We start from the raw sequence: 144,179 nt of genomic DNA, 5'->3' as shown, positions 1-144,179 counted from the left end.
TTAAGACTGCTATTTTTTTCATAACCACTCCCTCAGTTTCATACCGACATCAAACAGCCGCTGCTAACAACAGAGAGCTTGAAAGAAAGATCCATATGAGAGAGGAGGTGGGTTTCAGAGAGCAGCACGATATGCATCTGGATGGATGGATGGATGGATGTGTGTCAGTAGCAACACACACTGGAACAGCTGTGCAATAAATGTGGTGCAGAGGTGATCGAATAGATACACTGTAAAAAAAATTTAAAATAATGTAATGGGTGTGTGTTGTGTGGATGCTGTAAAAAAATCTGCTAAAAATGTAACAAGTGCCAGAAAAAAAACATGTTCAAAAATGTTGAAACAATAGCATTCAAAAACTGTATAAACTATGAAAAAATATCTGTTGAAAAGTTACATTTTACCTCATTTAAATAAAGTAAAAAGTGTTATTTTACCGTCACAAATTTTGAAAGAATTAATTACTGCTTGCATAGATCTGATTTTTTTTTTTTTTTTTTTTTTGGGGAGGGGTACATGTGAATTAATACCTTTTATGTAATTTTACTGGATATCTTCTGTAATTTAACAAAAAGGAAAATTTGTCAAGTAATAGTGTAAAAGAACAAAACTGTTAACTAATATTATCGAATAAATAATATAAAATTAAATTAAAAATTAATTAATTAAATTAGTTTTTAAAATGTATTTATTTTTTTGTCCCAGCATTTTTTTAAATAATTTTTTTTAAATAAAAATGCAGATTTTTTTTTTAAATGTAAACACTATTAGCTTTGGTCAGTTTAAGAAAATTTAAATATTTTTTTTCTCAGATATTACTATAACTGGTCCATAATTTAACAAATTAGAGAAAATCTGTAAAGTCACAGCTTTAAAAAGCACTTACAATACTTTTCAGTCCCTGGTATACATTATTTTTTTCTGTCAAATAACAGCAAATACCTATAAAATAAAGAAAATTTTACTCATTTTAACTACTGAAAAATAAATTACTGCCCAATGTTGTTATAGCACAAATTACCGTAACCAAAAATATCGTTTTTGCTTTGGATATTTACAGTTTCGACCTGTTTTTTTTTGTTTATTTTGCTTTTGCTGTTTAAATTATTACATTTTTAAATTAGATGTTCCAAAAATATTTTCTGTAAAATAACAGCAATTGTTCAAAATATTAAGATTAAGAAAAAACACTTCTTGTACGTATGAGTGAGTCATGACAAAGGGAAGGCTGTAAATGAAAATGAAACCAGCTCTACACTGCTGCTGGTTTCGTTGAGGTTTGCTGCACCTTTTAACTCCTCTGCCGGTTGATCACACCAACACATCACTGAATCTGCCGCCTTCATCCAACGAGATATTCCTCCTCTCTGTCGGCTGCATGTGGCTGTTTTAATGACTGTGTGGGAGGCCGGAGAGGCACATCTGGGTTTCTCTCTTTTCTCCAGGCAGAATGGCCGGCTACGTCCACTGGATTGCAGGATTGCATCAGCGTGGGAGGCGAGGTGGAGGTGGAGGAGAGGCTGACTGTGCCGGTTGGACCTGTTGGTAGAGCTCAGTCAGAGGCAGCACACCGAGATCCTCGATGACTGACTGCAGACAGACCTGATTTACGATCCGCCAGTCAAACGAGATGCTATCTCATCTGCTGCAAAGCGACACCAGGCCTTGTTACTTCATCACAGGTGTGCAGGAGCTGCTTCGTTTCACAGATTCTTAGATTGCTGTTAAAACACATGAGGAATGGTGGCAGAATGTGAGCTGCAGTGACCGTTTCATCATTATTATTGAGCTGGAGATCACAAATATCCCAGAATGAGCTGAAAACACAACAGAAAACGAACCAAAATCTTTAAAAAATTGCAATCAAATGCTGAAGAAATAAGTGAATATAAAGCAGAAAATCCATTGGAAGCATGTTATGCCTTGTCCCTACCAGAAAAACAACAGCATAGTTATTGGTTCTAAGCCTTAAAAGTGCTTATATAAGTGGAACCAATATGTTGGGACATGAGGCATCAAATGATATACTGCATAATATTACACTAATAAACAAATGACTAAATCTAAATCCAAAATCAAACAAATGATTTAACTGCAGCTTATAAATTGGGACTCTGTGACAGCTCACCTGCCTGAGGTGAAGAAACATTCTGACTGATCCTGTTTCATCGTCAAACCAAAAAATATAATTATAAGTAAAAAATAAATGTACAGCTGTTGTTGCATGGATACAACTTTCTACCGTTTGAGATACTGCTGTTTAATTCTGCAGATATTTAATAAACTCAGAGGAAAGACTTCTAAACAGCTGGAAGCAACAAACTAAACCCCATGCCTCACATCATGATGTTGCCACCACCATGTTCCACAGTGGGGATGGTATGTCTGTAATAATAATGTGCAGTTTTTGGTGTTTGCCCAACATGATGTCTGATCTAATCACCCAAAAACTCAGTTTTGGTCTCCTCAGATCAAAGAACCATCGTGGAGTTGACTTCTGCACGTCTTCTGGTGGACCCATGCCCAGATTTAACATGAGCTTTTTTTTGACTGTGTCTTTCTCTTTGTCACTGTCCTTTAAAACTCAGAGGAGTCATGTTATCTTGGTGGCCTCCCTCACTAGTCTCTATTTTCTCGGTCTCTCAGTTTTTGAGGACGTCCTGCTCTAGTCAGATTTACTCATGTTCCATCTCCCTTCCATTTCTTAAGAATGGATTTAACTTGACTCCAAGAGACATTCAGGAACTTAAAAATGTTCTTGTATCATTCCCTCAACAACCTTTTCCACAGAATTTCTTGGCATGTTCTCTAGTCTTCGTGGTCTATCCAGGATTCTGATCCACCAGTGATTGGACCTTCCACTTACAGGAGTCTTTATACCACAATCACTTGTGCGATCCCTTATTTAATATTTTTTATTTGCTTCGCTTTTCATACAAAATCACAAAACATTTTCAGCCACAAAACATCACATCATCATTGGAAATGTGTGTCCTCTTTCATAAACAGGAACTAGAGTGTTTGAAATTGCACTGTTAAAATGACAGACTGGTCTGGTGAGATTTTTGGTTGTAAAACTTTATATAAACTTGCACAATAATCAGGTTTGTGGAGGTAAAAGGTTAAACTATCGGAATCTGCAAGTTTGCGTGAGACTGTGCCATGCCACGGATGCAGGATGTTACAGCTGTTATTCTGTAATTGGTGTGTAAACAAGGCCTATGAATGCATGAAGCCCTGCATTGGGAGTGCAGGTAGGTGGTTTCACCTGCAGCACTGCTCAGGCCTGCAAGGGAGTGTTGCTGGCAGACAGCAGGTATGTCGCAGCATTTATCAATCGTCACCTCTCTTCAGCTGGCCCCGATCCATCACATAAAGACAGAAAACACCTGACAGGAGCTGCTGTGTTGTAGGTGAAGGCGTAGCTTCGCTGTAAGACAAGCTGTCCTGAAGAGATTGTGAACTCTGTCGTCAGTTGGGTATTTGCGGTGTTTGGAAAGTGTGTTTTTTAAAAAGTTTTTACAGTCATTCAAGCTTCTTTTCAGTAGTTTGTTGCACATTTATGGTGTAACTCATTGAACTCCATTTCCTTTTGTACTGTTTACATAAAACTGATGAAGCAGTTGTAATTTAGCTCATTAAATATTCAGCTTGGTAACACAGAGGTTGTCGTTTGAAATCCAGTTGAGTTAGTATATTTACCTGTCTGTTAACAGCATAACTCAAAAAGTCATGGACGGATTTTCACCAAATTTTTACAGGATGTCCGGAAGAGTAAGAATCGATTAGATTTTGGAGGTGATCTGGATCACCGTATGGATCCAGGATTTTTTTGAAGGTCGAAGGACAACTGAGAGATGGTCGCCAGGCCATCTCTCAATTGGACAGAGAAAAAAATCCTGGAAAAAATCCTGGAAAAAAATCCTGGATCAGACAGTGATCCGGATCACCTCCAAAATCTAATCGATTCTTACTCTTGCTCTTCCGGACATCCTGTAAAAATTTGGTGAAAATCCGTCCATGACTTTTTGAGTTATGCTGTTAATAGACAAACAGACAGACACACACACACACACACAGACAGACAGACAAACAAACAGACAAACGGCATGGCGGAGGTATGCGCTCTCCGAGTGCTTTTCTAGTTTAGGTTGTTTAAGTCGTATCATTCAATATAATCCCTTGATTTATGACCATTTGATGAGCAAAAATGTCTACGACGCTTCATTAAATGAATCCCAAATTTACAAAACTAGTTGAAATACACATGCATGCATGCAAAACTGTACCAGGAGTTCTCTACACTGTGCTGCATTCATTTTACCTTCCACCTTTACAAGCCTTCCAGGATCTGCTCCTGAGGACGTGATGATGCCACCACCATGCACCAACAAATGGGCTTTATTCTGGATTTATGTATTCATTTTCATTCATTTTATTGCCATTTTTGGTAGTTATTTGTAGGGCTGGCCCGAATACTGTTTCCTGGTCTCCGGATATTCGGGCCCTATTAAAGACAAATATCCGAAAATTCATTCCGGCCCCTAATGTCCAACGAGGGGGGGCCCTGAATATTCAGATCCATTCATCTGGTCTCCCGGACCGGAAGAGACCCACCTGAGTATTCAGATCCATTCGTCTGGTCTCCTGGACGCAAATTTTGCACACTGCTTTCGTTTTGTCTTCAGTTAAACTGAAGAATTCCCAAACAGCGGAGGTCTTCAGCATCTTGTCTTGTGTTTATGCAACGAAGTGAAGCGTGACGTCAGAGCCGGTAAAGTCCGACTGAGGGGGGGGCGAATATTTGGATACCAAAACTAATATCCGGATACCGCCGTAGCGAACGAATATTCGGATATTTGGGATATTCGGGTCCAGCCCTAGTTATTTGTAGTTGTAGTTATTTGTTATTGATGTAGCTCCAATAACTTTCTGGTTAAGATGCTGAGTTTGACGTTGTGGGTTCAGATCTTTAATCTTCTGAACACCAGAACTTGTCCATGGGTTTGAAAGACATGTTGCCTTTGAAAAAAATGCCATAAAAGACACTATTTATCAGAACCAGAAAGATTTGCCTTTCTGACTAACGTGTTCATCTGTAACACAATGTTCTGCTGGAAAACTTGGCCAAATAAAATCACTTTATTCTATATGACTCTTCAAAAATCCTCCAAAAACAAAGCATTTAATATAACTAGATTCTGTAAAAAAAGCAAAAACTTCTGAGCTTTTCGGTGCAACTGCAAAGCCATTCGGTTGTTCATCGATCGGTCCGTGTGGAGCTGTTTTTCTCCTCGATGCTGCACGTCTGCTACTGATAAACTCGACTGTTATCGCGCCCACTGCTGGATATATTACAGCGCCAAAATCATATTTTGCACATCTGTTTGCTTGCACATGTGCACAGCTGCACCTGCGCAGCAAACGCTGAGTTCCACATGCAGATTGTGATCTCTGCTTCCTGACGGCGGGAATTTGCCAAGAGCTTCTCAGCACACCCCCCCCCAAAAAAAAGCTGCATGTCAGTTGCTTCCCTGAGGCCACTGGATCGAACACACAGGGCCCCGTCAGTGAATTCTTACAAAAATAAAGAAGAGATAACGAAGAGATGAAGAAGAAAAAAGACAAAACAAACCCCTGTGATACCTACGCTTTTCCCCGTGACAGCTGATGCATTTGCCTAATTCTGATTAGCCTCCCGCCGGGTTTGTCTTTTTCCGTTTGTCGCTGGAAGGCAAGTCTGATTCCGTGGGTTTCTTTCAAGCTCCCAAGCTATTAGCTCGCTCTCTTTCCACCTGTCACACGTTGGTGACTTTATTTGGCCGGAGCCCCCTCGCGGATATCAGAGAGATCATCTCCGTCTTAAGCTAAACGGCTCCAACAAGCGTCGCGGCCGGCCTCCTCGTCCGACCCCCGCGACCTCCGAGAAGGAGGCGGAGGAGCTGCCCTGGGAATGGAAGGAGTGAAATGAGCTCCTTCAAGCAGAAAACTGCGGGACGGGGGAGGCGACAACCTACCACCCCCCACAGATATGCACACACAGCTGGGACAAAGACACACACTCGCATACGGACTCTTTCCCTGGAGCTTTCCCTCCTCGCTCACATTTTTTTCCTCCTTTAACCCCCTCCCAGCCTCACTCTCTCTCACTTACACACCACACAAACACACAATAGCAGCTGCGACAAAGCCCACTGCAGGATTAGCCGGCCTTTGTTGGCAAAACACAAATTACAAGTCTTTTAGCGCCGACTCCTCCCTCTCTGCATGCGAGTGTGTGCTCGGTATAATGCGATACAGTGAGCATGTGTGTGCTTTAAAGACTCAGGAGGGTTTTTTGTTATCAGCTCCAGGCTAAAGACATAACGCAGAACGGCGAGGAGGAGCGACTTGTCAATTAGAAGACGTCTCTTTTTAAAAAAAAAAAACTGCAGTCGAGTTTGTGTTTCCCTCAAACTCCTCCACATTTGCCCCCCCGGTGGCTCTTTACGATCTTTGTTTAGTCACATCTGCAGCTGATGAGGAGCTTGGAGAGAATCTGCGAAGAAGGTGGCGACGCTGCAGCTGTTTTAGGCTCTGTTTGTCTTCATTCAAGTGATGACAAATTCCCTCTTAAACTCTGCCAAAGTGCAAAAGCTGAGCCCAGTCCTCTGCTCACACTGTTAAAGTCTTAGAAATAAGGTGCGACTGCAGTACAAACTGATCTTTTTTGCTCAATACATCTTGTAAACTCAAGATTTTTGTCATTTCTATCCAAAGAAAGACTCTTGAAGCAGCTTAAAGGTAACAAACAAAAGACATTCCATGTGTTCACTGACTTATGAGGGCAATTGTACCTTTTTTTTAGTGGACATTTTCCAAAAACTTTCTTGAATAAAAGAGCCTTATATTCTCAAAAACGTGCTTGGAATCATCACTGGTCCTTGCATCTTCGTACCAGCTGTTTCACTGGAGTAAAAAGTCCTTTGTGGAATCGTTTCTGCAACTCGCACATGAGGAGTTTTGAAGAGGAAACGCAAAGAACTTGGCAATCGTCGTCATTCAGATGACGACAAATTCGCACTAAAAGTCTGCCAAGATGCAAAGCCGAGCCCAATCCTCTGTTCACTCTGCTATAGTTTCAGAAATTAGGTGTAACTGAAGTAAAAACTGATAACATTTTACTCAGGACATCATGTAAACTCAAGATTTTTGTCATTTCTACCCAAAGAAAGACTCAAAAGACTGTCGAAATCCAATAAATGGAAGACATCCCATTACTTTATTGATTTGTAAGGCAAATTCCAACTTTTCTAGTGGACATTTTCCAAAAGTTTCTTGAATTAAAGAGCCTTATATTCTTTAAAACTTCCTTGAAATCATCACTGGTTGTCAGATTTTCCCTTCACACATTAGCAATAAGGTGCATTTAGTTGCCTTGTGGACAGAAAACTTCATATGAACCCTCAAATGAACTAACAAAGACTTGAACGTTGCTAATTTTCATTTAAAGCATCAAGTAAATGCAAAATTTCTGTCGTCTACCCAAAGAAAAACTGAAGAAGGTCGAAATGTCACAAATGGAAGAAATCCCATTATTGGCCTTTAGTGTGAATCTATAGACTTGTAGTGACCTTAATTATCAAAAAAAGATATGGCAGTTATTGTAGTGTATTACATGACCATTTTTCAAAAGAATTCTTCAGTGAAATGAGCCTTATTCTCTAAAACTGCCTCGGAATTGTTGCTGGTCTTTCCATCTTCACACCAGCTGTACTTTAGGAAATGAGGTGCAGTTAGCTGGAAAGTGTACAAAAAGACAACATTCAAGCCCATAAAGGAGCTAGCAAACAGGCGCCTGAAGGGAAAAATGGACCATTTTTCAGTCAACGCATCATGTAAATGCAAAATATCTGTCATTTCTACCCAAAGAAAAACTCGAAAGCTGGTGTAAATGCAACAAACGGAAGATATCTCATAAGCTCACTGACTGGTAAGTTTTCGTGAATGAAGGAGCTTTATTCTCAGAAACTGCCACTGGTCTTAGTATTTTTCCCATCACACATCAGAAATAAGGTGCATTTAGTTTCATGGTGTGCAAAAAAACAACATAATAACCCGCAAATGAACTAAGAAAGAGGTGGAAATTTGATAATTTTCTGTTCAAGACATCATGCAAACTCAAGATTTCTGTCACGTCTACCCAAAATAAAACTATAAAGGCAGCCTAAACTCAACAACCAAAAGATATTCAATCCCTTTATTGTACTGTGGTGAAGATTTATAGAATTCTAATGACAGGAAAAGGGAAATTATAGCTGTTCTCTTGCACCAGTGTGAATATTTTTCAAAAGGTAATAAAATAAAAGAACCAAATTCTGAAAAACTGTCTTGGAATCTTTGCATTTTCACATGAGCCGTTTTATTGTGATAAAAAATGCAATGACTTTCGGAAATAAGGTGCAGTCAGTTTTCTTGTGGACAAAAGTGACTTATAAATTAATAAATTCATTAAAAGGGAGGTGAAAACTTTAAACTTTTCATTCAAGCCTTCATGTAAATGCAGATTTTTTTGTCATTTCTACCTAAAGAAAAAAGAAAAAGTAGTCGAAATGCAACAAACAAAAGATTTCTAGTGGACATTTTTCCAAAGTTTTTTTTAATTAAAGCGTCTTAATGTCATAAAATCTTACTCATCTTGTTATATTTTCAGAAATAAGGTGTATTTAGATGCTTTGTGAACAGAATAACTACATATAAACCCATAAATGAACAAACAGAGACTTGAGAAATGATAGTTTTTCATTTAAAATGTCACAAAAATGAAAGATTTCTATCATGTCTGCCCAAAACAACTCTATAAAGTGAGTCTAAATGCAACAGCCAGAATATATCCCATTCCTTTATTCACTTATAATGTAAATTTATTAAATTACAGTAAGTTTAAAGTTTTTCTAGTGGATCAACAGGGACGTTTCTCAAAAACATTTCTTAATTGAAAGAAGCTTTCTCTCAAGAACTGTCTTAGAATCAACTCTGGTTTTAGTATCTGCAATGAAGAACGTCTTCAATCCGTATTCAATTTATCGTCTTTGCAGTTTTTCTCCTTCCCACTACATCACTGGAGCCAAAACAAGCCGAGGTCTTATTGACTATTGATCTCTATTGATTGGAGCAGGAACTCTGTAATCGAGTGGGCCGTGAGGTCAAGAGGGAAACGCGTGTGATGCATCTGAGGAGGCTGTTTTTAGTAGATGTTGAGTGTTTGAAATCCTTTTGTCTGTTGGTTTGGGCTAAAAGTGAAATAGTAAATCAAATCGATCCTCCTGCAAGAGGAAGTTCGATTTCGTTGGTTGATTAGACAGACTTGGCAGGTGAAGAATGTTCCTGATGCTTCATCAAGAGCGTCGATTAGACCAGTTTTCTCTAAAAACTCCTGAACTACAAGCAGTGTCTGTGTGTTTTCAGCCCGTCTTGTATTTGCTTTGCGTATACACTGGCTGCAGTTCATCCTAGATCACATGAAAAGTCCTTGAATTTTTGCCATGTGGCTGTTGGTTGCAGCCGAGTCACTAATGGCTTCATAAATGCAACAAGGAGCTCAGAATTTTTTAGTGTTTTTACATTCTCTTAAGAGAAAATGCCTAATTTCTGGCATTTTTTTAAAAAGTGAAACATGCACAATAAAGTGATTTTGATTAAAATCACGATTTCAGGCTAAGATTTGGTAAATTGACCAACAGATTGCTGTTTTTGCAGTTTCTGGTTCTGATAAATGGTGTAATTTTGACGTTTTTTTAGAAGACAACGTGTTTTCAAACCCACAGACAAGTTTTGGTGTTCATATGGTTACAAATCTGAGCCTACAGCATTAAACTCAACACCTTAGCCAGCAAAGCTACATCATTTCTCAGACAGAAAACAACAAAAAGTGGCACCAAAACTCTTAAACCAACAACTTGAAAGTATGTATCTCAAGAAAATGCTCTAAAAAGGTAAATAATGAATAAATAAAACAAAATTATTGGTGCATGGTGGCAGAATGACAGTTAAAATGCCATAAATGATACAAAAGATCAATCTCAAGTTGAATTTCTTTGCTCACTTCCTGCAGTTCAGCTGAAGAATCCCTGAATTTTTGTTATGTGAAAGTTGGTCGCAAATGACTCATTCTTGATGTTACAGTTGCACAATAGGTTGCAGAATTTTTGTCTTTTTACAGAATTTAAATCAAGCTAATATTTAATTTATGGTACATTTTCAAATAGATTTTAAACCTAGATTTGTTTATTTTTCCTGACAGACCTGCACCTCACGTATGTTTACTTCAAGAATAACCAGAAAGCTAAAAATCGGACATTTCTGTCTCTTTTTACAATTTCTTGCTGTAATAAAAAATGTAATTGTGGTGAATTTTTTTAAAATAGATGACATGCCTTTTAAACCTGTCGGCAGGTTTTCTGAAATCATACTGTTTTGATTCATTACTTAATAGCAGCCTGTGGAGTTTTTCTTGCAGTATTTTATCAAAAACATGCACAGATCTTTAATAATTTGAACTTTTTAAATCAAAAAGGCGTGCTAAGTTGTCTCATAAAAACTAAAATCTTTTAAAACACTTTAACACCAGCGTTGTTGACGCTGGCTTGCCGTCTGGTTCTATTTTATTGGTGCACTGCTGCAAAATACAGTGCATTACTACGACTAATGTCCGTCAGAAATCTGCTTTAGAGCAAATTATATGATCAGAAAATGATTCTATTGTGCTAGTGAGGATGAAAACCTCCACTTTAGACGTTTATTTTGGCAGAAAAGTGACCATGTTTAAGAAAAAATGTTAGTATTTCTACAAACTGGTGACAAAAACAAACCCAAATGGCAACAATAACGTTAAGAAAAATGTATGGAAATTTCAAAATAAAAGCACTACCCTTTACTGGATGATTGCCAAATTTCAAAATACGTGAAGCAGAGCCCCCCCTTTGTTAAAAAAATCACCGGTAAACAGCTGCGAGATGTTACCGGCCTTAATCAGCAGAAGCAGAGGTCAAGCATGTCAGTGTTTTCCCATATCTGCTCAGCGTTGTCTCCTCCATTTACCTTCCTGCTCCCCTTTGGGGAAAAAACATTCCACTTACATCTGAAGATGGCTGCAGATCACTTAAGCCACCGACCATATGTCATAACTCTGCACCGGATTAAGCGCATTCTCCACTCCACGGGTCAAATTGTGGGAAAGTCTTCACAGTCCAGGATTATTAGGAGAAGATCCACCTCAAGACGGGATTCAAAACGGTTTTCACAACAAAAATAAAAACCTAAAAATTAACCAAAAGAAAGGTGAAAAGTTCTAATTTTCCATCTCAAACATCATGTAAATGCAAAATGTTTTAGCTAGCCAAAATGCAAAAAAACAAAAGACATCCTATGTCCTCTAGATGGACTTGTAAGTAAATATAGAGGAGAACAAAATTATAATTTTTCATTCAACATTTCGTGTACATGCTAATTTTTGTGATTTCTACCCAAAGAAAAACTGTAAAAGTTGCCTAAATGCAACAAACAAAAAAAAATGTCATGTCTTTATTGGCTTGTAAGGGAAATTACAGCTTTTCTAGTGGACATTTTTCCAAAGTTTTCTTGAATTTAAGAGTCTTAATCTCATAAAATCTTGGAAAATATACAGTTACTCACCTCACCACATTATACTTTCAGAAATAAGGTGCATTTAGTTGCTTTGTGAACAAAAATAACAACACAAACCAATAAATTAACTGAAAGAGAGGTGAAAAATGATAATTTTCCCTTGAAAGTATCATGTAAATCCATATTTTTTCCATTTCTTTGTGACTCACAGTTAAAATTTTGAGATTTTTATTAAGTTTAAAGTGTTTCTACTGTATCAACATTGATATTTTTCAGCGTTTCTTGAATGAAGAAGTGAAAAAAACGACTTAAAAAAACCTCACAGTGGGAATCCATGCATATGTAAAGTTATTTATGTAATAAAAACGTCACCACCCAGCACACTTTTCCTGCTAATTCCTGCAGCGTGTGTGTTATTCCTGTTTTGTTTCGTCTCCATCTTTGTTGCTAAGAGCTAATCCCTGAGCTTTATCGACCTGTCAATCACCCAGAGTGGGCGGGACGGTCTGAGAGGCGGCTTCACTTTCTGCTGCTTCTGCAAAGCCGGTTACATCAGTTTTCTTTGTTGCACTGAGCTTTTCTCAGGTGGGTACAGCTTTAAATTTAAATGCTTCTGTAAGCTGCAGAATACCTGCTTTGTGTGATGTGGGTCGGTGGTGGAGAGCAGAAAATGCATGAATTTAAATGAAAGGCATGGATTTTGGGGGCTATCTAAAACAAGAATAGCTCAAAAATAATTACTTTTGCCTCTTGCAATATTGTTCATGCTGACTAGAGAATAGAAATTGAGCAATTGTTGTATTTATTGTGATTTTTCAAATGAGTCAAGAATAGATTTCCAGCCTAGGTTTGGTTATTTTTCCCCGCAGACATGAACATCACACATGATCACTTCAATAATGATTTGAAAGTTGAAAATCTGACATTTTGTGTGTGAGAGTTAAAATTACACCATTTTTACACTTGTCTCCAGACTGTCTTGCCCCTATAGTGAAACATGGGGGTAGATCAGTGACGATCTGGGGTTATTCTAGTATGGGAGGGACAGGGCAAATGCAGCTGTGTGAAACGACAAAAAGAGACACAAAATGACAAAAAAAAGAGACAAAACAACAAAAATGAAGCACAAAATGACAAACACAAGGTAAAATGACAAAAAATGAGACAAAAAATGACAAAAACCAGACAGAAAATGACAAAAATGAGATACAAAATGACAAAAATGAGTTACAAAATGACAAAAACCAGACACAAAATGACAAAAATGAGAAAAAATGACAAATATAGAACTGAGAATGGCAAAAAGGAGAAACAAAATGACAAAAAGAGACAAAATGACAAAAAGAGACAAAACAAAAATGAAACACAAAATGACAAAAACAAGGTAAAATGACAAAAATGAGACAAAAAAGGACAAAAACCAGACACAAAATGACAAAAAGACACAAAAATGAGATACAAAATGAAAAAAATGAGATACAAAATGACAAAAACCATACACAAAATGACAAAAAGCAGACACAAAATGACAAAAAGCAGACACAAAATGACAAAATTGAGAGAAAATGACAAATACTGAACTGAGAATGGCAAAAAGGAGAAACAAAATGACAAAAACAAGACAAAATGACAAGTCAGTGTCAGTCTCTGAAGGACTTAACTCCTGTTTCAATGCAGTTTAAGAAGAAATCCGTCATGAGTGGGTTGATCTGGACAGCTTCTGTTGAAGGTTTTGCTGAAAGATGCCGATTTATTTACATCCTGAACAGTGCTGACACCAGCGATAAAACGAGCCGGATGTTCAAGGATTACTTCTTAAATATGTATACTTATAACCTGATGCAGAAAAATCTATGTCGTCATCAGTCAAGCATCATTTGAAAGATGAAGAGTTGGTGATTAGTCCAATTTCCTGGGCTCAACACCAACCGAGCTGGACTGGGAGCATTAACGTGTGCATTGACCCTTTAAGAAGCTCAGTTTAGGCCAACAAGTGGATGCTCAGATGGTAAATGAGGCCTTCAGGGACCACATGAGGAGATAAACTCTGCAGCGGTGTGACGATCGCAGCATCAGGGAGCAACGAGAGGAGAAATTCCACGATGAAGAAGTTTAATTCTGCATTTATGTAACCTCTGAAGCCTTCAAAGTGGGATGGAGAACGATGCGTTACATTATGCATGCTGCAGATGAGGATGAAACGCTGCTGCAGTGTGGTGGTCACTTTATTTTTAGGTTGATTATTGATCTAAATTAGATGTTTGCAAATGGAATGGTCATTTTAACCAGCTTTTTAAATATTGGGTTAACTCACTGAAAACTCAAATTTAAGCATTTTGGACCTCATTTTAAAGGTACAAAATGCTGTTTTAGTCGTAAATTAACTTTAGGATCCTCAAACAAATCTTCCGAACCCATTTTGATCATTATTTACTGCGAGTGCGTCAATGAGCTGAAGCTTGTGATTAGCAGACTCATTAGCAAACACTGTGTAGATAATCAATATATCGTTATCTCCGATAATTAATCCGGCTTTACCCATGGCTCGTTTGGTTCTAACCGTCTTCTGGGAGGGAAAATAGACAATAAAACAGACGCATGAAGCTAAAATAGGAATTTTCTCCTCTGATATTTATCCGCATTAGGCCAAAACTGAACTTCCTCACAACTTAAATTCCTTTTTTCAACATCAGATTTTCACATTTCAGTCAGTCCAGAATCACAGAAAGATTAAGTATCTCCTTGATCTGCATGATATTTTGCATTAACTTGGATCCTCTTGAGAAATCTGGAAGTCCCAGTAAGTCCAGGAACATAAAAATGCAGAATAATGGCTCCAACATGACGTTTGGCACGTTTCTCTTGATCGCATGTTGCATATGAATTGTAATCAGAAGCACCTGTGAGAAGATTGCTCCCTTACATGCACGCATTTTGCATTCATTTTGCAAAAGAGCTGCATTTTACCAACTGGGAAACCAAACTTAGACACGAATCCTCTTGAGAAATCTCCAAAGTGTCAAAAATGCGGCTGCAAATAAACGAAATTTTCTTGAAGCGGAAAGATCGTGTGAATCCAAACAAACATACGCTATATATACATATAGATGAGCTTCCTACACGAGTTTCTGACCTCAGAGGCAGCAGAGCAAAGAATCTGAGAAATGTATTGTTAAGCGGAGGTGGATAACAGCTCGGCGCTCGGACCGGATATGTGACAGTCTTTAGATTCTTTGTGGGTTGAGTACCTGTGATTCTGCCCCCCCGGGGACGAGCTGCTGCCTTCAAAACACCCACTCAGCCTGCACTCCAATCGCAACAAGCACAAAGAAAGTCTGCGTGTGGCGTCACGGCAGAAATAACTTCCCGACTTACACATCAAAACACCTGATTTATGCTCTTCTGCAAACACGAGGAGCTCCGAGCGACGCTGCTGCACGAGGCCGCTCAGAAACGCTAAAGAGAGTCTAATCAATGGCGCTCCCCGAACAAAACAATACAGTTATTAAGGCGCTAATTCCATCGCAACCAACATTCTTCATTAGTTGATTGTAAAAACCGCCTCGTTAAAGCAATCATGATTATAAACACCCAGAATCAATCCCTCAGACGCTCAGCGGTCCCCGGGGTAATGGTGTGATTAGCGCCGCCAGTGGCCTTAATTGGAAATCCATAGAAAAAAAAAAAACATGGAGGGATGTTTATGATGCGTCGTGGGCGAGGCTGGCGAGGATTGGTGGTTGCCGTGGAAACAGAGGGCCTTTAAAAAGGGAGGATGTTTGGGGCTTTAATGCGCCCGGAAAACAGATAAACACTTAAAAGGTATAAGTGCAGCAGAGACTGGAGGAATGTTTGAAGGTCTGTTTCTGTGCATTAAAGGGAGATTATCTGTTCTTCATGAAAAACATCGAGTTTACAGTACCGTTCAAAAGTTTGGTTTCATCCAGACACTTTTACTCATGTGCTAACATAACTGCACAAGGGCTTTCTAACCATCAATGAGCCTTTCAACACCATTAGCTAACACAATGTAGCATGAGAACACAGGAGTGGTGGTGCCTGGAAATGTTCCTCTGTAAATTAATCCCCAAGAACAAAACCAGTTAAAATACATGCAGACTACATCAGTTGTTCTCCAGGAATTCTCTAGACCCTCTACCTTTACAATCCTTCCAGGACCTGCTGCTGAGAACATGATGATGCCACCACCATGCGCCAACAAATGTGTTATATTCCGGATTTACGCATTCATTTTCATTCATTTTAGGTAGTTTTTTGTGTGAGAAATGATTTAGCTCCAATAACTTTCTGGTTGAGACATTGAGTTTGACGCTGTGGGTTCAGATCTTTAATCCTCTGAACACCAAGTTTATTAAAAGTCCATTAATTCTCATGTGATTTACCATCAGGCTGTCACTTAGAAGCTACATAAATAAGTGAGAAAACAGTGAAAATTCTTCAATTTGGTAGAAAGAAATACAAAATAACAGTTTTTGTTATTGATCCATCAGATATTCAGACTATCAGGGCTGAAACATCTGCACTGATGTGATTTTACACAGTCACTCATGTTCATAACTACATATTTTATTCCATTTCTGATGTGAAATCTGAATGTTTCTGGCCTCTCTGACTGATGAACCATCAACCACACACGTAGAATAAATCTCCAGAATCAGACAAACCTCTAACTGCCAACTAAAATGAAAACTCTCCATCAAATGTCCGATTGGTGAGTCAACTTTTAAACCAGTCGGCTGTTAGATCAGGTGTTTCCCATGATGCCCAGAGGCTTTTGGAAACCTACTGTGTTTTCTTGCTTCAAAAACTAAAGCCATGTTGATCTGAGGACCTTATTGTTGCCTTATGTTTGCATAATGTTAGAGGAAGTTTTGATCAAGTTAGACAGAAATGCAACCATTCTAATGTAATCCTATAAATCCTTAAGCGATTTGATGAATTTTGAACTATAACTCCAAAATCACAAAGGAAAAGATGCAAAAAACCTCTAGATTGTCTATCTATTATCAATGACCATCTAATTAAAACTTTAATCATGTAACAGTTGCGTTGGTTTAAGTTTCTTATTCAACCTTGAGTTAAATTATCGTAATGCAGCACACGATTGTTTCTGCTACTCCTGAAAAGGCAAATTATGTAATGAATAAATGATCAAATAATGCAAATAAATCCATGGCAGGGCTCCAGACTGCGACTAAATGGTCGCATTTTGCGACCAAAATTTGAATATTACACAGGTTAAAATCGTACTACTCTGACTGCTTCGTTTGCCTATCAACAGAAACCGTCATTTTGGGCGAGAGTAAACAAGCTAAAAACAGCGAACGTTAGCTTGTTAGGTGGGTAGTTAGTGTTACCAATCTTTAAAGAATGGGTCTTAAAACCAACACAGAAAGGCTCTAAGCATGTATATCATAATAATTCACTAACCTTTAACGAAGTGATCGCCACAGACTCTGGCATTCTTTGACTCCGCTCCCTTTGAACTTAAGGAAATGTTAGCGAGCCATTTTTCTCTGTCTTTTCGTAAAATCCTTCGTGCGAGGCCCTTTTTTAATCTCTTCACAAGGAACTCTGAAGTATCCTTTATCAATTTCGCGATTTGATCGATTAGAACAACCTAAAACAACACACACAAAAGGCATTTTTGACCGATGAGTGAACGTTAGCCACGCTTGCTGCAGTCAACAATCAGCTCCGCTGACCACCACTTCATGATATGCATAGGTGATGAGGCGGATGTGACATCATTTGCAAGCCACCTATACATCAACTGAGCAGTCTTGGTGGAGTACTGCGCTCTGAGTGATATTCTTGTTATGTTGTGTCAACTGCTGCACAATAAAATGTGAATTGAAAACATAGTTTCTGCATTTATTGTACAAGTATTTATCAGTAATACAGTGAAAATGAGAGGAAATGTGAATATTTACTTTGCAAGTCGATTTTGGTGTGCGCCCCTAAATTTTCTGCTTGCGCTCCTGAAATTTTAGGTTAGGGGCCACTGTGCTCCTAGGAAAGAAGTTAGTCTGGAGCCCTGCATGGTGATATGAAGGATGAATGCAGTAATTTCATATTCTTATAGTGTGTCAGACAGTTTCAGTCTTTCAGCCTCTTAATTGGGTTAAATGGTTTTTGGTGCAGGTAAACATAAAAACATCACTCAGCCTGATGACTAGACTTTATTCAGATCTTATAAAGTCAAGAAGTTCAAGGCTCCGGTGCTTTATCCATCTTTGTGTTGGGATTATATTGATATAAAAGCCTTTAGGGAAATGAAGTGACTTTGAATTTGCAGCTATAATAACTGTTGAACACCTCAGAGACCCTCAGGAACATCTGCACACCGAGCTCTGCAGCATCGTCCATGAATCTTGATGCCATTTTCAATGATCTGTCAGTAGACAGTGTTTTTATACATGTTGATCTGATATCTTGAACAGAACCTGCTCCTGGAAGCAGATAGGATCAGTTCCTTTGGTGTGGTACATATTAAACCAGTCATTGGAGGTTGTTCCACCTCAATTCACCAAATTTTAAAAAAAAAGTTCTGCCTGTCCAGCTCATATTTGTGTGATTTTAATTTTTGTTCTGAGCATATGTGTGATTTTAATTTTTGTTCTGAGCATATGTATGTTATTAAGTAAAATGTGTGTACAGAAATCGGTCAAACTGAAGATGTTCAGGCATGGAGGAGTCGGTGAATTGAGGTTGAATGACCCCTTGATTAAAGTTGAGGTGTCTCTGTCATCTTAAAGGTGGAAATGCTAGGCCAGGGCACATATAAAAAAAAAAAACACCATGTGAACAAGTTAGCAAGGTAAAAAGCTTGGTTTTCACTGGAGAATGCCTTTAAAAAGTTCCTTGCACCAACCAGAAAAAGATCAAATTCTCTAAGCTTTAGTTTTTCTCCAATCAAACCAATGGGTGACGCCATCTCTTCCATGTTTAAGTGCATCCTATGGTTTACTTATGAGCTACACATGAAAAATGCAGTTGAGTTGCGAAAGAAGAAAGAGATCTGTTTCTTCGCAGTGACTTCTTGGAGTCTCTGCCGGTTGCCTGGCAACCATCCAGACGAGACAAGACTCCGAGACATCTTAAGTTGTTGTTAGCTTTGGTTTCTCATCTTCTTGTTTGTGAGATTGCAGCAAACCTGACATAAAAAACCCCCACTAATATTCTTCCAGAAGCTAAAAACTGGTATAAATCCTAGAAATCTAAATGGAAACTAAACTTGATTTAACCTCTCATTGACATTGTAGAGGTCTTTTATCCTCCTACCAAATATTAGATCATGTTATTTTTATATTAACAGGGTTAGAATCTCTGTGGAGTTCAGTGTTTTCTTCCACAATAAAACACTGGACAGTTTTCTGATCTTGGCGGGCCCACATTGTTGCTCCGTAGGTTCTCTGATCTGCACCTCTGTGGTTAAAGTTCAGCCGGCCCTGAGCAAATATTTTGCTAAGGTGAGAGAAAGATCACAGGCTTCACTGTTTTTCCTGCTGAGAGGAATTTTCAGCCCCTCCCAAAAAAGGTTTAAGTCTTTAGTGAAGGAAAGTGACCAGCAGCATAGTTTATTTAATTCAGATTTCACTTTTATATAACCAGGAAAAGGCCGACTGAGATTAAGAACCTTGTTTATAAGAACTTCTAGGTCAGGAATTCATTTACTGAAGCATTATTGACATGTTTGTTTATCAAATGGGCAGAAATGACAAGAAAATACACAGACTGCTGTCAATAAGGTTTCACAGATATCGTCTTTACTGGTTGCAGACTATAGTCGCTCCCCAAAGGCCTGGTACCGAGCTGTTTAATTAAAATAAAGCATCGTGAAGGCCCACGGGGGTGTTTATGTGATTTCTGTCCAGTGCTCTGAATGTCAAAGTGAAGAAATTCAATGAAGCGTGGGTAAACGGCGGGAGTAACCATGATTCTGTTAAGGAGGTTTATGGGTGTTGAGATTGGAGCAGATCATCCCCTCGATACAAATTAGACGATCATAGCAGAAGTCCGGGTCGGATGATGACTGGACAAGACAAGCAATGGTGAGTGTGGTGATGCTTGAGGTCTTGTGCAGAATGTGGAGACAGGTTGGTGTTGGACTCGCGGAAACGCCGGCATACGAACCGGAATGATAAATGTTCTGTATTTATATGCCTGTAAGGTACCCAAAGAGCTTTACAAGATACGTCACATTCACACACTGATGGCGGAAGCTGCCATGCAAGGTGCTAACCACGACCCATCATTAGCAATTAGGGGTTAGGTGTCTTGCTGGATGGCCACTCTACCCACTGAGCCATGCCGCCCCCAGAAAACAGGGCCAACATGCCCGGTAGGCCTCCAGCAATACCCAACTGGAGGCAGATGGAAAACAGAGCGTGGCTGGCACTGCAGGGTCCAGGGTGTGGGTGCGGATTAGTTCCAAGGCGACACGATCAGCACTTTGTAGTTGGCGGACCCCAAGGAAATGGGGTTCCGGCAGCTGCACTGTTTGGTGGGTCTGTAGGAGATCTGGCACCATGTTGGAAACCTGTTTGCATATCTTGTGGCAGTGTCCTAGTGGTGCTGGGAAGCCAGGCAGGTCAGTCCCACAATATATGTGATCTACTGGCCAGGCTGGATGAAAGGCTACCAGGGAGTTCCAAGTGGAGATCCACGAGGGGGGACTTAGAATCCCTAACCTGGTCTGCATGCAAGACAGCAAAATCCTAGTCCTGGATGTGACCATCAGGTATGAGGTAGAGAGGTAGACACTACAAAAAGCAGCTGACGAGAAAGAGTCAAACTGTGAGAATGCTGTGTGGAGGAGCAGTCCAGGTCATGGGTACTCCAGTGGGCACCTGTGGGAAATGGCCACCCTGCAAAGAAGCTGTACTTGCCGAACTGGGTGTTTCTGTAGGGTGGTGGGTGAAGTTTGCCGGACTGGTGAGCCGAAGAGCCCTGTTGCACTTCCTGGGTGCTGCGGGACTTTCTGCACGAGCCGATCTGGTAGGCTAGCTTAGCAGCTAACTTCCAACTGCAGATGTTGGTAAGATAAGAAAAGATAATCCTTTATTACTCCCCATGCCAGGAGACAGCAGCAACATCTTTCAAAGCAGCACTAACCATATGTACAGTAATGATGATAATTCTAACAACAACATTTACAATATATATAGGAAACAATCTGATCCTGAAAAACTCTGTTCATACAATATAACAATATAAAATATGCACTATTATTATAAAAAATTGTGAAGATCTGTAAAATAAATAATTTAGTATAATTGAACCCTTAATATAATTAAATTTTCTGTCAGATAGCAGCAAATTTCAGTAAAATAATCATATTTTTACTCAGTTGAATGTGTAATTTTAAGGCCAAACACAGCAAAGAATAATTTACAGTTAGTAAAAATAGAGATATTTGATGTAGACGTTATTCACATGTTTGGCCAGTTTTATTTCCAAGTTTAGCAGAAAACTAAAACATTATTTCTGGTATTTTACCAGTTATTATATAAATGTAATTTTGTGGACACAAACCCTATAAATAAACAGCTTTTGCAGTTTTACATAGAAATAAATGACGTGTATGAATTTTTCCAGCTGGTTCGTCCAAAATGACATTTGCCTCTCAAATTCTGACTGTTTCACCAAAGCAGAGGCTGATTTTGATCTTCTCAAACATGCAAACTCCTCCTGTGCTGCAGCGTTTTGATCCAGAGCCGGGTCAGAACCAGCATCATCCATCATCTGCTATCAGCATCGACAGCTCGGAGGACCCGGCCTGGAGTCCTGGATCCATCTGGACCCTGCTTTTACTGCCTTTTTCTGCCTTTGTCAGCCTCTCTGAGTCGAAAAAGGCGATAAACAACGTTCAAAAGCATTCTTTGAGTTCAAAGGCAGTCAGTCAGAGCCTCCTCCTTCTCCTGGTTCTCCCTCCACTCTTCCATTGTATATTTATCCCTTCCTCTGCTGTTATTGTCTGGCCTGAGTGGACCGTCCAGACTTTCATCTCCCTCCTGCTGTCAGCGACGCTCTATTCCCGCAGCTAAACACGGGTTACTATGTCTGCTCGGCGGTTTTGTCCGCCGTGTCGCCCGTCCTCTCCCCAAACATTTAGTGTTATGACAGCTAAAAGCAGGAGGCGTAATTACGGCGGCATAGTAACCCGAGTGTTTCTGCGGGGGCGACGGGACTCCATAAACACAGAACGCTCTTAAATGGGTCGCATCCAAAATAGAAGGCCGCAAATAACACGGTAATAGAAAGAGAGGCTGTACACACTCAGAAAAGCTTCTTCTATTAGTCTGCTTTATTTTATTCTACATTTAGGACTATTTTACATCACAGCATGAAGCTAAAAGTCTCCCTCTGAAGACAACAACACACCGGCTAACCTGGTTATTTAGTATAAAAAGGCTGTTTTATTATGCATCAAAGCACACCAGGAGAAGAATCAAATGTTTGTCATTTAAAGGAGAGCATCAGCTCACATCAAAACTTCCACATGATGAATATATTGGCTTTTTTTTTTTTTTTTTTTAGATATCCAGGAAAGTTTCACATACATTTGAAATATGCATGTTTCATGCTGTTCAAAATGCCCTTTTTAGTTTTAATCTTTAGAGAAGCTGTTATTGGATCTGAACCGTGTGTTGGTCTGCTGGTTCCTCTAATAGTCGGGTCTTTAAATTCTCACGATAGCTTGTTTTCACAGCAGTTCTTCAGTCCAGACTCTTCAGATTCATTCCCCCCTCTGAAGGCTCTGAGGCCGGCCTCAGAAACCCGATTAAAGCCCTAATCTTCCACACTCTCAGAACCGACCAGAGCTGCCGGGTTCTGGTCAGAAAGCTGTGGCGCCGAGGTCGAGTGTTTTCACAACTGCTGGCTGAGGCGCTCCGTTAGCCGCGGAGACAAAAAGGATCTGAGAGGAAGGAGAGCTGGTGTCAGTCCGTCCATCCCCCACTAAAGCCTCCAGTATTAGGTTTCAATCCCACTGGATTTACTGGACCCAGCGACTACTGCTGTCCTTTGCTCTACCTTTATTCAGCCACGATTCATCCAGACTGAACATGTTACTGAAACTTTAGATTTAGCTACAGAGGATCAAACTACAGGTTATTCTGACATACCATAAAAAAAATCATTTTCAAAACTTCACTGTTATTTTCCTTGTTATTTTTAAAATTACGGATAGTAACCAGTAAAATCATAGATAAAAAAGTATTAATTTTACACTTCAGCCCTTTATAAACAAACAAAAGCTGTTCCTGATATTTTCAAAAATCTAATTAGATAAAAAAGGGAATTCGTTCTTTTGCATTTGACCAAGAAGTTATAAGGTTTTGTCATGCAAAAAGACAATGTCTTTCAATCATCTTCGGTTATTTGAAAGACATAAATATAATATAAATTCCTTATCTCCTTCATTTTCTTTTCCGGATTTTTTTAAATGTCCCTTTATTTATTAATTTTTATTTATTTACTCATTTCACAAATAATACCTTTAATTGAATATATGAAATTGTAAAATTCAAGTTTTATACCATGCAATTAGTGACAGTTAACAGAAAATGACACACTGGTGCAGCAATTTCAAATGGAAATGTTTGTCAAATGATCAATATCTTGTATAAATATGAATGTTTTCACAACAAAAATCTCAATCTTCTGTAATTTTATTGTTTTTATGCATTTAAATAGCCATAATCCAACAACAACAATTAAAAAACTACAGCAAACATATGACCTAATGGAAAATTAGGGTTAGAAAATGCATTTTAATTGTGGAAAATGGGTGTATTTTATGTGACGAGACGGGTATCTTTCATTAATTTACAGTTGGTGTGAAAATATTACAATTTTGTTATAGTGCAGTATCATGGGTATGATTACAGATTAAAATCCATCTTAACTTCATTTACAGGAACCATAAAATATTGTTTCCTTGTCTGAAAAAAATCCAAAAATTCAGCAAAAAATTTTCACAAATTTCAGAAAATTTGCAAAACCTTCAGGAAGAAAATTCCAATAATTCCTTAAACGTTTCCCTGAAAAGTTTTATTTTTAAAAAAAAAAAAATCCCTGAAATTTGGCAAGAAAATTGTTGCAAATATTTTCAAAAAAAATTGTAAAAACTTTCCAAAAAAATCCTAAAAATATCTAAAGTGATCACACATAGATCAGTAGAACTCCTAATATTTTCTTGAAGAACATTCACATAAAAATCAATTGATTTTTTGGTGAATGTTCTTATGAAACATTTTCAACATTTCATTTTTTTCCCCACCAATTGTTCAAAGATGTCCCAGAAATGTTGAAAATGTGGACATCAGAAGTTTCACTGTGAAACTTTATTCCCCACATTTTCAAATTTTAAACCGGATTATTCTTGACCCGCAGGACGACACGAGGGTTAATGCAAACTGAACTGACTGAAAATTAATTTACTCAACATTGTGGATCATTAGCGAATGAAATTTAATCCCATACAGGTATATAATCTGTGATTTTTTAATGAAAAATGACACCGATGAAGAATATAGCAGGTAAAGTAATCACACAAAACAATGAACTCTTTCCAATCTTAATGATGTCTAACATTTTTTTTTTTGGTCTATGTTTTTGCTTGTTGTGCTTCATTCCAGTTGATTTTCTTTCTTCCCGTTCCACATGCAGAAGGAACACCGTCTATATTTGGTTCTCGGCTCTGTGCTCGTTTCTGCATCGCTTTATATTCAGAGTTGTCAAACCTGTCGCAGCTTCTGACTGACTGCAGGCTTCAGTAATGATGCTGGCATGTGAGTCACCTGTAGCTCCACCTGTCCTCATTTTACTGCTAATCAGCCGCTTAATGATCGTCTTGCAGCCAAACGCAGACGCCTGCTTCACATTCTATGTAAAATACCACAGGGTTTAAAGAACACGCCCTCTAATGCCACCTCCTGCACAGAAAAACACACTAACTTTCCGCCAAACCGATGGAAGTCGTTGCTCAGACGAAACGACAATTAATATTTCTGCACAAAGTGGGGAAACAAGAGCTTCAGTGTTGCAGAGCAGCCGAGGTGTGAGAGCCAAGATTTGGAGAAGCCGTCACATAAAAACAGCTTTAACACAGCAGATGGAAAGAGCAGCCGTCTGAATAACGTGTTTATATATCTGGGAACATGAGTGACACCTGCAGTAAAATCTTCATTAAACTGAACACAGTCTGTGGAAATAGTTTTGTACTCTGTCAGTTTGATTTAAAACATCACTCATTAGTGGTTTATTTTCATTTTTATTTAATAGTTTGAGGTATTTTTGTACTGATGCAAGTGTGTACGGAGACTAAACTCTGTGTGGCAGAATAAAACAAACAATGCTGCAAAAATTGGGATTTATTGTGACTGAGTCGGTTTATGGTCCATAGAGAATGATGGATAAAAGCTTAGTGTTGAACTGAGCAGTGTTTTGGATGCACAGATTGACTTAACTAAATCTATCCTGTAAAAATTAAAAACAAAACAGTTTTTAAACATTGTGAAAATTATTGTTACTGTTAAAATTATTTCCTGAGACAGCTGTGGAACTGTTTAGACTATATGGGGCTTTATTTGTGCTTTAAATGATTTTTTTTAATGTTGAGGAAAGCCTCTGCGGTGAAGGCGTCACTGAAACATCAACAGGTGCTTCACCTGCTGATTACTGATCGGAAACCACCTGCAGCAGCTAACTGCTCTATAAAGAGAAGTGGGTCAGTTCAGCTCTGAAGGAAGGAGCTCAGACATTTCTGCCTGATCTTTATTTTTAACCACCAACACCTCAGAGGAACTGCAGCACAAACCTTCACACGCAATCAAAAGCACCTTAATGGAGGTGAATAAGTCACGTTCCTGTGAGAAATCCTCCTCATGGTCACAGTAGAGCTCATCCAACCTGCTCAGGACCTCAAACATAGATCAGTGTGGTGACTAAAGGATCACTGAGGCTGGGAGGGGCTGCAGAAAAGCAGAATTTATACTGCCAGGGCTGCAAAACACAATGGAGGTTAAGTGGTGACATCAGGTTTTTACGTGATGTAATCCACCTTAAACCTGCTGTAGCTGTTAGACTGGGAGGAAAACAAACTGTTCAGGAGGTGAAGAGGTTCTGATAAAGTAGGTCTGGAGACCAGGGGTTGGGTTTACTAATGGAAAATATATCCATGTGGCTGGACTTTACTTGTACTTCAGCATGATTTGGACTACAGCTTCTCACCTGTGTGAGTTCTCATGTGGCGATTTAGATTATAACTTTGACTGAAACTTTTCCCACATGTTTCACTAGAAAATATGAGCACATTACACTCGTTTTAGCCTCCCTCCATTGGCTCCCCGTGCGTTTTAGGGTTGATTTTAAGGTTCTTTTATTTGTTTTTAAAGCTTTAAATGGTCTGGCCCTTCCCTATCTCTCTGAGCTGCTCCATCCTCATACCCCCTCACGAACCACAGACTGTATATAAAGACGGACGTAGCATCTGGTTCCAAAATTGAAGCCCACTCGGAAGTGTCAAAAACTTGCAATATCACGCCGTCCGCTAGGGTTGGCTCCAAAAAGCTTTTGCTCCATAGACCCCAATTCATTTTTGGAAAAAATAAAATTTGATAGACTGATGTTCTACAGCTCAGGATTTTTTTCCCGTTAGTTTTCATGGTCAAAATGAGAGATCAGGTGGCCGATCTTAAAATAAATCAATACTGAATTTTAAATAAATCGTTAAAGTTGGCGGAGCCAGGGGGCGTGGCTATACTTGATTGACATTCCCATTAACTGGTCCTGCCCCTAGTTGCTCTCCGGTCCAGTCTGTTTGACGCTTTTTACGTCACTGGCTCCAAAAAATCCAAAATGTCGACCAGGAAGTAGCAAAATCCGGGCTTCATTTTCTCGGTGTTGAAACCAACGGGTGACGTCACGGTTAGTTCACGCCTGTCATGAACCCTCAGATCAGCTGCTTCTGGAGGTTCCAAGGTCCAAGCCGAAGCTCAGAGGAGATGGAGCCTTCTCTGTTGCTGCTCCCAGATTATGGAATCATCTCCCTTTGCACATCAGAGAGGCTCCCTTACTTTTGGTTTTTAAAACTAAACTTAAGACCTATTTTTATTCACTGGCTTTTAACACAGCTTTAGACTCTGCTCCTGTTTTATTGTGCTACTGTTTTAATATGTGCATGTTTTATTTATTGTTTTTTAATGTTTTAATTTATTATTTATTGCTTATTGTACAGCACTTTGTTTCAGTGGCTGCTGTTTTAAAAGCGCTTTATAAATAAAGTTGAGTTGAGATTTCTACCTTATTTTCCTTCATTTTCTTACATATATGTGACATTCCTTGAATAAACTATCCACTAGGAGTAACTGAAAGTACTAGTACCATTTAAAATGCTTATTTCAAAGCAAATCACAAAGATGCTTCTAATATGTACTAAAAGGGCTGTGCTGGTCAAACAGGACATTTTTCCTGACCCCAAACTAACAACTTTTTTTTTTTTTTTAAACTTAACCAAGCTTCAAACTTGTGAAAGCTTCCAACAAAGCATGATATTTTCTTAAACTTAATTTTTGTGCCAGAACACCAGAGAAAACCAAAAGAAAACAAGAGAAACCAAAACTTCACTCAGAGATGGGTCATTTCATCCATTATGAGCCACAAATCTTATTTTTTCTGGATGAAAGTCACATCTCTGCTTTGTATTTCCCACCTACAGACTTGGATTTTGTGGCTCTTTCAAACCTTCCTCCCTTTTTCCAACGGCATCATAGGTGACAAATCAAACTTACATAAAAATAAAACTACCTAATCTTAACCATAATATAAGTGACAATGCGGTTGGGTGTAAAGGAGCATAATTTTGTGGAGAAAGACTTGTTTCAGGGGGCCTGTTCCATAAAACGTGCCACAAATATTGTGAATTAAAGTAGAATTCCTTATTTGAATAAACCTAACAAATCTAAACCAGGTCTGTAAAGGTCATTTGAAGTCCACACTAGTTTGATTCAGGTTCAAGCATTCACACACACTACTTTTAAGTTGGGTTTTCTGTGAAATTCGCTCGTTGCACTGAAACTGGGCAATAAAGTCCGACGATATGGCGAACAGTAAAGAGCTGGTGGTAAAATCTTGGTTGTTTTGGTCCAAATTGCAGGAACTCTAGTCTGTTAATCTGCAGTGAACCTGGTTAGTTTTCTTCCATAAGCTGCCAGAGAAACGGAGCTTCAATTATACTAAATTTGATCCAAAATAACTTGAAGTGAATCGGACTTGCTGAATGTGGCGTATTTGGTAAAGTTGCCTTATAGAGCTGGCATAAATTCAAGACTAATATATTCAGGAGAGAAACTTTAAATAATCCAACAATTCCCTTTTTAAAACAAGCACATAGAGAAACCTCCAGCAGGAGTCGGTTCAGGGAAGGTGGACATCTGCCTCAACTGGTGAGGGTGAAAGGGAGACAGAACAGGATTATGGATAGAAACGGGCTAAAAACTGAGAACAGCGAGGCCAGTAACCTTAGATCATGAGAAATGCACGCAGAGAGTAAAACACAAGTTACAGGAGAGAAGGCGATGACTTAATGATATCCAATGGTGCCATATGGAGAGCAGAAGAGATGTTCCTGTAGTCTACAACAACCCAACAAAAGGATGATTCAAGTTTGTCTGAGCTGCTCTAACTACCAGGTTTACCAAAAAGGAGAGTTTGAAGCCTAATTTTAAAAGTAAAGACTGTTTCTGCCTCCTTTCTACTTTTGGAAACTCTTGGAACCACAACTAAGCCAGCATGGTGAGAGCAAAGCACTCTGCTGGGATAATATGGTTCAACGAGGCCTTTAGGATAAGATGGAGCTCCGTTATTAAGGGCTTTGTATGTGAAGAGAAGCTTTTTAAATCCCACTCTGGATTTTAAACGGAGCCAATGAAAAGAATATGAGAAAGAAGTATGATCTTTGTTGCTGGTTCCTGTCAGCACTCTTTTATAATGATTCACTCATGATAATTGGTTAGTTTAGGAAAATGGCTTTTTTTTTTTTTTTTTTTTTAACCTTTTGACAGGGTTTTAAAGATATCTGAAGTTCCTCTCACTCAGTTTGTGGGAATGAATGTGTCACATACAATTGATGCATGAAATGTTGAATTTGCTGGCTGAGATTTTGCTTTAGCCACCTGCTAAGGATTGAGATGATACTTGGTTAGTTTAGGACAATGTCTTTCACCTTTTGACAGTACCTTAAAGAGAATATCTGAAGTTCTTCTGACTCAGTTTGTGGGAATTAATCTTTTTGTCACATAGAATTGATCTACGAAATGTAGAATCAGCTTTTCCTCCAGTTTGCTTCAGCCACTTGCAAAGGATTGAAACGATTCTTTGTTAGTTTAGGAAAACATCTTTTTTTTTTTTTAACCTTTTGACAGTATTTTTAAAGATAATATTTGAAGTTCTTCTGACTGAGTTTGTGGGATTGAATCTTTTTGCCACAAAGAATTGATCTATGAAATGTAGAATTCGCTTTTTGCTAAGGCCATTTACTTAACACTTACTGTAGACGATACTTGGTTAGTTTAGGAAAATGTCATTTTTTACCTTTTGACAGTATTTTAAAGATAATATCTGAAGTTTTTCTGACTCAGTTTGTGGGAATTATTCTTTTTGTCACATAGAACTGATCTATGAAATGTAGAATTTGCTGACCTCCAGTTTGCTTAGGAGTGACATGCCGTCTACGTTAAAGAAGAGATTGCACTTAAACTCTCATGTCATATCTCAATTCGCACACATTTTAAACTTCCATCAACACATTCCAGCCTGTTATTTTTGGCTTTATTCCCCCCCTTTTTTTACATTCTTCTCTCAGGTTTTTGTTAATCCTATCCACTCTGATAAAACCTTTCATGACAGCACTTGCCATAAAGGCGTTACTCCCACTGAGAAACAGCTGACGACAAGATCAGCAGTTCACGAATCCTTCGTGGTCAACTCGTCTGTCATCACATCTCAGAGGTTTTATCTGAGTTTTGTGTTTCCCATGCATTCAAGCCAATTCATAGTTAAATACACCTTTTTTTCTGAAATGGCAGCTGCCATTTAGCTTATACAAACCCAAAGATTATAGATGTGATGCTAATGTTTGCTTGCAGCCGGTGTGCCAGGATGGATTGTGCCCTTTTTAGATTAATGATTTAACCAGTCTTTCTCCACCTGCACCTTTTCTTTTCATAACTGAAGTGGATTTAAGAGGGAAAATCAATACCGCTGAGAGTGTCGGGTCACCTGCAGCACACGCCTGTGTAAGCGGTGTGCTTCTGAATCATGCAGAAGCCCCATTAAAAAGCCCAATAATCTGCCTACACACCTGCCTGTGCACACTCACTCATACATCACTCTGCCTTCCCAGCATTCAAGGAGTGCCAGAACAATCAGCAGGGAAGGATTACAGCAACACGCGTGGGAGACGACGACAGAGGTAGAAGTAGTAGAAGAAGAAGCAGCTCTTTGTACAGCCACGCCTTCGGGTGAAGGGACAAAGCGAAATAACCAGATATCAATCACGGCCGACTCTGCTGCCAGCCGCTGGGGCCGAGCCGACATTCCCCAGCAGGTGTGAAATACCAGAGGTGAGAAATAATTAACGGAGCAGCAGAGCGTGGTAACCTCTGATGGGATTTCTGCACAACACAAGACGTGTTTGAGACTCCCCGTCCGCTGGCTCCTCAGATTAGTTTAGTTGACTGGAGTTTAGTTTGTAATTACTGGAAGAAGTGCTGAGTAATCTCCAGCGGCCTGCTTTAGACTCTACTTTAAGGACTGGAATCAGGGCACCCCATTATTCACTAACAGCTTAACCCTCACATGTACAACCACAGTATTCATTGTATGTATAGCATCATCTTTTCTGAAATGATCTGATGACAAATAAAGCTCTTTTCAGACAACATTTCTGGCTTCAGTAATCTGTTCTTCAGACACGGGTCACTTTCACATTAATGCTCTTCTTTCAAACATCTGCACCACAGTGACGGAGAGAGACACGGTACAATATTTGAGGGGGTGATGCAGCCACAAAATGCTGTAGGTTGAGGACATTGTAAACCAAGGATCTGCTGTAGATGTAGTCAAGCAAAGTGAAAGAGGAAAGTGTTTTTGCTACACAAATTGTCTTTCGCTCTCTTTGAAATTTTTCCACCAATATTGATGCTAAAATGTGGAAAAAGGACTTCCCTAACACTCTTCACTCTACTCCAGCCTCTTTTAATGCAAAGACATGCAGCCTGACTTTGGATTGTTTGGTTTTCTGCTTAAAACAGGCCATAACCTCACTACGTAAAGTGCCATGTTGTGAATTGGCGCTATATGAATGCAGTTGAATTGGGCCGAGTCAAAGCTTGAACAGAAATATTACTAGGTCTGATTTAGTAGGATTGCCTTCATTAATGGAAAAGCAATCAAAATGCTTATTCAGACATGAGACATTCAGAAGCAGTCAGATTAACGGAAACCAATAAATGATCATCTCCATACTAGCTAAATTTCTTTCACTAAGACAGACCATGAGGCTGGTTGGAGGTTGAAAGCTCATTTTTTTCACTGAGATCTAACAAATGATCTTTTAAATGAATCAGCATGGCAGATTCTGTTTTATTTGTATATTTTAAGATGTTGTTTACACCTACACTTGCTTGCTTGCGTAATTTCAGTATCAACTTTTTTTTTAAACAAAATATTATTTCCACTGACGAATGATCTGAAAAGGCTTAAATTGAATCCTAATGGTGAATATCTTTGAATGAAAGGATTGTCTGAAACGTATATATTGATTTCTGTGCACACTTACAAATAATTTGCCAGCTCTGAAGCACGGTGGCGGCAGCATCATGATGCAGCTTATACTAAGCATGTGCACTGTGTATTTGTATGTGCTTATATTATGTATTTACATGCACACATGGTGCTTGGGCTTAATATACTACACGCTTTTCTTATCAGTCGAGCATTTAGACCTCTGTTTAAAGTGCTGCACAGTGCAAATAAACCAGAAGCGACGCTAAAACAAACTGGCTGCTTCGTGGGCAGATGTCTGGTTGGGTGACGGAGCGGTTTGTAATCCCCTGGATCACATTTAACTGTGCTTTGTGTTAGTTAACAGCTTGGAATGTAAAAACCGAGTGAGTGAGGAGGGTGTTGGCTGACAGTATTTAGGGCCTTTTCAGGTGAGCAAATCTCATGACACATGCCGTTTTGTTTAATTGCGTCTGTAAATCCTGCTATCCCCGAAACCCCTTTACACCCACTTTGAGCGCTAATCAAACCCGCAACAGACAGAAAACACTTAGAATAGAAACGCTTGCTGTTAAGAGACCTGACATCGGTAATTACATACTTTGCAAGTCCGTGCCTGTTGCACTTAGAAGCGACGGGGGTGCCAAGTCCTACGGCGGTGGCTGTTTCTTTTTTTAAAACAACAATACAACGCAGCAGCAGCAGAAGAGAGAAACTGCATGTCGCCACCGCTAATACGCAGCAGAAACTGACAACACCCTCCACTTACCCACGTCTCCTGGCTACGACTAATTTCTCCCCTAAAAGCTACATTTGCTGCTTGAGCATGCAGGTATCTGGTTCCACCGGTGAGCCTTTACCAGCTGCACACATCTGAGGTTCCTCCAGAGCCTTCAGGTCGTCATAAATCCGTTGTTCCTATTTGTTTTCGGAGGGAAAACAGCGTTCATAACTCTGACCTGCTTTGATTCCAGCGCCGCAATTATTCTCCACGAGTAATTACAGCTCATTTTCTCGACACCAACAGATTTAAACGGCAAAACAATGAAAGCGTGCGTTTTCTGTGGGCGTTTATTGGCTTTAAAGGGAGACAAATGACGGAGGGAATATTGCTCCGGAGGATCTTACTGCAGCTTTAGATCCTCCCGTCGTCGTCGGCCTGGAGGTGCAGCAGCAACAGCGGCTAATTACTCTGCACTTTAGTTGCCATCCTTAATTAGACGAACTAATGTTTGTGTACGACTCCAGCAGCTGAGCTTCTCCCAGCCAGCCGCCTCTGCTCCCGGCGAGCAGCAATATTGCCTCCAACCCCAAAAGTTAATAATGCAGGACGGAGCCAGCAGCCAATTTCAGAGGCATGCGCTGAACTGATGACCTGATGTGCAGAAGGGATGATGAGGTCACAGAGAGTGTGCAATGGAAAAGCGAGTTGTTTCTGGATTCTGTATTGGACGTCCATAACTGCTTCTGGATTCTTTCATTTCGTCGTGTTTGGCAACTGTCACCCACCTAAGATCCTGACGGGAAATTTTAATGGTTTCTTCAGTGTAAATACAAATACTCAGAGCTACAAAGAGGACGCCTGCTGCTGCAGTCACTTTAGGTGATGTGTAGTTTGTAGGGAATAATGTGGAAAACATGAATCTGAACGGGCCAAAATGAAATGTGCTCGGAATATATAATACCTTTCTCCTAAAACTGTTGGATTTATAGTCAAATTCTTCACTGTCTACATCGTGCATGACTAAATGTAAGTGCTATAAAAACACAGATGTGCATGAAGTATTAAAGAACCTTCACAGGTCACATAAAGGCTAATTCTGCACTGTAAAATTTAGTTTAAAAAATGGCATAAAAATCCATTTAATGATGTAAAACTGTAAGTTTCTGAAACTAAAAATAAGCCAAACATTTGTTTAAAAAAAAAACCCCAACACATTTTTAATTGATTTAAATTCAGTAAAACTAATTTTACAGTCACACTGTAAAGAAAAAGTTACGATTTGCAAAAATTAACAGATTTTGAGGTGGACATTATGTGCACTTTTGGCATTTTTACAAATGTTATTAGATATTATCTGTAGTTTAACAAAACAGGAAATATACAAAATATCTATTTTTTTCATTTCTTATGAATCTTTCTTTTAGACAATGGAAAAATATTGGTAAAATAAGAACACTTTTGCTGATTTCAAAACGTAAAAGTGTATTTTGGAAATACAGTCAATATCTAAATACTTAGTTCAAAGCTGTTCAAAAGTTAGTGTTTTGTTTTTCTTTTTTCTTGTTTTTTACAACGTAGGTAAGTGTTAGATGCTTCACTTTTATTATTAATGCCAAACTGACCAAATTAGAAAGGCGTCTTTAACCAAGGCTAATATCTGATTTCTTATTGTGTGGCCCAATCTGAGACAATTATTTGATCACAATCATTATTTTGATCCAGATCTGCACCAAAACAACCCGTTGTATCCTGTGCACCTGTTATTTTTTTCCTTTTTTTTTTTTTGGAGCATGGTGGTGGCAGCATCATGATGTGGACATGTGACTGTACTGTTTCTTTATCTGTACTTTGGGAACAGCAGATAAACGCTAAAAAAAAGGATACTAGCAGAATTTGTATTTACAGGTTTATTCCAAGGTTTTGGTTTCTCTGTCAAACTGTACATCGAAAGAGAAATGTCATATGGAAAAAAATCAACTTTGCATTAATTTTAAAAATGAGATGGCAGGGAGGACCGTAAAGCTGGTTGTGTCCAGAAAGAGGACCGCAAACAGGGTTTTTTTTTCTTTCCTTTTTAAACCAGAGCCGTTATATTAGCTGTCCCTTCATGTGATATTTTGATTGAGTCCTTTGACAGCATCTAGATTTAATATCTGCGGTCTGTGGACTTTTTGCAATGGAAAGGCCAAAGATTCCAACAGTTTCTCATGATTGTCTACTTCCGTCAGCCACAAAGTTCCCATTGGCTTTCATTCAACCTCTCAGCAGCCGAGGTTTTCTTGGTTTCACTTCCAGCTAATTTATATATTTTTTAAAAAATGATCATGTTGCAGCCATTTTCTCCAGGAGCACATCCTCACTGGAAACCTCCTGAGGTGTGAAAACTTCTCCACATTGGGCGTATTGATACCTGCTTGTCGTTTCACCCTGAGCTGAACCCTCATATGCATTTTATCAGTTGCAACTGTTTGTGTAAGACCACGTCCGGAAAAAACAGGATCTCTTAAACACTTGGGGTCTCCAAAGAGCTCGCAGCTTTCAAGAACATCCAAACTGATAATGGAGCGGTTGAAAGACGACGTGAATCAATCTGCGGGGAAGCCTGCGCCACATGAAAAGCATGTCATCCTTGAAGTAATTGCATCTGTATGTGCACGGAGGGGAGGCTCAGAGGAAGCCACATGAAGAGGGGTCATTACGCCGGAGCAGTTCGCTGTCACTGCGGTGATTCATATGGGCTAATATATGGAAAGTAGGAGCTCTTTAAAAGCATGGATGTCGAGTTACCATATGCACCGTGGAGTGAAATAGGAGAGGAGGATGTGGAAGTACGTTTGACTCACACAGTGAGACTCACAAGTGCTGGAGAGAACTTTAAACTGTTTTCAAATACTGACATGCAACGCTAACATCAATTGTGTAAAGAAATGAATAAACGGCAGCTCCCACATAACACTTTCATCTGCGTTTCTGTGCAGGATGCCATTGTTTGGAGACAGAAGACTGAGGAATCATTAGAAAAATCAGCAGCTCATACTGGGACAGTGAGGAACTACTTCAAATAAGCCCAGTTCTTGTTTCATTGACCTCCATTAAACGAAGCCTTCGGAAGGCCGGCGTGCGATTTTCAACCCCAACTTTGGCCAATTTTTAAAATGGATGACTTGACACTTTCAGTAAGCAACCAATTTGTCTGCGGCGGCTGTTGTCAGTGTGCGGCTTACAGTATGGATCAGTAATGAATCCAGCTCTTCAGGTAATATACAGCACCAACGTTGCAGAACAATGCGGGGGCGCCGAGTGCGGCTCTTTTGTTTCTCCTGAGAAGCTTTAGATTGTGAACAAAGTCCCGGCAACTGAAGGCTGCCTGAAGGTTTAAACTCACTTCTGCAGCAGAGAAGACAGACTGAAGCCTTTATGCAAACACGGCTTTTATACGAAGCAGAGTTTCAGTGCAGCTCTGTAGACATTCCTATTATATAACTCAATAGACTGGGCTGCTTTCTAAGACTGGAGGTGTTCTTGTGCGTTGAAAACCGAAAAGATTGTCAGTGTGTTTCTAACTCACGTTATGGCATTTGAGCTTTTATTTTGGAGCTCGTCAGTGTTTCTTTTGCTGCCAGTCTAGTGGACATTGTGTGTTCACATACTGTTTCTTTGTTACAATATAAAATAAGTGATTGCAAACCTTAAAGTGGCCCATCTAATTCAACACAGGAGCAGCCAGCTGGTGCTAGAAGTCACATAATTGGTAAAATGAAGATAATCTGGATGCTGTGATTGTATTATATATGAGATGTGTATCTGGAAGGTCCGGTCACTGGTGAATCTGTACTCCTGGTTAGAACTACACCATGAAGACATAAGAACACTCAAAGTCCATAAAAGGTTATTGAAAAGCAGAAGTCAGAAGATTATCGTCAAACATGCCATGAAGCACGGCGGTGGCAGCATCATGATGGGAAGCACATAGAAAATGGATGGATGGTCCTCCATGGGACACAAATCAGACTCTCTTGGTATCTGCCAATACAGAGTCCTGATCAGATGCCATTTTACAAGATAATACACACTTCAAGACTTCATTGGTGTCATTAGAATCGATCCAATGTGGATGCTTAACAACTAAATAGTTCTGCAACGCCTTTCTTTATTCAAACTGCTCCTCAATGTTGCGTAGGTGGTCTAGAATCTTGTTGTAAAGCTCAGGTAGGGCACTGTCTGAAATGTAGTGTGGAGGACGGACACCATGACAAAGACTTCTCTGATGCTTATTGACCTCCGACTGGAGCTTATATCTTTAAGATGAGCTGAAATCGACTAACACGGTGTTCCTTTATCCCAATCTGTGTCTGTTGATGTCCACTGTGCTTAGTTTAAGTTGTCAATAATTAACTGCCAACTGCAGACTGTTGATTCTAAAATTAAATTAAAAATTGCATCCTGAATGTCCTGACATAAACTGAGATCTACCTTTACATCCATTGTGTGACAGGGGAATGTCACAGCAGATACTTACCACGTAAAAAAAATTTTTTTGATTGGCCCCGATTCAGATGTTTGAGTTCAGATTGGGACATCCTTGATCTCAACTGTAGACAGACGAGATTGAAACCTGACTGAACCTTGCCGTCATCAACAAAACCTGATCTTAAGCCCAAACTTATACCCAAGTGTGAGTTTAAAACTCAAGTATTACCTTCCATTCAGTAATTTGAATAAATGACATTGCAATCTCGATTCCATTATTTTCTTGTAACTGAAGCACCCCAGTGTTTATAGTAGCTCTGATACTTCACACAGTGCCTTTCTATTTATATCAGTGGGAATAAACTGTAAAGATCCCATTTCCTCCCTGTAGGGTTTTGCCACTTGGACTCTTGTTTAAATACAGTCGAGTTCCTGTAAACAGAAGCCGTCACTCATGTTGTTGTTCTGCGTAATCAGAAATGATGGGAAACCAAATCCTTAACAAGGCCTGTTCAATAACCGCACCGGCCGACAGACAGGTAGGTTGAATTTCCTCGCCGGCGGAGAGACGGGAAGGCAGTTATTACTCTTACAGCGCCTGTGATCAACAGTAATTATCTTCTCTGGCCAGGGGAAGGCTGTCTTTTAATGCCTCCATCGCCGCTGACAGCTCATTAATCACCAGCAGCTGAGTCGAAAGAGCCGAAGCTGCCAAACGTCGGAGCGCAAAACCTGTTCCAGCAACCTGGATGCATACCCGAGAGATGACAAAAATAAAAGCCCCCCCACCTCCCTCATGTTACCCAAAGAAGCTGCACAGGATCTTGTTTATGATTTTTATGTAACAGACAAGAAGGTTGAATCCTGTAGTCGGCTTCCATCAGCTCCTGACAGGTGAAAGTATACTCGGAGATGTTGTGGGAGTACGAACACGAGGTAATTTAAGTTTTACTCCGAAGACAAATTTATGGTGAAAGATGATCCTCGTGTCTTTAAAATAAATCTCAAGAAGCCTGAAGTGCTTTTTGTTTCAAACACAAGTTCAAGAAGGCAGGTGGATGTGAGGAGCTTTATTACAAAAGACGGTGAAGACAATTTAACTGTCAACTTACAGACGAAGAGTATCGTTTGAGGTCTTGGAAATAATGTTGCATTTCCGTCCCTGTCAATGCATGATGTATAACTATTAAATTAAAAATAACCGCAGTAGGAAAAAACCTGTTCTTCTGCAAACATGATTTAACTCTCTGAACTCCAAGCAGCCTAGTTATGAATCACGGTGGCCGCATCATGATATCAAGCATGGTGGCGGCGGCATCATGAAGCATGGTGGCGGCGGCATCATGAAGCATGGTGGCGGCATCATCATGTTGTGAAGCAACTGTAGATTAGCTGAAACTCTCAGCACATTTAAATCCATTCTGAAGACATACCTGTTCTCAGCTGTTTTTGATTAAAGTATTTTAAATCTTATTTTATGACAGTTATTTTAAAAAGCCCTTGTTTTCTGACTTCTGTTTTTGATCTTTTTACTGTTGACCTTTTTTTTTGATTTCATAAATGTTTTCTTTTGTTTTTCTTTTAATAATTGTCATCTTCTGTCTTAATGTCTTTGTAAAGCACTTTGAATCGCCTTGTTTTTGAAATGTGCTATATAAAATTTGCCTTGCCATGGTGGCAGCAGCATCATGTTGAAAAGCATTATGATATCAAGCATGGTGGTGGCAGCATCATGCCATGTGGAAATTTCCCAGCAGGCACTGGGAGGCATGTAAAGGTAGATGAATGCCTTCAACCCTCCAAACTCCAAGAAGTTTCTTTGACTGCTACTGTTCTAAAATTGTCAAAAAATAAAAACAATAAAAAGTTGAGAATCCAGCAATTTGTGTCATCTCTGGATTTGATGAATGATTGAATTTTGCAGAATTTAAAAAACATACATTTCTTTCCTCCCTCACTGATGGGTTTTGGCTTTCAGAGGGTTAAACTGACATTCTGTTGAAACTGGACACATTTGGGCCAAACAGAAGCAATTCCCAGATGCTGTTGATTCGACGTGAGTTCATTTTCAGGCTTAACTACTTGCATTGTGTAAAGCAACAATAAAACAATGCCTCTTTGGCCGGGTGGCATCCCATAAACTGGCAGCACACGAGTCTGCTCGCTGCAGGGCGGAGGAAACAGCTGGACGCCTTCCAGTCATTGTTAACCATCCACACTCATGTCTGACTGCAACGCTCACCTGCAGAAGTTTAGAATTATTTGTGCCTTTTCCCTATTTTTGGCATTGATGTAATGGCAGCATTGTCTCTGGTTTTGTTGATGTATTGTTTGAGCTTACTTTAGTCGTGCAATTTGTCAAGAATCCTACTTAAATGGTGTTCAGGCAATGAAGAAAGCCAGTGTCCTCTGTGCATTTGATTAGTTTTGCTTGTCATTGTATTGTAAATGGATGCAGGCAAACTTTGCATGTTATCATGAGCTGCCGCATGGCAACGTGCTATAGAAACTGATGATATACAATACATCATGTAGGAGGAAAAAACATTTAATTTGGGGTATTTTCATCTGAAACATGAAGCAGCTCTGGTAATGATGGTTTAACAGGATTTAAGTGCAGAGTTGTGGTAATTTAAGTGAGGTCTAGTTTCATTTTTGTCAGTTTCTCCCTCCCTTAAGAGTATGTGTTCTTTGTTTGCAAGTTAAGAAACCTCAAAGCGACTATTTTCTGAAGAAAGTGGAGTTTGAACTTTACTTTTGGAAATGAGAAAGTTGTGATGATCAACCTGAAGCATTTCAAAGGGTAGTGTGACATTTTAAAAAACATGCTCATCTTCCTGAGAGTTAAAGATTATTTGATTCCCTGGAGAAAACATTTCCATTATGGAGGAAAACTTAAATGTTAATTTTATTTCCCCAGCAGTGCTCAGTTCTGACTTTTACTGTAACACGTACCTGTGCCTGGTTGATCATTTTAACTTGAAAAGAGAGACGAAGCATGGTGGTGGCAGCATCATGATGTGAAAGTACGGTGGTATATAGCGCTTTTCTACTCAGAGTACTCAAAGTGCTTTTACAACAATTGCTCCCATTCACCCAGACACACACACATTCACACACTAATGTGCAGGTTGCAAATCAACCTGCAACATCAGTCAGTATACATTCATACACCAGTGGAACAGGCACTGGTAGGCAATTTGGGGTTCAGAATCTTGCCAAGGAAACTTCGGCATGCAACACATGACTAGGCAAGAGCGGGAATTGAACCGCCGACCCTTCGATCATTGGACGACCCGCTCTACCACCTGAGCCACAGCCGCCCCAATGGTGGCGGCATCATGACGTGAAAAAACGGTGGTGGCAGCGGCATCATGACGTGGATATTTCTCAGCAGCAGGCCTTGGGAGGCTTTAACTAAAAGAGGAACTCTACTTCAACCACAACCCGGAAACCCATTTTACAATAGAGTGAAGTTTTGTTTTTAAATAAAGGAAGTTCGTTTTTATGGATTCTAAAAGCTTGAAATTATATTTTGTACCTTTTTAAACTTGTATTGTAATGTCAGTAAAAGTGTGATAATTAAGTTTCCTTTGGAATTGGTGCATGTGACATCATTAATTTTTTTTTTTCTTCATCTCAACTAGCACTTCATTTGACTAGAAGATAAAAGAATACTAACATTGTTTTTTAGATTTTATACTCGGGTAAAGCCAATACTTTAGTTGGAAAAAAGGGAATTTTGAGTTGACTTTCCTTAAAAGGACGTTGCAGGAACGCTCATTTGAGAGGAATCAAATTACGAAAGTCGATCAAACTGAAAACGGTTGAATTGATGTTATAGAAATCATCAAGGCATTTTAAGGTAGAGGAAGGAACTTTAAACGAAGTCAATTTCATTAAGTCACATTAACTTGAGTTTACTTTCAACTAACACTGAAATGTAAGTTTAAGTCACGTACGATAGTAAGACGACTTCTTGTCACTTCATCATTTAAACACGACGAGCATATTTGAAGCATGAATAACACTATATACCCTACTATAAAACAAGGTGCTAAGATTAAAACATATAATATAACAATAATATAATGTAAAACTGTATTTTATATGCAGATCTTTCCAATGTACACTAAACAAAAGTTGTAACATGATTTTTTTTTTTTTGGAAAAACTAATGGATTATCCTTACTGAACCATGATCTGTGAGATAAAGGACATGATTACACTAAATATTGATTGGAATGATTATTAATGGAGTTAATTATGAGATATAAACAACATTTATTAGTATTTTTTTTGGATAAGTAAACATGACTGCTCCTGAGAAATGAGCCTAACAGGTTAAGTTGGTTCAACAGTTCCATTTATTCCAGTGTACCTTTGACTACCTGCCTGCTAAATATACAGAACAGTGAAGACCAAGTTATGGCTACTTGATTTTTCACTTTTTATTCCTGACAGCTGCTCGTCTTCATTTTCTGCTTCCTTCACTTATCACTTTGCTGCAGAGGAGAGAAGAAGAAGCTGCAGCTGCCCAGACAGGCTCTGGATTGGCAGGCCTCTCCGTATAATGACGCTAATTCATTTCTATTAAACAGCTCCGTTATTATTGTTAAACCGTCGGAGTGGCGTCGAGGCGATTAACACTCTCAGCCAGACAGCAGGCCGAGGGAGACAAATTAAAAAACCCCGTCACCTCGGCGGTCGGAGAACATTCATGCTCCGTATTAAAGATGGAACATTACAGAAAATGGGAGCTGCCGTGTAGCTTCAGTTTGACACGAAGCGATAAAATACACCGAGCAGAGAATAAAGAGATATTCAATCAGTACGGCTGACAAACACTCCCCCCAGGAGATGATGAAATATGCCATCTCTAAACTAAATCACAGAACAACAACAAACGCCTGCCAAGCTCAGACAGTCAGAAAATCAAATCTGAGTCACAACAGAAACAACATTTTTCATTTGGAACAACTTGGATAAGATATGCAAACTATTGTACATGAGCAATCTACATGTGTCTGATTTAACCTTGTGGGTCCTTTGTAGCTTGTTGGGCTCAATTAAAAGTAATGCATGAATTTTCCAGAGTTATGACAACTTCTAGCGGACTTATATTCAACCAACAAACGACAGTGATTTACTAGAATTAGTTTTTTCTTCTGCAAAAGTCAAAACAATCTTTAATTATCGGTCTTAACTGTCTGAAACGGTCCTATTAGGTTTGAGGAGAGGGCTAGAATTCTTCAACTCTGAGAAAAATTAAGCCGTTTTCATTAAGTTAGCTTAATCTGAATTTAGTTTGAAATCAATTAGTGCAGAACTTTGAGTTTAAATTGTGTGCAGTTTCAGGTTAATGCAATGTTCTAACAAGAAAAGCACTCAGAGTGCTGTCTGTCTGTGTTCAACATTAGTCAAAAACGGACTCACGGATCTGAATGGAATTTTCAGGGAAGGTCAGAAATGACACAAAGACCAAGTGATTAGATTTTGGCAGTGATGCGGCTTATAGTCTGGATCCATGGATTTGTGAAAGATTTCTGTATCATTGAGAGATAGCAGCACGGCGTCCCTGTAACATGACAAGTAAACACTACATCAGCTGCCTGCTGATGATCACATGATTGTGATCCGACTACAAATCCACCGCTGTGGACTTATCCACTGGAAATGATACAAGGAATAATTGATTAAATTGTAGGGGTGTTTCTGAATCCCATCATTTCCCGCTACATATTTAGGTCACGTGATTCAGTATCCGTACATCACGTACACATCCATACCACACACCTGTGCTCAGTGCAAGGTCATAGTGTTTGTGCATTCATCTGTATTAAATGGATACATTCTATGCTGCTGTGATTTCTGATCATCAGTAACTAATAAACAAATGCTACATTTCTGGCAATACCAAATGGGGGAATAAACATCCTTGGTGGAGTACTGCTCTCTGAGTGGTGCTGGTTGTTGTTGGTGGTAGATGGTGGTTGTTGTTGGGGTTGGTTGCTGTTGGTGGTAGATGGTGGTGGTTGTTGGGGTTGGTTGCTGTTGTTGGGGTTGGTTGCTGTTGGTGGTAGATGGTGGTGGTTGTTGGGGTTGGTTGCTGTTGTTGGGGTTGGTTGCTGTTGGTGGTAGATGGTGGTGGTTGTTGGGGTTGGTTGCTGTTGTTGGGGTTGGTTGCTGTTGGTGGTAGATGGTGGTGGTTGTTGGGGTTGGTTGCTGTTGGTAGTAGATGGTTGCTGTTGGTGGTAGATGGTTGCTGTTATTGGGGTTGGTTGCTGTTGGTAGTAGATGGTTGCGGTTGGTGGTAGATGGTTGCTGTTATTGGGGTTGGTTGCTGTTGGTGGTAGCTGGTGGTTGTTGGTATTGTTGGTGGTTCTTAGTGGAGTAACAATGATCCTAGCAGCTAAGGCGGCCACCTGTAGAAACTAATAACATAGCGACCAGTAACATAATTTTGGCCATTTTGAACTGAATAAAGACAATAACTTGCCGATCATGTAATTGTCACAACGGGGGTGTGTGGTGAACCCAGGTGCAGACTTGTAGACAGACAGCCGGGCATGATAGTAAAAAGGCTTATTAAATCAAAACTGCTACAAACAGAAAACCAGACTGAAGTGACTACGAGCTAAACGGTGGCAAACAACAGGGCTGAGGAAAAATACTCGCACACAAGGGAACTAGAGCTGATGGCGAAAAACAAACTGAAGTCCAAGAAAATAACAGAGTCCAAAAAGTGTTAATCCACAAGGAGGAGCAAAGGGAGAAATCCAAAAACTGAAGTAGTCCAGAGAAGGGAAAGCGGGCAGTGGAGTCTGAAGCGAGGTGAGTGTCCAACACGATGAGCCAGCGAAGACTGAGGGAAAGGCAGGGCTTAAATAGTAGAGGAGGGGACCAGGTGAAATGAGTTTGCTTGATTGCATCAGCTGACAGTAATCAGAGACCAGGTGCAGCAGACAGGGGGAGACAAAAGAACAAAACAACAAAGGAGAGACGGGGACAGAATCCTGACAGTAATAAAGTTTCTGGGCTAATAACATAACATTTTGCCAGTGATCTAATAAATGATCTTCTTTTCCTTTCTGGATTTGTCTGCTGCATCCTCTTCTCTCACACCAACTACCTTCATGTCCTCTTTAACCACATCCATAAACCTCCTCTTTGGTCTTCCTCTAGGCCTCCTGTCTGGCAGTGGGAAACTCAGCATCCTTCTACCAATATATTCATTCTCTCTCTCCTCTGGACATGCCCGAACCATCTCCGTCTGGCCTCTCTGACTTTATCTCCAAAGCCTCCAACATGTGCTGCTCCATGAACCTGCTCCTAGACTTCTAGCTTTACTACCTTTCCACCTGGTCTCCTGGACACACAGTATGTCCACCTTCCTCCTCTGCATCATGTCAACCAGCTCTCGATCTTTTGCTGTCATAGTTCCAACATTCTGATCTAATAAATGATGTTACTGACTTATTACATTATTGGCCCAGCATTAAAAAAGTCTTTGAAAATGTAATAACGGCAGGTGATAATGTAATAAAAACAAATAGAACTGCATTTTCTTGGAAATGTTATTGGCTTTATCACATTTACCATGGCCAAAATCATTACGTTATCCAGAATCAGAATGTCTTCATTGTAAGAGAACTACAAAAATGAAAGTGCATATAAAAGTAAATAAAAACACACAACATATAAGGCCATCCATATAAAAACATTCACAAAAATCCAACCTGTTAAACACTACAGCTGTTAGCCGCTGTTACGTCATTGGATTCTACACCACTTGTTTTTGCAATTTAAATCTAATTTGCTTCAGACTATTATGTTGATGTGTTGCATTAATTAAGTGTATCTGACTTATTTCTATTTTACAACCACTTTCTTAATGCCTCTGCAGGCTTTAGGGCCTCCTCCGTAACAAACCTGTGATTTTAATTGGCAGGTGCTCCTCTCCCGCTTAGCGAAAGAACAAATGACAGCAGACACGGAATGAGTTTAGTTAACAGGTGTTCTGTGCTGCCACGAGCTATTCAGGGATGCATAAATCATCTGTTTGTGCGCCTTATTTCACACAACACACTCACTCTTGTGTCCTGTCTGTTAAACTTTCTGTCTTTAGCTGATGTTTTGGTTTTTTTTGTTTCTTGGATAATAACACCATTATTCAGCGATCCGAAGAAGCAATATTTGCCAAATTAGATTTAAATAAGTCCCTTTTAATAGATTTTTCCTACCCACCCCTTCGGTTTTTAGTTTTTTTATTACGTCTGCTTGGCACAGAGTCCGTCTGTCTGATGGGTTAGAAGAAGGACGGAGGAGGGAGATTTTGAAGAAGGAAAAATGAAAAAGAAATGAGAGGAAAAACCCAAAGATTGAAGATAAAGAAGGAGAAGGAGGGTAAAAAAAAAAAGTTACGAAAGAGATGACGAAACAAAGACATGAGAAAGTCGACATATTTCACGCGTCTGTCTTAGATAATCCCTGGAAACATGATTCACCCTGACTCATGTCCTCACTAATGGAGCCAAATGAACAGTTGAGTGGTAACACTGCAGCAGAAAAGAAGCTCATTACCGCAGCAGAAACAATCCAGTGTTTATTAGCTGCTGTCGTGTTGACATCTGACCTCCACAGATTCTACGGCAAGAACAGAAGTTTAGATTTACTTTAGCCTTCGATGTGAAAAAATACAAAAAGAAAGCAGCAGCAGTGGCTAAATGCCTGAATGTGTCTAATGGAAAAAGGAATAACACCCACTGTGGTGAATGTATAATCGCCTGTGGTCCACCTCTGCAGTTTTATCTGCTCATCTTTTGGTCATCTCAAGCTCATGATAGCGCTTTATAGTAACTGTCTGAACTCCAAAACCTGCTAGAGGGTTAAAAAGGCTTGTCATCTTAAAAAAAACAAACTATCAAATATACATCATTTATGAGTTAAAAACTGCAAAAAGAGAAAGATCTGACAGATTTTTAGCTTCCCAGGCCCAAAGGTCAAATTTAACTCATTGAATTTATTTAAAAATGTGTTTTATATGAACCACATTCTGTTCATGAACTGTTTTTGAGGGCAATCGTGTTTTTTTTTTTGAGTAACGCCATTTATTTTATTTATTATGCACTTTAAATTCTATTGTTCTCGTACAATGACAATAAAGACATCCTGACTGAATCTTTTCGTGACGGCAACAAACAATTCATGGATTTTTCGGTTGCACTGCAGGCTGTGTGTGGGTTTAGAGGCATGTTGGTTTTAGGGGGAAAAAAATGCAGAAATTACCAAATATTATCAGAGCCACGAAGAAAGAATTGTTAAATTTACAAATTTCTGCCTTTTCACAGCCTTTTAAAAATGAACCTGAATAAAAAAAATGTTTTTTAACCAAATTCTGTTATTTAGAAGAAAATTCTGCACTTCTTTATGCAACCATGAAGCTATTTAAGGCTCCAAAATTGATGGAGGTTTTGGTTGAACTGCAGGCTGTGTACGCCGAGCGAAGACGAGTATGAAACCAAACCAAAAATATTTAAAGTATACAGTCAGGATTTTTTCCTCTTTATTCCACGCATGCCAAAAATAAACCATTTGAACTATGAAGATTTTATAAAAACTAAATTCTATTTCCAGTCCAACAGATGAAGGTTAAGAACGCCCACCTTTTTAAAACTGCAAAAAAGAGATCTGTCAGATTTTCAACTTTCTAGGCCTTATGTGGTCTTTAATTTTTTTTTTTAATCAAAGTTTTTTTTTTTAGTGCAGCCATAAAGCTTTTTGTGACTCAGCTGTAACAACCAACCACTTCAAACATTCACTGAGTATTCAGCTGAACTGCAGGCTGTGTGGGTTTAAAGGCATGTTGTCTTCAAAAAATTTTTTTATCAGAGCTACAAAGAAAGAATTATTCAACCCTAACCCTTCAACTTTCTGCATCCGAATGTCCTCTTACAGAAATGTGGTTTTTACTCATCAGATTCTGTAAAAAAATGAATATTTTGCTCTCCTCGGTGCAATTGTAAACCATGAGCCCACAGCGAGTAAAAATGAGAGCAAAAAAAACGCCTAGAAACTGACTGGGGTTCAGAGGTTTCAGTAGCTGTTTGATGCATTTTATCAAATGCGTGAAAAGCTGGATCTGTTCATGTTTGGTGCCGATGTTTCTGTTTTGGAGCTTTATATTTTTGCAGACTGAATGGCTGTTTCCTACTATTGAGCGATGTAACTTTTTATTTGCCGTGAAGCCTTTTGGAAACCCTTCCAGTGGAGCTGCAGGGACTGAAGTTGCTTCCACATCTGTATCTCACTTAATTTGGTCCAGACTCAGGAAAATGTGGCGCGCTAATGAGTTTTAGATCTGCTCCTTATTCACACCAGCGTTCGCAAACAAACACAAAAGACTAAACATGAAGTCACGATCGGCTCATTCACCGAGCGGTTCTGGGTGGTGATGGAGGATTACAGTAGATGAAAATCTCTAATCGGTGAGTTACCCGGCAATTAGCAGAGATGAATTCAGGTTTACACGGCAGGACAGGAACTAAAAATGTAAACACAAAGTAGATGGGCAATGCAATCAAAACTGGGGCAGAAATATCTTAAATTTTCTTGTATGGATCAAACAAACAACATTAAGTCCTAAACATCCATAAACAACCTTAAAAGCATCTTTTTTAAATTATATATCACTCTTTTCTGTCCAGTTTTGAGGACAAATAGTTGTTTCTTTTGCTTCTAAAGTTCCTGACTGAATGGACTGACCCAGAAGTGTTGAAGTCATGATAAGAGCTGCTGAATTCTCTAAATGCTGAGGAAAAGTGCTTCTTATCTCAGACAGGCTAGGCCTTATGAAAGCAGAGGAGATATTTCTGTCCCACGGGTCTTTGTTGCAGCAACCTTCAAAATGCATCAACATCCCACGTCATCAACATCTGTCCTTGGCTGGTTATGTAGCAGAGTGTTAAGTGTAGTAGGATTCTCAGCAAGCCTGGCTGTCTTTTCATCGGCAGCAACAACAAAAGCAGAAACGGCAATCATAGCAGTAATACCAGGAACTACAATAATGGTTGAGAAAGTTAAAATAATGACAGCATCAGCACTAGTAATTAAAGCATTAACCGGAACAACAACAATTGGAGTGATAGCAGGAACACGACAGCTGTAGCAACAATATAGGCATGATGAAACGCAATTCTGGCAACATTAATTTAAAAACAAAAAAAACAGTAACACCACCAAATACCAGCAACAATGGAAGCAGCAGCTACATCACCAGCAATAATACCAACACCACTAAACCAAAAACAATACCAGCAGAAACACAAGCAACAACACCAGCAACCCCACCAAACCAACAACGCCAAACCAACAATACCAGCAGAAACACAAGCAACAACACCAGCAACCCCACCAAACCAACAACGCCAAACCAACAATACCAGCAGAAACACAAGCAACACCAGCAACACCACCAAACCAACAACGCCAAACCAACAATACCAGCAGAAACACAAGCAACACCACCAAACCAACAACAATACCAGCAAACCAACAATAATACCAGCAGACACACAAGCAACAACGCCAAACCAACAACAATACCAGCAGCAACAATGCCGACAACACCAATAATACCAGCAACAACACCAAACAAAAACCTACAACATTCTCAACTAAACACAAGAATGCAAACTACCAAAAAATAAAAACATAAACTAACAAAAGTGACTCAGCAGGGTACTCACAAAATGGGGAAGTGAATACAAAGGCGAAAGGCAGGGTTTGGGAGTACGAGGGCCAAGCGAGCGGTTCAGGAGCTGAGCTTGAGGCAGGCAAGGCCGGAACGTTGTCGCCGATGCAGGATTGGAGAAGCGGAAATGGAATCAGCAGCAGGCTGGGACCTGGACTGGAATCCAGGGGGAGAATTGAGTCCATGGCTGTGTCCGAAATCGCATACTAACGTACTACATACTACATTCTCAATGAGTATATACTGTATACTACGTACTATAAGTATGATTAGAATGCCGACCGTTCACATTGTAGTATACTACTACATTTCCCATAATGCATTTCAAACCTCCGACGACAAAAACCGGAAGTACGGCTATCAAATATCTCGGCTGAATGCCGGCTTCAGGTCGATTTTACGCTAACAAACAGTCGCATAATTATTGTGGCAATTTCAAGCCGGCACTCCTCATGCAGTTGTTAGCCAGATTATGCGAATCGTTTCAGTTGTAGCTGCAGGCTTCTGGAGGTAGCTGCTACTTGTTCTGTATGCAAAGCGAGCTGCTGCAACTAGCTACTAGCATTCAGTAGCACGTTGTGAGGCGTCTGACAAATTTAAAACGTTGGTCAGAAAATGCCTATTTCTCAAATCTGTGGGGTGATTAGGATGACTACTTAACCACATAAAACAAAATAAAAATCGCCGCGGTCCGGCCACATATCCCGCGGAGGCTTGCATTTCGGTGGATGGCTCGCAAAGCATTATGGGGCGGTTGAGTATGACTAGTGTGGTCACTGCGCATACTTAAAATTTTTCCGGATATAGTATACATCCGGGTATTTCTCGCGTACTCAATCTATTCATACTATCCAGTGTGAACGCACTACATACTTATTTTGACGTCACATTTAGTATGAGTAGTACGTTAGTATGCGATTTCGGACACAGCCCATGTCTAGATTTGGCAGGGAGTGAACAAAAGAATGCAGCTTATAATGCAGGAGGTGATTACTGACAGGTGTGCTAATCACTGCAGCTGTCTCCACCTGCTGCAATCAGCAGACTGCAGGTAGGCAGTGGAGGGGAGAAGACGGAGAAGGACAGGGGCTGGAGTGGGGATCATGACAAAAGGTGCTCTATAAATAGTTCTAGAGATTCACACTAAAAACAGAGTGGACTTAAATGTGCTCTATAAATTAAACAGCTACAATACATATCAACGGATGATAATAACTGATAAATATAAGTGAGTTTTGCATTATATCTAAAAGAGGAAACTGAGCTGAAGGGGCCTGAATATCAAAGATCTGGTCATATTTAATATCCTTTATTGGTCCTACAAGAGGAAATTTACAGTTCGAATCCCAATTTGGGTGAAAGCGCAGTGTCAACCATGGTACAGCACCCTGGAGCAGGAAGGGTTAATAAGGGCCTCGCTCAAGGGCCTGACAGTGGTCTCATCGGAGTTTGAACCTCTGACCTTCTGATCAGCAGAAAAAAAAAAACTTAAGCATTGCGCCACCACTGGCCCAAACTGAGTGCACTGGCCAGGAGTTGAACCCGGGTTTGGCAGGTGATAATGCAAAACACATCCCCTTTGAGCCGGACTTAGTGATGAATGAAGACTTCTGAAGCACGAAGCCATTCAGGACTTTAGAGATAAGCAGTAAGACGTTAAAGATCTTAAAAACAAGCAGCTAAGGTTAGGGTAATGTGATTAATTCTCATGATGCTTTTATAACCATTGAAAAACTCGACTTCTTCAGAATTCTCCATTGCATCACTTCAGGCTTTTCCATCAAAGTTCATTAACAACATTCAGATAAAGACACAGTGCAGATTGAAGACTTTTAAACTACATTTCATCTATTTGGAAAGCAGGAAACATGGAAATCAAACTTTTTCACTTTCACAATAAGGGTTTTTTTCCCGGCAATTTGAAACTTTAATAAAATCTGTTGTTTCTAAGCATCTTCTAAATCAGCTTGTCATTTTTTACAGTGTAAAAAAACTAAAACTAACTAAACAACCAATGACTCACAAGTTAATAAGCGAAGAGCGGCTTAAAACAACAGCTCTTAAAAGTTTTTCTGCTGGTAGGACTTTGGCCCGTTTCCCATGAGCTTCACGTTAGCATTCACAGCTAAAAGCGGATCTATTTTTAGCTCATCTTTAATCCCAACACTTGTACCGCCACACCTTGTTTTTTCCTTTTCATTTTTGCCTACAGCTCTGCCACTGTTTGCTCGATTCGCCTCGACGCTTTGCCAAGCTTTTTTTTTTTCCCCCTTCCTTCGGGAAAAGCTTCAGGTTAAATTCATGCATCGAGAGGCTCCGGGAGAGTTGAGGAAAAACAATGAGAAGACTGTGATTCTCGTGAATTCAGTGATGGACGAATTCCTTCAGGAGCCGGAGTGGAGGTATTTCAGCATAAACCTCCTAAACGCTCCTGTGTGGAAAAAAGAAAAAAAGTTTTATGTCCCAATAAAAGTTGGTTTACTGCAGACTAACTGGGTGTGTGTGTAGATCTATAAAAATACAAAAACAGAGGGAGGACTCTGAGGTATGTTTTGTAATTCAGAGAAATGTCACATATGCGAGTGAAAGAATAAAGTCCTTTTCTGTAAACTGGCAGAAACAAACGCGTCGCCTTAAACACCCTTAAATACCCCGCTGGATGGGAATAATTGCGACTTTTACAGTCCGGTGACGGAAATTTGCTGCTGAATTTAGGCTTAAAATAATCCTCTTTCCCTAAGAGCCGTGTTAACATCTGACCTGTAAGAATATAGGTTTAGATTTGGAGAAACGCATAAAGAAAGAGGCAGCGGCAGCTAAATGTCTGAATGTGTCTGTAATGGAAAAAGGAATAACAGCCGCTGTACTGGACGTATAATCGCCCACCTCTGCAGTTTTATCTCCTGATGTTCATTTAATTAACCGTCTGAATACCAAAAACCTGTTAGTGGGTTAAAAAGGCACATTATGCTTCAATAGCTACCAAAATTACACCATTTATACGAGCTAAAAACTGCAAAAAAGAGACAATTTTCAACGTTCCAGGCCCTTATGTCAGCAGCCACACCAGAAATGCCAGCGGCAGCAACACCATCAACAATACAAACAATAATAATGGCAACATCAACAATACCAATGACACGTAGCTTTACCAGCAACAATTGTTGCAGCAATGTCATCAACAATACCAACAACCACATCAACAGGAACAATACCAGTGACGATACCAGTAGCACCACCAGCAACAATATCAACAATAGCAAGACACATTGTCATCAATATCCCCCGCCACATGTGACGTCTATGAGTCCATATCCAAAATAGTGATCAAGGGCCATAACTCTGTTAAATATTATTGCACAGGTCTCATTTTCGAACTTGATCAAGGTGTCCATGATGTGAAGCTACACACTAAATTTCGTAATCCTAGCTGTAATAGTTTTTGAGAAAAGCTGTCCCCTTCATCTCGGACTGACGGACGGAGGCCAAACCTATATCCCCCTTTTCCACTTCGTGGAGGCGGGGGATAATAATCATACCAACAGCAACGATACCAGCAACAACACCACCAATACCAGTAGCAACACCACCACCAGTAATACCAATTGCAACACCTTCAACAATACCAGCAAAAACGCCGACAATATCAGTAGCAGCATCATCAACAACAATACCAACAGCAACACCAGCAATGGTCTGGAGCGGCCATTCTACTGACCATGATGGTTCATCTTATGAATGTAAAACTAGAGCAACAATTACTCTGTATGTTGTTTAGTCTTTATTTTTTGTATTGACATGTTTGACATGTTTATAAGGTTTGAACTAATTGTATCAAAACATCTTGGAAGAGCAGAAAAACTGCCAAAGTACTGTTCACAACATGTATAAACTTTACCTTATATAAGCTCGAAATAAACTCATCAGCATCATCAACATCAACAGTACAAACAATAATAGAAGCAACAACACCACCAGTAATACCAGTTGCAACACCTGCAATAATACCAGCAAAAACACCAACAATACCAGTTGCAACATCATCAACAACACCAACAATAATGGAAGCAACAACACCAACACCACAAGAAACCATACCAACAACAATACTTGAAGCAACAACAACAACACCAACAGCAACACCAGCATTAACCCTTAAAAAAACCGGACCGAGTATACTCGTTTCACGCTTACTCGTACACACAGCCGAAACCGAACATTCTCGGCTCGCTAATTAACATAATACGCACACACCTGTGTGTTTAAGTCGACCAATGGTAAGATATAAACATTGGCCCCAAATTTGCTTATTTCGAAAGATAAAGCCGTATGAGCCGTTATAACGAAGCCACAATTACGAAGCTTTTATCGGGGCTGCGTACCGTAATAAAACGGCCGAAATTCACAATGGTGAACGTCTACGACAATGAGACCTCGCAAGACTTGATCGATATTTTTATGGATTAGGTGGATTTAGTGTATGTACTTCTCCAGAAACATGGCCTTGTGAGGGTTAATACCAGCAGTAGCACCTGTAACAATGATAGCAGCAGCACCATCGAGTCCAACAACAACGTTTTTAAAACTGTGACTTATTGATCCGGTTCTGTAAAATGCTGGGGGGGGGTTTCCAGCAACCATGAGGCTTTTTGTGAATCAGGTGCAAAAAAAAAAAAGCAATCACATAATTCATAGACTTTTTGGTTGAACTGCAGGCTGTGTACACTGTGTAAATGTAGGATTTTTAGGTCAAATAACCAAAATTAAACCAGATTCATGCTCCCAAAATGCATCAATTTCAAAACAAGATGTAAAACAAGTTCCAGATTTGTTTCCGTGTTCCCAGCTTTATTACAAATAGCTGGCCTCTGACAAGGCTTGGTGGAGTTTTTCCATCCGGGGGCCCAGAACCATGACTGGGACACAAACAGGCTAAACTGGTCTCAGCAAACAACCGCCCTGCGGTGAGGATGCCCACGGAGCAGCTGCTTCACCCCAAAATGGGAGAAAGCTGCGTGGAGGCATACGGCCGCTATTCAGGGTGCTAACCATGTGTTTTCTGTGTGTGCTGGGGTGTTTGGGCAGCGTGTTTTTCTGGTTTGCTGAGCTATAACTGGACAGCTGCTTACCGTAACCTCCGACCAAAACAGAGGCTCCGCTTTACCGGATCCGTCCTGCTGTTCCTGGAGAATCAGAGGAACCAGACGGGAACGGAGAAAGCACATTATCAGATCTGTTCTTTTCAGCTCGTTTATTTAAAGTCCTGCGTCTCTATGGAAACAGAACAACCATAAAGAAGGAGAGAGAACTCAGAAATATCTTCTCTGCTGTTGGACAAAGATATGACGCACAAATCATAAAAAATTGATTTATTTAAAAAAAAAGGGCTAAAAATCTTAAATTAGCCTATACAACATTCTTCAAAATGCCCACAGGAGTACAGTTTTCACCTCTGATACATGGTTTCGTTTTGGGTTTCAGAGGGTTAAAAATAATTAATCTGAGACCACTAAAGGACGTCTTCAAGGATAATAACTTGAATAAATCTTTAAATCAAACTTCGTTGCATCATCAGAACTTCCTGTTGACAGATTATGTTAGATGAAAATTATTGCTCTGTGACATGTTTGGTGAAAAAATCTGAGCTTTTCCACTTTGCATTCTGCAGAAAAATCAACATTAAACTGCAGAAACCATTTATTTTGGGGTTGATTTATTAAATAAGACATTAAGAAAAAAAGTGATTTTGATGGAATTTCATGGTTCTGAGGTTTGATTTGGCCACAAATGAGGAGTTGAAGGACCATCAGAAAGTTGGAAATCCATGATTCACCACTTTCATTCGAGGTGTCACCAATACTGGAATAAAGTTGACTCTACACACTACAGACGTTCTATTTCTTGCATTTTTAAATATAACGTGCCTCTTTTATACTGTGTATAAACACTGCAGTTCAGCTGAAAAAATAAAAATCTGTAAATTTCTGTCACGTGGCGTTTGCTTGCAGCTCAGTCAGTCCTGGCTTCCCAGTTTCCCTGAGAAATGCAGAATTGTTTTGTCTTTTACAGAATCTGGTGCGCACGGTTATTTTTGGCAGATTTTTTTTTTTTTTTTTTTTTTTTTTAAACGAGACATGTAGAACAACTTCTTTTGATGAAATAAAGTAGCCTAGCCACGCTAGACAACCCACGGCAACGAATATAATTCTCTGCCAGGGTGGGTCTAGTTACCCTCCATAAGGCTCGAGGTTGGATTCTCCTAAAACTGGCCGGACCAATCACCATGAAGTGTAGAGTCAGAAGGCGGGCGTAACTAAGTGACGACAGAGGCGCGACGATTCTGACAGAAACAACCGGCGCACAATAAACAGTTATCTTTTGACTCGTCTTTGGCCACAGCCCTTAAAGATTTGAAGCTAAAATTCAACTTGAAAGATAAACAAAGGACGGAAGTGTTTCATTGAGAAGAAAGACGCATTTGGACTTATGCCGATGGGATATGGCAAATCCTTAATATACCAGTTGGCTCCACTGGTTGGGAAGCTAATGGGATTTAGCCACAATCCGGCGCTCTAGGAACTCCGTCAGCCTATTCGTTGCACTGATTGGTTGTATACCTACCCAATTGCTGCAGAGTGATTTGAAAGACAACCTTTTAGCCCGCCTCCCTCTCTGTCGAGCGTTCCTAGACCCTTGTGCCTTCAGAACATGGGTCTAGCGCGGCTAGGCTAGAAATAAAGGGTTTTAAGGTCAGATTTGGCCAGAAATTGAAAATGCAGTTTTTCTTTTTACATTTCCTGGCTCTCTAAATGTTGTGATTTTATCGTCTTTGTTTTTGTGGGTTTCTGCTAGAAAGGATTTAAAAAATGAATCCACATGACTGCTGGTTAACAAAGAAAGTCAATAATCACAATTTTGACACCCATAATGTGTATTAAACCCGTCTTTCCTGAGACACTACTGGGTTCTAACAGAGAAACTTGATTGAGAGCTGCACAGTGGAATGGTGGTTAGAACTGTCACCTTGCAGCTAGAGGATCCCTGGTTCACGTCCCGGCCTTCCTGGGATCTTTCTGCATGGAGTTTGCATGTTCTCCCTGTGCATGCATGGGTTTTCTTCCTCCCACAGTCCAAAAACATGCTGAGGTTAATTGGTAACTCTAAATTATCTGTAGGAGTGAATGTGAGTGTTTATCCATTTGTAGCCCTGTGACAGACTGGTGACCCGTCCAGGATGTCCCCTGTCTTCATCCTACATCAGCTGGGATAGACTCCAGCCCCTCATGACCCTAATGAGGATCAAGCGTTGTCTGGAGGATGGATGGATGACTTTAGCAGGAGCATCCAGCCATGTTGTGTGAACTAAACCCTCCTGTCGGGACGTTTGGTCTCATTTGTTGCAGTCTTGTTTCTTCCATCCTCCGTTTTTTGTCTGAAAAATAGCAAAGATCTGCAGGATGCTTATTAAAACTCTTGAAGAAACATTTATATAACAGAATATTTTACTCAGTTTGAAGTTCTGAGCGACCAAAGCACCCCGTGGTGAAAGTTCTGCCGTCTTTCCCATGAACACAGAAGAATGTCAGGCTTGACTGCACTGAAGCCACCAATGGAGGAACTTCTTGAAGGGAAAACCAAGGAAGAAAACTGGTCTGGAACATTCTGAAAGCATTCTTAAATCCCCCACACCCTGTCCTAACCCTAAACCTCCAACTCTGTGATGTCTAAACGCTGCAGCGATGACATCGTCTAACATGTATGACAGAAGAACCGGACCACCCACTCAGAAAAACCCAACATGGCTTCAGAACCAGTGAGGAAATCTTCACTGAGGCCGTTCAAACTGCACCAACAAAGAAGAAGCAGCGCCACAGAAATGTTAAACATGGGAAACGAAGGGGAGTTTCTCAGATGGATTCTGCAAAAATGACAAGTTTGATGCGTGTTTAAATCAAACTGCTTTGTAACATCAAAACTCCTCGTTGACAGATGAAGTTTTAAACACAGCAAACTTGATGTGGTGGAAACTCCTTCATCTGCAACCCTCAAAGGCTGCAAGCTGTTGCTCTGTGATGTGTTCAGGGACAAAAACGGAAATTTTCCTGTTTGCATTCTGGATACAATGAACGTTAAACAGTAGAGATCGTTTGTTTTGGGCCGATTTATTAAATTAGACACATAGAAAAAAGTGATTGACTTTTTTTTTTTAACCACATATGAGGAGTTCAAGGACCAACAGAAAGTTGGAAATCTAATGATTGTCTGTTTTTACAGTTTTTGGCCCTGATTAATGCTTTAATTTTGGGTTTTAGGGTTCAGAGGGTTAAAAAAAAAAAATGAATGTGCAACCATGACAATGACTGAAAAATGTTCAAGGATAATAACTTGAATATGTCTTTAAATCAAACTGCTTTGCAACATCAGAAGTCTGTGTCCAAGATCATTTGGTAAACACAACAAACTGAGTCCTTCTGGGCTTAAAGATGCAAATTGTTGCTCTGTGATGTGTTCAGTGACGAAAACTCTAAATTTTCTACTTTACTTTCTCTATAAAATGAACATAACTGCAGAAACTGATTTGTGTGTGTGTGTGTGTGTGTGTGTATGAGACTCTTAGAAAAAGTGATTCTGATGAAATTTCATCATTTTTCAGGTGAAATTTGGCCACATATGAGTAGCTCAAGGAGTAACAGAAAGTTAAAAATCCAAAGGTTCTTCTTGTTCTTACACTTTCTAGATCAAATAGTTGCTCTGTGTTTGACAAAATCTGAACATTTTTCAGTTTGCATTCTGCAGAAAATCAACATTAAACTGTAGAGACTGTTTGTTTTGGGCTGATTTATTACAGTGGGTACAGAAAGTATTTCCTTGAAATTTTTCACTCTGCGTCATTGCAGCCATTTGCCAAAATCAGAAAAGTTCATTTTATTTCTCATTAATGTACACTCAGCACCCCATCTTGGCAGAAAAAAAACAAATGTAGAAATTTTTGCAAATTTATTAAAAAAGAAAAACTGAAATATCACATGGTCATAAGTATTCAGACCCTGTGCTCAGTATTGAGTAGAAGCACCCTTTTCAGCTGGTACAGCCATGAGTCTTCTTGGGAATGACGCAACAAGTTTTTCACACCTGGATTTGGGGATCCTCTGCCATTCTTCCTTGCAGATCCTCTCCAGTTCTGTCAGGTTGGATGGTGAATGTTGGTGGACAGACATTTTGAGGTCTCTCCAGAGATGCTCAATTGGGTTTAGGTCAGGGCTCTGGCTGGGCCAGTCAAGAACGGTCACAGAGTTGTTCTGAAGCCACTCCTTTGTTATTTTAGCTGTGTGCTTAGGGTCATTGTCCTGTTGAAAGGTGAACCTTCGGCCCAGTCTGAGGTCCTGAGCACTCTGGAAGAGGTTTTCCTCCAGGATATCTCTCTACTTGGCCGCATTCATCCTTCCTTCAATTGCAACCAGTCATCCTGTCCCTGCAGCTAACCCCCCCCCCCCCCAACATGATGCTCCACCACCATGTTTCACTGTAGGGACTGTATTGGGCAGGTGATGAGCAGTGCCTGCTTTTCTCCACACATACCGCTTAGAATTAACACCAAAAAGTTCAATCTTGGTCTCATCAGACCAGAGAATCTTATTTCTCATAGTCTGGGAGTCCTTCATGTGTTTTTTGGCAAACTCTATGCCGACTTTCATGTGTCTTGCACTGAGGAGAGGCTTCCGTCGGGCCACTCTGCCATAAAGCCCCGACTGGTGGAGGGCTGCAGTGACAGTTGACTTTGTGGAACTTTCTCCTATCTCCCAACTGGATCTCTGGAGCTCAGCCACAGTGATCTTTGGGTTCTTCTTTACCTCTCTCACCAAGGCTCTTCTCCCACCATTGCTCAGTTTTCCTGGACGGCCAGGACTAGGAAGAGTTGTGATCGTCCCAAACTTCTTCCATTTGAGGATTATGGAGGCCACTGTGCTCTTAGGAACCTTGAGTGCTGCAGAAATTCTTTTGTAACCTTGTCCAGATCTGTGCTTTGCCACAGTTCTGTCTCTGAGCTCCTTGGGCAGTTCCTTCCACCTCATGATTCTCATTTGCTCTGACATGCACTGTGAGCTGTAAGGTCTTATATAGACAGGTGTGTACCTTTCTTAATCAAGTCCAATCAGTTTAATTAAACACAGCTGGACTCCAATAAAGAAGCAGAACCATCTCGAGGAGAATCAGAAGAAACGGACAGCATGTGAGTTAAATATGAATGTCGCTGCAAAGGGTCTGAATACTTCTGATCATGTGATATTTCAGTTTTTCTTTTTTAATAAATTTGCAAAAATTTCTGCATTTCTGTTTTTTTCAGTCAAGATGGGGTGCTGAGTGTACATTACTGAGAAATAAAATGAACTTTTTTGATTTTGGCAAATGGCTGCAATGACACAGAGTGAAAAATTTCAAGAGGTCTGAATACTTTCTGTACCCACTGTAAGTAAGACACAAAGAATGAAGTGATTTTGATGAAATTTCATGGTTTTATGGTTGAATTTGACCACAAATGAGGAGTTCAAGAACTAACAGACAAGTGGAAATTCAATAGTTTGTCTGTTTTTACAGTTTCTGGCTCTGATAAATGGTTTTGTTTTGGGGTTCAGTCGGTTTAAAAAAATTAATGCACGACCACGAAATTACTTTAAGAAATATTCAAGGGTAGTGAGCTGAATGCGTCTTTAAATCAAACTGTTTGGCAACATCAAAACTCTTTGTGGACAGATGATGTTTTAAACAACAAAATCTGTGTTTTTATGCTGAAGATGTGGTATTTAAAAAAAAAAGTCCATCTGCAGCTTTCAAAGTCTGCAAACTGTTCCTCTGTGACATGTTTGGTTAGAAAAACTGAACATTTTCCAGTTTGCATTCTGCATAAAATGAACATTAAACTGTTTATTTTGGTTTGATTTATTTAATAAGACACAAAGATTGAAGTGACTGTGATGAAATGTTGTCATTTTAAGGTAAAATTTGGCCACAGGTGAATAGTTAACTGACCATCAGGAAGCTGGAAATTGGAAAAATTCTGTTTTTTTTTTAACAGTTTTTGGTTCTGATAGATGGTTTTATTTTTATATGTCTTTATTTTATTTAAAGATAATTTTGGTTGGTGCTGAACATGACGATCTGTGTTTTTCTGCTGAAGATGTGACAAAAAAAACTTCTTCTGCAGCTCTCACAGGTTGCAAATTGTTGCTCTGTGACGTGTTTGGTGACAAATGGATTTTTTCCAGTTTGCGTCCTTCATGTAACGCCTTTAAACGCAGCACTCGGAGGGATTTGAAGCTACATCCACTTAACTCATTACGAACATGTGCAAAACTCCACAGCTTTGCGGCGTTTAGCACCTAATTAGGACCACCTATGTTAACGCAGCAGTTCTTAAATGGCTCAGGCTCTGCAGGGGGAAACATGGTGATTCTCTGTAATTTGGTGCCAGCTGCAGTTCCTCTACTTTCTGATTGACCATCTATCTCTGACTGCTTCTGGTTGGTGCAACGATCCCTGCAGCGGTTTAACGCCGTTCAGCTCCTTCTTCTTCCAGGAACACAAACGTCCATATGGTTTCTAAATAAAACACGGTTATTCGTGAAGCCTCCATCTTTTCTTTGCAAACTGCACAAACCATGTTGAGGTGGAGCCCGGATCAGACGTTCAGGTTTGTTCTGGACTTGGAAGGTTCACAGCCTCTCAGATCAGGCTCCATCTGCTGCACCTGTGAGACTGAGCTCAGCTGTGTGTTGTTTCCAATCAGCTGGGCGGGGATATAAGGAGGGATCTCGGACAGCTCAGACGGCTGTGGGTAGGCGACCTGGAAGGTTTGACACCATCAGTCAGCCTTCTTATGGAAACCTGAACAGCTTTGTGCACAGAACCCAGCACTTTCCTTGCTTTTGTTTTGGGGAATGTTTGTCTTTTAAGGGTTTTTTGTTTGCTCTACCACCTTTAGTAGATCTAGTGGGGGACAGTGGTGGTTAACAATAGACTATTCCCTTTTAGATCACAGAACCCCGTTTTCTGTTTGTGCAGTTTCTTAGTTTCACCCGCAAACAACCTTGGTTCATTCAGTTTCATCTGAGACAAGAAAGGGGTGAAATATAACGGGTTTTAGATCTGGTGGAGCTTATTTCCACTCAGCAGTAAGAGGATCAGCTAATGGATTCTCTCTGGGAAATAAAAGATCTATCATCAGTATGTTTGGATCATTTTCCAAAAGGAATCTGAGGAAAATGTGGACACCTAACATCAATCAAATAAGTGTTCATCTCCTGAAATTCAGATTCCAGCAAAACTAAACCACATTTTCACATATATTTTCAAAGAAATTAAATTTTGTTTTGAAACAAACTTACTTTCTCACCAAAATACAACAAATATGAACGGGTTGCTACATGTTTGGAGCTTCTATTAATTTTCTTTAAATATTTTCACTTTTTTTTTTTTTTGGCTCTGTCACATACATACTGCATATAAATCTCCTAAAATCATTACTCCACATATATGTGGCAGTATTTAGCAAAAAAAAAAGTTAAAATCCCTTTAAATTGGTCAATATTTTTCCCAGTTTTGTCCTGTAATGTCACATAAATTAGCTAAAATCGTTAATTTACATATATTTGGCAATGTTTAGTTAAATCTGCTAAAAATCCTATTGCTTTTATTTTGCAATATTTTCTTTTTTTTTTTTTTTTTTGCTCAGTAATGTCACATACATCCTGCGAATAAATCAGCTAAAATCATTGACATATTTGGCAATTAAAATATATATATTTAGCTGCGTTACATCCACCACCTAACGGGCAGTAATCGTCTCGCCTCCACATTCAGCAGCATTTCATGTTCCAGTCTCTGGTCATACATGTGCTTAAATCTCCTCCAATGAGCCTGAAGCTGATAGAAACCACAGAATCCTTCCTTCCCTCCATCCATCCTTCTATCCTTCCCTCAGTCAGGCTCCTGCATTCCTTCGGCCTGACAGCATCAAACTGCTGCATTATAATTAATTAGTGGTTGGAAAAAAAAAAAATAGAGGCTCAGCTGGCTCAGAGAAAATTATATAGCGAGCTTCCAGAATGTAAAAAGTTTGAGAGAAAACGCTTTAGTGTGTTTGAGGCCAAAACAGCAGCATCTGTAGAACAGGAAAAGACTCATTCTGGAAATTCCTGTTCAAGACGTATAAACGAGGAACTAAATTTAGTTTAACAGAATCTTGTTTTAATTTCAGTCTAGACATCATCTTCAGTGAGTTTATTTGGTTGAAGCTGCAGAAAAGAAATCTTCCAATTTTCTGACAGTTTCAGCAACTTCATTGTTCAGATTGTTTAAATGTTGAATAATTTGTAGTTTTTGGTGCTGAAATGCATCAGATGGTTAATTAATTCTAGAATTAGACTTCATCTCTAGTAGGATTTTGTTCACACTGGGATTTTTTTTTTTGGGGGGGGGGGGATTAAAGCTGCAAAATAAATGAATATTTCAAAATTCTGACAGTTCAGTGACATGTTTTATTGTCTGAAAAAACTCTAAAGTTCAGTTACACAAGTTCATGCAATTCATCCTTAATTCTTGAAGTTGAAATGCATCTAATGTTTAATAAGATGCCAGAATTAGACTATAAAATACTGCAGTTAGACCTCATCTCAAAATCCCTTTTCTTTTGTTTTTGGATCTAAGCCGCAGAAAAAACACAATTTCCTGACAGTTTGAGCAAATGTGTTGCAGAAATGCCTGAAAAAACTCATTGACTTGCATTCATGTAATAATTTGTGGTCCTTTGTGCTGAAATGCATCAGATTTATTTATTAATTATGAAGCCATTTTCATAGTTTACATTTGTACATATTTGATTTTATTTTTTTTGGCACATTCCTGACTGTACTTTAAAGAAAAGCTGCAGGTTTGCTGCTTCATTCCCACTGTGCAACAACAATAAAAATCCTATTGTTCCGTTTTATAAGCAGTGAACTCACTGGAAGTTCAAACATGCATCTGTTTCCTCTTATGAATCCATCTTATGGTGCACCGATTTTGGGGGGGGAAAAACCAATCAGCTGATCTTTTATTTGTTTGCAGCTGATGTCTGACCTCTGAGCAGTGCTGAGTTTGGTGTCTGAGGTGAAACTGGGTGTGGACTTTGAGTTCTGGAGCAGATTAGAGTTTTGACATCCAGACGTGTGAACAAGTCGAGCTAATCTTTGAGTCACCGTGTTGATTCTGAACTCCACAGGTGCATTAACCCAGATTTACACAGCAGCTCACGCATCTCTTTACATGAATCACCTCTTATTCATTTTCTCCTCAAAATCCAATAACCAGCCCAGCAGGTAAAGAGCAGATGAGATCATCTCTGGGCTGAACCACAGCTACTGCTAGAAATGGATCAGTTTCCTTTAACTCCTCAATCTCCTCCTGTGGCTGATTAGATTTACCCCCCAGACACTCATTTAGAAGATCTGGTGAGCTGATAGAGAAGTTCTGGGCAGAAGTAACTTTATAGATGTAGTGCTGATTGTTTATCAGAAGCTCAATCAGCAGATTTGGATTAGCTAAGATGGTTAATCGATAAATAGAGTTAAGCAGTGGCCAGAAAGACTCTTATTGCAGTCAAGCTGTATTTCTGTAGCATGCAGAGGAGTGTAGATGAGGCACTGTCATTACAGTAATGTCTAAAAAAATAAAAGATCCACTTCAGGATGTGGAGCATCCCTGGGAATGATTGGTGTGGATTGAAAATAAACAAGTGTTTTCTTGTCTAAACTTGAGGTTAACTGAGCCTTTCAAGGAAATATGTTGATAAAATCGAAAATTTTAGGCCTCATAACAATACCACACAAATCCAGCATCAAATGACCTCTTAAAAGTTGTATTTAAAGATAAAATGTATAACTTTAAAGGCCAGTTTGTTAGTTTTTTTTGTTTTTTTTTTCAATAAAGCCCAACAGATGACACATTTTGGAACAAAAGGGTTGTGAATGTGAAAGAGTCCCTCTATTGTATTTAGGAATGTGTATAATATTTGATAAAAAAATATTTTCTTATGTTTTGGGGATTAAAACATCCACTATAATACTACATATAGTAGTAAAGACTTCCAAATGGAGCCCAAAAGCCCAGCAAAATGTTGTTAAATGTTTGAGGGGTTTCTGAAATAACCATTGCAAAGTGAGGTGAGGAACCTCAACAGATTCATTTAGGATCTTCTACTTCAAAGAGTGCACATGTTTTCTGGTCTTTCAACAAATGTAAACGCACCTCAGAAAATCAAAATTGGTCCATTTTCTAATGCGACCATCATCAGTCAGACTTGGCTTGACATTGAACTGACCAAAGTACTGATCTGTTCCACTTCACAAGAGCTTCTGTGATATTGGTTTAATAAAGTTCTTAATGAGCCACACACCGCTAGCAAATGAGCTCCTCTGCGAACGCCAGACAGGTTAGGAGGTTCAGGTCGGGCAGGAGGTGTGGGATTACCAGGGGCTGGGGCGGAGGTCAGACAAGTTGCATGGCAGGCAGGACTCCAGGTCAGGATTTTTCTGAGGGACCAGTCTATGTGGGAGTTGTGAAGCTGTAACCAGGGGAAACCGAGGACCAATGGGGCGTGCAGATTTGGAAGGGAACTAAAGGTGATGGACTCAGAGTGGTTACCGGAGATACGGATGGAGACGGGAACGGTTTGGGTTGTGACGTGGGCAAGATGACGTCCGTTTAAGGAGTGCACACAGTGGGGGTTGGATTGGCTCAGTGGAGATGCGGAGTTGTCTGACCAGGACGTCATCTATGAAGTTGCCCTCTGCTCCTGAATTCACCAGGGTGGCGACAGAATATTGGTGATCTCCCCCCTGCAGTGAGGCCATCGCCCGGAGGTGTGTCGACAGGGAGGAAAGCATAGTTCGGCTCACCAGGAACCCCCCGGTCACTGGTGAGCCGCGGCTTTTCCCAGCTTGGCATAATGTCCCCTCTGACTGCAGTAGAGGCAGGTGTCCCTCCGCCGGCGAGCCGCCTTCTCGTCGGTGAGGCGGGCCTGGCCAAGCTGCATGGGTTCCTCCTGGACACCGGCAGGACGGGGACAGAGGGCAAGGTCCAGACCGAGGGAGAGGAATGGTGAGGGGGGGCTAGAACAGGAGCTGGGAGGCAAGACCAGACCGACTGGGACCTCCGGGTCCTCCTCTCCCTGTGACGCTCAGAGGCAGTTGTCAATCCGGACGGTTTACCTCTGCTTCCTCGATCGAGGCGAGCTCATCTTTTAGTTCCTCGTTGAGGTCACGTTGGAAGGCGTAGCGGAGGGCGGAGTCATTCCAATTCAGGTTCTGGAGAACAGGAGCGAAACCCCGGAGAGGGAACCAGGAGGGGCACCATGCCGGCTGGGGTCCAAGGTAGGGAACGCAGAGACAGGCAAGACAGGAGGGAATCCGGGCAGCTGGATCTTCTGAAGGCAGAGGAAAAACGGGATTAATACTTCTCACAGTGAAATGCTGGAGAGTGTAAGGCAGGCTAGAGAGCGACTGACTGGGAGAGCAAGTCTGACATTCTGGCGGCGTGTGGTAGGATGAACCGGTCTTTTATTACAGAGAGTGTAATCACGAGATGAACCGCAGCTGCCAGAGGACTGGAGTGGGAGTAATTGGCAAGTGGATTGCACCCACTTGGTGCTGTGCTGGGGGAGAGGGAGAAGGGAGAGCAAGAGAAGCAGATCCGGGGGGGGGGGGGGGGGTAATGGGATGCCAGGTGGGAAGGGAACGAGGAGAGGGCCCTGACAGTACCCCCGTTGAGGGTCACGGTGGAAGTCGTGAATGATCGTCGGGTCCAGAATCCGGTTGAGAGGAACCCAGGTCCCAGTGACCCCCGGTCACTGGTGAGCCGTGGCTTTTCCCAGGTGGCTGCATAATGTCCCCTCTCACTACAGTAGAGGCATGTATCCCACCGCTGGCGAGCTGCCTTCTCCTCGTCAGTGAGGTAGGCCCGGCCAAGCTACATGGATTCCTCCCCGGACGCCGGCAGGACGGGGACAGAGGGCAAGGTCCGGACCGAGGGGGGCTAGAACCGGGGCTGGGTCCGTGAGCACCGGGGCAGGGGCGAGGCCGGACGGACTGGGAACTCTGGGTCCTGCTCTCCCTGCAATGCGCACGGAGGCGGTTGTCAATCTGGACGGTTTACCTCTGCTTCCTCCCTCGAGGCGAGCTCATCTTTTAGTTCCTCGGTGAGGCTACGCTGGAAGGTGTAGCAGAGGGCGGAGTCATTTCAATTCCTGTTCCGGAGAACAGGAGGGGCACCATGCCGGCTGGGGTCCAAGGTGGGGAACGGGGAGACAGGCAGGACAGGAGGGAATCCAGGCAGCTGGGTCTTCTGAAGGCAGAGGAAAAACAGATTACTACTTTTCACAGTGAAATGCTGGAGAGTGTAAGGCAGGCTAGAGAGCGACTGACTGGGAGAGCAAGTCTGACAATCTGGCGGCATGTGGGAGGATGAACCGGTCTTTTATTGCAGAGTGTAATCATGAGATGAACCGCAGCTGCCGGAGGACTGGAGTGGGAGTAATTGGCAAGTGGAGGCAGCCGTGAAGATAAGATGAGATAGACTTTATTAATCTCACAAAGGAGAAATTTACCGTTACAGGGCTCTTTGCAACAAAAAACAGAGGAGTGCAAAAAGTCACGAAAGTGCAAGAACAAGACAATAAATATTGCACATAACAACACAGTAGTGTTATATAGTCTGATGGCAGTGGGGATGAAGGACCTGCGGTAGCGCTCCTTCTTGCACTGAGGGTGTCAGAGTCTCGTGCTAAAGGAGCTGCTCAGCTCCACTACAGTCGGTGCAGTGGATGGGAGCTGTTGTCCATGATGGCTGAGAGCTTGGTCAACATCCTCCTCTCACCCACATCCATCAGAGTCCAGTGGGCAGCCCAGGACAGAGCTGGCCCTCTTGGTCAGCTTGTTCAGTCTCTTCATGTCCCGCTCTGTGCTGCCCGGGGCCCGGGGGGTAATGGGATGCCAGGTGGGAAGGGGACGAGGAGAGGGCCCTGACAGTACCCCCGTTGAGGGTCACGTTGGAAGTCGTGGATGATCGTCGGGTCCAGAATCTGGTTGCGAGGAATCCAGGTCCTTTCCCTGGTCACTGGTGAGCCACGGCTTTTCCCAGGTGGCTGCATAATGTCCCCTCTCACTGCAGTAGAGGCATGTATCCCGCCGCTGGTGAGCGGCCTTCTTCTCGTCGGTGAGGCAGGCCTGGCCAAGCTGCATGGATTCCTCCCCGGACGCCAGCAGGACGGGGGCAGAGGGCAAGGTCCGGACCGAGGGAGAGGAATGGTGAGGGGGGGCTAGAACCGGGGCTGGGTCCGTGAGCGCAGGGGCGAGGCTGGACTGGGAGGCAAGGCCGGACGGACTGGGAACTCTGGGTCCTCCTCTCCCTACGACACTCACGGAGGTGATTGTCAATCCGGATGGCGAGGTCAGTCAGGGTGCTGAGGTCCTCTGGTTCATCCCTCGGGGCAGGCTAATCTTTTAGTTCCTCGTTGAGGCCATGCTGGAAGGCACTCTGTCCCCCAAGTGAGGCTGCTGAGGCGTTTCACAGCATTTTGTCCTCGCACTGAGTGATCGAATACTCGTTTAATCTCTTCAGTGAAGGTGGCATAGAACTGGCAGACCGGGTTATTATTCGACCAGACCGCCGTTCCCCAGTGCCGGGCGGCTCCGGTGAGGAGGTAGGCGACTTTCTGTTGGTCTATACTGTATATGAATGGTTGCATGCCAAAGACCAGGGATGTCTGCATAAGAAATTATTGGCAGGCACCCTGGTCACCGGAGTAGCGTTCTGGGATGGGAACGAAGGGTTTGCGGACAAGAGGTGACAGAGGTACAATGGGTTCTGGGGCACATGGAGGAGCAGGGGGAGACTGAAAGGCAGGGTGTTGGGCGATGGAGGAGGAAATCTGCTTTAACTGACCGGTAACGGTGTTCATCTGTCTGACGGATTCGGCTAGTTCCTGGAGGGCTTGGCTGTGTTGACTGAGCAGGGTCGGGGCTGAAGCTACCTGGGCCATCTGGTCAGTGAGGGTATTTAACTGAACATTCATCTGTTGGCTCGCATTGGTGAGATCTTTGAGGGTCTTACTGTGCTGCCCTAGGAGGTTTCCCTGGCTGACTACTGCCTGCATTAGCTTGGGTGGGGCGGGTCGGTCTGACTTCGGTAGTGGGTTCTCCAGGTTCATGGTTTGGCCAGATTGTACTGTCACGTTTCAGGAATGAACCCCAGCAGAGAACCACGCTACCGAGGCAGAAAATGGAGTTGAGCAAGATTTATTGCAGGGACAGGAGGTGAGGGTGTAGGGTGAGACCAGAGGGAGGTGGAGGAGTGAGACCGGGGAACATGGAGACAGGCAGAGCAGGAGGGAATCCGGGCAACTGGGTCTTCTGAAGGCAGAGGAAAAACGGGACTAATACTTCTCACAGTGAAACGCTGGAGAGTGTAAGGCAGGCTAGAGAGCGACTGACTGGGAGAGCAAGTCTGACAATCTGGCAGTGTGTGGGAGGATGAACCGGTCTTTTATTGCAGAGTGTAATCACGAGACGAGCCGCAGCTGCCGGAGGACTGGAGTGGGAGTAATTGCCAAGTGGAGTCAGCTGTGAAGCTGCACTCCACTTGGTGCTGTGCTGGGGGAGAGAGAGAAGGGAGAGCGAGAGAAGCAGAGGGCAAGAGGAAAGGGAGGAGAGATGGGGGGGGGGGGGAGGTAGAGGAAAGAGGGGAGAGATGGGAAAAAGGTAATGGGATGCCAGGTGGGAAGGGGACGAGGAGAGGGCCCTGACAGTTATTACTTCTTAAAGCCGACATATGAACATGTCAGGACACACTTGTGCAACACCAACCTTCCAGCTGTGGATTACACAACTTACATTTCTATATATGTGCAGAAAAAAAGTCCCTGAAAAGAGCAGATTTGATAGCAAGTGAAAAAACAGTGAAGAACTGCAATTGGAGGCATCGAGGTTGAGAGGTTTAATGTTTTCTAGAACAGAGGTTGTTTGTTGGAGGAGGAGGGGAATAAAAAGAGACAGTGTTGTTGGACTACACTGGGAGCATTTACAGGTACTTTAAAAGAACCTCAGAGGCGCTGCGACGAGAGGAAAACTAAATATAAGTTAGTGTGTGTGGCCCGAGGTTTATCCAGCGCTGGAGAGGCAGCTCTGACCCCACAGGGAGTCGACCCCGTCACGTTATCGCTTTCAGAAGAGGCAGCAGCAGGTTGGAGTTAAACTGGATAAATAAATATGAGCGTTTGTCGCCGTGAATGGTCTGTATTCAGGTTTATGCTCCGACAGGGCTCCTCTGTGCTCCACACTCCCACCTAAAGTCACCCTGACGCGACCTTTAATGTCGTAAACCGACGGGGAAAGTAACTGCTTACAGTCAGATTATTTACCCTCTGAGGCTGTTCAGTCAGCTCTGCTAAAGACGTGATTTAAGGTAATTTAAACCGGCGATGGTCAATGTTTTCATAAAAATATGGAGACAAATTATAGTGAAGGATCATTTGAAGAATTAGTCTTTTAAAATTAGAAAATTAATGCAACAAAAGTAACAAACGTACACAGACTTAATGCTGCGTTACGTTAACACGCAGCTTTTAAATGCAATGATCGTTTTCTTTTACACATGTCAAGTTGATTAACATGACATAAATGTGTAGTCTTGCGTATTCTCAAGCGAACAATTCCAGTGCTTTTATTATATTAGACCTGTGGATTTGCATTGTAAAATATATAAACAAACAAGTTAATACCATGTCATTTTTTTTCCCATTTGAAGACAAAATAATATAAAATAAGAAAAGATTTAAGTTTCCTATACTGTAAAAAAAAACAAAAAAAAAACAATTTTGACTAATTTTTTTGGGAGCAATTTACTGTTTTTGTACACATTTTCCCTGTTGTGTTCTATTAGTTGAAGCAGAAATGATTAATGTGGTGCCTTCGATGCCAGTTTCCATATCCTGTAGACAATGGCATCTTCTGAGAGAATCCTTAGAACGGATGCTGGCCTTGCTAGCATAAACTGCTGGTCTGTTGGTGTCACTTTTCCTGACGTCAGTAAATATAACTCATAACCTAAAAACTGGGTTAGGCTGATCAATACTGATTAGACTCCAGTGTTGTAGAGACTCTGTAGAAAGTTAAACTGAGAATTAAAGGACCTAGGCTGCTGAGTGGCAGGCTAGTGTCGATTGGTTTGGCCTTGCAGTGGTGTTTCGCTCTCTTTCTGGTGTTTATGCAAAGTCAAGAGCCTTTCTTTCTTTCTCCTGCAGCAGAAATGATTAATGTGGTGCCCTGAATGCCACAGCTTCCACATCACACAGATAACGGTTTGTCAGAGTGCTGGCTGAGGAGTTAAAGGAATCTGGGTTCTTTTTTCTTTTCTTTTTTTTGGGTGGCTATGAGCTGTTGGCTTCTGTCCAGACACACAGCAGCCCTCAGTGCACACATGCAGTCACTTTTAAACAAACCTTTACATGTATGTTCAGTGTTCTCTGCCTCATACACACACACACACTGGGTGAAAGTCTTTCATTTTCCATTGTGCGACGTCTGACCCTAAATATTTACTCTGCCTGGCGAGAGGCAGTGCCCGAGGATCTGGGCCTCGCTGAGCGATGAGGCTCCTCTGGTAGCTGTGAATGTGTCATTTGTTTGCACTAGAGTCAAGCTAACCGCAGTTTACAGCGTCTGCTTTGTTGTCAATCGCATATCTACGCTCTGGGCTCTTAAATCCATATATCTGATGGTATAAACACTCTCGGCTGGATCGGTGACTCATGTTGGACTCAAACTTCAGGCAGAGAATCAGCCAGACGGAGAGAGAAACGAGCCAAACCATGTCTCACCGTCACAACACGAAGGTCTCTGCTGGGTAAAGTCTGACTGGTGTTGAGGAAATTTCACTCTTGGTTCTGCAAAGTTTGCTGTAGTGGGGTGTTTATTGGTATTCCGGCACACGGTGGGCTTACCAACACAGAGCATGAGCCTGTGAAGGTAAGTCGACCCAGAACATTTGGAGATTTCCCATTTTATAGAGATGTCAGAGGGTAGGGAGGGGCTGTATGCAAATACAGAGGGTAAGACAAAAGGAACATCTCAGAGGAAGGGTTGGGGGTTGTAAGTAAATACTAAGGTAGACAGTGGTAAATTTGTGTAGAGTTAAATCAAGGGTAAGGGGCCGTTTATACGAGGACCATCCTAACAGAAAACGCAAAAGTGGCGTCTTGTCATTTGACGTTTAGACGAGCGGTTTTGAAGGAAATCTGCGTATATACGGTGACTCTATAGTGTGTGGAATTCGATTGGATATGCATGCCAGGCAGCTGGGTGGCGCTGTGATAAAACTCTGCCATGTCTACGCGCATGCTTACTATCTCCCTTTTTGGATCTCCGCCGCGGTAAATGTCCATGAATGGAATCTGTACAGATTCTGTACGTTTGTTGGTACGACTCCTGTAGTGTACATAGAGCTGCCAGAGTTGCTTGAAGGTAGGAAGGATGGAAATAATCACACATCTTTGTTTACGTCCTTGTACCGGCCGGCAAACCAAAGCACGTATGTGACGTAATCGCGTACGCGACGTGGTCAGATCTCGGCAAAGTTTTGCGTTTTGCTGTTTAGACGGAAACGTAACAGCAGAGCGTTTTCTACTTTTCCACTCTGGAGGCCGGTTTCAAATTTTTGCGTTTTCAAGCCCCCAAAACGCCGTCCTCGTATAAACGGTAGGGTGTTTTGTTCAAATATTTTGACGTTTTCACCTGCAAGCGTCCTCGTGTAAACGGCCCCTAAGACAACAGAACAAAAGGACAATTGGATAACAGGAGGTAAGACGGGGGGTATAACAGACGGTAACAAAGGATGAGTCTGGTAAATACTTGCAAATGGCAAAGGCTGTAGGAATTGTGGATAACCATGGGACATTGAATGAATGGGTGACATGTGACAGTGGTACCAAAGGGATGCGATTTTCTTCATCAATCCACATTTTTTTGTGTGTGTGTGCTTGTGTAGCCTTAATCATAATCAGTTTCTATGCTAAACATGAAATCAGTTTTTTTTTTTTTTCTTGTACTGCTGGAACAGGCTGAATTTCACTTAAAACAAAAATCACAAAACTAACAGTAGTCAAAATAACCAAACCAAGCAGTATGAATTCAAAATTATGTATGCCAATAGTCTTCTGTTGGGGACCACCAGGCCCATCTCACTGGGCGGTGGCCTTTCAGGGGAATCTCTCTCGTCCATCACATGCTCTGTGTATTTTTCCTCATGGATCGATGTGGAGCTGACAGGAGGGAGGCTGTCCTGGCTGCTCTAAAGCTGAGGATCTGAGTGAGGAGAGCTGGGCTTGGTCCCGTCCTTCTCTTGTTGGGGATTTGTGAGTGTCGGAGGAATTTCAGGAGATCTGAGAAGATCTGGAGGTAATGTAGCTCTGTCTGAATTTAGGTGGAGAGGACATTACAGGTTCTGGATTCTTCTGGTTCACCAGCGGACTTCCTAAGTCTGGTTCAGAGTCATCTTCATCTGTGTGCATAACGAATTTGACTCCAGTGTTGTCGTTTTGTGGTAAAGGGGAGGATCACGGGTTACCAATGGAAGGAGGAGAAAGGTGAGGGCTGACAGAGGGAGGAGGAGGTGAGGTGAGGTGGGACCGGGAGTGATGGAATCCTGAGGGTAGAGGAGAGGCTTCAGGTCGTTTATGACATCTGTTGTGTACTGAACTGATCCAGCTTTGGCTCCTTTATCGCTCCAATCCAGTGTGGACTTCAGAGGTGAGGACTGGGACCAAGGCTCGATGTTGGATTTGGATTTCTCCAAACCGTTTGCAATCTGGGGCTCCGTGGAAGCTTCAGTAGAAGATTTGGGACTACCCTGTGTGGTGAAATCGTGAGAGGCTGAGTCACTTCTCGGAGAATTGTCCGTTTTATCCCTGACGGATATTTCCTCCTCCTCAAAAGACTCTGAACGCACCGTGTTCTTGACAATAACACTGACAACCAAAGGGTCGCTCCGAGAGGCAGGAGGTCCAGGAAAGCACGAAGGAGATCCACCGTCTCTCTTCTCTGCATTCGTCCTCTCCTCTTACTGATTGTCCTCCTCTGGACTCGACTGAATCGCTTCTTTAGCCCATTGCCAACGTGAGGCTTAAAACCTGCTAGTTAGCGAAGTTGGTTCCTCTGACTGTTTAATGGAAGTACCATAGGCAGGGTTGTAGTTCAGTTTTGGTAAGTTTTCATGGGCAGTTTCTTACCCGTTGATTTGGATTACCACATTAAGTGCAGTTTGCAAAGCCTTTGTTTCAGAAGTGTGACTTTGTCTGGTGTGAGATCTCAGCCTTGGCCTCACTTCCTCCTCTGAAGGCTCCTCTGCCACTTTGTCCTCAGCTTTGGTCCACCTGTGCAGTGAGATACTCAAACATTACCATCTGAATTCACATGTTTTCATTAACAGAAGAGTGACAATATTAAATGCCATCTAACAATAGGCAAGCACCAATATAATAAAAAACTTATAAAACCATAAATGAGATTAATTTGATCATTTAAGTTTAATTTTTTATTCAGTCATTTCAGATTACCACAGCTCTTTCAGAGAACTAGTCTTTGCTCTGCGTTGTTTTGTAGTTGAAATTGTGCTAGTTTTACTCTGTTTTGATATTTACTCTTTTGTGCACAAATCATTTTAATTTTCTTCTATTTAGCAGTAGAGATTTTTCTTTTTTTGTTTTAGTTCTTTCATCCTTCAGCATTGACATTTGTCTTTTCTCTACCACTTTGTTTCACATTGCTTGCTTCTTTTCTTTCTTTTATTTTAATTTTCTTTTTTAAAAAACATTCTTTACATTTTTAAATGTTTTAAAATATTTTTTTCTAATTTTCATGCATGTACTTATAGGACCAGTAAATCCATTCGCTGCCATTCTGCAAAAAATCTCTCATGTTCCCTCTGTAAAATCCCTTCCTAAATTCTTTCAAACACACTTACTTTATCCACACAATTCACTTTCACAGTTCCTTCAGTCAACATCCTACTAAGAAATACAAGTCATTCCTTGGTGTGAGGAGAGCTCGTCAAATCCTAACAGGATCACACAAGTAATTTTCAGTACTGGGAGAGCTAGTCATCCCTGGGAGAGCAAATCAAATCCCCATTTCTCATCTGGTCCTACACTGGCTTACTCTTTCTTCACAGGTCCACTCTTTTCTCATTGGCCATTCTCTGTTCCTTTAACCTTTTGGGCCACAACTGAACTTCAGACAACTTGTGCACATACATCACAGTACCACTAAACACTTCCTCAACCCCTCTGCTAAACTCACTTCCACGTTCCCTCTAAACACTAGGGCTGGTCCGAATAGTGGTTTCTGGCCTCCGAATATTCGGATCTGTTCGTCTGGTCTCCCGGGTCCAAATGTTGCCTTCGTTTTGTCTTCACTTAAACTGAAGAATTCCCAAACAGCGAAGGTCTTCCGCATCTTGCCTTGTGTTTATACAACGAAGTGAAGCGTGACGTCAGAGTCGGCAGCCACCCGGCCATTCGTTTGGTGGTGCCGAACATGGTGGGATGAGCCGAAGTGGGCCGAAGGCGAAGGGAAGAGACGAGCTCCGAATATTTTCGTCTGGGGGAAGGATGGGGTGATCACATCGACAAGATGAGTTGATGTGGGCCAAAGGCGGAGGGAAGACAGTAACGCCGCATATTCTTTCCACCTGATAACGTCCGACTGGGGGGGCGAATATTCGTATGCCAAAATTAATATCCGGATACCGCCGTAGTGAACGAATATTCGGATATTCAGGTCCAGCCCTACTAAACACAAAATCACTTCTAAGAAACCATAAACGCACACTTACTTTTTGACCTTCATCCACTTTCCTACTTCCTTCAATCAACATACTCCTTAGAATTACTGCTATTCTTGTGAGGATATGACTCGCTCTCCTTACACCAAAGGGCATAGCTTGTATATTCTAAGTATTGGGAGAGCTAGTCATCCCTGGGAGAGCAAATCTTATCCCTACTTCTAGCTGGTCCTGCACCGGCCTGCTCTTATTCTTCTATTTAAGGCCTATTCTTCTCTTTTACTTAAAAAAAAAAAACAACCAAACAAACAAATGTTTAATCTCCCCATTTTCACAACCACTTACAGCAAACTTACTTCAAAATATGGATGGCGTCAACTTCTTTGGGACTGCAGTTCCACAGACCTCCAGCAACACACAGTGACAATAATTGGGTTTTCAAAAGGATCCCTTACCTCAATACAATTTGGATGATGAGCCACTGGTGTGTCCTTGGTCTGGGAAAAGAGTCTCCTCTGAAGTATTTTGCCATTCGGGTCACAGCACCATACTGTTGAGGAAATTTCCCTCTTGGTTCTGCAAAGTTTGCTGTAGTGGGGTGTTTATTGGTATTCCGGCACACGGTGGGCTTACCAACACAGAGCATGAGCCTGTGAAGGTAAGTCGACCCAGAACATTTAGAGACTTCTCATTTTATAGAGATGTCAGAGGGTAGGGAGGGGCTGTATGCAAATACAGAGGGTAAGACCAAAGGAACATCTCAGAGGAAGGGTTGGGGGTTGTAAGTAAATACTAAGGTAGACAGTGGTAAATTTATGTATAGTTAAATCAAGGGTAAGACAACAGAACAAAAGGGCAATTGGATAACAGGAGGTAAGACGGGGGGTATAACAGACGGTAACAAAGGATGAGTCTGGTAAATTCTGCAAATGGCAAAGGATGTAGGAATTGTGGATAACCATGGGACATTGAATGAATGGGTGACATGTCAGTGGTACCAAAGGCATGCTATGTTCTTCATCACCAGCATTACATTAAACCTGATTTTCAGCTTATCTCTCCTGACTTTAAACTGTTTTATGAGAAGTTTTTCAAAGGTTCCAGCAGAATTGTGTCAGGATTTCACTTTATCTTGGTTTGATTTGGTTTAATTCAGTCATAAAAAAACAAACACATTTTCACAAAGATTCTTTAAGAAAAAGCACCAAACAAGCAGAAAAAGAATAGTTTTGTAACTGCAGTTTGTTTTTGATAACATTTTACTTTGAGTTTGCATGTTTTGTTAAATTACAGACGACTAATAAGATCTGTGTATAAAAAAGAAAAATAGAAATGTTAACTGTAAAAAATAATTTGAGAAAAGTCCCAAACTGTAACTGTTCATATCACATATCTGTTTTTTTTACGATCAGAATCTGCTTTAAAGTTAAACAAAATATAGATATTTACAAATCTGAAAAAGAATATATATATAGTAATTGTATTTGTCAGTATTTATTTTCATTTTATTATTAAGTATAATTTTATGAATTCTTGCTGTTATTTGAAAGAAAATTTGTGCATATTCTTTCTTGGAAAAATGGTAAGTGAATTAAATGAACTGTCTCAACCATCGTGATCTGTTGGGTTTTTAATAAATGATGGTTTGTTCTTTAACAGATTTTATTTGTTTTGTTAAATAATTGATAATAACTGATAGGAAAAAAAAACGTAATTTAGTGTAAAAACAGTACGAACACACCATCTCCACCATAAAGCATGGAGGGGGCAGCATCATAACATGAAGCATGGAGGGGGCAGCTATACACTTTTTTTATTTTCTTTTACAGTTGTTTAGCATTTCTAACATTTTTTTTTTTTTTAGGCATGCATGTTGCCAGATTTTCTCATTTCTTTCTACTTTTTATTTATTTTTATTTTTAATTTATCTATTTTTACCACTTATCTGCTCTGTGTAAACACTGCTTGTAGTTCAGCTGAAAATCCCTGAATTTTTGTCACATGACTGCTGGCCACAGCAGACTCATTTAAGTATTCTCTATTGTATTGAGGAGCACAGAATATTTTGCTTTTTACAGAATCTGGTTTGAGCAAGTCATTTATTTTTGGCAAATTTTTAAACACAACATGTAGAATAAAGCATTTCGAATGAAATATCTGCATCTGAAGTGCATCAATTTGGACATTAACAGCATGTCACAGATGATTCCTTTAAGGACTGTAGGAAACTTGAAAATCAGTTTCTGGCTCTAATAAATGAACACCCTAACATGCCTTTTCCAAACCTGTATTCAAAATTATTAGACATGAATTCTTGAAGCAAAAGAAAACATTCAAATCTCCTCAGTAAGTTCTAACAATATTTTGCAACCAACATATAAAGTGACTACCAATAGGCCTCTGTGCATTAAAGAAGTGCTATGTAATCTCATAAACATAGAGAAGTCTAATAGACGCAGAAAATACGAGTGGGTCAGAGCCGTCAACTCATTTGACCTTCTGCACTTTAAAGCTACAACTTTATGATATTTAGCAGTTCGCTAAAACTCCGGATTCCTTCCAGTTCCAACATTTTTTCACTCTTAAATCACCCTCACAGAGCAACTGCTGTTTGGGTTAAAGCAAAGGTTAAGATTAATGGAGAAAAGTGGCACGAATGGGGGGTGGAAAAAAAGCAGGGAGTGAATCTGGCACCACAACTCTCCAGCGTTTTAACACTCGTCTTCGCCTGGCTGTTCTCTGGACGCTCTACTTCCTGCGCTGGCATCGGACGCCGGCGTTGGACGTAGATCATCTCGCAGAATCGGCCAGCGTGGATGTTAATTTTCTTGGAAGGCCGCTCTGGCACGCAGACAACAAAACCGAAATGCACAAGCAGATAATTCTGCATGTTTATCTAATATTTTTTTGCTCGAAACACAGATTCAGAGCTGCAGATTTTTTTCATCATTGAATGAATAAAAACAGGTTTAACCCTCGTGTTGTCCTGCGGGTCAAAAATGACCCGGTTTAAAGTCTGAAATGTGGGGAAATATATTTTCACAGTGAAACTTCTGATGTCCACATTTTGAGCATTTTTGGAAAATGTTTGAACATTTTTTGGTGGAAAAAAAGAAATGTTAAAAATGTTTAAGAACATTGACAAAAAAATCAACCAAAATCTAATTTATTTTGCTGGATTTTTTGTGAATGTTCCAATAGAAAATATTAGAAGTTTTACTGATGTATATGTAATCACTTTAGATATTTTTGGAAAATTTTTACAAATTGTTGGAAAATATTTACAAGAATTTTCTTTCCAAATTTGGGGGATTTTTTCAAAAATTTTTAAGGACTTATTGGAGTTTTCTTCCTGAAGGTTTATAAATTTTCAGAAATTTGGGGAATTTTTTTGCTGAATTTTTATTTTATTTTTTTCCCCAGACAAGGAAGCAATGCTTTTTGGTGCCCGCAAATGAGGACAGCAGGAGGGTTAAGCAGGTGTTAATTACACAATTAAACCTCCATATTCCGCTGACTTTAACCATTTCAGTGGAAACTAACCATCCAGATGTGTAATAACCCAGAGGTCGGGACACTTCTCACCTACTCACGATGTCGAATCCAGACCTCAACGAGAGTCGTTTTCAAAGTTTCTCTTCTTATTTTGCAGCCATACAAAGCAATTTCTGCGTGACGCAAAAGCCCCTTCCCCCGAGCCGAGGAATGCTGAAAGCCCCCCAATAACAGAACGACTCCTCGGTGCCTCCTTTCTCGCTCTGATATAATTTGCTTGAGTTTTATTGGCGTTGGCCTGTCTGGGCTTCTGTGCTTGTGGAGAGCTATTAACTTTAACAGGGCTCAGTCAGGCTACTTAGAGGGTGAGACACAGAGAAGAAATGTCATTAGACGGCCAAGCAGGGAGACGGGAAGTTAAAGCAACATCTCACCATGCAGCATAAATCACCTCCAAGCCCCTCAAAGAAGAAGAAAAAGAACACGAGGTGGCTCTTTCTGCTATCTATGTAAATGTTGGCGTATTTCACAGTCTTGGTTGAGGGTTTGCGGGCGCAGATGAAATTAAACCCTCGCTTGTAACACGTTCTGTTAGCAGTTTTCTTTGCCCGGGAGAAATAATTATTGGAATCTGAATGAATTACAGCAGGAATGAACTCCCCTACATGCCCTGCGAGGCCTCGGCTCGCATTCATTTAAATGGACTGATTCAATATTTGCAGAATCTGTCTCACACTGTACATACATGTGGGAGCTCAGAAAGACGAAATATTCTGGGTTTGTCTTTTTTTTTTTAATTAAAAAGGGTTTCTTCCACACATAACTCAACAACATGCAGTTTTCTTCTTGCAAAAAATCAAAATTTCAATTTTCAACGTATAGTTTTAAATCGTGGACAATGCATTTGGGTTTCTTCATCATTTCCACTCTGCAGGAACCTTTCAAGCTCAATAGTTCTTTGGTTTTTTTTTTTTTGGCTGAAAGGGTTTCTTCCACATTTCTCCACAACATGCAGTTTTCTTCTTGCAAAAATCCGAGACTAACTGATCAAAGTTCTCCTCAAACTCATTGCTTATTGGATGATTCTTAAATTTTGCTGTCCAGTTGCCCTTCTGAACTCAAAATAGTTCCTTGAGGAACCGATGCAGCAGAAGTTACTCAACAAACCCCTCAGAAAGGTTCTTCACTCATTTTGTGAGGTTTGAGGCTACACTTTTAGCACTTTACTGCGCTTCTAAATCTAAAACTCTTCTGGACTTGCGAAAAGACTCTGACTTTGCGCAGGTTTTAAAAGTTACATTTCTCAACAACATACAGCTTTCCTCTTGCAAAAACCATAAATCATGTCAATTTTCAACATACAATCCTAAATCATGGACTCTGGGGAAACCTTTCAAGTTCAAAACAGTTCTTTGAAGAACCAAAGCAGCAGAAGTTACTCAAAAAAACCCTCAAAGGTTCTTTAAAGACTTATTTTATGGGGTTTGAGGTTACACTTTCAACATTTTATTATTATTATGCTCCTCAATCTAAAATTGTTCTGGGTTAGCAAAACAGATCCTGGCTTTGCTCAGGTTTTTTTTTTTTTGTTTGTTTGTTTTTTGGCAAAAAAGATTTCTTTTGCAGTTTTCTTCATGTAAACATCCAACATTAAGTTACCAAAGTTCTTTTCAAACTCTGTCAATCACTGGTTCTCTGATGATCTGGTCCTTTGCTGTCTAGCTGCTCCTCTAGCTGCTCCTCTAGTTGTCTATGAAGGTTGGTGAACCTGTTAGTTTTCAGCCAGCTGCTGAGTGAATGGAGCCTGCTTCATTGGTCCATTGTTCCCTCCGGAGCCCAGGATTGAAGAGTTGTTTTTTTTCTTGGCAGCTTCTGGTGCTGCCGCCCGGTCAAAGACGTCTCTCCTGAGCTGTTGTCCACCATCTGTTCAGGCAGGACTGAACAGCGGCGCTACGCTGAGGACTGGATTCATGAGCAACTTGAATAAGTAATATATCCTCCTGCAGTAAAAAGTGGACACCACTGTTGAACATGTGCTGCAGGCTGCTGGCCCAGAATGTGAATGCACTGCAAAAAAGTCAGCTTCCAATGTACAGTCTGAAATCGTGTACAAAACCTTTGGGTTCCTAATGATTGAGCCGTTGAGCACAAATTAGTTGCTTGACAAATCAATGCAGGAATGTTTCACTCAATTTTTAGAGTTTAATGTGAATACAGGATTCAAAAAATAACAGACTTTGATCAAATTCCTTCCACAAACACTTAAACCATCTTGTTTTTTAATCTGCACACACAAACAGAAAACTGCATATTTGTGGTTGGCAGGAGAGGAAAAACAAAACGAGCCGCAGCACACTGCTTCATCTGAAACTGACATCTTCAAGCTGCAGCTGAGATAAACCCTGAGGGCTTGTTGCTCAAACTCAAGGAAGCTTCCGCGGAGCCACAGGAGACGGAAACTGTCGCCGCAGCCTGAACAACCTGAAACAAGTCGACTCCCAGCAGCTCCAACAGACAGTCTGGACAGTTTTCGGAGTAAATCCCAAGCTAGAACCCCCATCGGCGCTCGGCGTTAGCTTAGCACAACAGCTAATCAACGAGCTAAACAATCCAAACCTGATCTGTGGCTCTGATCTGCAGTCACGACTCAGACCTTCATCCCGTCATTGTGACGCAAAAACATGGACCTGATGCTGCTCTCGGCCTTTATTAGCTTTGTTCAGTCGGACAGTGTGAAAAATAGTTTCTCTTTGCAGGGAAAATCTTTGGGGTGGTTGTGTGAATTATGGGCTGAGGCATGAAATGAGGTATTGACCTACTTCCAGAGGGTCCCCACATGGCAAGAAGAAGATGTTTTATGACTCTGCCTGAAGGCAAGAGGAGATACTGGAGTTTAAAGCATCAGAGGCTAAAAATAAGAGGAAAGCGATTATGAAATGCTGCTTGCAGATTTACTCTGACCAGAGCAGTTTGGATGCTTTTCTAGCATCAGAAGGCCAGATTTTTGTTGTAAAATAAGCAAAAAGTTGGTATGGCGGTGCAAATAAAGCTAAGTTCTTATCATAAAACAAGATAATCCACAGTTGTAGTGATGCAAATGATGCAAAAACATAGAATAAAGTGACAAATAATAGAGATAAATACACAACTGTATCGTCAAGATAGCCTCAGGTCGGTGAAACAGCCATTAATTTCTGATACAAATGATTTTATAGCACTTTTTAAAAATCTCTTCTGTCACTTTTTGCTCGTGAAACAGCTCACGAAGCCAGACAGCCTTTACAATTTACGATCTGCTAAGCATGACTGAACATGAACATAACTCAGGAATAAAAGGTCAAAATGAAGCTTTTTCTACTTCAGATTTCTGACTGTATTGGGAAAAGTAGTGCCGTATTTCCCTGTTTTGGTCAACACTGAGAATTCACATGATTCAGATCTGCACACAGAGCAATAATTTAGTTCTGTCCAGTGAGAATGACAGATTTTATTCAAACTAGACCGTTTACAAGTTCGGCATATCCAGAAAGTCTCACTAAAAATGTGTTGTGCGTTAAATAGTGTTTCCATTTGCACCAGCACTGCTTCTTTTGCACTCTTTATGTTTTAGTTTACAGTTTCGGTTTAATTTGACGTCTTAGGGTCTTCATTATTTCTCTTCTTCTCCTCGGCCACTTATTCCATAAATACAACATTCAGTACACACAACTTTTACAACATTGTGCATGTTTCTCTGCACATTTCAGACTTTTCATGTCGGGTTTTTATGCTGTTGAACGACTAAAGTTGGGGTCAAAGTCAGGAAGATGGGTCATTTGTTGAAAATAGATGCTGCCCAATGAAAGGCCAAACAAAAACTGCACTTTAGCATCACAGAAAGTTCTATCCACACCTTTTTAACGGCACCGGATTGTCTCAGCACTGAGGGTTTAACCTACATAGATCCAGATTAGCTAAAATGATTCAGCACTGGTGAGTTTGTAAATTCATAAAATGCTATTAATCCCTGTCTGAAAGCACTAACTCCCTACCCAACAACCTGCAGGCCTTAATGTTAAATTTGAGTCATTTTGAAGAAGTTTCAAATTTAAGCATCATCTGGAGGAAAATACGTTTTACTCACAATGCACACCCCCTGTCAAAAGTTTTAGGACAGGTTCTAGTTTATTTGAATGAGAAAGTGTGCTAAAACTTTTGACAGGGGTGTAAAACTAAGAAGACAGGGCTGATACGTATGGAGATCAGACTTCTGAACTTCTCGTTAGCTGTAATGATCTTTTCCAGCCTTGTTAAAGTGTTTTAGGGGCCTGTAGCTATGAGTTTTCCTTCACCGTACTGTAGCTGCTTTGTGCAGGTATCATAGAGCACAATATACTTCACAAAAGGCTTGTACTGGTTGCAACAAAACGTGGCAATCTGTCCAATATCAACGCCAAAGACAATACAAGCAGAAATATGTTTGGTACTAAGAAAGTAGTTCAGGTCAAAGTGAACGTTATTGTCAATATCTACATGTGCAGTACATACAGAGAAATGAAAAATATAAATGTATATTAACACATAAAGCATGGAGAATGATACCAGAAAATGCTGAATATAAATACAGTGCAGATATAAGTTCTACAGGAGCGTTATTTCTAGGAGACAGGACTGAAGGGAGCAGCATGAATTTCTAGAATAATTCTCTTCCCCGTTGGTGGAGTTATTGAATGTAATGAAGATCTTTTCCAGTCTTATTAAAGTGTTTTAGTAGCCTGTAATCATGATTTTTTTCCTTTATCATAGTGAAGCTGCTTTGTGCAGATATTACAGAATATAAAATACTTTAGAAAAATCTTGTATTGGTCATAAAAAAACAACATGGAGCTCCTCGCAATTTGATCAAAACTGATGCTGTTCGCAAATACAGTGCAGCAGAAATGCCAGGTTGAATTTAGAATGCAGCTTTGTTGAATAAAAGTGTAGTTTTGGGGATATTTGTAGAAGTTAAATGTGCTTTATTTAAATGATTCCCTTCCCTGTTGGTGTCACATGAAGCTCCACAGCAGCTCTCTTTGTACTGTCAATATTTTCTAGGTTTTTTTTTTTTGTTTTCCAAACATCCTTTCTGATCACGTGTATCTATCTATAGAGCTCCTCACAGTGTAACTGAGAACGCAGCTTTGTTGTAGAGGAATGTCATTTTTAGAAGGCATCCCTGTTAACAAAGCTTTGCACTTTTCATTAACTGGAATAATGATCTTTCCCAGCTTTATCAAAGGGTTTTAGTTGCCTATAACTATGATTTTTCTCTTTGATAAATCATAGTTATAGAGAGCTGCTTTGGGCAGACATCACAGAATATTATTTACTTTGCAAAAAGCTTGTATTGATCATAAAAAAAAACATGCAACTCCACACAATAAGTCCAACAGTGATGCTAATGGCAAATTTAATCCATCAGAAATACGTTTTTCATTGAAAATACAGTTTAGTTTTTTAGGAACGCAAATTTTAGGGACATATGTAACTGAAAAATATTTAATAGACTTGAAAAAGTGTTCAATGATTTTTCCATAACCATTCTGCAATTGCTTTGTGCAGATGTTACAGAATATAATCTAAATTAAAAAAAAAAAAAAAAAAACTTTCACTGGCTGTAAAACAAAAACTGCAACGCCACCAAACTGAAGTAGAAACATGTTTGCATTCAGAATGGAGTATCTTTGTATAAAATGCATTTGTTTTTAGAGATTTTTACTCATGATTAAGTGATTTAATTCCCTGTTGGTGCCACATGCAGCCGCTCAGCAGCTCTCTCATTCATTCTGACTTTCCTCTATCAATCATTTTATAAGTTTTATGCTTTCTAAACGTCTTTTCTGATCACATTTCATCACCTCTGCCTCCGACTGCAGCCTGAAGTCGATAGAGCCCCCGTTGTATGGAAGGTCGGCCCCTGGCTGGCTCCATGAAGCCCCTCAGTCGCCCTCCGGCCCCCCACCCCAGCCCTCTCATGAAGCCCTCTCAGGTTGTTTGCTCAGGCTGTCGCTCTGAAGGCAGCCCACTCACCCTGGATGTTCTTTTCCCAGGCCAGAGCTGCCGGCTACATGTTTGCTTTCCCCTCCGCTCTCAAAGGCCACATTCACCTCGACCCCCCCGGAGGAGAAAAAGAGGGACCTCGGTGTATGAAAGTTATGCAGGCCACGGTGGGCAGCGCCGCTTTGAAACTAAGTGCCCGGTTTGGTATGTGCAGGGTTGTCCTGGCACTTTTATTTGTTTGCTTTTAGTGAAAGGCATTCCTTCACAAATCGAGGTGTGGCTCAGAAAGGGAGTGAATCTGCTCCGTGTCAAAAAACAAAGAAATCCGGCATGAAATTGATCCAAAAACACAGAGAAACGATAAATAATTAATGGCTAATTTTCGCTTCTTTAAATATTCACATGTTAAAAAAAAAAGGCTCTTTGAGGTTTGCCTCATCAGTCTGCAACATCAAAGGAACCACATCCAGTCCCGTGTTCTTCCTCTGCAGAGGCTCGTGGTGAAAACTGGATTAAAAGGTTAAAAAAAATCTGCAGTTATGAAGGTGGTTTCCTTCTCGGGCTTCACTGCAGCGATTAATTAACCAAATGCATTAACACCTTTAACACACAGACGCTGCAAATGTAATTAGTGCAGAGAATTAGCAGAAGTCGGTCAGATTATCTTGTCATAGCTTGTTATGAAAATTAGAGTTTAGAGTAAGCTATTAATCCCCTTTGACTGATTCCCCACCCACTGTAGAACGACCGAACTGATGAAATGTGTACAGTCAGTGCAGGGATTCTTGTTTATTTTGCAGCAGAAACGAGCACAGAAATCAGCGTTTTGCATCACATTTGTGTAAATCTGCATGCTGCTGGAGGGTTTATTGATTGATTTTGCGCTTGAATAAACATTTTCCCCGGCAGATGCTTTGGACTCGTCCCAGCAGGAGGAGCACAGGTGGAGTTAAACGCATTAATGATGACTCGGGTCCATTAGGAGTCGCAGTAATCCGGGACGGTGGACCAGCCGGAGCAGAGTCAGGACCTGTGGAATGCAGCCAGCTGGGCTTTCCCTGCTACGACACGTCAAAACATCTTTAAAAAGGAATGCTGCCCGCGCATTAAATCATCCTCTTGTTGAATGTGAGCGTTGTCACTCCTCGGAGCATCTTCGGGTTGCAGTCGAGCATTTTAGCTTCCTGAAGTGATCCGTGTGAGATTGACCGAGCTGCTGGATGAAGCTGAAATCTGTCCTTTAACTAAATTACCGCTCTGCACAAGTTAAAAGCACTCAGACCGCCCTGTCAGTGTATCTCTGAGAATATTTCATAATACTCTGTGAGCTAGGAGGTGTTGTTGGCTGGTGCCCTGGTTAGAATTTGCACCCGTTAGCTAAATGTTAGATTTTGGAGTTGAATTTCCTGGTTCCAGAGATAAGCCTGGCCGGTTAATTGGCGATTCTCGACTGGTAGCATCAGCTGGGAAAGATGCTTGCAACCTTCACAAGGATTATGAGGCTGTAAATAAGGGATGCATGGATGCAAGAAAGACTTAAACACTACCGTTCCAAAGATCGGAGTCACTTAGAAATGTCCTTATTTTTGAAAGAGAATCAATTTTTTCCAATGAAGATAACATTAAATTAATCAGAAATCCAGTCTAGACATTGTTAATGTGGTAAATGACTGTTATGCTCTTCTGTTTCACTGATATCAGTAACAGCTGCAACTCCTATGGACAAACACATTTCAGCACTGTGAAATGTTGCTTTTCACTTATCCCAATCGGGGTCAGAGTGCAGGCTCAGCCATAGTACAGTGTCCTTGGAGCAGGAAGGGTTAAGGGTCTTGCTCGGGGTTTGAACCTCTGACCTTCTGATCAGTAGTCCAGAGACTTAACCGTTGTTCCACCACTGCTCCAAAGTCAAAAAAACAGTCAGACTGCAGGCATACACAGCTTAAATCGGACTTTTTTTTGGTCACATGTGGGTTAAATCTGTTCATTTTCACAAAAATATGAATAGCACATGTGCCAGAACTGACTGTCTTGCTGTGAGAGTCTTGTGGAGATTCGCTGCCAAATGTGGTTCAAACTAACCCTTAGCAGCCTGAAAGTTCAGATGAAACTAATGTTTTAGTGAAGCCGTCACAAGTCCACCAGGAGCCCCAACACACCCCTTCATAAGGTAGCAGCCACTGCTCCACTGTGAAGGTTAAATATTCCTCATCCTTGTTTCTCCATCGTCATATTCAGCCGTGAACACTGACTTTAGTCTCCTCCATATTTACGTCTTTATGCCAGTGTGTCGCATGTCATGTCGTTTTTGATTGTGATCGGTTCTCAGAGGAATCTGGAATCGGCCCGATTACAAAAATATATATATGATATGAAAAGCCAAACTAAAAACATGAAACCTGAGTAATAAACCCAAATTGAGCTCTGAGGCCTGCAGCCGAAATGCAGTAAAAACAAACTTTCTTCCAGTTTGACCACATTTTATAGAAAAGTGGCTGTAAATATTGTGGTGTTTGGTTGATTTGGCCTAAATTCATATAACTGTTCACTGAACTTTCACAGTGGGTTGTTTTTAATTTAAGGGCGTTTCCTCCAAAAACACGGTACAGCCATACAGACACTTGCAGTTTTTCGGGCCACCGAGATATTGTATCTGCATTAGTAGAAGATGGGCAGAGCTACAGGTGCTGAAATACGGCTCCATCATTTCTTTCTCCAACTCTCCAAAGAGCCAACATAAACATACAAAATAATAAGTCTTGTTGACATTTCTAGATTGCCAACATCCCGAGAAAATCTTCTACCTTCAAAGTATCTGTTACTAGCCTACTGTATGTACAGTGCAATGCATTAAATCATTTTTAATGTGGCTAACGTTAATTAGTAAATACAAAAAGGCAGCACGGCATCATCGCATGCGTCATTCAGGAGGTCCAGAGGAGGTCCAGAGGGTTACCCTAACCCGTCCTTCTATCCTCCATTTGTCGCTCAGCTGATCGTTTCTTCTCAGATCTGAGACTCTTTGCACTGAACCTGGACGTCCTCCATGAACACATCTCTAAAACGTCTCGCACGGGTTTCATATCCGGCATTAATTACTGACTAAATGTCTCCAGCTGCTGTGTTGAAGGCCACATGTTATCATAGAGAACGAGGGTAAACGTGACATAACTTTAGTCGCTCATCGAAGTCCACGAAAGATTCAGTCCAGTTTGTGACCATGCAGACTGTCTGCACTGACGGCAACCACAGCTGTACAGGGAACATGAATGGAGCTCAAAAACAGTGGTTGCTAAAAGATCGCACAAGGACATCCTCAATCATCCACACCCTTAAAATTATTAATTAAAATACTGTGTCTCCATAAAGTTCCTGTAAGTGTATAGATATATGGATGGATCCATATTTCCTACGAAAATACAGTCTTTGGTTGACAATTCAACAACTTTTGAGGCTCTAATGTCAATAGAATTTGTGGAAAGTGGAAGGTTTGACGAGACAAGATTCCAGTTTTTAGAGAATTTGACATGTGGAGATGCTGATATGAGTACATTTGGACAATTTTTTAAAAAAAAATTCTACTTATCTTTGATTAATTAAAAACATAACTGAAAGAGTTGGCTGCACCATGGATGGGTGGTTAGGACTGTCGCCATGCAGCTAGAGGATCCCTGGTTCGCATCCCAACCTTCCTGGGATCTTTCTGCATGGAGTTTGCATGTTCTCCCTGTGCATGCGTGGGTTTTCTCCGGCTTCCTCCCACAGTCCAAAAACACGCTGAGGTAGATTGGTAATTCTAAGTTGTCCATCGGTGTAAATGTGAGTTTGATTGTTTGTCTGTATATGTAGCCCTGTGACAGACTGGCGACCTGTCCAGAATAGAAGTTTAATGAAGATTAAACAATGTATAGACAATGGACAGATGGATTAAAAGAGTTGTAATTGAAATAGTTGCCGTCAAACTTTGGAGATGCACAAACAGTGAAATGTTCAAAGATCTCCAGATATCTCGTGCTGTGTTTGCCCACTCAGGAATAAACACTGATATGGTGCTAAATTATGACCTGTAAGTAGTTTATCGAGTCCAATCCAGTAGTAACTTACCTTGTGTGTTTTTCTGTGCTTGAGATGAGGGCAACTGTCCCTGCAGACCAACACCAACGTTTATTGCAATATGAAGAGAACCATGGTCTTTTAAAATCTGTGTTGGTCTACAAACGGATGCAGAAAGCGTAAACTGGTCCTTACAAGCCCAGTGTGGTAAACGTGGACAACTTCTGCTGCACCCATGATGCCTGCAGGAATTTTAAGCCTACTTTGCCACGTTTTTGCAACCTTTTAGAAGAAACTGACCTCTGCAACTTTTGCTCAAAATGGGCTTTTTCAATGTGGCGTTAATTGTTCAACATAAATAAGTAACCTACAGCATCAAAGAATCTTTAAAAACTACTCAGATTATGTTTCGCTGATAATTTGATGGAACTATTCATAAAACCAGTCTATAATCTGATTGAGTAGTCAGTTGTAGTTGCACTAATACATGAAAAAAGTTGGTTGCATAACCCTAAAAACAAGCCACAACTTAACCGCTTTGCTACTTTAACCAATAAAACTCCACCTCTGCTGGGAATTAAAGTCCCCAAGATCTCCGTATTCGACGCATTAACTGAGCTTAGTCACGACAAACATTTTGATATTTTCTGGCAGAAAAACCACAAGTGGAACTAAACACATCAGTAATATCTCTGTTCTCTTTCAGCATCCGAATAAACCACAACAAAGAGGCAGCATGAAGTGTAAAAACCCTGGAAGAGGAGCTCTTAAATGTAACACCACAAGAGTGTTTTTCATCCGGCTGCTGCCTCTGAAAGCATTACGAAGATGCAAGTCGTCCCACAGTAGCAGGTGCAGCTAATCTAACGGCTTCAGTCTCAGCTCAGTCAGCAGAAGGCGTCTAATTAGCGGAAACGAGTGTAAACACCTGTGCAGGTGGAGCTTCAGAGGTCTGCTGAGGATTTTAATCAGCATTCAGGAAACAGAGGAACGTGTTAGGAGGAAACTGAGCTGCAGTGAATTCCAGCAGTAAAAACGGTCTGTCTCTCTTAAAAGAGAAATGTTAGAGAAGGATTTATTGAGCCAAATGAGCGGTAATGACCCTGTGTTGATCAGTAGTGGGGGTTAAATGGTACCCAAAAGCATTTTTCTTTGCTCATGTCACATTTTTACTCACTGTGGGCTCATTTTTTGCAGCAATGTAAAGTCCTGCATCTCTGTGGAAACAACAACCATCGTGAGCTGCAGACTGGCCGGTTGATGGTTCAGCGTTTACTGTTTTGACACCATTCCAGCGCCCACTTAAATTCTACCTGCTGTTTACGTTTTGATTACTTTTCTCCGTTGCACACCAAGTCAAATACTTGAACAGTTGGCGATTGTCAGGCCCCTAATTGTCAATGAGAAAAATCCAGCAAAGTAAAAGCTGAAAATGTTTCTCCTAAACAAAACTGAATCCTTCGTAGAATTAACGGATGTTGCTCAGATTTCTTCTGCCTCAAAAGAGGAGTCAGACAAGGCGATTGAGTCCACTTTTGTTTGCTGTAAGTATTGAACCACTGGCCGAATCATAAAGACAAAAAAATCAAATACTGGGAGTAAGGGATGAAGCGGGGGTGGAACATAAAATATCACTGTTTGCAGAGGATTTATTAATGCCTTTAAATGACCCATCCCAGTCGATACCAGCTTTGTTGAACTTCAATGATGAGAGCATCTATGTCTCGTTATATGCTGGAGTCGGTGAGCATGTCCACGCTTTCAGGGGACTCAACCCCCCCCCAAAAAAAGCTGTTTTTTGGGGTTTGATTCACCAGGTATCACTGTCTCTGCAATGGCCTGAATTCAGGGCAGTTTTTCTTTCCCCTCCCCAAGCAAAACACTTCCTCTGGAGCCTCCACTCGCTCTGCAGAACACAACTTCTGCCGGGCTGTGCAGCTATTTTGCGGCCGGCCTCCGGAATGGTGTGCACAAACAGAAAGGCTGCAGACAATGGGCAGCATGCAGTGAAGTGCAGGCCATAATGAGGCAGATGTCTGGCTATTGGGAGTCCACAGCAGGCGGGTGAGGAGGGGGGAGGACACATCCCTGCTTTTGTTAATGGGGGCTCTCCCCTCTCTCTCTCTCTCTCTCTCTCCTCACTCCTTTCGCCTCTCATGGCCTCTTTCCTAAAAACATGTGAACACGTAAAAACACTCCCCACCCACCCGAACTCACCACCTCCATTGGTTTTAATTATCCCACTCCAAATCCGCCGCTCCATTAGTAGCTGTATAATGGTGTCTCCCCCACCCCCGCCTCACCCTCCCACTCCCCGGCTCCTCTGCATTCAGAATCGGAGGAGAGAAGCTGCCCTTTGAGCCCCTGTCAGCCTGGTTGGCCGGGGGTCTTCAGGTTCTCACATTCCCTCTCGGCCAATCGGAGCCCGGCGAGGAGGAAGGGGCCCAATTAGATGACGGAGGCGAGAGAGGACGAAGCCAATCGCGGTGATTAATTTATTCAGATTCCCTCCGGGGACCGACTCTCCTGTACCCCCTCCCTCTCCTCCTCACCCCCGGCTCTTCATTCTTTTATTGTGAGGAGCGATAGAAGAATGCAGAGTATTTCTTCTTCTTTTTTTTTTTTCCAGGCACTTTTAATATCTTCCCCAACCCAACCACCACACACTCTTCACTCCCCCCCCCCCCCCCCCCACCTCAAGGTAATTACAGAGAAGCCTCAATAGATGGGAAATTCGTGCCTTTGAGCCGCAGCCATATGATGCATGAGAGAAGAGAGGCCGGCGAGGAAGCAAAGAAAGGCCGGAGAGAATGGGGGGACGGCAGGAACTTGAACCCGCAAGTGTTATTGTGCCGAAGCCGAAGGGGCCAAAACATAGTATCCATGGTAAATAAAACAGAGAGCTTCTTCAGGCCGCCCCCCACCCCCGACAGCCACTCCCCTCCTCCCACCCACCCCCCTCCCCCACCGCCCTCTGCGACCTGTTGCTTTCTTCCAGCCACCATTGTGCTGAAGTGTGAAGTGGGTGACATCACCGCTTCCTCTTGTAAACAGGTGTGATGGGACAGGGGAGGAAGGAAAAAAAGGAAAAGGTCTCCTTTCAGTGCGTGGGTTCCATTTCACCTCCTGTCCCTCAGCGCCACCTTTGCTAGCTGGGGCCCCGACTCGCCCCCTCCTAACTCCTCCACTGTGTCTGCACGCTAAAAACAACGTTTGGGCTCGTTAACGCCGCGGTTTGCATCAGTCCTTCTCATTAAATGATGCTCAAACAACAAACTGAGGCGCTGGCCATATTGTTCATCACACACCTGTTTGTGTTTCACACCAGAAACTGCACTATTGTAGCTATCAAAGTCAGTTTCATTAAGTTGCATCAATTCGAATTTAGTTTTGGATCAACTGAGGGCTGGGCGATATGGCAGAAAAAATAAAATCTCTATTTTTTTTTTTCTTAGTCATCTTGGATGATTTTAATCGATTTTTGTTGTTTCTTTGCGGTCTGTTTGCTATGGCTAGTGCTAGCTGTAGTTTGCTCTGTGTCAGTCTTGTCAAAGCCGAACCACTTCCATATAATCGATGTAACATGAGGCCCTTTTCTCGCGACCAACTCTTCGTCTGCTGTTCTGTCCGCCATGACGGGGGTGTGAGTGTTTTGGCGGAAGAAGATGAGAGGCGGAAGCAAACGCCAGTGCACAAGTCGTGAAAGGCAGAAGAAGAATCTGTATTGTTACATATTGAAGCTCGCTTCGTTTTGAAGATTTGGCACATTTTCAAATCGTCAGGTTTTAAAAAGGCAAATTAATCGAATTAATTCGATTTATCGCTCAGCCCTAGATCAACTAATGCAAAAAATTTTGAGTTTTAAGTTTGTATAATATTAAGTTGAAGGAATTGCCAAAATTAAGTCAATTCAACCCATCATGCATTCATTTTAGTGGTGGAAATAGTTTTTTGAATTACTTTTAAGAGCATCGTACAGGTCAAACCACAACAGAGTAGTACAAAAATCTAAGAGGTTTGTTTGAAGCTGACAGATCCACTCTCTTTCCGGACAAAATGATTGTTGGCACGAGATTCCTGCTATCTCGCGGTGCACTTCATGCCATGAAACCATCTGTTTTCTTCAGGTGACACGTTTTAGCGAAATGGAAAGTCTTTTAGAGTTTTGCCCTCAAAGACGAGAGGAGATTTCTTCCAGGAAATGCCAGCTGCTTTCCTCTAAATGAGTTTTTATCTTAATACCACTGCAGGATGTTGGATTGAGCTTGTGAGAAGCACACCTGCACGGTCACTATTTGTGATGTCGAGTGTCTTAACGCTGCTACATTTACCACATGCTACAAAGCTCCATTTTTGTCGGTTTCCAAGGTGACCACCACAGGTTTTATATGCACGTTTTCGCATGACAGCGAGAGGTTATTGAGGTTACTTTGTTTATCAGTAATCATACTGATCCTCAAAGGTGGAGGAGGTCCTACTGGTGCATATGTACGGGAATGATCAGTGGTGATAATGGGCTGAATGAGGAGCAGCAGATCAGAAAAGGGACAGAATGATAATTATTCCATGTCTCATTTTAAGCCAGAACACTACATTCATTGATCCCTGTGAGGCAGCTGGATCCCAATGTGACACCCATGAACAGGATGTTTTTCTGCTCCATTTTTCCTACTTTCTCAGTCTGCATACTGACACATGCACAGGTAGATTCAAAATAACAGCTCCTATTAATACCAGAGATGAATGCAAAAATCCATGAATTTCATGTGATTATCCACAAAATGAATTCAGGTATGACATGCGGTCAAATAGTTCAAAATCCTGTAAAAAAAATAAAATCTGAACCTGATTTAAATTTGGCCTCCGTCCCCTACAAAGTAGCCCCTTTCTTATGCCATGCTTGGAACATTCTGTTCAAGCACCACCTGCAATATCTGCTGAATATTCTCTATTGTGTCAAAAGGTTGTGCCTTCAACTTGAAATTCATTTTGGGGAAGAGGAAGCAGTTGCAGGAAGTCAAGTCTGGTGAGAACGGAAGGTGCTCAGCTAAAATATTTGTGGATTTCAAACATACGTGTGAGTTGGCGCATCGTCATTATGGAGCACCCTGTTTCCAATGCACCACAGTTCAGGTAGTTTGCACCGAAAATCCTCCCTCAGATGCATCGTAGCAAATTCATGGTGCACAAACTTATAAATACCAAAGAAATCCACAATTATGCTGTTGGTGTTCTGACCTGATGCACCTTCTTTGGAACTTGTGAAGATGGATCGTAGCGATAGACCCAACTGTCATCACCACTAATGATCCTCAACACAAAGATCGGATAATCTTAGATCTGTTTACAAAAGTCTCTCTTTGCCAGCACATTCTTTAGTATATAACGGTCTGGATGCACCTCACCATTCCACTACAGGACAAATAAAAATTTCTCAGATTTGTTTGCATTTCTTTAAACCAATACCAATCATCTTGAGCGGTTCAAAGCCCAGGACGCAGTGATGGTGCCCCTGCAAAGTGTTGTTGGGAGAACAATCTTAATCCTCTTGAAATTTTCAGGATAGTAGATTACTGTATGGGGGTTGTTGTTTCCAACAGCAAAGTGGATTTTGAAAACGGTAACACACAGACAGTGGAAGCAGATGAAAAAGTCGACTGAAATTAGCAGCCAGCTGCACTCTCATACCCACAGTCTATATTCATTTACGGAGATCATTGCCGACTGTCATTTGTAATGTTGATTGCATGATGTTACATGGAATCTGCTCAAACCTGGTGCAAGACCAGACAAGATCAGAATCTAAAATTTTTGGTCATGCAGCTCATATAACACCTGTTTTCGTGTTTGTAGTTTATTCCCTGATTTATTTAGAAACTATCTCTTTCATCATGCATTTTTATTGGTCTTACACCCTCCCTTTGTGCGTTTTCCCTCCTTTTTTGATTCTGTACTCTCATTGGTTTCACCTGTGTCTCAACACCCAATCAGGCTCCCCTGTGCATATATAATCTTGTCTCTCCCTTCTTCAAAGCCAAGTCCTTAACGATCAGTTCAGGGATATTTACTAAAAGGGACTACTTTGTTAATATAAAGTTTTGATAAGTTAAAAACCAGATATGTACTTAGTCAAAATGAATCTTAGACCATATGCACATACCAACCGGTCAGTGAAGAAAATGAAGCCCGTAGGCCTCAGTCACTTACGAACTAGGCTTTCAAGGAAAGGAGTCCCCACTGAGGTCCTATAGTAGTAATTTTGGCCATAGATTTAGAAAGTCATTTTACCTTGTCGGACGAGGTTTTAAAAGTCACTGGGGAGTGCTTCAAATGAAATTAAAAAAAGCATAGAGGAGGACAGGAGCAGGCCTTAACGTTTCGCCTGAGCGGCTTCATCAGAAGTAATAAAAGACAGATTGAGGCCTTTTAAAGGAGTGATTGTAGGTGGAGTTTTAAAAGGAAGCTTCTGGTAGGTTTACCCAGATCGATATCCTCCAGTCCTGTTCCCTAACAATCTGCACCTCCAAATAAGGTTGCCGCTTACTTTGCTTAAAGGAAAATAGGAAAAAGAGTAAAGACAAGGGTCAATAGAGAGCTAAAAATAAACTTATTTACCAATTAAAGAACTTCTGGTTAACCAGGTGCTGGCAAGGTTAGGCGTAGGGAAAGCATCATGAGACCAACGGGTTTTCTCCATCTTATTTTTAGTTCTTTTTTGGCAGGTGGTTCCTTCAATTTCTCCTCATACTTTTGTTGCTGCTCTGCATTTTTGGTAAAACTTCACATATTCCCTAACAAATTATTTTTGTAGCAGCTTTAAATATTAAATCTTTTCTTTTGTTTTTTTAATCTTTTTGACAGAAGGTTGTTTTTCACTGCATGAACCTGTGGGCCAATTTAGACAATCCAAACCTTTATGCGACCACAGGAACCATCTCTGTAGACCAGGGGTGTCAAGATCCGTTCCTGGAGGGCCACTATCCTGCATGTTTTAGATGTTTCCCTCTTCCAACACAGCTGATTCAAATGATCAGGCTCGTTATCATGCTTCTGCTGAGCTTGATGATGAGCTGATCATTTGATTCAGGTGTGTTGGAAGAGGGAAACATCTAAACATGCAGGATAGTGGCCCTCCAGGAACTGAGTTTGACACCCCTGCTGTAGACGCTCTTTTAGGGGCCGTTTACACGAGGGCCATCCTAACAGAAAACGCAAAAGTGGTGTCTTGTCATTTCACGTTTAGAAGAGCGATTTTGAAGGAAATCTGCGTGACTCTATAGTGTGTGGAATTCGATTGGATATGCATGCCAGCCAGCTGGGTGGCGCTGTGATAAAACTCTGCCATGTCTACGCGCATGCGTACTATCTCCCTTTTCGGATCTCCGCCGCGGTAAATGTTCATGAATGGAATCTGTGCAGATTCTGTACGTTTGTTGGTACGACTCCTGTAGTGTACATAGAGCTGCCAGAGTTGCTTGAAGGTACGAAGGATGGAAATAATCACATCTTTGTTTACTTCCTTGTACCGGCCGGCAAACCAAAGCACCGGCGCACGTATGTGACGTAATCGCGTACGCAACGTGGTCAGATCTCGGCAAAGTTTTGCGTTTTGCTGTTTAGACGGAAACATAACGGCGGAGAGTTTTCTACTTTTCCACTCTGGAGGCCGGTTTCAAATTTTTCTGCGTTTTTGAGCCCCCAAAACGCCGTCCTCGTATAAACGATAGGATGTTTTGTTGAAATATTTTGACGTTTTTACCTGCAAGCGTCCTCGTGTAAACGGCCCCTGAATTAGGTTCTTCTGAAAAACTGCTATTCTGAGCTCAAAGCTAATTGGTAAAACTCAGAGAAGACAAATATTGATTGGTTAAACTTTCAGTCCCCTGGATATCCTCATATATGAGTAGCCTCCTATGTAAGACTGACCTGAACACCCATAAATTCACCATAATGGCCACATAACCAGTCCTCCGTTGTCCTATTTCCTGGCGATGTTTTGGTGCACTCCGAGTAGCATTTGAAGCTGTCGGACCCAACACAAAATGGAAATCGAAAGAGAATGCCTCAAGTTCCTGCAGTTCAAAAAAAAAAACTAACACCAGGTGAACAATGTCTTCTCTTTTTTTAAACCAATCAGCTGCTAAAGTGAAGGTCAGGAGGAAAATCAAAATACAGAAACCAGCAGCATCTCTCACATCCAGCCCCCTGTGTTCAGACCATTTAGACGTCAATCCAAATGCAGTTTACTTCAACTGCTGCTTCGACTACACACGACTGCAGCAGCTACATCTTAGGTTCAGAGGAATAATAAGCTGTGATTTACATTTATTTACAGTAAACACATGACAGGATGTCAGGTAGGATTGGATGCTGTGCGGCAGCTCTACGTCCTACCAGGTCACGGTTCATTTATTTGAAGCTGGCCCTCTGTGCTACTCGCCCATCACTGCCAGCTCTCACTTCTTGTACGATTTACTGCCTCTGACAGAAAATTATTGGAAGCCAGCAGCCTCCACTCAGCTCGCCATGTTCTGCTCTTACACCTCGAGTGAGTCTCTTAATCCTCTCTGCAGACCAGAACCGCAAAGAGGGGTTGTTGAGGGATTTTGTGTTTTCCCTCCTTTTTTTGATGGTTTGGCCCACTGTCATTGCTTTCACCCGGGTGTTATTCTTACGAAGAGGGATGAAATTAACCCAATTATCGATGCTTGTAGTTAATTAAATACAATATATTTTGATATAAAATTGTATACTTGTTGAACATGTGACACCTATTGTCATGTTTTGTTTGTAGTTTATTCCCCGTTTAATTTAAAAACTATCCCTTTTCACATGCGCCTTTAGTGGTTTTGCATCCTCCCTTTGTGTGTTTTCCCTCCTTTTTTGATGGTCTGCCCCACTGTCATTGCTTTCACCTGTGTGTCGTTACCCAATCAGCTCATCTGTGCATATATGGACTTATCTAAGGAAGCAGCTTTGGCATGTTTCTACTCTTACACCTTGAGAGTGTCTTAATCTTTTCTGCAGACCGGAATTGCAAAGATGGTCAAAATTACCCCAATTATTGATGCTTGTAGTTCATTAAAAGCAATATATTTTGATATGAAATGGTATGCTTGTTGAGCGTGTGACACCTGTTATCATCTTTAGATTTGTTTGTAGTTTATCACCTGTTTTCTGTAGAAGCCATTCCTTTTGCCACGCATCTTTATTGCGTCCTCCCTTTGTGTGTTTTCCCTCCTTTTTTGACGGTCTACCCCACTGTCGTTGCTTTCACCTGTGTGTCGTTGATCAGCTCATCTGTGCTGACCATCTCTGCACCGCAAACATGGTCAAAATTACCCCAATTATCTGTGCTTTCAGTTCATTAAACACAACATATATTGATATAAAACGGTACACTTTCTGAACATGAAACACCTGTTATCATATTTGGTTCTATTTTTAGTTTATTTCCTTCATTTCTTTGTGCGTTTTTACTGGTTTTACGTGTGTGTTTTCTCTCTTTTTGGATGATCTGCCCCACTGTCATTACTTTCACCTGTGTGTTGTTACTCTTACAAAGAGGGAAGGAATTAACCCAATTATTGATGCTTTTAGATTATTAAATACCATGTATTAGATATGAAACTGTACACTTTTTGAATGTGTAACACCTGTTGTCATCTTTAGTTTTGTTTGTAATTTATTCCTTGTTTTCTGTAGTGCACCTTTAGTGGTTTTAAGTCCTCCCTTTGTGTGTTTTCCCTGATTTTATTTTTGATGGTTTGGCACACGGTCATTGCTTTCACCTGTGTGTCATTACCCAATCAGCTCATCTGTGAATATATAGTCTAGCAGCTTGCCATGTTCTACTCTTACACCTTGAGGGAGTCTCTTACTCCTGTCTGCGGACCAGAACCTCAAAAACAGACAAAAATACCCCAATTATTGATGCCTCCGTTTGTGTGTTTTCCCTCCTTTTTTGATGGTCTGCCCTACTGTCACTGCTTTCACTTGTGTGTCGTTACCCAATCAGCTCATCTGTGCGTATATAAAGTCTTTAGTTCATTAACTACAATATATATTAGATATATATTGACACAATGCAGTAAATATTCTCTGTTTCTGGGTGTTCAGTTGCTAGTTTGACCGACATCATACCCTGTGTTTCTCTGCTCTGTGATTCCTGTCACTCTGCGCTCTGTTCTCCAGTCAAGCAGAAATGCCATTAAAAGCTGGATTCTGGATGCTCGTGTCAACTTTTCATTTTCCTCACACATACAGAGTTGATGTAGTGCCGCGCTCTTTCGCCACCCACCCTCCTTAAAGCCCTGCTACCCACCCGTATTAACCTCTATTAATGTGAGTGCCTGTAACCGGGCCCTGATGATTTATGCATCCGGACGGGCGCTGCGCTCTCAAGGCAAACTTCACGCTGACAACAGTCCACCAGGGGATGATAATTAGCCAGGCGATTTCACCGTTAATGCAGCTACCTCATTAGGCTTGTACAATAATGTGCTTTTATCTGCTCACTCTCTGACAGAGTGACGTAATCCAGTTTTGATCTCGGAGCGTCACATCTCTGCAGCTCATCTCCAGGCGAGAATGGTTCGCTGAAGGTTGCCTTGGATGTAGTTGCAGATTTGGAGCTCGTAGTCAACTGTTGCTTAAAAAAAAACCCTGATTAAGATGCAGATGAACATGCAGCATGGTGTTCGGGTTAACTGCCACGCTCCCATGGTGCTATCTGGGTATCTGTTCCCAGCTGCAGGGACGTGACAAATGCATGATTCATGATGAAAGCGAGCTGAACTCCCATCAAACGGCAGCGCTGGTGGAGTCTCCCTGTCCCACCTCGGCTGCAGAGACCGACCTGCAGCTCCACGCAAGGCATTAAATATTCATCCAGGAATAAATTAAACAGCAGCGCACTGGTGTTTAACCCCTCTTTTACTGCCTGGCTCAACCAATACTTGTTTGTTTTTACACTTTGGTCTAAGTACATCACGCTGTGAAAGATAAATACATATGGAAGTATGTGTAAACCACAACATGAAGAGGTCTAAATTAAGTGTCAGATGTGATTTGGTGAACTGCAGTTCTTTTTAGGATTAATTTACTGCTATTTTACAGGTTTTTTCCCCATTTTATTAAATTAATTTGTGTAATCCAGAAAATATATTACTCTAAACAAACTGTAAAATAACAATAAGAAGGAAAAAATATGATGCAAAAATGTTTATATCAAGAATATGTACAAGTGGTGATTTGTTCTTTAACCATTTTTTGTTTATTTTGACTGTTTAAAAAGCCCCCCCAAAAAATCAACAAATATCTGCCATTATTCCAGAGAAAAATACGTTTTAGTGTTTGTTTACAGACAATATCTAGTGAAATCACAAAAAGAATAATAATCATAAAAGCTGTGAAATAATGTTCACAATGGTAATTTATTTTTTTAATTTTTTGACCATGCAATTGTATAATTTTTCATAAAACTAGTACAATCACAGAAAAAAACACTTTACAGCATAACCATTAAAAAACTGTTAAAAATGTGCATATCTCAAATCAGTATTTTTACAAATACTGATTAATTCTTTAACAATTTTAAAAACATTTTTCTTTACTGCATTTAATGATCTTTAAAAAAATCAACACATATTTGCCATTATTCCATTAGTGATTGGTAAATTAAATAAACATGACAGACAATATCCTATAAAAACTGTGTTTAATCGGCTAAAAATATTGTTCCAACAAATATTTGTCATTACTTGGGAGGAAAATTATGTGTTTTTATGACTGATAAGTTAAAAAAAAATAGAAATAATATCTAACAAAATCACAGAAAACATGATGTCATTTAATGTCCACATCAAAACCAGTATTTTTATATATAATAATTTATTCTTTTACAATTTTTGACCATAAATTAACAAAATTACATTTTAAAATTACTGGACTTTATTTTAGCAAACACTATTATTTTTTTCAAATATTATTATTTAAAAACAACCCCCCCCAAAAAAAAACCGCATATTTCTAATAATAATAATAATGGTAAAATAAAAACGTTTAACTGTTTAAAGTAATTAAATTACAGATTATATTAAAGAAAAACAGAAGAAAGTATTAATTTAAACACTGACTGCAACAGTTATGTAAATTAAATAAAATTAGTATTTTTAGAGACAAATACTTTATTTTACAATGTTTGACTTTAAATTTACATTGTTCTACTGTATTTAAATCCAGTAAAATAATGTAATAAATCCATTTTTATTTTTTTTATTTTTTACAAGTGTATATATATATATATATATATATATATATATTTTTTTTTTTAAAGCACTGCAGATGCCAAAGCTGGATTTTTATTTATGCAGTTATTTATTTAGTTAGTTTCTATGGTTACAAATGACAGGAAATCAGTGCTGATCCATCTTATATCCATTTCTCATACTCTGGGGATCCTTATGTTGCTTTTAAACAATACATATGATGATTTTAATGCGGTGACAAAAGGAAAGCAGCAGAAAAGCCCTCGGTACGATTTGAGAATTCCTTGAGCTGAGAGCAGCAGTTCTGGAAACGGACGTCTAATATTTTGTGTTTCAGGACCAGTTCCAGTCCGAGTGTGACGCTTGGTTTACATCGGAGCCCTAATAGATGCACTTATGGTGGAGAACACACACTCTCCCATGAAGAATCCATTATGGGCCCTCAACAAAGTGCTCTTTTCTCTTTGTAGCCGGATTCCGATTTGTTTAAACCTATAATCAGAGTCAAGGGCTGCCTGTTTGTTTTCCAGCCTCATCTTGTTTTAATGTTGGCTCTGACGGGGAGGGAGGGAGGGGGACGGTCGCACATGAAAGAAAGAAGCCTGAATGTCGTTCGCGCCATCATACTTTCATTCTTCCCCCCTCGATGAGAGAGAAGCCCCCGGGGTATTCATTAGCCAGCCCACAGCCAAACCCCTCTGCTCTTCATGTAATTGCAGCTCCACAAATGGATCCACTTTGAGTCCATATTGAGACTTTTTTTTTTTTCACTACAACTGTCATCGTTATTGATTTATGCAGAGACACCGAGGATGATGCTCATAATGCCAATAAAGCAGCATTTAGAGGGAAAGCCACGGTGGGTGTCACCCATCAGGAGAGGCGTCTGTTTTTCTGTGTTGGATACGACAATAGAGGATGTAGTGGTTAACGAATACGGATTTAGAATTTTAAATCCATAATGATTCTGGTTGTTGTTGTTTTTTAACATTTGACAATTAAATTACACCATTTTCATGATCATTTAAAAGAGAAAATATTCTTATTAAGGACTAAAAAAAAATGTTTAAATTTCCAGCCTTTGGATTTTTTTTAAACATAACTTTAATTATTAATTAATTTATTTATTTTACATTTGGCCATAAAAGGAATTAAAAATATAATTTATCTTTAATATACTATATTATTACAAATAGATTATTTTCTTTGTTTTTTAAAATATTATTTTACAAATATTTGCCATTATTAGAAAGATTTCATTTTTTCATTAAATACTGAAAAAATTTTAATTTTTAAAAAAAATGTTTGAACTTTCAGTCCTTCCATATTTGCCAATATTTGAAAGACAGAATATATGTGTATGTATGTGTATATATATATATGTGTATATATATATATGTATATATATATAAAGGATTTTAAAAATGTTCAATCTTTTGTCAAATGTTTTAACTTCCAGCTCTTCCATTTTTCAAATTTTTCATTTTTACAAAAAAAATTAGGACTGAAAATGTTATTCTATTTCTCTATTTTCTTTAAACTGCTTCAACCTCCAGCTGCTGTTTTACATATTACAATCAATGCATGTAATATATATTATAGAAGAAGTGAAATTATATAATATTGAGGATAGGAAAATTCTATGTATAAGAACTGAATTTTTTTTCTTTCCTTTTTCACGCTAAATTATTATTATTTTTTTTACAGTTTTACATATAAATCCAGGGAGTGGGTTTTATTCACATCATGGAAGCTTCCCAGTTTGTGTTTTTAGTGTTTTTTCTGCGTTTCATGACAGCAGAGTGTGATGCAGAAGCACATGAAGCTTATCTAAAATGCTTTTTGATCCACCGTAGTGAGAGAGTTTTTAAGAAGATCTCCAGACGATGCAATCAACGTTGTCATGAGACTTTGATGAGCAACAGCTGAGTGTGAGGTCAAGAGCTGCAGATCCACATGAAAGACTCTGTGATGTTTTGGGACCGAGATTGGAGCTGAAATGTTGGAAAAGGCTTCATTTTAATCACTTTACATGACTCAGAGAAGTGATGCTTGGGACTGGGTGCAGGTTAGACTTGTGTCATTTTGAAAGTGACACGAAAATCTACGAATAGACGTAAAATTTAGATGGTAACGGAAATAAATGCATGTCTGAAAGAGGCCTACAGCTACTGAGGAAGATCACTGAATATGTCTGAACGCTGCTGTAAATATGAAGTCTATTATATTATATGTAATTTACCAAAACGGAGGGAAATATATAAAACTAGAAAAGCACTCAGATGGCCTGGCGGAGGTCTGCGCTCTCCGTTTGTCTGTCTGTTTGTCTGTTAACAGCATAACTCAAAAAGTCATGGACGGATTTTCACCAAATTTTTACAGAATGTCCGGAAGAGCAAAAGTAACAATCCATCTCTCAATTGTACAGAGTCCTTCTAAAAAAATCCTGCATCCAGACGGTGATCCGGATCACCTCCAAACTCTAATCGATTGTTACTTTTGCTCTTCCGGACATTCTGTAAAAATTTGGTGACAATCCGTCCATGACTTTTTGAGTTATGCTGTTAACAGACAGACAAACAAACTCCGATGATTACATAACCTCCTGGTGGAGGTAATAACAGTTTAGAACAGGACTAAATCCAGAGTTTATGCAGTCATGGTGAAATGAACCTTCTTTGCAGTATTTTAAACTAAACACATTCATGGAGTGCATTTGAAAACAATAAACAAAGACTATGTGGGTTACTGTGTTTCCATATACGCTAATCAATAGTTACACTGCTGTTGAGAAGTTTGGGGTCACTCAGACAATTTCATGTCTTCCATGAAAACTCCCACTTTTATTCATATGCTAACATAACTGCACAAGGGTTTTCTAATCATCAATGAGCCTTTTAACACCATTAGCTAACACAATGTTAAATACACAGGAGTGATGGTTGCTGGAAATGTTCCTCTGTACCCCTATGGAGATATTCCATTAAACATTTCAAGCTAGAATATTCATTTACCACATTAACAATGTCTGCACTGTATTTGCCATTGATTTAATGTAATCTTCACTGAAAAAAACAAGGACATTTGTAAATGATCTCAACCTTTTGAAGGGTAGTGTATAAGGAGTGGAATTATGGAATATGACAGGCAATGAAAACTAAAGCAAATGTGAGAATGCCGATGACGTAAACTCTGCAGCATCATCCAGAAGACGAGAAGTTTCCCCTCTTTTGTTTGCACTCTCTCGGATAAATCTGAGCTCGTGGCGATCATGTGAGGCAGATTCTGGGTATCTCATTTCTTGGACCTTAACAAGCCGGTGATTGATGAGACTTCGAGAGAGAAAACCTTCCTGAGCCAACCTGCGAAAAGAAACTCCTCCTGCGTTTGATTTATATGTTTTGGATGAAGGAGCCGGTGACAGATCAGGACGGTTTAGACGCCGTCAGGTGGGAGCGAAGCGGCTCATATTTGACAAAATAGTTCTGCAGCGAAACCGACTCGACCCCATCTGGCGTCGGCTGAAACAAACCACAGACATGCGGCATTTGATGCAGCCAACTGTGATTTTCTTTAACCTAACAAGACGGTGATTGATGACATTTCAGTTAATAGTAGCGGAGGAACAAGCTTTGGAAAAAAAAGAAGGAAAAAAAGGAAAACATTTGGACGTGAAATGTGACGGCAGGGGTGGAATGAACCTCCGTGTGAAAAGTTCACTCTGAGTCAGACCTGGGCCACGAGTGAATGTGCAAATACTTCTTTTATAGTACTTTGATTTAACCTACTTCCAAGCCAGATGGGTGGGTTTTTTACGCCACACACGACAGCGCCATGAGAAAGCTTTTTCTCAGCAACCACAAAAAGAGAAACCTCATTGGAAGCCGTGATTGACAACCCTAACCCTTACCTTAACCCTAACCCTTACCTTAACCCTTACCCTTACCTTAACCTTAACCCTTATCTAACAATCCCTGATGCTGTAAACTCCACCCTTCTGCTGCAGCCAGTGCATTAAAACAAACACTTGAAGTAGGGATCATTTGCAAACAGCATTAAAAAGGTCTGGGGGATGTGAGTTTGCAGCAGCAGCGGTGGTGGTGGTGGTGTGGTTTTAATTAGGCGGCGGCTGCAGTATTGCGGGTTGCGTCGTGGTGCCAGGATGTCCCGGGAGAAACGGCGCTGACGCCTTCGAGGCCTGCCAAGCGCCGCCACAGCCGATCCCAGAATGCCTCTGTCACCGTCGCCGTGGGGAACGGCGGGGCCACAGAACATCTGAGAAAACAATCATTTTCACCCCGCCGTCGCTACGGAAACACAGCCGGGGACGAGGCGAGCAGGCCGGCAGACGTCTGCTCAGTTCGAGTTGTGACTCCGTGAGAAATGATGCGTCACCGTTGATTTCTACACGATGATGCATCACGTCCTAAAAAATGTGGTGGAAACGAGAGAGGAGATGAGATTTTATTCCTCTGTGAGGCTGCAGAGGAGAAAACTGAGCTGCTGCTGCATGAACCGGTTTATGAACGTGGAGTCTCACTGGACAGTATTAACCCTCCTGCTGTTGGCCAAAAAATATTGTTTCCTTGTCTGAAAAAAAATCCAAAAATTCAGCAAAAAAATTCCCCAATGTTAAGAAATTTGCAAAACCTTCAGGAAAAAAATTCCAATAATTCCTTAAAAATGTCACATAAAAGTTTGACTTACAAAAAAATCCCCCAAATTTGGCAAGAAAATTCTTGTATTTTTTAAAAAATAATAAAATCTTCCAAATAAATTCCTAAAAATATCTAAAGTGATTACATATATATATCAGTAAAACTTTTAAAATTTTCTTTAAGAACATTCACTTAAAAATCAACCAAAATCCAGCGAAATTCGCTGGATTTTGGTTGATTTTTATGTGAATGTTCTTAAAGAAACATTTTTAATATTTCTTTTTTTCCACCAAAAAAATTAGAGATTTCCCAAAAATGTTGAAAATGTGGACATCAGAAGTTTCACTGTGAAAACATATATTTTTTCCCACATTTTCAAACTTTAAAACGGGTAAATTTTGACTCGCAGGACGACACGAGGGTTAACTGAGCATGGAGAGACGGATATAAAGACACCCATCCCATAAAAAATCTAAATGTGGCAGCAAGGCTGTCCAAAAAAAAGTAGAATAATTAAAATAAACAAAATGACCCAATAAAATACTGTAAAATTCACTAACTATTAAAAAAAGGGCAGTTATCTGTAAAGTTATGCTCCTAAAAGCGGATTTAAATACTGCAAAAATAGTGGAATTTTATCGTCAAAATAACAAAACTAAAACAGAACCTTATTTTTACAGTATGATTCTCGTAGAAAGTTGTGGCCTCTGCTCATTAGAGAGCTTTAAAGGCTCCCAGATGAAAAAAAGTGTAAATACTAGTTGGCAAAACCGGAAACGTTAAACACCAACAAACTCGTCGAAGCGACTCGCAGCGGCATCCTCGAGGTTTGCTGAAAACGGCAGAAATCCCAGCAGGTGTCGACGGGCGGCGCTCGCTAATTAGCTGAATCTTAATCAGCGCAAATTGCAGAAAATGTTCAGCTAACGAACCCATTTCATCCCGGGATGAGTCGGCGGCGAGACACATGATAAGGAAGAGTGAATATGCATGAAAACTAAGCTGCAGAAAGTTGAAACAAATGGAAATATGTGAACTATTTCAGCTTTCCAGGAGCGATGAGTGATGGATCCCATCCAGAGCGTTCACATACAAGAGACCAGCGTGAGATATTCTCTCCACCATGAATATTCATTGGTTTCGTGCATCAGCTGAGGTTATTTCATATATAACGTCCACACTGTGCCAGCAGATGCAGCGTGATGACTCATTTTTCTCTTCTTTCTCTGACACTTTAATGCTGTTGAACAGTTTTCAAGCGACTAAACATTTTCCAGAGTTTCTCGCAGTGACTTTGCTTGCAGAAATTAGTCGAACTAATTAATGTTGGCGCTACTTAACTGTCTTTGTTGACTAGTAGCCTTCATCTGCTGCCAGTTTTACTGATGTTACAGCCAATTTGTCTTTAAATTAAAGCCACGTTTGATGCAAAAATATTTACTTTATCCCATAGCTTATACATTACATACAAATGTGTGACAACTTCAAGGACCCATATTGTGCCCATTTTTTAGCAAATTAATTACAGTTTTGCATTTCCCTAGTATGTGTTTATTTGAAATTTTCAGCTCAAAACAGTACAAGATGATTCATTTTACCATGACTGTATACCTCCTGGTTTTAGTACAGGCTGTTTCAGTGTCTGTAGCTTTAAATACCGCTAATTTGCTGCTGGCCACGCCCCCTTCAGGAAGAAAACTTTCTCTGCATTTGTCAGTTGACACCCGAGAGCAAAAAAACAACTTTTTTTCACTTCTTTCTCTCTGAGTGATCCTTTTACATGGAAATATCGCTGAATTCATGGCACACTTTCTTTTTTTTAGTAATTGATGCGTCTGTTGAGTTTGTCTGAATTAGCTTAGCCTCAAGGCGCCACTTGGAAATCGCTATAAAGTGCAATAAGTTGCAAAATGGGATGCGTTTTATTCACTGTTTCATAATCATTTTGTTGTCTGACAATAGAAACAGAAAAATATGTAAATAGCAACAGCTTTGATGTTAATTTGACTATGTAAAGATGTTGTTATGTGAGCACAGAGAGCAGGAGAGAAGCTAACGGAAGTAAACAGCAGCTTAAGTTAAAACACAACAGTTAACATGAAAATTCTTTGTTCATTGGTTTCAAATCAAAATGTACAACATCTACAGAACTCTGACCAATGGGTGTACTATCAGAGATGATGGTTGCAATAGCCACATTAGCTGCTAACAAGCTAACACTTTAGATTTTCCCATTGCTGCCGGTACATTGCCATCAACAGTAACAGTAACCCACTGGGTGTTGAGTACTTTAGATGCTGGGAGTGCATGAAGACTCCTGTGTTCACTCTTGCAGACAAAAACAGAACATTTGGTGAGTTTTGAGCCATTTTAGAGTTAGCAGGAAGAAGGTAAATTAACCTGCTAAACTAGGAAGGAGGTGCTTTTTCTTACGTAGTGTCTACAGATACGGACCCGTACTCGTAGCCTGTGGCCTACGGACATGGCACTTTACCTTACCATAAATATTAATGAGACGGACATGAATATTAATGAGTCGGCTGATGAACGCGCTTTGTGATTGGCTGGTAATCCGACGGACATAAATATTAATGAGCCGGCTTGGTAATCCGAGTGATGAAGGCGCTTTCGTGATTCGAGGTGAATCTGTGTGCCGAGCCTGTCATGTCAGTCATCTGCTGTTCTCTTTTCTATCATGCATAATGTCTTATAAATATCATTATCTGACTTTTTCACGGACAGCGATTTGGGGGTTGAAATCAGCACTACTATTAAAAATAGCAAAACTTTTTATTCACGTGACCCTGTTCTAATAAAGCACAAACAGCAAACAAAACAAATGGCGGAACTAACAGCCAGCAAACTAAAAGTATTTTTTTACCTTCAAAAGTAGCGACAGACTATTACATATTAACAACCTAAACAAAACCCTGACACTGCACGTCAGTCACTTTAATGTTAGCGGACTCTGTTGAATGGCTAAGTTACATCACCACAAACAAATCTCACAATATCACAGTAAATCGAGTTAGTGGGGTTTTTTAATTCATGCCGAATTAAAGAGCTGGTCCTCACCATTCACCAGTGTTTGTTTCATATTCGACATCCTTAACTTTATCTTGTAAATTAGCGTCCGAAATTAAATGGGAACATTTGCAATGGAGCTCGTCAGCCGCTTCCACCACTGAACGCGGTAAACTAATTAATAGGAACTGGACTTCAAACAATTTAGACACGGCGTCTAAAAGCGTAAAAACTGCAATGTCTAAAGTGTGAGAGGAGACGGTGTATTTTTGGTTAAATTATACAATGTTCGCCGTCAAAGTCATTCATATAAACTGCCTGTAATGTGCAGCAAATAGTAGTTAACCGGCGCCAGCTATTCAGTGACCTTAATGGGTCCGTACCTCTAGTACAGATGCTACAGGTACGGGTCCGTACCTGTAGCATCAACCTTTTTCTTAACATTTACTGGACTACTGGTTTTCCCAGCTTCTACCAGATAAAATTCTAAATATCTTCTAAATCTGGGAAGCTGTCTACCTGTGTAGGTGCTAGAGGAACAGCATCTTCATCTTCTCACAGCTTTTATTTTACTTTTGAGGGCAGATTTACCGGATTTTCAGTATATGGGACCTTCTTAGTGAGATGTTGGGACACCACAACAGCTTGGCATTGATTCTCCAAGTCTTTCGAGCTCTACCAAAAAGATGGACACCATTTTCCACAACATATTCCTTTATTTGTGTTTCTTTTCTCGCATTTGTTTGTTAATTTTCCTCCGAAATAAAGCTTTCCACGCCTTCAAAACATCTGCATTTGCTATAAAAGTGTTTCTTTGTTCATGCCGCTTGCAGCCGTCTAGTGAGGTTTTGTTGCCACTAAATGCCGATGCTCGAAGCACGTTTTTAAATCTTCTCAGACTTGCAGATGATGCAGCGCTATGTGACATGTTTTTAAAGGTAGTTTGAGGCTTGTTTGTGTTGCTTTGAGCTGGATTTGTCTTGTTTACGCTGCGAAGCAACGGCTCACCTCTGATTTAAGATGCAGCTCTCATACATTTGTTATTTTCTCATATGAGCGTCGTGCTCGGCCACAGACACAAACTCGCACACTGGCTCTGTCTTTGGTATAAAGGAAGGAGAATGTGTAATTTGTTGGATCAGATTACATCTGAATTATGCTTTATGGGCCCCGTTTTTGTGTTGCTCTCGTCTGCAAACTGGATTAGCTCCGCTGTCTGCTTTGTCTTCGCTGCTGTGTGCTTAAGACGTTATTGGCGTGACAGAAAGCAATATCTAGCGTGTTCTACTGTGCAGCTTTGTTTATTCTGGAAACAATGGAGCCTACAGAGCCTCCTTAAAAACTGTTTAAAGTCTAAGCCCTGAATTCATTTGGCCACATAAATTCAAAGGAGGGGATCCATGTAAATTCATTGAAATGCTTCACTTGAACGTGGAAAATGGACTCATTGCAACTTTAACAAGGCACCCGAGTAAAAATGAAAGTCTGCTTCACTGAGACATTATACTTATTTAATTTCAGGCAGGATCCTGATGGCAGATGTAACCATTTCTATAAGAATTACTGTGGCTGTTTTCTGGAACCCTCAGAAGAGCCTGAGATTCACAACATTTGAATGAATGAACAGAATTCCAAGAAAGAAAACCAGTATTTGCCACTGCAGGAGGAGTTGCAGATTTGTAGTTGTGCCACTTATGGATAGATGGAGACGGTTATAACGTGCACTATTTGGGTGGGACGGACTAAAGATATAGACAATTGCATTAAAAAAACCTCTATAATTTTCTCTGTGCCTGCATAAAGAACCATAAAACTTCATTTACAGATGTTTGCCACGTCAAAATACATGCTTTCACTTTAATCAGAGACTTGCAGTTTGTCCTGCCATTACTGCAGGCATCCTGAACATATCCCTTGGATCAAATGTTGAGATTTTAGCTATGCAAAATGAAGTTCCAGTTACTGGATTGAAAAAAACAAGTTCCTCCATCATGAAGAACAACACAGCAGCTGTTATTTTACTATTAAAAATTGCTGTCTTTTAAATACTTTTACATGTCTAACAAACTGAATTGGAAGTATAACTTTTTTAAAAATTAATTACCACTTTTAGTCTACCTATCTAATTTATTTATCTGTCTATCTAAAGCACGGGGGTGGCAGCATCATGCTATGGTAGTACATCCCAGCAGCAGGGACAGGGACGATTTTTTTTTTTTTTAATTTTGGATCTATGATTTTTTTCTATCTGCATGAATCACCAAAACGAATGAAAATTCTGCTTATGAGACTCAGGCCCTGTTTACACGAGGACGCTTGCAGGTAAAAACGTCAAAATATTTCAACAAAACACCCCATCGTTTATACGAGGACGGCGTTTTGGGGGCTTCAAAACGCAAAAATTTGAAACCGGCCTCCAGAGTGGAAAAGTTGAAAACTCTCCGCCGTTACGTTTCCGTCTAAACAGCAAAACGCAAAACTTTGCCGGAAAAAAAAAACTTTGCCGAGATCTGACCACGTCGCGTACGCGATTACGTCACATATGTGCGCCGGTGCTTTGGTTTGCCGGCCGGTACAAGGAAGTAAACAAATTCCGTTTTGGGTTTTTGTGGCTTTGTAGTCCAAAGTGGTTCAAAGCAGTAGTTCGACCTCTTCGTCTGTCCAAAGAAAGTTCTTCTTACTAGTCTCCATCTGACATTTACCGCGGCGAAGATCCGAAAAGGGAGATAGTACGCATGCGCGTAGACATGGCGGAGTTTTATCACAGCGCCACCAAGCTGCCTGGCGTGCATATCCAATCGAATTCCACACACTATAGAGTCACCGTATATATATATTCTTTCAAAACCGCTCGTCTAAATGTGAAATAAAAAGTGAAGACAGGACGCCACTTTTGCGTTTTCTGTTAAAATGGTTCTTAGCCTCAGTGACCAGTTGTAGCAGTAACTAAGAGGTGTCGAACAAGTTACAGTATCTCCAAAAAACTGACAACTAACTGAAAACAGCCACTGTTTACCATTCACTTGGTTAATGTCCCATCCTGACTGTGAAACATGGTGGCGGCAGCATCATGCTATGGTTTTCTTTGTTGTTGTTGTAATTTTGGATCTATGAATTGTTTCTTTGCATGAATTGACAGAGAAACTGAAAAATCTGATTATGAGGCTTATAAAAAATGGACATGGCTCACCAACTGAATATCAGTCACAGTTTTTGGAGGTATAGCGCGAGCCATATTACCACTAGTCAGAACTATTTCTACCATCTACAGTTTTGATTTCTTTCCAGTTTTTCAGTCAAGATTATTTTTCCCATTTTAATGCTGTATTTATTCATTTCTTTGCTATTTTGGTCCTTCTAATGATTCATTTGGACACCATCCACTTGGTTTAACTCTTGTTTTATGTTGACTCATTATTTTTTACGTATTGTTTTATGAAATGTAATTTTATTCAATTGAAAACAACAACAAAAAAAACCTTCAAAGCCTAATTCCCCTCTTTGTCATTTACTGGAAGTGCGCTGAGCTCACTGCATGACTGCACTCACACTGAGGACGGAATATTTAATTAATGAGATACTCATTAGGCGTGGGGGAAAATAATATGCTAACATATGTCCTGTGGATGATATCGTTTGTAGAATTTATTGTCTTTCTCTGCAGAAAAGACAGCAGGAGGCAAGTGTAGAAATGCAAATAATTCTCAAGTAGGATGTTGCAGAAACACATCTGCTGTCAGATGACACATAAGGATAAAAAAACCAGCAACAATCTGGTGCAAATACAAAAATGAAAGGATGTTCTTGCAGCTCATTTACCACACCAATCCCTGACACCGATCAGGCCTTTATGGTCAAATAGCTGCTAAGAAACCACTACTAAGGAAAAGCAACAAGAAGAAAAGATTTATTTGGACCAAGAAACACAAGGAATGGAGATTAGACCGGTGGAAATCTGTGCTTTGCTCTGATGAGTCCAAATTTGAGATCTTTGGTTCCACCTGACGCAGAAAAGGTGAACGGATGGTCTCCACATGTTTGGTTCCGACTGTGAAGCATGGAGGAGGAGGTGTGATGGCATGGGGGTGTTTTGCTTAATGATTTATTTCACACTTTTTTGTTTACTACATTACTCCATATGTGTTCATTCATAGTTATGATTCCTTCAGTGAGAATCTACTCTGTAAATAGTCATGAAAATAAAGAAAAAGCATTAAATGAGAAGGTGAGTCCAAACTTTTGACTGGTAGCGTCTGTGTCTTCAGAATTAACATACAAGGACTTTGATTTCGGCTGTTGGTGTCACCCGAGGAATATGGAAGAGAATAATAAAAATAAAGAAACTATAGAAAGAGGAACGCTGCGGAAAAATAGTAGTAATAAAATTAAATATAACACAATACATACAGAAATGTACAGCTAGAAAGGAATATATAAACACAGCAGTGCTAAAATGATAATTGCATGATGCAATGCAAAAAGACTATCTTACAGGTGTGTAGGAGTTCCACCCACACACACAGTAAAAACTACTAATGCTAAATCTTCCGCTTTCCTCAGCTGGTGTAACACAAGATGACGGTGAATGCATGTGTAGGTGCAGGGCTACCACATCCCATACTGCTCATTTATGTTCCAAGAAAGCATCAAGAAGAAAAGTTTTCTGCCGCTTCATTGCCTTTCTCCTCCTTTACACCTCACTTTGAGATATCCCATTAACTGCCTGCAGAGTATCATGAAACACGGTAGCTGTAATCGGAGGACGTTTCTGTCTCTGCACCACAGGGTGTTGTATCTGCACCTGTGTTGCAATCCCACAACGCTTCAAATGATGCGGAAAACGAGGAAACGAGCGACTTGGCTGCACATCCGCGGGGCCTCATAAAACGAGCGTTTTGTCGCCACGCTCCCCGAAGGGTTCCCGCGAAATCCTGGCATTCCTCGCTGATGATGGTTTGTTGTCTTGTTGACTGTGACGTTTCCTAGATTTAGATCAGATTTACGCCCGGCTGTTTTCGCTCACTGCCGCCAAGCAGCCCTGCAGCAGCTGCGAAGAATTACCACTAGGAAACAATAAAATATCCCCCTCTCTCTCTCCCGAATATATGTCAGGAATGTCTTTAATTTGACATGTCTCGGGCCTCGTTTGGTTCCGTTCAAACCTCACGTCTCCGTTGTGTCGTATTCCTCTGAAATTGTGTCACGGTCTCAGCCCCGTAATGCAGAACATATGAGGAGGCCGATGCTCTCATTTGAGGAGTATTCAAGAGAAAGTATTAATGTAATGACATTTTTTATGCAAATTTACGGCCCCGAGATAGCTAATAATGGTCGCATCTGTCAGTGAGTTTTATTTATACGTCTGCAATCATTCAGCTCGCGCTTTCATGTGGTGAATGAGACATTCAAACGCTGGAAATGGAAAAGGAAAAAGTCTCAGACTGTTCGCACAGTGAAAGAGAATTGTGAAATCTATTAATAAAGTGTTTTTTAAAAATATTTTAGATTATTGTGCCTCCATTTATAGTTAGATACTAAAGTTCTCAGCAGAATCCAGTTCATTTGAGCCACAATGACTGTTCACAGTGAGCAAGCAAGTAAAAGTTTCATAATAAATCTCATTTTTGTGACTCCTACCGTCGCTGGTAGAGTTTTTCCTGGATGTTTTTTTTTTTTTTTTTTTTTTTTTGCAGTAATGTTTCCGGTTTGTTTGGAACAAACAGGAGCCTCGTAAATCTGTGGGCTTCCACTCCGGCCACAGGCCACCTCACCACATTTCTGACCAGGAACACCAGGAACTCTGGCTCATTATGGGCTTTACAGGAAAGTCATTTCACTAAATGCACTGGATTCAGTCGTTTACAAAACCAGATCCTGAGCAGATAGATGGAAAAAACACACATATACTTAAAAAAAAAATTTAAAAAGTTAAAATATAACAAAAAGTGCATTTTTAATCATTGCTTTTTAGTAAATCAGGCGCAAAAGTAAACAGAAAGGCACATTTTTGCCCCATTTCTGAAGAGATAAGCATCAGTGATTCACTTTTTTTATTCATAAAACCTTTTTTAAAAGTGTCAAAAATGCAAAAAAAACCCATCACAAGTTGCCACTCTACATTCTCCACTTATCATTATGGGTTTATGATACATATGTTGCTCAAAATAGGACTTGAGAAGTTTTCTTGTAAGTGTTTAGAGTTTATAAAGTGGCGCCTCAAGGAATTTTTCATAAGAACAGCCAGATGGCCAAAAACCAAAAGTAATAACTGTATTTCAGGAATTCTATTATGCTCTTGCTGTATACGGGACACTTCAAAACTGGCTGATGTTAATATTAGACTAAAGGAATCACATGATTCATCACACAGTAAAATATGTCTTCCACTTACCGTGTTTGGATGGGTACTTTCAGGTCATATTCTATAATCCATCAATATGCGTAATAATGTCACTGCTCCAAATACCTTGCTCTGAAATGGGAAAAAAAAGTCCCATAAAAGAACCTTTATTGCAGAAAAGTATTTATATTTGTGTAAACTGATCAGACTTTCACAGCAACATAAAATCCAGATGTGATGTAGCGAATAAACTGCAATTTCATTTGTGTCAATTCACCTGTCTGAGGTGTATTAACAGCATAATTAACCATTAGATCCTGATAAATCCTGTCTCCATGTCAGGGATAATTTATAATTAAAAGCAATTACAGTTCAGGCTGTGCTGTGCATAAATGTGCACACATTTTTTGCTTTGGAGATGCCAGTATGGATTGCGTTGCTGTTTAAAGCTGCAGGTTTGTAATACATTTAGAGAAAAGATTCCTACAAACAACTGGAGGCAACAAACAACACTTCAGCTCCTGTTTGAGGTCTTTTGCTCTCTTCCATCAACTAAAGTCATCCAAACTGTGTCTTTTGCACTTTCTATAAGGTTATTGATGGGCTACAAAGCTAACTGGTTGCTGCTACATGTGTCTGTTACAGTTATCTATTGGTGCTTTCACTTGCACTCAGACTAAAACTTGGATATCAGAGTTTCAGCAAATAAACCCAAACCCCCACTGAGATTTTAGTGGATCTCCTCTTGGAGACTATCAGCCAGTATTTGCTGGAAGTGGAATTCATGCCTCATAGCCAAATTTCAGTTTACTTCCATATCAGTCCGGACTTAACCCTTGGCTTTCTGGACATAAAATGCCATCACTCAAACATTTTATCCTGTTAGATTTGTGTGAAACGTTGCCATTGGTAACGTATTAATTCTTGAGTTATGGCCAACAACGTGTTGGTGAGATCACAGCACTGTCAACCTTTGACCACCGCATTCTAATCTGTTCATCCTCACTTCCAAATGAATGATGGTATCAGATTGAAAGAAATTCCCTGAAGGCATTCCTGAGATACGAGAACCTGATGAATGGGCTGACAACTTGAAAACATAAACAGCTGTTGCCAGTGGAAATGCATAAAAACAGAGGTGATCGGAGGTAATACTAAAGAATAATGACTTTATAATGGAAATAACATGCCAAAACGTTTGTATTTGAAGGTTGTCTATCATATTTCTGTGTTTTTACCCCGTGCCTCTGTGAGTTCTTCTGCAGCATCTGGCTTGTTGAACATCTCTGCTAATAAATAACCTGCAGGCTGTTTAATCCTGTGGCTGATGTTCAGGGGGGCCACGTGGTACAGAGGCATGCCGATCAACTGGAGTGTCCTAATCCCCATATTACCCACATGGAGCCGCGGAGAGTGGAGCTAAGACCTTAGATAAGGTAGGGAGGGCGAGAACCAGAGAGAGAGCTCTTAGCATGACGAGGCCACTTTAATGTCTCCCTCGGTTTGCTCCCTTGAGGCTGAAGTCTGGGTTTATTCACTATAAGCAGAGTGTTCCCGTCTTTCTTAGGAAGATAACGCAGTAAAAGGCTACAGCTGTCTGAAACTACACCATGCTAGCTGCTCTGCTTTGACCTACAGGCTCAATCAGGTGTCAAGGGTTAGCAGGCTTGCATGCTAACATTAGCTAATTAGAACTAAACCCGCAGAGAGGTTGGTTTATTCACTAGCAAGGACCACACCATTGATTAGAAGCTTGATTGTTTATTGGATGCAAATGATCACTATGTTGGTGATGGCTAAGATGAGCTGATGCGATGAATGGGGAAATGATTAGCTGGAGATCAGGTCGGTGGACTGCCTGGGAAAAGGGAAAATACAGGAAAAGGAATAGTAAGTATAGGGAGGGTGGGTGAAAGAAGCAAGAACAAATAAGTGGGAAGGACAGAGTGGTATGTATAGATGTACAACAGGAAGTTGGGTAATTGAGGTGTAATCCTGATCCTGAATCTCAGCTAAAACTGTAATTTAAATCTCTTCAAAAAAATCTCACCTTTTTAAAATATTACTTTTATTGTTTAACTGTTTTCTGCTTTTGTACCTGCTCTCTTCTGTTTGGCTGTTTTTGTTCTTAGAAAAGTACTATACAAATAAAATGTATTGTTGTTATTATTATAGCTGCATTTAACAAACTACACCTGGGGCTGAAGGGTAAGTCAATAGTTTTATATGTATTTGGTCATAAACTATATTAAATGAAGGGAAATCGTGACCCGATGAAGGGTTTTCCATCCATTTTTTTTCCATTTATCCAGAGCTGGGTCGTGGTGTCAGTAGGTTAAGCAGGACTTTTCAGACAACCTTCTACCTAGCAAAAATTTCAACAACTTCTGAGGGATCCAGAGGTGTTCCCAGGCCAGATGAGATGTATGGAATCCATCCAGCAAGTTTTGAGTCTAGTCTTGCTAGTTAGAAATGCCCAGGAGAGGCATCAGAATCAGCCGTTTGAACCACCTCACCTGGTTGCTTTCGTCATGAAAAAGCAACGACTCTATTGGATGTCCAAGTTTCTTGCGTCATCTCTCAAGGTGAGGCACAGTCACCCTTTCCGCAGTATCTATAATTCTAAACTGTCGGTCACTACCAAGACTTGATGACCATAGATCCGAGGTTGAAACGTCAGTCTGGTAAATCGAGAGCTTCCAGTAGAACCCAGTCCATCCTGTCTCCATGTCAGGGATGATTTATAATTAAAATTAATTCCAAAGAGCATAGAATGGGATGAAGTAAAACACCAAGAAAGAAGTGAGATCACAGAAATGGCATGAACAATAATGAGGAAGAGAATTATGTGGAGGAAAAAGAGGAGATAGAGGAGAATACAGCTGGTAGAGACAAGGGAACCAGTCGGAGGGCAGAAATGTAGGACTGGCGTGAACACTGATCAGCTGCAGTGACTTTATTTGGCTGCCTGTACAGCCAGTCAGGTCTTTCTTTCTCTTGATCCCCAAAGGAATAAAACCAGCCGTCCATTCAGAATTCCAGTCAGGAAAATCAGGATATCATTCCTGGAAGATTGGGATGCGAGTCCAAACACTGCGGGGTTGGAACAGATTGGCTTACACTGTGGAAAAGGACACAACATGACTATGGAAGGGTTGAAGCTACCTGATTGCTGCTAAGCATATCTGTTGCAGCCATCAAATAGTCTAAACTTGGATGTCAGACTTTCAGTGAATGAACTTGACCTGTAAGCTCTGGGGTGTCCACTGAGATTCTCCTTCTAGCTTAGCTATCCAGTACAACGTCCACATTCCTGCTGATGCCGCTCCAATCCGTCCATCTCACGCTCTGTTTTCTTGGTATTAATGAATAAAATCCTGCGTTACAAAAAACTTCTGAGTAGTAGTGGGGCCTCCAAGAAGCCAAGGAATGCTATTTACTGGACTGGGGTCAGTGTTGGAAATGAACACCAGCCTTGATCCATTCATTTTTAGTTGAGTCTACTTTACCTTCCACTTTAAACACATGAACAAGTACCGGCCAGAGGATTATTTCCCCAAATGCATGTGAGTAAAAGTTGAGTTTCCAGACTCTGGTTGGCGTGCACCACTGCCAGGACTTAAACTTGATGGAAGCACTTGATTAAAAGTAAGACATTTGCCAAACTCAATACAATTCATCCCAAGAAGAACATGAAGTCTGATGCAAATGTCATTGCCATTCAGTAATGGGCCAACATACTGACATCGCTGTCCACAGTAATCAAAATTCATGTTAAATCAATCTATTTTTGTTTGTTTTTTTTTTGTCCAGATTCTCTCGTTTTTCATTTCAGTAGCTTACTTTACTCTGCACAAATTCAATCTTGGTCTTTCTAGCTCTTACTCTTAACTCCTCTTTTGTTCTCTAACATACTTGACTTTTTGTACGTTCAAATTAGGGAACTTGCTTCAAGGTAACATTCAAATTGCTATTTTTTTCTCCATATTGGTCGATGTCGCTCCCATTGATTGATATTCATGTAAAGTGAAGCTAGGTTTGTTTGGCATTTTCTTCTAGTTTCTCCTGTTTTTCATCTTCAGTTGAAAAACTTTGATTCAAAAGTGCATCTGTTTGCATCTTTGGTTTCAATGCCACTTTCAAATTGCTATTTTTTCTCCATCTTGGTCGATGCCTCTTCAAATTAGCTGATTTTTAAATATTCATGTAAAGTAAAGCTAATTTTGACACTTTCATCCTATTTCTTCCATTTTTCATCTTCAAATTTACTTCAGTTTGCATCTTTGCATCGAGTAGTACTCATGTTTCTTTGTTTATCTTTCTTTCCCACTTTCTCCGAATCTTTTGGTCTTGAATACATATGAATTTTAGTATGTTCAAATTACGAATCCTGCGTTGGGGTAACTTTCAAACTGCCACTTTTTCCTCCACGTTGGTCGATGCCTCTCTCATTTAGCTAACCGACTTCATCTGATTCTCCTTTCGTTACACTTCCACACCCGTTCCTGCTTTCTTTGAGCCTGTGAAGCCTGGAATTGTGAACTGAGGGGGTGATAGTGGAAGAATAATGGGCAGAGATGTGCCTGTTTGAAGCATCACGGCGGAAATCCAGCGTCGTCCCTCTGTGTGTGAAGCATATGGAGAGCACATGGCTGGAGACGCTCTCTCTTTCCTCTCTTATATCCCTCTTTCTGGCTCTGACTTGCAGGGGTTTCGGTTGGAGGCTCTGATGACGGTCCAAAACAATCTTCCTCTCCACTCTGGACATTAGTTATGAGGATTAGTTGTTTCCTTCTGCAGTGTTGGCCGATCGAAAGGCATCCCAAAGTGGTTTATTTTTAGACCGCTATTCCCTTTTTGTCTTCCGGCAGAGAGGATGTACAGTAGCGAACCTGCTTGTCCGAAATCCAGACTGGTGGTTTTGATACAAACGGCTAGACAGCGAAACTGGCAGAAAAAAGGGGGAAGATGAAAGCGCTGGCAGAGGAAACACTGGTGCAGAGACTCAAAGGGGCTCAGTTACAAAATCTGTCATATGAAAACGCTGACAGTAATTGATCGCTGGCGAGTGATTTTGAAACTCAAGTTTCATTCTGGGCCCTGTAAGGGGGCGGTGTGTTCATGAGGCACTTCAGAGATAGATAATGTATCTCAACAGGGTCAGATTGCCATGAAACTCACTGCAGCTATCACACATGTATGCATGTATTGACTACAGTCTACAACAGAGCACTGAGGTTTATTATAAATCTCTTATTCATCACTGAGTATCATGCATTGTCGGCCCACAGACTCAACCGTTGGCATGTTCTCATTTATGAAGCTATTCTTGGTCTGCTTCCTCCACATCTTTGATGCTATAGCAGCCAAAAACTGAAGCTGTTGTCTTTGCTTCCAAAACTTAAACCTAAAAGAAATCCCATCCTGAATTCACTTTAAGGACGTTTAAGTACATCGTCCCTTCTCTTGGATACAAAATTGCTTGATTCTTTAAGAAACAAATTGAAATCACATTTCCATGACTTGAAGACAAACGCATTCGTATCTACATGTTGATCACAGATGACGTTTGACATCCATTTTTATGATTTTACGATGCCCTAATATGCTCTTATTCTTCATGTAGGCTTTATTTAATTAGTTTGATGAATTTGTGTCTGTAACCTGGCTAACTGAGCCGTGGCTTGTCTAAGCTAGGATGCTCTTGTAGTCTGTGAGCTTTTCCTAGTTCAATAAAGGTAAAAATAAGAATAAATAATTCAATAAGATACATTTTGACATCGTGCTACCATTCGTTTGACAATTTATTTTACATTTTTACAGAAGAAAGAAGAAAAAATCAAGTATTGTGTGTTATACTGATTATAAAGCCCCTTAAGATAGATTTGTTATTTGTGATATTGGATGACATGAATACAACTGATTAGATCAGACTTTCTGTCATTATGCAGATAAAAACCAAACTGAGGTTGTGTTGCATTGCCAACTAAATATATACACATTTATATATCAAGTTCTACATCAAAATCATTGCTTTTTCTTAAAAAAAATCCACTGAATAAGATAAAAAGGGAATAACTGCAGTAAGACGTTGATCACACACTGTTCAAAACAAATGAAACAAACAACAGAGTGCATGTTTTTGCTGTAATAGCTGCGAATAATGAGTGTTAATTACAGTTTAATCTGTGCGTTAGAAGCTTCATCTGCGAGTCTCACACTGAGAAGATTTGATTTTGAAGCGTTTAAGAAGACGGGCGCCATCGCAAATCTCCCTCTCTGTGACACGCCGTGCCCCGTCCCACCGCCGAATTATCAGAAATGTTTCGCTGGATTTATAATACCCATCATTTATGCAAAAAATATTACATTTGGAAGCAGTTTTTGGAGACAATTATAGCTGTCTGCGAAAGTGGAACTGTGCCGTCGTGCTGCCAGGAACTCCTCAGACTTCATTGCACGGCTGCACAGTCCCAACTGTAAACTACAATTACTTTGCATTCCAGGTCAGTTTGTGGTTGTCCAACACATTTATATTGCTCCAATTAACTTCACCCAGGCCTTAAACAACATGCATAAACTCACCCAAATGGACGCTATGAGCCGCTCGTGGTTTTCAAAGCTATTCCATTTATTTATCGTCTCAGCATTGTTTGTGGCTCCGCGGCTTCGACATTCCCGGACTTGTCACTCGGACGGCCAATATAACATTGTGATTAAAAACACGGACTGCATCGCCAGGGGAAGTCGTCCTCATGTTTTTGCCAAGAAACATGAATGTTTGACTTAATTACAGTGTACTTTTTCCTCTGATTATTGCAACTCCACGGCGTCGTGTGAGAAAAGGGCCCGCTGCTGCTCTTGAAGAAAACTGTTCCGGTTACTTGGTGTCGGTGTGTCGGAAAGCATGTCCCCTGTTATCTGAAGGGTGCAGACACTGGGGTAATTAACTCTCACTAGCGAAATGCCCTTTTAGTCGTCTGCAGCACATGAACGCTGCTGGGTGTGGTGACAGTTCTAACATCAGATGCATTCGGGTTTTCTTGCATCATTGCTGGTCAGAGTATCCAGAAGTATGTGGACACAAGAACAAAGTGCTGTCTACTTCCCAAACCATTAATCTCCAGCAGTAACACCCTCTATTCTTCTAAAGAGGCTTTACAACAGATTTAAAAGCCTCACTGCATGGATCTACTCCCATGCATTGGTCTAGTCTACACTGGTATTTTTTAAATGCTTTTTTTCTGTCTACAAAAAAAATAAACCTCCATCCACATGAAAATGCAAAAACATAATTGAAACTCTGTCAAGACAATGCAAAAACAAGAAGCAGATAAAACTAGTCTGAAAAACACTTTTGCCAGTTCCAGTGGTGCATTGAGGAATTAGGGAGAGATGTGTGAACTGATTTCTTTCGTTCGTTTTTACAGGGACGGTGCACAATTAGTTAGCTAGCAGCTAATTTGCATTCTGCGTTCTGTCTGTGCAGACACGGAAGACGAGAGCAGTAAATCCACTTCTGCAAAACTTTGAAGTCCACCAGTGTGAGACCATAAACAAAATCAGCAATAACAAGAAAAGGAAATCACTGATGGTGCCAATTTTCTGCTGACTTCAGCCAAACCTGGAGGCTTTAGGTTTTAAACACTGCAAAGCTTCCTGAATCTCTAATGTTTGTTGAGCTGGAATTCCACTTTTTCAAGTAAGAAAGCAAATTCTCTGTTCCTCCATATTGCGGAATACTATCTGTATATTTATCTGTAAACTCTGTAAAGTCTAGGCCTTTCTTCAGTGACCAAAAAATGCATTTGCATGTGGACAAAAGGCCAAAACGCCCAGAAAAGGGCTATAATACGTGTATGCATGTGGACAAGGCCTGCAGCTGATGCTCCAAAATGATCCCATAGTTTGTTGGATGAAGTTAATGTAAAGGTTCTGTTTTGGCCAGTCACAATCTTCCATATCAAACTGAAAAATGTGTACATAAACACATGTCTGGGCAGAGGCAGTGGCAGAGTTGTCCAAATTACATTGTAAAGACCCTAACAACTTGATAAGTGATTCTCAGGTCTATTAAAGACAGAAATGTAACCGTTTGTGCTGAACTCCAAGCACTTCCAGACTTTACAACTCATCGCCCGGCTTATAAATGACGCCTGCTGTGAAGCACGGTGGTGGTATCATCATATGTATACAGTATGTCATGGTAAAAAACTCCATCAATGGCAATAAGAAAATGGACTGAGAGTTTGCAAAATTAAAGACAATGAGAGCTTGATCAAAGTGATTCTCAGGTCTGCTGAATCAAAAATTTAACTCTTTGTGTTGTTATAAGCACGAATACTGTCCATGACTCATCGCCTGGATTATATATGAAGCTTAGCTTGAAGCATGGAGGTGGCATTATCATGTGTTGAGAGCAGGCCTTTGTCATAAAATGATATCAGTAAGTACGGATGCTAGACATTCCATCAACAGCCATTAGAAAATGGACTGAGAGTTTGCAAAATTAAAGACCCTAAGAGCTTGATGAAAGTGATTCTTAGGTCTGTTAAACCAAAAATTCAAGTCTTTGTGTTGAACTATAGCACTAATGACATCTGCAACTCATCACCAGGCTTACTGTATGTACAATGCCTTTGCTGTAGCATGGAGGTGGCATTATCATGTGTGGAGAGTAGACTTTGGTGATAAAACTTCACTTAATTAATGAAAACACAAAGTCTGGTGTTCCAGGCTGGCCAATGGGAACACCTCCTGTTTTTTTCACATTCCTTATTCAATGTGTATCAAAACTCCTGATTTCTTTTTATTTATATGTGTAAATAAACTTATTTGTGTGCTTTTCATTGAATTAGCATTGTTACCCATTCATCTTGATAAATAGGCCACAGTGGTTACTTTCAAACTACACCTTTTATGTGCAGGAATTCATGAAAATGGGTGATTAAAAATGATCAATAATTACTGATATCAACATTGTTTTTAAATGATTTTTTTTCTCTTCTGTTGCCCAACACTGGAGAGGGAAGATAGCAGTTCAGATGTTTCCCATCCAAACTGATGGAGCCAAAGAGGATCTGTTGGATGAATGAGACAAACCAATCAAACCCACATGTGACCAAGAAGACATGTCACTGTACTTCCTGCCAAAGTAGCTTCAACAAAGCAATAAAATGAACATATGAGAGATTTCTGTTTGATTTTTTTAATCAACTGGAAAAACAAAATAAATCCAAAATCATGTTGAATTTGTCAGAGATTGACTGGCGGCATGGTAGTTTTATCCAAGTAAAGTGAATGATAAATGTGCAAAAGGTGAAGGAGTTTAAATGCTGGGTGAGAATAAAGTTGCTTTGTAGCCCTCTATCCTATAAATAAAGGTTTAGCCTCGGATCCTTCTAGCACCATAATTCATAAAGATGAGATTCACAGTCTCTTGGCTCTCCCACCAGATGCTTATGAAAAATTCTCATTCCCAAGTGACCTGACCCACTTTAACTTACTGAACCCACCGCTGCCAGATGAAATCATATATATCAGAAATGTCTTATCTAATATAGGGTTTTGCTGAAATGCCTCTTCTTCACAGAGACCTATTACATCATCAAGTTTCAATTACATGATATATTTAAACGGGAGAACCCACGAATCGGAGTGTGTGCTCATAAAACTTCTTCACCCTTCTGCCTAAGCAGCCTGAAAATACGCTGCTTTATCCGCGTCTTCTTCCGGGTTTACCTTAAACACAGGCTTTACTGTGTTCAGCCACTTTGCCTGGATCCCTACGAGCAGGAAGTGTCAAGCTTTAGGGATTTCTAAAAGATCTGAGGGCAGGGGATCACTGACCTTGCACCTTTATATCTTTGGCCGTGGTCCTGATTTACTAAACCCCCTCAACTTCAAGGCTCGGAAAACGTCTGGACGGAATTTTCTGCAATGCCTTGTTATCAGTAGGTGAAAAACGCCATGCTGGGCGTAAAAACATGCTCAGCTTTGGAAATAACTTGGCTGTTCTCACAAATGTTCTAGCTGGCAGTACTGATGGACAAAGCACAGATCTATTAAATTATCTGAAGTTCTTGTTTATAGATTAATTTTTGCCTTCATTTTAGCTCATTTTAATTTCACTTCCATCTGTTTGGTTCTGTATTTTTGTGTTTAGAACAATTAAATTGGTTAAATTCAAACATTTTCGGGCAACGAAGTCTAAAAAACAGAGAAATAACCGTCTTTAGGCAGTGCCAGAACAATCACAGTGTTTTATTTTTTGGTGATAATCCAAGGCATTTGACAAAATGCATTTTTGGCTAAGTGTTGCGGGAGGAAGTGTCGGGAGTTCATTAGATATCAGCTGGCAAAATTAACTTCTTTCCACTTTTATATTTATAAAAATTGGGCGTTACATCCGAATTCCTTGCCCGTCCCTGGGTGTTTTGGCCACAGCTGCCAGGCAGAGGAAACTTTCTTTAATTTCCCGATCCTCGTTTTCCCATGCTTACGCCGAGCTCCTCGATGAAGTATCATGTTAGTCGGGGGACTGGCCGCGTCTGTGAAATTGCTACGCTGTCTGTCTCCATTTGCCCCACAATCACTGACGACGGAACAATATCCAATTATCAGCAGAGCAGCACAGATTCGCTGCCAGCTGTACGTTAGGGCTCAGTTTCTGGGAAGGAGGACTTATTGGCACCAAAGGCCTCCTCCACAGCTGCTCAGCTTCACTAAGATGTAAACAGGATATTCTATTCTATCCATCCATCCATCCATCATCCATCCATCCATCCATCCATCCATCCATCATCCAACCATCCATCATCCATCCATCCATCATCCATCCATCCATCATCCATCCATCCATCCATCCATCCATCCATCCATCCATCATCCAACCATCCATCATCCATCCATCCATCATCCATCCATCCATCATCCAACCATCCATCCATCCATCCATTCATTATCCATCCATCCATCCATCCATCAAAATGTTTGAAAATGTAAGAACACTGCTATGAATTGCAGACGCATGCCATAATAAAATAAAATCCCAGAAGGAATATTCAGGGAATGCTGCGATGTGTCTTTAATATTTATGATCCAGAATTGAGATCTACCAACTCTGTTTGACATTCAAAATGCGTATTTCTCTAAAACACTTCAAACAGTAAGGCGTGAAGGATAAGGCAAGTTATAATTTAATTTATTTATTTCACATTTACTCAAAGGCAGCAGTGCATTTCAGATTGTACTCCGATAAATATATTTTAGACACCAATGACAAATAACTAAACTTCATGTTAAAAAGGAAAAAACAAATAAATATAAATGGTTTATCTCAGTGCATCAGTGTAAAGCTACCAACAAATCAAGCCACTGATCTAAACAATGCTTTGTTCAGTTCACACCTTCAGTTTTTACAGTATCCTGCCGTTAACAGCGTTAACAAAAGAGGTCAAATCTTACAGTTTCCAACCGTGTTTTGGAGAAACTACTGTTAGAATTTGTTTGCGATTTATCACAGTGAACATATTTCCATTAAACTGGCTCTTCAGAGCTGCATCCAGTCGAGTGTTGTGGCCCAATCAGGAGAGCTAATTAGCAGCAGGAGTTTCTGATCATCCCAGCAGGTCGTCTGGTTGTGGGAGGAAACAAACCACAGGACCTCCTGTTAGCTTCTCCTCTGCTCTGATTTTGTTTTCTCCTGAACCTTTACAGTTTCAGATTGTACCACCTCAAGGATTGCTCTAATTATGCTGTCATCAGTCCCAAAATATCTAAATAATCCAAACCCACGTTGTCAAAGAAGTCGTTGACCCTCATGAACCCAGCCGCTCATTTCGACTCCACGGCTCAATATTCTCAGTATGACTCCAATGTGCTTGTCTGCATGTAACCGAGCGCTCGAGTGGATTAAGTGAACTGCAGTTTCCTTGTACTTGTGTAATTTCCTCGACAAGTGCTCTTAGGTAAATTTGAACCAAAGCAGCAGCAGCAGCAGCAGAAATCCTGCCTGAGTGAAACGTCTTCAGTGCTCATTTCCAGCTGTGGATGAGGGGGATGTGCTGAGAAGAGAGGGGAGATGAGAGACAGGATTGGAGTTTGGGGTTTTCCTTCTGTAGATCACAGGGTCAGAGAAGAGAGAGAGAAGATTTAATCTCACAGTAATGTTGGATGCTGCTGTCCTACATAATGGAACATCCTTTTTTTTCTGCAGATACGGAGTCTGCAGAAAAAGAAAAAAGAAAAGCACGATTTCAGTTGCGACGTGTGTCCCAGCACTGCAGAAATGAATTCTCAACTGGCCTATAAAGAACAGCAACATATATTGTAGGGCAATGGCAGCATCATGCTATGGTGGTAAGATTTCTAAGTAGAGCTACTTAGGAAACCTGAAAGGAAAGTGAGTTATATATCTATTAAACAAAACTGCATGAACATGATTGTAAAATTGCCTACAAACACAAAACAAACTACTCCAAGCATTCATTGATATACCACCCCTACAGTGAAGCACGGTGGTGGCAGCATCATGCTATGGAGGAATTCTCAAATATTTTGATTTTGGACCTAAAAGTTGTTTCTACATGTATGAACTGCCAGAGTAAGTGTAACATCTGATTGTGACACTTCACAGAAAATGGTTTGGTAGAAATTGGGGTTTTCCTTCAGTAGACCACAGGGTCTTTATTCTAGGGTAAAATGTGCATTTTTTAATGGAAAAGCAATCAGAGCGCCACGTTCGAGTCTATTTTGGGTAAACTCATTGGATGCAATATTTCATCATGCAATTTTGTCATCCAGGGTTGCAGAGTGCACGGAGCGAGGGAACAGAAGTGCAGATATTTTTTCCTTTTACTGGCATCTCCATATGAAACTAATTCCAAGAAGGATTGTCTTTGTGCTCCTTTTCTCGCCTCTCTGTCTGTCTGTTTCTCTCTCATCCACTTTTTTTTCTTCTATCTTTTACTGCTCACAGTCTCTCTCCTGAAGTGGAAAATCTGAAGTAATTGGTTTCTGAATTAAAGAAAGCAAGCAGGGGATGAAAACAGGCTCTAATTCATTTTACTCTCTCTGGGAGAAAATGGGGGAGACTTTGGGGAATTCTGCCGAAGGAGCATTCGCCCTCGATTTCCCCGCCAACAATCAGTGGCATCACTTAGGCTCAAGGTGTTTCTATTAATGGAGCTCTGGGTCAGCGTTGGCATGCAGAGGCTTATTTTGATTAACCTCACACCTCTGCAGCCGTGGCGAACTCCGCGGCTTAATGCACTTCAGAGAAGGGGGTTTTTCAGACGAGGCGAGAGATGGGTTTGCTGAAAAGGGGTTTAAAAAAAAAATACATAATTGGTTAGCTGTCAGGGGAACAGAGCAGCAGAGAATCGTAATTGGGGAGGAGACAGAGACAGAGAGAGAGAGGTTCCACTCCAAACTACAAGAATTAAAGAGAAGTTGGTGTCAGAGACCCACACAAAGGCCCGACGTGGTGTATTACCTGGAAATGAGGCGTTCCGCTCACTCTCACAATGAGCCATTACATCCATTCAGCATGATCTGCCTCAGGGCTGCAGGTAGCCGCCGTCGCCTGCATACTTAGGAGTTAATCTGCAGCTGTAATTCTCAGTTTGAGTCTCTGGAGATCACTGAGGAATTTTAGAGTTATACGAACACGGCACCAAATCTATGAATCAATGATGAAGCTAATGAGGAACATATATTATGATTTAACGTACAGAATGAAGAAAATAACACAATGTTTATTCTCCTCTAGCTGAAGCTTTCTTCTTCTTCTTTAAAGAGAGTTTTTCCTCACCTTGTTGCCAAGTGCTTGCTCAAGGGGAATTGTTGGGTTTCTCTCTGAAGTGTTTTGCGTTGATGACAACATTAAAACCACATCCATAATAATGTTTAGATTAACCTCGTGCCACCAAAGCAACTAAACTACATTCTCAACTACCCTCTGCGGGATGCATATTTCTGGTGAAGGATTGCAAAAAAAAAAGATCCAAATCAACATATTATCGTCATTGATTTTATTGCTTTGCTGCCGCTCCCTCTCAGCCAACCAATTATATATTAAATGGGGCGGTACTTATCACCCTGGGAACCCAGAAAATGAAGGAGAAGCATAAAAGATAATGTTAGAGAGTCATATTTTAACCCAAATGGTATTATTTTCAAATCATATCAGTAGTTTTGCAGTCTAAGCTTAGCCAAGCTTCCAAAAAGTTGATATCGATGTGAATGTCTCAAGTGAAGCGTGAAATTTGTTGAACCTGGATCCTATACTTGAACCTGGATCCTACCCCTAAACCTTGATGCTACCCCTAAAGCAAGATACTACACCTCAACCTGGATACAACACCTGAAGCCGGATCTTGTCCCTGAACCTAGATGATATCTGAATTTGTACCCTACACTTGAACCTGGAAAATACCCCGAACCTAGGACAGCACACCTGAACCTGGATCCTACCATTGAACTTGGAAAATACCCCAAACCTGGATCCTACACCTGAATGTGGATCCGACACCTGAACCTGGATCCTACCCACACTTCAACCAGGATTCTACCTACACCTGAACCTGGATTCCTGAACCTAAATCTTACATCAAACCTGGACCCTACACTTGAACTTGGATACTACCCCTGAAGCAGGATGCTACATCTGATCCTGGATCCTACAAATTAATTTGGATCCTACACTTTAGCCCTGACACTACCCCTGAACCTGAGTACTATCCTTGAACCTGGATCCTTAACATGAACCTGGATCTTACCCCTGAACCTGGGTACTACCTCTAAACCAGGACACTTCACTTGGACCTGGATCCTACACCCGAACACAACTATTTTTGTATTGCCTCTTGACTTTAGCTCTGTAGCACTCAACAAGAATCTGTCCTGATCCAGTGCATTAAGAATACAGTTAAAGACGGAAGATTCCTATTTTTCTTAGGTTTAGGTTCAGCTCTTCCTCCTCGGTTTTTATTCTCTTGAAAAAAGCTAATTCTTTGCACACAATATTGGTTACATCTCTTGCCTATGGCATGATTCTAGTATTTCTTTTTTAAAGGACTGCATATTGTGCTACACAGAAGCCCGGCTCTTTTCATTTCTGTTTCCTGGGTGAACAGCTCTATCTGTGGACTGTAATATTCTGTTAGTTGGTTTATTTATGGCAGCAGAAAAAGTGAGTCATGGGCCATCAAAGGTTTCGGCAAACTAAATGTAAATAGACACTGATGCAATAGCCTGCAGCAATGTGGAGAATCTGAGTAAATACTGAGGCAAAGGGAGAGCTGAAAACTGTAACTGGTCATTGCTTTTACCTGCTTGAAGCTTAATGAAAGCTGTTTACCCAACATTTGCATGCACAGAAGGACTAAAATATTGTGGCAGATGTACAAGATACTTGCTAAGAAGGAACTTTAGCGACTGGAAACCCTTCAAAGCATCTCTTAAGCAGTCATTTAATGTCTTGTGAAAGGCATTTGAGTCTCAGTAGCTCCTCTACTGTCTGTTTTTGTGGTGATTTGAAAATTATCATTCCATTAAATAGACATTAAACATAAATGTTCTTCTGAAATGATACATCTCTCAGCGCTTGTCTACACAGATGCCACTTCTCCTCTCAAATTACCATTTTCCGTCCTTAAATCGCTGCCAAAATGACACTGAATTAAAACCCAAACACCAGGCTTCAGAGCTCACCTTCAGAAACGTGATTGATGTCATGAATAATATACTCAGCCTATGTTCAAAACACAGTATTGATATGCAAATTCTGCCCGTACAAAAATAATTGCTTTGACTTTTATTAGAAATTATATGCCTGTGAGTCCGTGTGTGAAAGTCAAGAGTAGTACTCTGCACTAAACTTGTAAAAAGTCTCAAATATTAGAATGCAATGCACTGAGATTCTAAAAAAAACAAGAGGCTGGCAGTAGTGTCATTAGCTTCAAATATGTTCCACATACATGCGTCAGTCAGAAGCCACAGAGAATGTGCTGAAATCTGTGGGCAGTTTGGCCTACAACAGTAAAACAAGTTAACTAAATATGGCATGGATGGCCAACATGTCATGTTTTTTCTAACTTCTGCCAGTGAAGAATCTGCTCAGTGTGCATTTACTATTAATTGTATTAACTGCCTTACAAGCTTTCGTATTCAATTGCTTTCATTGACTAATTGTCAATAAAATTTGGCGTTTCTAAACAAAGCAAAAATATGAAGTGTAAAAGAGGATTTTGTCCTTAGATTTACAGTTCTTTGTGTCTCTTTACGCTGGAATTCTACTGGAATAAATGCATATCTATACATATTTTACAGGTGAGCGGCAGACGTCCACCACTAAAGGCGGCGTTAACCTAATTTTCCACATTTTTACTGCATTTAGAACATCAGTTTAAAAGGATTAAGTAATTTCAAGTTGATTGAACCCTGAAAAGTAGACTGACATCGGCTCAAAAACAGCTCAAAAACACTACAATGAATACCATCAGTGTCTTCCTCTTCTTCCTCCTCTTCATCTGCAGAGGGGTTGAACGTCTCATCTTCCATTTCCGACTCTGAATCTTCCTCTGCGCCGCTTCCCTCGCTCTCTGGGTCCAGGAAAGGCCAGCTGCCCTGTTCAAAGAAGCCCTCCGCATCGTCCACAATGGTCTTCATGATCTTAGTCCAGTTCAGAGACTGGACTCCCTCCATGTACTTGATGTCACACGAGTTCAGCCACTCCTTGATGGGGTCGAGGGAGTTGACGGGCACGGCATTGATCATCGTAACCTTCTTGTTGTAGTCTTTGTAGACGATGACCACGTCAAAGTTTTTCAGGTGGAACTGCACACGCTCAAAGTTGATTACAAGTTAATAAAGTGTGCCTCAAGGCATGGTGGAGTCACGACAAAGGACTTGAATCTGGAATCAAGTGGTGACTTTTACTTTTTTCTAAAAACAACATGTTAGGTACCAAATTCCCACTTCATTTTTATTTATAATAAAAAGGTTATGTCATGACCTTCATTTTACTTAAAAATGTGAAAGAAAACTTCAGCTCTGGGTTAACAACTGGTTTTCTGAAGGAGTTAGTTCTGTTTTCAAAACGGTTACCTTTTTGAACAAAGAAGTAACTTCTTTAGAATACCAGTTGTTAACCTTGAGTTAGAATCCATAATTTTGCACTGTGATATGTGTCAGGCAGCTGAATTAAAGACTTTAAACATTCTTGAAAACACAAACACCAAATTTGAACACATGCTCTCTTTATTACATGAGGCAAATCAAATATAAGTGGGGATTAATGTTGATCAATCTAAGCTTTCCATGGGTGTATAGTGTTTCTATAATCGCATTGGCAGTGTCGCTCTATTTTGAAAAATGCTTATGCAGATATTAAAACGGCCCGCCCGCGGGGCGCTGAACCGTTGAAATTACAGAATTTGTTTTGCCATTGAATGATATAATTTCGGGCACTCTATAAATCATTTTATCAAAAGAAACTAGGAACTTTATATTCCGTTGAAATCATTTGTCTCGTTTGGTATAACGGGTTTTGTCGTGCCTAAATGTTTTAACAGGAGCCATTTTTGCAGTCACTGTCAATTCGTATCGCCGCGGACAACAAAACAGTAAGCAAACTCAGTAAAGGAAGCGAGATCGATGCCTACACTGCGTTGCTCACTTTATTTTTGATGACATGCGATAGTTTTGATACTTAATTTGACATATGTCTGTGATACACACCTGCTTTTAGCCCCGAAAAACGAAACGATGGAGCGCTGCCGCTTCTTGTCCACAATGGGGATGTGCCTTGCTGTCTTCAGCCACGGCGAGAAAAGGCTGCCATTCTGGCTTGTTGATTTCAGTGGCGAATATACCGGACTTATGTGTCAATGCTTTCTAATATTTAGCATTACTTTTTTTTTTTTTGGCGCGGACCAGTGAGGCGGCAATGTCGGCAAAATTGTAATGAGGCGGTGGCCTATACCAGCGAGGCGGGCTGCCTCGTCTGTCATATAGGAGGGGAAACACTGCTTTTGTATTAACTTGGACCATGATCTTTCCCTGATCTTAACCAGGTACTGCCAGTGCCTGAAAATAACCATAAAAACAGTGTAGTCAATAAAAGTGGATACTGAAGTGCAAAAAACTATTTCTCTAGTCAACATCCTGGTGCACAAATACAGTCAATATGAAGATATTTGCAACTTACAGATACAGAGTTTTTTATTGCACGCAGACCCCTGATTGCCCTATTTTATATGAATTATTGTTGCTCGATTTAAGGTTTAGGTTCTGAAGGGGTTTATTTTCTTCCTGTTTTCCCGTCTGCCCCTGTAGGAATTTGTTTTGCCGCTCGGTGGTAGGGAGGAAAAAGTTGCTGCCTAAAAAATGGCTTTTTCTGAGTTTGGACTGAAGAAAAAAGCAAACAAAAAAAATGTCAAATGTAGTACTTACTTACTTTCTTACTAAAGTGTGAAGGGAGGCAGTAGGGCTTTCTGACCCTCCCCCAGGGTTGCTGGTTTGATCCTGAGCAGGGCTGAGATCAATCAGAGCTATCAGTGACGTCACAGACGCTGATGGACGAGCTGTGGGGAGTTCACACACTGTAGACCGGGAACTGCATGTTGGTGGGAGTGGGGTTTGTTGGTGGGTCGTATGGGGGTGTGTCTGCTATCATCCCTGCTCTTTACTCTCAGCAGATAACCTCTGATTTGTATGCCGGGGTTAATCCGGGGTTGACGAGGGAACGCTGCTCAACGTGCTGCATCTGCAACCTCTCAGTGTTTGGGGATTTGGCCGTCCAACAGTTACAAACACAATGAGACAACTGTCCCTTTCAGGCCTGACCCCGGAGGCCCTCGGATCACAGCACACTGATCAGCAAACCCCATTCACTCAACTGCTGGATCACAACATAAAGGGGATCAATGCTTTTGAAGGAATTAATGCCTTTCATGGGAGCTGACAGAGATCTCTTCATGAAGATTCATCTCACTCTAAACTGAAAGAATGTGTCTCTACTGAAGCAGTGTGCTGCAGAAACTGTAGTGATTTACATGCATGATCTGCAATATTCCCGGATGGCAAAGAAAGGCAAGTTTATTTGTTTACAACAATTCATACACAGGGCAAGTCAACGTACTTTACAATAGCAGAGAAATACATTGAGCACAGACCTTTAAAATGAATTATTAAAATTATTTAAAAGTAAAAATAAAGCTCATTCATTAAAATCATAGAAATAAAACATAATTAAGCAATAAAAGTGCAAGATGTGAAGCACGGTGGTGGCAGCATCATGATGTGAAGCACGGTGGTGGCAGCATCATGACGCGGAGCACGGTGGTGGCAGCATCATGAGGCGGAGCACGGTGGTGGCAGCATCATGAGGCGGAGCACGGTGGTGGAAGCATCATGAGGCGGAGCACGGTGGTGGCAGCATCATGAGGCGGAGCACGGTGGTGGCAGCATCATGAGGCGGAGCACGGTGGTGGCAGCATCATGAGGCGGAGCACGGTGGTGGCAGCATCATGAGGCGGAGCACGGTGGTGGCAGCATCATGAGGCGGAGCACGGTGGTGGCAGCATCATGACGCGGAGCACGGTGGTGGCAGCATCATGACGCGAAGCACGGTGGTGGCAGCATCTCAATATGGGGATGATTTTCAGCAACAAGTCTTGGAAGGCTTTTAATGGTAGAGGGGAATGCAGCAAAGTCAAGAGAAATCCTGTAGCACAACCTGATATAATCTGAAGAGAACTGAGAGGTGGGAGAAGATTTATTTTCTATCCAGACAAACTGAGTCAAATCAAACAAGTGAAGCTACACAGAAGTGGTTGAAATACAACAATTTGAATGTTCTGAAGGCCGACTCAGAGTCCCGACCTCAATTCAACTAAGAATTCATGGCTGGACTTGAGACATTTCACAGAGTTTGAGCAGTTTTGCAAAGAAAATTTCAGTAAAATTGCATCATCCAGATGTTCAGACTGATTGAGACCCGTCCACTCAGTTCCAACCAAAGGTGCATCTACTAAATACTGACTTAAAGGGGGTGCATATTTCTGAATATTTTACATTTTTAATTAATTAATGTTACTTTCTAGAATGCTGGGTTCAATTTGACATGAAAGAGTCTTTTTTTGGAAATTCTTCTCAAATAAAAGCCAAATTAAATCGACCGTGATTCAGTGTTGAAAAGCAATAAAAGGGGAAAACTTCCACAAAGTTCTGTCTGCAGCACCCAGGTGGGCCCTCGTCTCTCTTTCAAAACATAATCACTTCCTCTGTGAGTTATCAGTCAGACGATCACGCTGATGGATTGAAGTGAATTCCTCCAGCAGCCTGGACGCTATTACATGCAGCTCTGACTTCATAAAGAGGCCATATATTTCATTTAAACTGCAGAAAAACACTTTGTGTGTGTGTGTGTGTGTGTGTGACGTGAAAGCAACCGACCTTGACAACCTCACATTTACACAGAAAACACCGCACACAGAGTTGGGTCTCGTATCATAAAGCTTGTTTGTTTGAATGTGTATTTATGTCTTTCAACGTCTCGCAGAGAAGCACTTGCGAGGAACGCTTTCAAAACACATTTTGTCTTTTGACTGGAAGTAGGTCAGAAGCACTTTGTTCATCTTCAGCCTCTTGTGTTGTCTGACACCCGGCTCGGTATCACACAACGACAGGCTGATTGATGGAACGCGCTTTGCAGATTACAGCCCAACTGTTTGGATACAGTTTCCCTGATAGAGCACTTATGTGAGGCTCCACTCGTGTTTTCCTACATGTCTGCTGACAAGTCGGGGATTGCAGGCGAGCGCCGAGAGACGTGGTGTTGGGCAAGGCCGACCGGTGCAACAACACCGCTTTGTTATCAAAGACAACATCATCAGCGTAGAGGAGGAGACGTCCTTCACAGGCGCTTTGATTTATTCCAGTGTAATCAAGAAAGACAGGCGAGCAGAGAAAGTACACTTCAGTTGGTTTAACCCTCCTGTTGTCTTCATTTACAAGCACCAAAAATACTGTTTCCTTGTCTGAAAAAAATCCAAAAATTATGCAAAAAAATTAAACAAATTTCTGACAATTTGCAAAACCTTCAGGAAGAAAATTCCCAAAATGTGTTCAGTTTCCTTAAAAGTTTTATTTAAAAAAAAATCCCCCAAATATGGCAAGAAAATTCTTGTAAATATTTTCAAAAAATGAGTAAAAATCTCCCCAAAAATTCTTAAAAATATCGAAAGCGATTAGACATATATCAGTAAAATTTCTAAAGTTTTCTTTGAGAACATTTTTAATATTTCTTTTTTTCCACCAACAAAATGTTCAAAGATTTCCCAAAAATGTTGAAAATGTGGACGTCAGAAGTTTCACTGTGAAAATATATATTTTTCTCACATTTTCAAACTCTAAAATGGGTCAGGTTTGACCTGCAGGACGACATGAGGTTTATTCTACAACCAACTATGCTTTTTTTCTGCTGCTTTGCTTGTATACTGTAATTCTGTGTCTCAACCTGGAAAATCCCCTGTAAAATGAGCCCTTTCTTTATTATTGCTTCTTCCTGAGGTCTCTCTCTGTTTTTTCTTCGATAAATGAGGCAATTCTTCACTATAGTGGAGGATTTTAAGCACAAACTTCTGATTTGTGACTGAATAAATAAGCCAGGCTTTGGCTTATTTATTTTAAACATAAGTGTTTTTAAAGTCTTTCCGCTGTGCTGATAAAGTTTGATACAAGAAAATTGCACTGACGAGAAAACACAACCAGAAGCCTTGGGAAACAGTGAACACTTGATTACGTGTCATGAGATTTCTAACACATTATAAGTTGGCTTTTGGCAAACTCAAAGTGGAAAAAACTTCAGAGTGCACAAAAAACAGCAACAACTAGAAATAATTTCAGTTTTGTGAGCATGTAAGAAACAAACATTTGAGGGTTTTTTGTGTTAGTTTCTGGGTGTGTTTGTGTTGCTCCTGTTATATCTTTGTTCACATTAAGCTTATTTTCACTGCAATATAAAGTCCTGAACCTCTATGGAAACTGGTCCAGGAAAGTGTCCAGGTGTTACTAACAATAAGCAAAACGGCAGCTCTTGCATTTTTAAAGCCCCTTCAAATTATGTTTTTTCTTACTACTTTGCACAACAAGACGTTTCACCATGCTGAATGTGTCTTCCAACAACTTCCTACTGAAAAAATGCTGGCTATAGATACAGTCATTGTTATTTCCATACCTATCTCCTATCTGCTTTGTTAACACAGTGCTGAAATATCTATGAATTTCTGTCACATGACTGTTAGTCACAGCTGAATCACTGAAGGCTTCACAGTTGTGACAAAGAATGCAGAATTTTTTGTTTTTTACAGAATCTGATTTGTGCTAATGCTTTATTTTTGGCAGTTTTTTAATGACACATAAGATATCATGATTTTAAGACGACACTTAATGAAACAAAACGTCACAGATAAATTGATTCCTTCTATTCTTACAGATTCTGCTCTGATAAATAGTGTAATTTTGGTATTTTCTAAACAGAAAACAGATCTGTCAAATCGTTTGGCAGGCTTTGGGATTCAGTGAATTTTACATTTTTGATGTTTGAGAGTCTGTCTATTTATTAGCTTTGGGGGTGATTTCACGTTAACAAATCTTCATTTGGCTCGACAGCTGGGAAAACACAGAGCTGCTCACAATGAGGGATGAGCGAATAAGACATCACTGCTCGGGGATCCACGTGTGACGCCCCCCCAGGCCTCGGTGTCGGCTGGATCCCAGGGAGACGGCGTTGAAGCAGCAGAGAGCTGTAGGCCCTTTGGCTCTCCCTGAAGCTCCACCCTTAGAACCCACCTGAGCTCTGCAGAGGAGAAGGTAAAACCTGAGTGAGAAAGTTAACTTCAACTGGATTAGAAAAAGATGTAGGTCAGATAGAACCTATGGGTGTTCATATGGATTCTTTTCACTAAAACAATAAGATATAATACTTATTACTGAATATTTAATTGATTACACTTTTCCCATTGTGAAGCACGGTGGTGGCGGCATCGTGACGTGAAGCACGGTGGTGGCGGCATCGTGACGTGAAGCACGGTGGTGGCGTCATCGTGACGTGAAGCACGGTGGTGGCGGCATCGTGACGTGAAGCACGGTGGTGGCGGCATCGTGACGTGAAGCACGGTGGTGGCGGCATCGTGACGTGAAGCACGGTGGTGGCGTCATCGTGACGTGAAGCACGGTGGTGGCGGCATCGTGACGTGAAGCACGGTGGTGGCGGCATCGTGACGTGAAGCACGGTGGTGGCGGCATCGTGACGTGAAGCTCGGTGGTGGCGGCATCATCAATAAAATCAAATCAATAAATAATAAAACAAAAAATAAATTAAAGTAAAATAAGCTAAAAAGATTTCAAATATGATATAGAAAAGAATCTACAGAATATACAAGAGTGGCAGAATGTGGTTGGATGTGCAAAGTAAGACATGACAACACAAAAACAAACAGTCACAACAGAAGCATCTTAAATAAGACACTGTTTCTAATCTACATTCACTCTGGAATCTTTCCTGCTCATGTCAGAGTTAATTTTTCTAGAAAGTCTGTTGTATGTGTTGTGAATGTGAATTTGTGTGAGTTTATCTCTGGTGAACACAATTCAATTAAGATATGCAGTTTGGAGCTTTGACTTAACGGAGACGCGTCCCTCAGCTCTGCTAGTTTGGCTGCATTTCCTGTGTTGTGCCTCGTTTTCCTGCATGCAACAGTTTCTCTCTGCCAAGGCCGATGTGGTGCCAAAATTACTGTTTATTTTCACAGCGGCGATTACATTTAAATGCAAAATGCATGTAATTCAGCGGCCTTGGGAGCTCACACATTTCCACATTCAAAACGCAGCTTTTGTGTCTCATTTTGATGAGCTTGTCTTGTTTCTTTGGATTAAGTGTCTTGTTTTGTAACTTTGACTTATTTTGAGGATTTTGGATCTTGTTTTTGCCATTTTATGTCTTGTTTTTGTGATTTTGTGTCTCATTTGGATGATTTTGTGTCTCGTTTCTGTGGTTTTGCCTCATTTTTGTGATTTAGTGTCTCACTTTGATTACGTGTCTCATTTGTGAAGTTTTGTGTCTTGTTTTTGTGATTTTTTTTCTTGTTTTTGTGATTTTGTCCCTCGTTTGGATTTATTTGTGCCCCATTGTTGAAGTTTTGTGTCTCATTTTTGTGATTTTGTGTCTGTTTTTTTGTTATTTTTTGCCTCGTTTTTGCAGTTTTGTTCTAGTTTTTGTGATTTTGTGTCTCATTTCGATGATTTTGTCTCATTTCTGTGGTTTTGTCTCGTTTTTGTGTTTTGTGTCTCATTTTGATGATTATGTCTCTCATTTTTGAAGTTTTGTGTCTTGTTTTTGTGTTTTTTTTCTTGTTTTTGTGATTTTGTCCCTCATTTGGATTTATTTGTGCCCCATTTTTGTGATTTTGTGTCTGTGTGTTAATATTTGCCTTGTTTTTGCAGTTTTGTTTCTAGTTTTTGTCATTTTGTCTCATTTTCATGATTTTATGTCTCATTTGGATGATTTTGTGTCTCGTTTTTGCAGGTTTGCTTCTTGTTTTTAAGATTCTGTGTCGCATTTTTGTGATTTAGCCTCGCTTTTGTGATTTTGTGTCTCATTTAGATGATTTTTTGTCTTGTTTTTGTGATTTTTTTTTTGTCTATTTTGTGACAGTTTTGTCCACTGGTGGTCATTTTGTCTAAACATACTGTAGATATTTTCCTCTCCCTATGTTTCCAGCTTCTACAGACTTTTTCTCTCCACTCTGCTTATTATCTATAGAAAGACGTTTCACCATGCTGAATGTATCTCCAACAACTTGCTCCTCTGTTTCTTTTTTCTGAGCCATGCTGCATTTACTTTATTCATCCAGTATGTTTGATTTTCCTCTCCGTCTCTGTATGGAAACACTGCCTGCAGTTCAACCTATAAAATCTGTCACCACTGAGCCATTTGTGGCTTCTCATCTGATCTTCTGCTGACCAGCTGAACAACCAGGAATGGTCGATCTTTAGGTCTGTCGGATTGAGTTTTCAAACTGGGGGGTTCCTCGGGGGTAATATAGATGTTCCTCGGGGCTTGTTGATCCTTGAGAAACTCCTTATCTGCTCTTTGTTGGCTCTGCGTACATTGATCACGCCCATTGTTGTGCTTGTCCCATTGAGGCTGGCGCTGAATGAGCCTGCTGGGTAACAGCTTTTTTTCCCTATCCTCCTCCAAATGAAGATGTTCCCACAAAAATAGAGCTGACACACCGAGAGTGAGACGTCAGCCTCCCAGCGGACTTCATTTACACTGAACGTCTTGTTTGCTGCGTTATTTATGATGTTAAACCACACAGACATCGTTTCTGCCTTGATCTTGTGTTAAAAAGCCTCACGTTGTTGTATATTCTGTTGCACAATGTCACATTTTCTTATTAGAAATAAGAGATATTCCTGCCAAATGTGCCTCAGAAATCCTACTTCTTGGCTCCCTTTAGTTTCGTACGAACTTAACGCAATATTTACTCGAGTCTCATTGGATTTTAATGATCACTTTTCCATCTTGTAAAAAAAAAATATTCTGCTTTATTGTCCTTTCATTTAAACTTTTTATTTCTCTACAAAAAGCTGCTGACAGAATCTCATTATTGCACTCTGTATTTTTATTTATTTCAGTGCCAGCTGCGCGTTGAACATCAGAGCATCATTTAAATGATTAACTAGAGCTTCATTTTAATGAATTTAACCCCATACACAGGAGCGTAAATGTGAGATCTCACAGCTTTCTAATGATAGACGGATTACGATTCTTTGATCTGGATGAAGCATTTTTTCACATCTTTGTTTCTAAAAGCAGAAACTTCGCAGGCGGATCTAAAGAATGGTTACTGCAACACGTCTCCTCGTTTCTCGCAGCCCTCCTGCTTTATGTGCGGCTTTTTGGGTGTGGTGATCTCAAGTGTTTGTGGCAGAGCGTGTTGGCATGTGCTTACCGGAGGAGGTGTGACTCCAGCGCCCTCTACTGGTGGAGGCAGGAACCATGTCTGAGCTGCAGGGTTTATGGAAGACATTACACAAAACTATGTGTGTGTTATTGATTGCTGACATCGGTTCTATATTCTCATTTTCATTCTGTCTGGGTCCCACTGCAGCCTGGATTCTGCACATATAGAATGACTGTGTCTCCTAGTTTGCTGCTGTACAACATATACCATCACGGTTCAGAGCTTCCAAGTTCCTAGTTTTAAATTCATTCATATTAAGCTCATAAAACAGGAAAAGAAATTCAAAACTCAGCAGTGAAAAATGATCCAACAGTGAGGAAAATGCTAGAAAGACAGAAATGAACTTTGCTTGGATTTCAGAGGGGTAAAGCGACTTTTAAAATCTGAGCGTAGCCACATTAAACATCAGCGTAAATCAAACTTTAGGCCTGTTTCTATTCAGGCTTGTATTTGCTCATGAGTTGGAGTTCTCCATCACTTGTTATTGTATGAGTTTGTATGCTGTGTGAAATGCGTAAATATGCGTCCTTTTTTGCAACGTCCTTGTGAGGAAAACAGTCAGAGCGGTCAACTTTTTTGTGATGGTTTTTCTTTTTCACTTTTATTGTATAAATGAAGATTATCATTCAGAGATAACTATGTGGACTAGGAGTATCAAGGTAAATGACAAAACTCAGCTAAAGAGTCGGCAAGTCTTAAATATAATAATAATCAGTAGATTTTATCATAATGCAGTCGTGTTTTCTCATCGTTTCACTAACTTGTTTCAAACTCTTCTAATCTGATGAGAAAATGACACTTATTCCTTTATATTCTTGCTGTAAAAAGTCAAACTGAAGTGCGCTGACACCAAATCAAGCTGATAAAGTCCCCGCATTTCTTTAAAGGTGCTCGACATCAACAACCACAAAGAGACGGTCAAGGCAAGCTGGAGATAAAACATCCACCCACACATCTACCTGTAGGATGAACCTGCAGGTGGAAACAACTTCTCACAGAATTATCCGAGTCCGGAAATCAAACTTGAGTCATTATGTCTTTCTTTTTTATGCTGCAGACAGCAAGACGAAGGCCACGTTTATCTCAGGGAGTGCAGCTCTCAGCTCCCCTTCGCTTATCTTTCCCATGATACCTCATCTCCCGCTGCGTGGGCTGGACTCGGCCCTCCCTCCGGCCGGGCCCGGCTATTCTCCCGCCTCAATAGCTCTGTTTGACTCCTCTAGCCGAGCTCGGGGGTTTGTTTCGGGGCCTGCAGCCGAGTCCCTCCTCGCGGTGCTGCCCGGAGAAGAGCCGCCGCCCCTCGCGAAAGAGCCGAAGAAACAAAGGTGGAGAAAGAAAAGAAAATGAACCGGGTCGACCCAACGCCGGTCTGTCCGTCTGACAGCAGAATTTATGGCCAAGGCTGGAGCCGAGCGAACAGTTTACACAGAGAAGCCGGTTCCCAAGAACAAGGCATCAGTGGGAAAAAACGGTGGAGGGGAGGTGGGAAGATAGTCAGGCAGAACGTATATTAAAAAAAGATAAAAGACAAGAAGAGGAGGTAGCTTGAAGGAAGATACAGTGACAGGAGAAGAGAAAATCAAAAAAGTGGCAGAGGAAAGTGAAGAAACATAAATAAGGAAACAAAAGACATTGAGGTGTAGCTGGGAAGCAAAAAGAGTCCATCGCACTGCACAAAAAATTGCAGTAATGTTAGTTATTTAGCTCTAGACATCCCAGCAGTTTCTCAGTGTGTTTTGTTCATGCTCATATTCACTGTTCACTCATTTTTCACTGCAATATAAACTCCTAACAGATGTACAGAAACAGGACAAAAGTTAGGGTTAGAACAACCATAGCTAGAAGCAGATGGAGCTCAAAATGTCTTCTGTGGAATATGAAATTGTTACAATCCCATAAAAGCACGGTGGTGGCGGCATCATGACGTGAAGCACGGTGGAGGCGGCATCATGAGGTGAAGCACGGTGGAGGCGGCATCATGACGTGAAGCATGGTGGTGACAGCATCATGATTTAATTTTTTAAGCTCTCACAATTCTTACCAATACTGAAAAATATTGACTGCATACTTTAAATATCTTCCTACTTCCTTATTTAAATTCGCTTCAATGCGTGTCGCCTATTTGTTTTGTGTACACAGCCTGCAGGTCACCTGAAAAGTCTCTGAATTTTTATCACATGACTGTTGTTCACAGTTGAGTGGCTAATAATTTCACGGTTGTGCAGTGGAGCGCAAAATTTTTTGCTTTTCACAGAACTTGATTTGTGTAAATCCTTTATTCTTTGTCATTTTTTTCATGACACAAAAAGATGATTTTAATAAGAAATTAGACTGTCTGTTATGCAAAATAACTAAGTGATAATACCAATAGATTATTACAAAATAAAATAAAAAATTAATTTCTAGAAAATGGGAGCAACTTTTTCCCAAATCTCCACATATTTTTGAATGAGACACTAATATTAACCTCAGATTTTATTGTATTTCTCGACCAAACAGTAGAATATATATGATATATTCAAGGACCATCGGAAAGTTGAAAATCCAATTATTCTTTCTGTTTTTATGGTTTCTGGCTCAGATAATCGGCGCAATTTTGGCAGTGTTTTCAAAAGAAAACATGATTTTATAACCTGCCAGTAATCCAGTGTTCATACTCTGTGTTTTTGGTTTTGGCCAGTTTGGCTGAAACATGTCCAACGCATAATTTACAAATGTCTTGGTTTCTTAAAACAGCTGGCAAGTTTCAACAGGACTCTTGATGCTAGTTGTGTTAGACATGAGTTGAAATGGAGCTGGCAGTGATTTGCTTCTTACTGCTGCACTTGGCTGTAATGAAAATCAAACCTCTGAACCCTAGTGAAGTAAAAAGCATTGCTCACAAATGGTATTAAGTTGTCAGCAAATCTTGGGAAAATACATGCAGTATGAAGAGGTCTTTCTGGAGTTGATGTGCAGAGTAGTGTGATAAAGTTCATAGAGGTAATAAAATGCAAGTAGTAAAATGTCTGTAGTTTGTAGAACCGCTGTTTGTTTGGTAACACCTCAGGACACTTGGAGGAACATTGTGCACGTCGATCTAATTTTTAATTTTAATTTTTTGTGAAATAAATATTCAGAATTATGTCACATACAGTTCTGTTGGGAAAACTGAATAAATCCAAGCTGATATTTCATTCAAATCACTTTATTCTACATGTCTAATCTAACTGTTTTTACCAGATTTAAAAAAAAAAAAAATCTCAAAAATTCTGCACAAACAAGACACAAACCTGGACACAAACTGACAAAAATGAGACACAATAACGACAGAAACGATATAAAACCAGATGCAAAATAGGCAAAAACAAGACTTAAAATAAAGACAACAACAGAGACTGAGACTAACGGATCAATAGAGTAAACGCAGCACGGCTCAAAAACAGCAAAGGGAGGAGCAAGTTGTTGGAACATACATTTAGCATGGAGAAACATCTTTCTACAGCTGCTGTGCAGAATAGAGAGAAAAATATGAAGTTTGCAAAAGTTTACAAATGCAAGTAGTAAAATATTTTATGTAGAACCATTGTTGGGTTTTTGTCCAGTAATGGTAACACCTTGGGAAAATGTTGGACATGGTGCTGCCGCCACCATGCTTAGCTTTACATAGCAGCCAGTTTTTGGAAGATACATTCAATGTCATATTCGACAGATGACATCTTGAGCTCTGTCTACTTCTAGCTATGGTTGTTCTGTTTACATAGAGTGGCATGACTTTCTACCGCAGTGAAAAATGATCCAGCAGTGTAGAAAAACGTAACAGGAGCAAAAATGTGCATGTAACCAACAGTCATGTGACAAATATTCAGAAACTTTTCGGCTAAACTGCAGACTGTGTAAATGACTAGAGAGACTGAACACACAAAATAGATCAATAAATCTATTAAAATAAATGTAGCACGGCACAAAAGAGACATGCTGCTTCCAACACCATGCTTCACATCATGATGCTGCCGCCACCGTGCTTAGCCATACATAGCAGCAAGCTGTTGGAA

This window comes from Acanthochromis polyacanthus, chromosome 1 (genome assembly GCF_021347895.1).
Source record: "Acanthochromis polyacanthus isolate Apoly-LR-REF ecotype Palm Island chromosome 1, KAUST_Apoly_ChrSc, whole genome shotgun sequence".
Classification (NCBI taxonomy): Eukaryota; Metazoa; Chordata; class Actinopteri; family Pomacentridae; genus Acanthochromis; species Acanthochromis polyacanthus.
This window is presented reverse-complemented; position numbering follows the sequence as displayed.